This window comes from Pempheris klunzingeri, chromosome 8, assembly GCF_042242105.1.
Source record: "Pempheris klunzingeri isolate RE-2024b chromosome 8, fPemKlu1.hap1, whole genome shotgun sequence".
NCBI classification, from domain to species: domain Eukaryota; kingdom Metazoa; phylum Chordata; class Actinopteri; order Acropomatiformes; family Pempheridae; genus Pempheris; species Pempheris klunzingeri.
The window spans coordinates 25,000,248-25,144,426 of record NC_092019.1 but is presented as its reverse complement, the minus strand read 5'-3'; the positions used below and the strand labels follow the sequence as shown (position 1 = coordinate 25,144,426).

At 43.9% G+C, this 144,179-nt stretch overlaps 5 protein-coding genes across 5 annotated transcripts; 2 read left to right on the top strand and 3 right to left on the bottom strand.

The window, feature by feature from the left end:
- The first annotated feature begins 33,405 nt into the window (after positions 1-33,405).
- LOC139205809 (cortexin-3) lies at positions 33,406-33,657 on the top strand. Its single transcript, XM_070836135.1, has one exon. The coding sequence runs from the start codon at positions 33,406-33,408 to the stop codon at positions 33,655-33,657; it is 252 nt and encodes an 83-aa protein (XP_070692236.1).
- Positions 33,658-40,675: 7,018 nt separating this feature from the next.
- On the bottom strand, positions 40,676-50,390 carry LOC139205243 (GA-binding protein subunit beta-2-like). The gene is made up of 7 exons (XM_070835401.1): positions 50,283-50,390; positions 48,277-48,444; positions 47,108-47,302; positions 44,455-44,563; positions 43,641-43,772; positions 43,217-43,335; positions 40,676-42,961 (listed from the first exon to the last, which is right to left on the bottom strand). Exons 1-7 carry the CDS (start codon positions 50,388-50,390, stop codon positions 42,500-42,502), a joined length of 1,293 nt encoding a protein of 430 aa, XP_070691502.1. The 3' UTR covers positions 40,676-42,499.
- Positions 50,391-55,518: 5,128 nt separating this feature from the next.
- Positions 55,519-72,819, top strand: ptpn23a (protein tyrosine phosphatase, non-receptor type 23, a). The gene is made up of 24 exons (XM_070834941.1): positions 55,519-55,769; positions 58,607-58,681; positions 59,738-59,865; positions 60,524-60,600; positions 61,223-61,272; positions 61,391-61,522; positions 61,656-61,736; positions 61,864-61,995; positions 62,135-62,182; positions 62,694-62,750; positions 62,866-62,924; positions 63,040-63,119; positions 64,060-64,174; positions 64,283-64,348; positions 64,572-64,717; positions 65,165-65,482; positions 65,697-65,851; positions 66,078-66,409; positions 66,844-69,385; positions 69,705-69,889; positions 70,002-70,106; positions 70,415-70,553; positions 71,047-71,160; positions 71,495-72,819. Exons 1-24 carry the CDS (start codon positions 55,686-55,688, stop codon positions 72,086-72,088), a joined length of 5,814 nt encoding a protein of 1,937 aa, XP_070691042.1. The 5' UTR covers positions 55,519-55,685; the 3' UTR covers positions 72,089-72,819.
- A 3,657-nt stretch (positions 72,820-76,476) lies between these two features.
- Positions 76,477-114,509, bottom strand: scap (SREBF chaperone). The gene is made up of 23 exons (XM_070835039.1): positions 114,356-114,509; positions 108,510-108,710; positions 103,124-103,244; positions 101,500-101,657; positions 100,414-100,634; positions 98,614-98,719; positions 97,984-98,156; positions 97,021-97,147; positions 88,662-88,774; positions 88,361-88,455; positions 87,902-88,000; positions 86,108-86,320; positions 85,237-85,622; positions 84,827-84,976; positions 80,800-81,001; positions 80,024-80,139; positions 79,102-79,648; positions 78,652-78,737; positions 78,460-78,542; positions 77,971-78,137; positions 77,617-77,697; positions 77,245-77,451; positions 76,477-76,739 (listed from the first exon to the last, which is right to left on the bottom strand). The coding sequence occupies exons 2-23, from the start codon at positions 108,629-108,631 to the stop codon at positions 76,494-76,496; spliced, it is 3,819 nt and encodes a 1,272-aa protein (XP_070691140.1). The 5' UTR covers positions 108,632-108,710; positions 114,356-114,509; the 3' UTR covers positions 76,477-76,493.
- A 663-nt stretch (positions 114,510-115,172) lies between these two features.
- Positions 115,173-118,354, bottom strand: elp6 (elongator acetyltransferase complex subunit 6). The gene is made up of 7 exons (XM_070835583.1): positions 118,101-118,354; positions 117,859-117,937; positions 117,710-117,780; positions 117,325-117,449; positions 117,012-117,216; positions 116,673-116,834; positions 115,173-115,858 (listed from the first exon to the last, which is right to left on the bottom strand). Exons 1-7 carry the CDS (start codon positions 118,152-118,154, stop codon positions 115,733-115,735), a joined length of 822 nt encoding a protein of 273 aa, XP_070691684.1. The 5' UTR covers positions 118,155-118,354; the 3' UTR covers positions 115,173-115,732.
- Between the last annotated feature and the right edge of the window lie 25,825 nt (positions 118,355-144,179).

Below are 144,179 nucleotides of genomic sequence, written 5' to 3'. Positions count from 1 at the left end.
AGTACGGACAGTAAATGCAAGGAACATTTGTAAAATCATCATAATATGGTCCAAATCAAAACTCTTCAGATTAGGTGATCATGATAGACTGCATGTAAAGATGGGCGCAGCTGGATGTGACAATTTATGACTCAGTGATCGACAACTGTTAGACTGAATGTTGAACCCCAATCAGTTATAGTGTGCAGTCTGTAACAACCTGCATGAGATAAACTCCAAAGTGTCTCAGAGCATGTTGTAAATGTTGTCAGATTAGTTGGCAAAGAAGAGTTTTTCACATTGGGGATGTGTGGGAATGTCTTTGAGACGTTATATCTGAGATATCTGATCCCAGCATCACTTTGAATCTGTTACATTCTCATGTACAAAATGTACATAATTACAAAGTGGAATTTGACCCATGAGGGATTGCATCAAGATGTGAACACAAATTGCCAGCCATGATTAGCCAGTTTAAAGGGGCTCATTAAGGCTTGTTCAAATACACAGACAGTAAACTGAAGGACCACAGTTTGATCCCTTTTAATTTGACTCATTCAGCTCGATAAGTGGAGGGTAAATAAGGATTTGAAAGCCTTGAAACGCATTTAGGAGGTGGGCCTAATATTTACGTGGAAATACAACCAAAAAAAAATAGCTCAGATTGCCCACATACTCTTTATCAGTCAGATGAAAATAAAATAGTGGAAGTGGTGGAGTTATTTTACAAGCCAAGAAAAGAGTCAGCAACTTACTCTCTGCTGAAAAACCCCCATAACTCTCACTCCGCTGTGTTTGTGCTGTTTATTTTAACTGTAAGCCTGCGCTGGCAGCTCGCCCGGAGGGTTTGGGGAGGACTAGTAGGCCGCAAACCGCAGCACATTTGGAGGCTTTTAAATGGCCCATAAACACTGGTAGAGAAACACACACAGCTGCAGCACACACAGTGACAAGACGTCCGTTCACTGCCCCCCCCCCACAACCCACCAAGCCAAATACCGACTCCTTTTTCCCGAAAATGGCTTCAGTGAAAACTATTACATTTCTCAATCTGATACGCCTTTGCTGCCTTTTCATAAGCATTTCCATGAAAGAGCCTTTTATACTGAGGCGAATGAGAGGAGAAATTACAGTTGTTATATGATGTCTGGGCTGCCAGGAACATCACAGAGCTCAGTCCTTCATATGAAATCCTTCCTAACTGATCAACTGGAGCAGCAAGTTAAAACAGTGAAAAACCCTCTGGCTACTGTGGGGCAGGAGTTTCACAAGAAGCTGATTAAACCTCTCCGGTTGTTAGTTTACACAATGTCACTTGTTTTACTGAGTCACACCGGAGCTCAGCATTGATTGTCAACTGACCTACATCTCAGTCTGGCAGATTCTGCTCTCTGTCTTACCTCCGTGCAGCAGTCAGCGAGGGGCGTCTCACAGATGTTTGGTTTATTGCTTCTTTTTCACCACATTTTATGGAGGCTCTTGAGCCGTCGTTGCTGTGTTTGTTTAGTCAGGCTTGGAACTGATCCTCTTTGTCTGATTTAGGATTGAAACTTTCTCTCACAGCAACATTTAAGTTCACATTATGGTCACATTATATGATTTTTATCAGCCCCTCCAATGATAATATTTTTGTGTTCTTTGTATCATGTGTGTGCTTTGCTGGTGCTAAGCCAGGTCTCACTTTAAAACCACAGTGAAATGGCAGATAGAGCCTTTGTATGTGATGTATTTCTGAGTGAATACCTGACAGGGTAAATCTATGAAAGTGATTTAAAGGTGCAGTGTGTGGGATTTAGGGGGGGCTATTGTCTGAAAATAGTATTTATCATCATGTTTTCAGTAGTATATAAACACCTGAAACTAAGAATTGTGGCTTTGTTACATTATAATGTGCCTTTTAGATCTACAGAAGGAGAAGAAGAGTCCAACGTGTTGCACTGCCATTTTTCTACAGTAGCCCAGAATGGACAAACATGACCCTTCATGTATTTACATTACAGGGGCAGCTTGAATTTGACGAAAGAAGAGAATTTTTTTTTTTTTTGTGAGACGTTTGAGACGACCATACTTATTATTTAGGACAAGAATAAGCATCCTCCTCTTCTTGGAAATTGGTAAAATATGCCTTAATTAAATTCTTGTGAAATGCGACACTGTCCGAACACACACCTCCATGGTATCTCTCTGCTGGCTTCTGTGCCCCACAAGCTGTCTGTGAGATGAGATTTTGTGTCATAAGTAAGGATAGCTTGTCGCCCCTAATAATCTATGTATACGCAGAATAAGGCATCAAAAATCCTTTGGTATTGTACAGGAAGGGAACAGAGGGATTTTAATGAAGATATTGTCTGTATTGTTTTTTTAAACATCCTAAAGGATGGCAAAGTTGGTGCGCTGATCCAAACTGAAATGTCTCAACAACTATGGGATGGACTGCCATGAAGTTGGGTCCAGACATCCAGACTTTTTGGGTTCATTTCAACCTCAGTAAAGCAGTCTGACGAAGTATGTGCTGTTTCTTTGATTGTTGCAAATGTATTAATGATTGTTTCATGTGTTTCGGAGAAATACTTGAGATGACTGACTGAAACCAAGTTTTCTAGGGACTTTGAGAAAATAAATTAATAAACACAGCGTTTTCATACCTCTGTAATGACATTTCATTTTTACAAATTAGATTTATCCCACCGGTGTTTTGTCATCTCTCCTCAATCTTTTCAAATCATTTAATTTCAGAGATACAAAGGGAGGAGAGGTCAGAAGAGCATGCCAATTTGCTTCTGTTGGGCTGTTTTTCTCTGAGTGGTGAGATACCTGGCCCCACTTTGACATAATTAAACACACTTTAATCTATAAAAGCCACAAACTGCCCAAACGGTGGCTCTGAAACTCATTTCCACCTTACCTCCACCTGTCGCTGTCTGTCTGGTGTTTCAAGCATCTTACAGTCTCTGTTTCTGCTCGCTGGGACACACCCTGGGTATGCTGCCAACAAGGGAATAAAGGGCAAGTTACATCATTTCATGTAGGATCTGCTAAATCAGAACATAAGCTAATGCCGAGTATAAATGGGATGTCAAAGTCTGTATTTTCCTTTAAACAAGAGGAAAACCTGCAGGCTGGGTGAGATTATCATTTTAATTTTTCCAGCTTCCACTTCAATCGTGTGTTTCAAATTTCATCAATTTTCTCCACTCGAATGGCATTGTCTGGTGAACCAGATTTGAAGATGCCATCACAATGAAACACATTTTCAAATGAGTGTGACAAGTGGAATTATCTCACTCACTTGTTTATATCTTATCATCTTACAACAGAGAATGTCCCATCTCTTCAGACACTGCTGTACTTGACTGCATTTCCCCACAGCTGCTGTATTGGCATGGCTACACTTGTGCTGTGTAGCCATGCTTTTTTTTTTAACTTTTTGTTTACTCTATTTACGGACAGTTCATATCACATGTTCCATATGTTAAGGAATAAACACAACACATCCAGAAACAGAACAGGGCAAAATACTAAAGAAATGTAGCCATCAAGACATCTAACCAACATTTCTACAACGTTTTTTAATAGAAAAAAAAAAGAAAACACGCCCAACAGAGTCTTTGTTAGCATAAAAAATCTCTTTTTTTGTGTAGTTTGGTTGAACTGACCCTTTACACTCACAGTAACTAAAACTAACTCACTAAAGAGCAGGGTTGTACAGTGTATGTTGCAGCTAATGTGTGTTGTTCTGCCTAATGCTGTCCTGCTCTTTGCCGCCACAATAAGAGCTGAGGTCAGTAGGCAGTCATGTGGTATGGCTGGCATGCGCGGCACGCCCGGCACTCGTGGCCCGATGCCTGACACGCCCCCGGTGTTGCAGCAGTGTGTCTCTGTGTGTGCATGTTACTGGTTTAATCCAGTACGGTCAGGCAGCACAGGCCTCGACTCAGCAGTTCAGCCACTTTCACCCGGAGACAAGGACCCACCTGTGCTTGTCCATTTCGTGAGGCCTCTGATTTCACACGCAGATTCATCAGTGCTCACACTCTCTCAGCCTGCCATAACCTGTTCACCCTGCACCTGTCCTCAACAGGACATCTCACCCCAGTTCCCCCCATTCCCCCACCTCACCATTACCTCCCCCTGTCTGCAGGCCTGGTCTGCATCACTGTCCTATTGAATCCAGCTGGAAAACCCCCAGCACAACCGGTTCTGGGCGCTCCCTCCCAGTCCACAGTGATAACCATCATCCAACAGCTCAGTCTGCACAAATCTGTCCTGCCAGACCAACTGTGTCCATATCAAAGCAGATAAACAGGACTATCTAAGGTCAAACGTGCTCAGTGCTGCTCGTACAGCAGTGAATAATATAATTTTAGCATTTATGAGTACCCTATTTCTCAGTGTGACAGCTAAACCCTTCCTCTGATGTTTGACCTTTTAGAGAACACAAAATGTAGCTGCTTCTGTTTGCCACCAAGGTCCAGGGCAGCCCCTTATTCTCTATTTTTAGATTGTGTCCTCGGACAAATAGGCGGCTCCGCTCTTTCTCTCTCCGATGGCTGAAGGAGTCACAATCGATGAAAAGACACTGATGCTGCTGGATCAACTTTCCATAGGAGGAAAGCTCAGGGTGTTTCACCATCTTGTCGTCTCTGTCATCTTTCACTTGAGCAAACTGATAGTGTGCCGGTAGTTTGCGTGGCTGGACGAGTCATTTCAGAGTCATGGAACAGAGCTTGAAGGTTTCCACTCATGACTGGTGCAATTTCTGCAGGTAAATACGTGTGCTGATTCTGTACTAAAATAAATAGGCACAGTGTCACATAATGAACATCTCACAGATTGTAGCTGCAGGCGTGCTAAGTAATAGGATAGATTTGTTATCATTTCTGATCAGCAGATTATGTTGACAACTACAACCTTATAGCTGCAGTAACAGATTTCTGCACCACCGGGGGCCAGAAAACCTTCAAAACAGGAGAGACGCACAGCCCTGACAGAACATACAGTGTTATTTTGGCTAATGTGCTAACAATGTATTTCATTATTGGTCCCATATTGTGCAAAATGCCTTTCCAACACAGATATGTGTCTCTGGTGTGCCTATAGGTCGACAAACTAGGAGAAAAGTCCGTCCTCTCTCTGTTTTTCCTGCTCCGTCTTTCAGTAAATGTGTGTGAAAACACGTTTATATTTGGCTCCCTTTGTGATGTCATGAGGTGATCTTTTGAACATGTGACCTCCTCCAGCCCTTCAGCAGGCCGACGGTCCTCGTCCGCCGAAAGCCTGCTGAATCCACCTCGCTGTCCCAGCTCACCAGCTCCCAGTAACGCGACAGTATCAAAGGCAAGAGAAAAGCAGCAGATTCTTCTGTTCCTCTAAAACGGAATGTTGAAAATGGAGGGTGAAAACAGCTGCAGCAGCTACCGTACGTCTGTTATGAGTCTGTGTTTTTTGAACATTAAACTATATAAGCCTGCTCTAGAAGGACTTCCAAATACAAGCATGATCTTGAAAAGGAGCATGATATGGGACTTTTAAAACATTTTATAGAACAACATTAGCAATTATTTAGAAACGTTCAGGGATGTGGGAGTCTGGAGAACATGGAGTGTATGTCTAGTTTGGTTTCCATCGACTTCAGAGAAAAACAGCTGGATCTTCAGCTGCTAAATGCTTTACTTTCTCCACCAGCTAGTCAGTAAGTTTGTCTGATCTGACATTACTCTTTTTGGGGAGGACCATGGACCCATCAGTGCAGTGACATCACTTTATACTGACTGAATATTCAAATTGTGTAGTAAATTTGAACTCTGGAGTGTTTCTTCCTTAAATTCCGCCATTTGTACTCAGACGACACCAAAGAGCTACACAGAGAAAGTCAAATGTAAGAACAGTATCTGCGGGCTAACCAGATAACTGCAGTGTGGCTTGTTGAAGCAGTAAAAGAGCGAGAAGATAATCCTGAACAAATACAGAAAACGACCCAAAACCCAAGGGTTTATGGGTATAAGAAGCCAGATGTTGGCGTCCGATACCCAGCCGTTCCTCATGCCTGGAAAGCTGAGCATGATAAAAATGAACCGAAGGAAAACATGGAGCCAAGATGAGGTGAAATTCTTCCTCTAGGGCCAAGGAGCACATTTCTAAGCTCCTTATAAGAGTGAAAGTAAAAGGCAAAGAGTGCAGATGAGTCCGTCACACTTAGCTAAAGTTAAAAACCCTGCCTATAGATTTGGTCTGACCTGCACTCAACAACGTGTAAATCAGTCTTGATGAGAACCTCAGCGCAGGACAGAAATGTACTGTAATAGAGTTTGACTTTGTGGGAGACAAACACCTCACTGAAGGTTATAGCTCATCCAAAGTGACTTTGGATGGATTTTTGACTCACAATCGATGAGACGCTGATTGTTTGTCATTGGATTTTCATTTATTGCTGCTCTGAGAACAGTGTTGGCCTGAGACCAGATTCATAGTTGTAGATGTCAGACCTAAAGAAAATAAAACTGAGCTGATGAGACTCTGCGATACAATCAGATACTTGTATGTTATTATCTTAGCAGTATGTAGTTATTGGTTTTGCTCATGACTGACTGGTAATTCACCAAACTGTGCAGCTGTCAGAGTTCTCCTGATAAACAAGGGTAGATGAAGTATTCACATGTTTTGCTTTAGTAAGAGTTGATGTACCACAGAAGGTGAAAGTATTCATTATGCCGTTATCCCATTCTAGAATAATATATATTATGTTACTGTATTATAAGTATTGATCCATTCATGTGTTCATAACTACATGTTGCAGCAGGTGGATCTCATTTTAATGACTTTTTATTCTGCTAGATAGCTTAACCTATAATAATACTTAACCTATAATAATACTTAACCTACACTGTTGCCCATAAAGTTGGAATAATTGTTCAATACCCCCAATTTTGTTTCACTGTGATATGTTTGGAAGAGTTTGATCAACAAAGTTGAGAAGATACACACTTTATTTATCAAGAATAAATCACATTGTCACAATCATTTCACGAGAAGAGGTAAAAACATTGTATTCCAACTTTATGGGCAACAGTGTATAATAATACTAATATCATTAGTTGATTTTTGAGCTGAAGTTTGCATTGAAAATTGAAAGGAGCAAAGTAACTAGACTAGTAACTGAAGCTGTCAGATTAGTAAAAGTACTTCCCTCTGAAATATAGTGGAGTAGAAGTATAAGGTAGCATTAAATGGAACGTAGTAGAGGTACAAGTACTTCTAGTGCTTAGTTACATTCCACCACTGCTTACATATACCTTACATAGAGTCTGATACTTCTCATGTTTACACTCTTATTTTTTGACTATATTGAGGTTACAGCTGCTCCCTTACACTCATCATTTCCCTCTCTACACTTTTTTTAATCACTGAGTGAAGATTAGAGGCCAGTTTCTGCTGCCTTCCTTCCAGTAGGAAGAAAATTGTCTCTTTCAGTATTCTGCCTCTCCTGAGTTGCGGTAGCAGAGCTGATTACTCTGCAGGTCATAAGTTAATTGTTTATGTGACTCCCATGTCAGCGAGAAATATGTCATCCGCATCCCTGAGAGAGGAATAAAAACCTTGACACTGCGCTGACTTTGGAGTGCGCAGACAGCAAAGAAGTAAGTGAAAAAAAGATAATTGGATCTTGATTACAAGTGCAGTCTTTGGTGCTTGTTGCAATAGTGTAACCCACAGATCACAGTAATCACCAGCAATAGGGATCAGCGTCTTGTCATCTTGTTATGGATGTGTTGTGGCACTCAACAATAATACACTAAAGCCTTCATCTGATACCACACTGTGTTAGAGTATGCAGCCCAACCATGATCTCTACAACTTGTGTGTGTTTAGCAATGATTTTAGAACTTTTAGAGTGAGTCAAAAGTTATTTAATGTGCTTCAACATTCCACCAGAAGCAGGCAACACTGTCTGTGCAAAAAAGTAAAGAAAAGTTGTGGTGGATTTCTGTTGAGGAATGAAAATTGAATCCTAAAAGACCACATGTCAAATGCAGTGGTGAGAAAATTCACGAAATAACCTTTTTGTAATACAGTTATTGAACCTAGTTCAAGATTAATATCACCCTCACTCTCATGTGGAATGCGGTACAAGAGCCAAGAGGCAGTCAGCTTGGCTTAGCATTAGAACATAGAAACAGTGGGAAACAGGTAGTTAAAGTTACAAACATGGAACTAGTTCTATTCAATTCAATTCAATTCAATTTATTTGTATAGCCCAATATCACAACAGAGTGTCTCACAGTGCTTTACAAAGTTCACTGAAATAAACAATCTAATAAAGAGTCCAGCAGTCGATGAGCAGAACCAGGACCAGGACCCACAGGAACCAGAGAACCACATCAGCAGGGCCAGGACCAGGATCCACAGGATCAACAGGAACCTGAGAGATGAGAAAGCACAGAAAGGCTCCGGGGAAGATAGCAATATATATATCTCACATGTTTGATCAAACCTAAATGTGGTTTTACAGAGATTATTTTACAGAGATTATGGTCTTAATGCAAAGCTAAGTTAATCAACTGCTGGCTTTTTATATGTTAATATCTAGCATACACATACGGTAGCTATCGATTCTCTTATCTAAATTTTTCAAACTGGTGAACTATTCATTTAACACTGTTCAACACTGTTGTACTGTTGTTCAAAACAAAGAAACAAAATCAAATAAAATCTGTTATTGCTGGTAACTAAAGTAAATGGTGAGCAAATTCACTGAAACAACCTACTCTAGAAGTTAGTACAACATTTAATGTCATTTGTGTGTGTGTGTGTGTGTGTGTGTGTGTGTGTGTGTGTGTGTGTGTGTGTGTGTGGGGGGGGGGGGGTTCTCTTTTCATTCATTTTTATACAACATCCACTCGTATCAAATAAAGAATGATAAACATGTTTCATGGTAACAAAGAACCTAGATCAGGGTGAATATCACCATATTTTATGTGGATAATTTTACCAAACTAGTGTTGAAGGTAAATGGAGTCCAGTGAAGCGATATACCTCAGTGTGTGCTACTCGCGGGGAAAGTTGAGTTTCCCTTCTTGCAGAGCAGCGTCGGCAAAGCCTACATGTACCAAAATGCACTGCTCATGGCCGCCTGACGCCCGACGCCCAAATCCTCTCTGCTTGGCTCTCTCAGGGTTTGACAGACGACTCAAAATCAACAAAAACAAGACTCTGGACTGTCCACGTTGCAGTTCAGCAAAACAGGCTGGTTCACAAATGGAGAATCTAGCATAGACAGCGAAGGCCACCTGAGACATAGACAGCTAGATTAGATTAGATTAGATTAGATTCAACTTTATTGTCATTACACCTGTACAGTACAAGGCAATGAAATGCAGTTTGGCATCTAACCAGAAGTGCAATTTGTAGCAAGTGCAGAAATATATAAAGGGTATAACAGGAGAATATCGGGCTAATATTTTCAGCAACACATTCTAAAATTAAATGTAATGAGGCACCGTCGTGGTCTCAAGTGGCCAAGGTCCTGCCTGTTAATATATACAGTAGGATATACAGTATGTAACATGATTTTAATGTGGAAGGGTTGATGTTATTTACTGTTATTCACAGCTCATTTTGCAGGTATTGAGGTGCCCTTTATTTACTGTACATACATGCACAGATCGACTGCAGTAATCAAATGAATAAAAGTTATTCGGGGTGGGGGGGGGGGGGGGGGGGGGGGGTCAGAATGGTGAAGGCTGTTGCTCTGATGGGTGAAAGTTAACATTCATCATCATTAATGTGGGAAGTCAGATGCAGATGTTAAACTTCCCACAGCCTCTTTCTTCCTCGCACCGGCGTGTCCGCTGAAGCCGTCGAAGCTGCGTCCTGTTAAACTTCAGGAATTCCCGAACGGCTCCATTTTTGCCAGCTTCACCTCTCACAGCCGCCCACCTGCTCGTGCTGACGACAGCAGCTTCGAGGCCGACCCGCCCATGGCTCTCACTGATACTCAATTAGTCCTGGAACAGCAGTGCTCCCATCGAACTAATGATTCAGAGCAAACCCCCTCAGTCTCCCCCTCCCTCTGTCTTTCCTTCTCTCACTCCTCTCCACACGCTGAGGCATTTCTTATTCTCCTCGAACTCATTTTTTCTTTAAATTGCATGTCTCAAAATGGCGGCGTTTCAGGATCATTACTGTCGGCGTGAGATTGAAGAGATGACAGTTTTGAGGAATGTAGATTTCTCTGTGCAGGCGGTAACATGTTTAGTCTTTGTCACCCTAAATGAGTTTAGGGTCGTGTGGAGCGCCTATGAGTGTGTGTGTGTGTGTGTGTGTGTGTGTGTGTGTGTGTGTGTGTGTGTGAGGAGAAAATGGAAGCCAGGAGTGCGTCTACAGGATTGATCTAGAAGCCTCACATCATTGATTTCTCTCTCCGCCACCCATTTGCTTTCTTGTTCGATGCATCAACAGACATGCATCATATGAGTCATGTTGCTATCACATGGGGGGGGGGGGGGGGGGGGGGGGGGGGGGGGGTGAGAGCTGTTTAGTGTATGAGTGCATGATCAGTGCTTTAGTTTGTGTTCCATTCATGCAGCACAGTTGACCTCTGCTTTTTGATTCAAATGTGAGGTTTCAGTGGTTACAGCCGCAGAAGTACACATGGAAGAAAAGGAAGCAGCAGGACACCAACCTTGCTACACCCACAGTGGGCTCCTTTTCATTTACGAGCTAAGGCTCCACTAATCAATATTTTCATATTAAGTATCAGTCAAATGAGCATATGTGATATGAAAGGCTTTGTTCCACTGAACCAGAGAATGAGCCTCTTAACTCATTGTTTTGCGGCTCTGTATGGTTCCATCTCACTGCTCTCATCAACTGTAGGCGGCTAAATAATAAACCCACAGTACATCTACCTACAGTACACAGTACACAGTACATCTACCTACAGTACACAGTACAATCTACCTACAGTACACAGTACACAGTACATCTACCTACAGTACACAGTACACAGTACACAGTACACAGTACAATCTACCTACAGTACACAGTACACAGTACAATCTACCTACAGTACACAGTACAATCTACCTACAGTACACAGTACACAGTACAATCTACCCACAGTACACAGTACAATCTACCCACAGTACACAGTACAATCTACCTACAGTACACAGTACATCTACCTACAGTACACAGTACAATCTACACACAGTACACAGTACAATCTACCTACAGTACACAGTACAATCTACCTACAGTACACAGTACACAGTACAATCTACCTACAGTACACAGTACAATCTACCTACAGTACACAGTACAATCTACCCACAGTACAATCTACCTACAGTACACAGTACACAGTACAATCTACCTACAGTACACAGTACAATCTACCTACAGTACACAGTACACAGTACAATCTACCCACAGTACAATCTACCTACAGTACACAGTACACAGTACAATCTACCTACAGTACACAGTACAATCTACCCACAGTACAATCTACCTACAGTACACAGTACACAGTACAATCTACCTACAGTACACAGTACACAGTACAATCTACCCACAGTACACAGTACATCTACCTACAGTACACAGTACATCTACCTACAGTACACAGTACACAGTACAATCTACCTACAGTACACAGTACACAGTACAATCTACCCACAGTACACAGTACATCTACCTACAGTACACAGTACAATCTACCTCCAGTACACAGTACACAGTACACAGTACAATCTACTTACAGTACACAGTACAATCTACCTACAGTACACAGTACACAGTACACAGTACAATCTACCTACAGTACACAGTACAGTCTACCTACAGTACACAGTACACAGTACAATCTACCTCCAGTACACAGTACACAGTACAATCTACCTACAGTACACAGTACAATCTACCCACAGTACATTCTACCTACAGTACACAGTACACAGTACACAGTACAATCTACCCACAGTACAATCTACCTACAGTACACAGTACAATCTACCCACAGTACATTCTACCTACAGTACACAGTACACAGTACACAGTACATTCTACCTACAGTACACAGTACACAGTGCAATCTACCTACAGTACACAGTACACAGTACATTCTACCTACAGTACACAGTACACAGTACAATCTACCTACAGTACACAGTACACAGTACAATCTACCCACAGTACAATCTACCTACAGTACACAGTACAATCTACCTACAGTACACAGTACAATCTACCCACAGTACAATCTACCTACAGTACACAGTACAATCTACCTACAGTACACAGTACAATCTACCCACAGTACAATCTACCTACAGTACACAGTACAATCTACCTACAGTACACAGTACACAGTACAATCTACCTACAGTACACAGTACAATCTACCTACAGTACACAGTACACAGTACAATCTACCTACAGTACACAGTACAATCTACCCACAGTACAATCTACCTACAGTACACAGTACAATCTACCTACAGTACACAGTACAATCTACCCACAGTACAATCTACCTACAGTACACAGTACAATCTACCTACAGTACATAGTACACAGTACAATCTACCTACAGTACACAGTACACAGTACAATCTACCTACAGTACACAGTACAATCTACCTACAGTACATAGTACAATCTACACACAGTACATAGTACACAGTACAATCTACCTACAGTACACAGTACAATCTACCCACAGTACAATCTACCTACAGTACATAGTACACAGTACAATCTACCTACAGTACACAGTACAATCTACCTACAGTACATAGTACACAGTACAATCTACCTACAGTACACAGTACACAGTACAATCTACCTACAGTACACAGTACAATCTACCTACAGTACATAGTACACAGTACAATCTACCTACAGTACACAGTACACAGTACAATCTACCCACAGTACACAGTACAATCTACCTACAGTACACAGTACAATCTACCTACAGTACACAGTACACAGTACAATCTACCTACAGTACACAGTACACAGTACAATCTACCCACAGTACACAGTACAATCTACCTACAGTACATAGTACACAGTACAATCTACCCACAGTACACAGTACAATCTACCGACAGTACACTACACAGTACAATCTACCCACAGTACACAGTACAATCTACCCACAGTACACAGTACACAGTACAATCTACACACAGTACACAGTACACAGTACACAGTACAATCTACCCACAGTACACAGTACACAGTACACAGTACAATCTACACACAGTACACAGTACACAGTACACAGTACAATCTACCTACAGTACACAGTACAATCTACCCAGCGCACACAGTGAACCCGCAGTACACAGTGAACCTGCAGTACACAGTGAACCCACAGCACACAGTGAACCCACAGTACACAGTGAACCCACAGTACTAGTACACACCAGACTGTGTGACTACATGCAGCAGCGAAGCAGCCAGAATTACTTCTGTGATTGGTGAAGAAGATTGTTAGACTTTGTTGACCAGAAACACAACTCCAAATGAGTGCTAATACTGCTCATCTTTTGGTTTAGTAAGCAACGTCCAGTCAAATCAACTTCATTTATATAGCAGTTTGCACGCAGCACAGTTGATGTGATGCTTTACTGAGCACACAGAGGGAAACAAAGGAAGGAAACAAACACCACAACAGCTGAGAGGAGAATCAGAGTGATGATAAATATCTACGATAATATGATAACAGTGAAGGCACATGGTCACTCAGAGCCCACAGTGGCACAGCTGTGGGTCAGGGACCGTTAAAACACACCTTCAAGACTCATTTCAAACGTGTGTTTAAGATGAGTCTTGCAGATGCCAATAGTGGGGGAGAGCCAGGTGGAGGGAGGAGGAGGATTCCATAATGCTGGGGCAGTAACAGCCAGTATTTGTAGTTGTTTGAATTATGCATTACTTGTATACATTTGTGCATACTCTGCCTTTCACTCCTTTTTGCACAAATGGTTGGATGTTAAACTGTATTTAGTTGTGTCAGTAGTCGTGCGATAGAGACAGAGACAGTAAAGATGACTCTAATCTGATCATTAATGCTGATCTCTAACTGGTGGGGAATTTTAAATGTACATTTTAATTAAAATGGGTGTGTTTTATCTCATTCTATTGGGTACCCATGTAAACACATATGCTATGGCTAATGCTCATATAGTCTGTGGGCTACGTTAGATATATTAACAACTGTCAGACTAAATTAACATGTTATGTCTTTGCAAAAATAATGTTTCCTTATTTGAATAATCGTTTAATATCGGATTTGAATATTGGAGGATTGGTGTGTCTGCTAGATGGACAAATTATTGCATGTTAGCCAAAACAGCTTTACAAGTAAATACTATGCAGGAGTAATTTTTTGGTGCCCCCCCCTCAAATGACTTCATTTGTTTACTTTCGGGTGACAGTGCCCCCTATTGGCTGTAGGAATTATGACAGGAGCAAAACAGGTCAGGGTGGAAGAGAGACCATGATTACATTCAGCTTAAGTTTCTATTAAACCATCGCCACAGTCACTCAGTATCCCCAGCCATGTGGTTATCATTGTAACCATGACAACAAAGCTCCTCTAACCATATCCAAGTAGACATGCTAACCCAAAGTACATATTTATTTATTTATCAGTTAATGCAGCTTTGAATCTTACAGTCTACACCAGGGTTTGCAACAATACTGCTTGAGGAAAGTGGTTTTCATTCAACAGGACGTGATGGTAAAGGTTGTAGTTTAAGGTTTAACCAATCTGATGTGAGCATCTGTTTCCTTTCCTTTTTCCTTTCTTTTACTTGTCCTCCTTTGCCATTTAAACATTCAAAGCAGGATCTGCTGCCAGCTGAAAAATGTACATTCCTCCAATTATTATGAGGCTAAATAAGAAGTCTGACATCGCTTGTCAACCTCAGTGACAAACAGGGCTACAGTTCGTAGCTGCTTCACAATGAAGGCCGTCCGCTGTTCCTTGAGTGGAAAGCAGCAGGAAAGCAGCAGTAACATAACGCAATAATTAAACTGCAATTACACAGGAAGTGAGAGTGGATGGAAACGCAGTGAGAACTCTGTTCGATGAAGACCAGCGAAGGAGTGGACCATGATGGTAGAAGTACTCAGTTCCTTTACTGAAGTAAAAGTGTCATATACTACTCCATTACAAGAAAAAAAATCCTGCTTGAGTAAAATTATAGAAGAATCAGTGAAATGCACTTAAAGTATGAAAAGTAAAAGTATTCGTTCTGCAGTGAGACCTGTTACTGTCACAGTTTATTATATGTGACATCATCAGACTCATAATACTGATGCATCAGTGTAAAAGGCTCCAGGTGGTTAATCCAGTGGTTCCCAACCCCTCCAAAGGGTCGCCCGGTAAATCTGAGGGGTCATACGATGATTCATGGGAGAGGAAAGCAGAAAAGAGACAATCCTGATAAAACTAATCTGAACCCTGGTTCCTCCTGGTGCAGGACAATGCCCGGCCTCATGTGGGTAGGCAGTGTGTAGGCAGTTCCTGGATTTCAAAGCCTTTGATGCCATTGTCTGTCCCTCATGTTCCCCAGACCTGAATCCATGCACACTACTGAGTCACATTATGAGTTGCCGCAGCCTGTGACTTCAGTTTTTTACTTAGATTGTGATTTTGAATCCAGTCTTCAGTCGGTTGGTGATTTTGGTTTCCACTGACCGTCGTTAAGATGAGTAGTGCAGTAAGTGGAGCTATCAGATAAATGTTGTAGAAATGTGTATAAATAAATGTAGTATAAAGTAGAATAAAATGGAGATCCTCAAGTGAAGGAAAGTACCTCAAAATTGTACTTGAGTGAATGTTTCTTTCCACCGCTGGGATCATCACATGCTGACCAGGATATCTCCAGACAGCGTGGTTTTCTCCTGCGGTGATCAAGCCGTGGAAATGGATAAGATCATAGCTCTGCATGCCACAGCACTGTTAAAGATGATTAAGATCATCAGTAAAGATTCCACTAATGTGTGCTATCCAAAGCCAGCCGTAAATGGTTACTTGTGTTCACTGAAATCCAAGCCAGTTGAAAGCCCAAACTTTATTTTACTGCACCACACCACTACACCACTTATCAAGTGCTCATGTTTCTTTGACTATTTGCCCGACGAAGTGACAGAAAATATTTGCAGACGTCATTCCGGCCAGAAGAATCTTTTATTAGCACTCAGATTTTCAAAAAAGCTGCTCCTCCTGAACGGAAATAAAATGATCACGTGTGTATGGTTAATTATCAGTGCAAGTTGGAGCTCTCAGCCTGATGGACAGGACGGCAAAATGTCATTCTGACTCGCTCTGTCGGCACATCAAAGCTGGTACTGCAAGCTCCTGCAAATGTATCGCCGAACAAAGATTCTTTGATTCTGACAAACTGACAAATTGAGGTGAGCCATCCAGCGGACAGTAAACACTGAGGGGAAATGAGGCATGAACAGGACCCTGCTGTGACACACTCGTCCCCGCTCTCTCCAGCTTCATCGGTTAAGGTTTCCCTTCAAGCTTGCCTCATTAATTCAAATGATACGAGACAACAAAACCTTGTTGAGGCAATCAGAAGGTTAGTTAATCCAGCTAATAAGCCTCCAAGTGGTCCTGGACCGACTGCACTCTTTGAAGGGGCTTCTGATCCCTTCCATTTGCACAGTCAACAACTAGATGAAGAGAAAAGCAGCGAGCCATTTCATGAGCGACGCTGTGCTCTGGGTGATTTCTTCTCATGAGGGCAAAGACATATGACATCCCAAAAACACAGAGGCAGCGTGTAAGTGTGTGCACGTGGGGGATGAGGACTAAAAACATAGCATGCAGTTGACTGTCTGCAGTGTCCTGTAGATGAAGGGCTCGCAGCTCTTCCAAACAATCACTTTAGTTAATGAAAGACTTGTGAGGTTGGCCAGAGCTCACCAGAGCCAGCACTGTGCACCATCAGTTCGCACTGACCGCCCCCAGACAACCATCCAAACACTGTTTAACCACCGCAGGCGTTAATTCCTCAAACACGCTGGATGCCCGCGTTGACTGATGCCAGGTGGAGGTGGTGGTGTCTTCTGAAGCAGATTCGTAGCTACATACTGCCTCCCTGTGGCCGGTGGCTGGCGGTGCAGGAGGCTCACATGAAGTGTGAGGTGCTTCAGCGACACATAAACTCATTTTAAGCTTTTCCTGTGACATCAGTGTGAAGGACGTGCTTTGACGCAGCAGTTTTGCTCACTTTAATCACAATAGTTGATCCTGTTTGTTTAAAATGTGGAAATGGCTGTCTTTGTTGGGCTTTGTGTTAAAGTAGCCCTGATGTCCACGAGGCTGACTGGAGCTGGTCTTGAATAGTAATGGAGTCAAATTAGTAACAAATGTGGAGCAAAGGTCTGTCCGGGAAAACAATACATAAAATGCTATTTCAAATAAATTAACATCACATTTCAAAAAAGAATAAATAAATTAGTTTAATGCTTGATCGCTGTCTTGACTTTTTTTGGACAGTGAGTGCGTCTGGTCTGGGTAAGATGTTCCTGTAAATGTAGGCCTACATCGAGGACAGTCTGTATTTACAAGAAAAAGGAAACTGATAAAAAAATATTTAGTGAAATGTAAAGTACAGTGGATTAGCAGTGGGGGGGGGGTTCTGGCAGGCTCTGCACTAAGAGAGACACGGGGCACCATGTTCACTCTTCCTTCCACAGCCAAACACAAAAGCAGTGTTTTCAGGGAGACATGCTGAGAACCTAATGCAGTGCTGACACGTCTGATGTAGCTTTGGTGACATGGAGCTCAGCAAATAACAGCAGTTATTCAGCTGTTCTGAACATTTTCCTTTATGATGTGTTTGCATTTCTGAGCTGTTTGGGTGGAATTCAAACTTGCATATTGTTCACCAGCCGTCCTCTCTGTTTAAACAAACAGCCGTACTTTCCCAATTAAAGGATTAACTGTTGGACGATTGGAGTGAGAAATAATTGTTTTTGCCATTCTTTCTACTTTTTTCTTTATCTTGTCGTAGCATTATGTCCCCTGTTATTCTTATTTAGTCTAACTCGGTTTATCTTGCTTTGAGTTTGCAGAGCTCTGTGCACAAGCTTTTCGCTTCCCGTTTCTCCCGCAGACACTTTGTTTACTTTCAATTTATGCGTATCTCAGAACGTGTAGGTAAAAGTGTGTTTGTGCAAGTGTGACTGTGTGTGTGTGTGTGCACATCAGCTCTTTTTTCAATAATTGTATTTCTTATGCGGGAAAAAAAATAAAATATGCACAAAGTCAATCTGAGAGAAACACCAGCATGAACGGTATCTCTGAATTTCATGACCATTAATAATACTGTACCTTTAAATGGTCAAAAATCAGAGCACACTGAGCAGAAGGAATGATTTATCAGAAGGCCACTCTGTCAGTAACACACACGGTCCACACACACACACACCACGGCCTCACATGCAGAGCAGGTCCATTCAGTCAGTGTGGCATGCAGTAAGACTTCAGCTGGCACTGAGGATAGCAGCCCCAGACAGAGGATATCCACCTCTAGGATCAGATAAATGAAATAAACACACACACACACACACACACACACACAGTAGCCATTAGACTTGCAGGTTCTCACAAATACTCAATAATGCCTGAGACGCTCCTGGAGATTATTCAGGACTCCAAATTGGATTAGCAGAGATGCCTCTGCCAGCAATTAGTCTGAGGGAATAGATGGGTTGAAGGGAGCACAAAGCTATTAATTAAAGCTTGGGGGGGGGTGTGCCACTGAGTTCATACAGCAGCGATGAAGACGAGTCTCTGTGGGAGAAGAGGTGTCAAGTAAAGTAGCCCATCAGTGGGAAAGCCTTGAGAGGAGCGAGGAAATCAATAACGCCCTGAGCTGTGCTTTTAGTGCTCGTGATGGCTGACTTGGCCATGAGTTTGCTTTCAGAAGAGTCTCGTGGAACTTAAGCACTGCGAAAGTTTGTGAAGTGTTCGGTTGACATGTTTTCTCAAACTCAGCGGCCTCGTTAGAAATTTAATTTGTGAACTCTGTAAGCCAAGCAGGCGACATGAAAGGCGTCTGTCGTGGGGATAGGGCACGACCACAGGCTCCAAGAAATTGTCTCATCAGTCCACGAATGCAACTCCGAGGCGCTCCCCAGAGTCGAGTGCACTCGAGTTGAATGTGAACTGCCTGCAAGTGTTGGACATACCTTTTTAAATGCAAATGGTGGGTTGCATAACTTTGTTGCATGAGCGTAAGTGATACGGCTTAAGTGACTTTTCTTTTCTGGAAATACTTGACATGAAAGAGATGAACATTTTAGATTCGAGAATTATTCCTGCAGAAGCTTGACATCGACAAATGCCTGCCTCTGTCTTCAGTTATTAGTGATCTTATTACTACTACTAGCACTTTTAGTTTTCACATTTCAGATACTTCTCTCATCTCAGCTTGTAGACTTTTGGAAGCACTTAAGAATTACAACGTGTTTACTTTAATACAAAATGAAAACTTGCAGGCTGCTTTGTTTCTTGGGCTTTACGTAGGAACCCGGTGAGCCAAACAGGCAACATGAAAGACATCTGTCAGGGAATAAAGGCCCATTTGGAGAGCAAAGAGGTATTTTCGTCGGTGTATTTCCAGCACGCTGAAGCCGTGTACTACAATCTGCGAGCATTTAAAGCAGCAAAGAAAAGAAGACATCTCTCACTGCAAACTGCTCAAATAAGGATTTGATGTGCCAGTCATACTTTTCTTTGAGCTTAAGTAGAGAAGCGCTATTAGTCACATATATCACGTATATACAGTTACATTTTCTCATCCTGCATCGGTGCTACTGGCAAAACACCGGTATTATATTCATAAACTGCTACATTCCTACATAGAATAGCACATTCAGGAATAAATTAACTTCTTCACTTCCTCTTTAAGCTGTACCACATGGAATCAGTAATGTCTTTGACCTTTTCAAGGTCAATGTGTGGCTTTTTCATCGTGAAGAAACACGAGGTAAAAGAGGACAGCGGTCTGATGTTGGTACGAAGACAAAAGTAGGGTGGACTGTCAGAAATGCACCTTTCTTCTCAGTTGCAAAGGGAAGTGAAAACACATCTTCAGAAAAAGGGTGCATCTGTGTTTTCTCTCTGGAGGGAAGGCTGGGTGTCGAAGGTGTTCAACCCATTTTCACTCCCAGCACGTCAAATATAGCAGCTTGGTCAGCGGCCTGATGCTGCAGGTACCCCTCTAGCATCATTTCTGAATACTGTGATGTCTTATGATGTGCCTTCAGAGTCAGATGACCTCGTATAAAGAGTAAGGAAATGACAATACTGCTCACCTGACTATTGTTACAATGATGATAAGGTCACCTGACTTCGTCCTCACCTCTAAGTCCAAAACTTAATGTTGAAATGTTTCTGAGCAAGCTTTATTTTGAAAGTCAAACTGGCCGTTGCCCCTCCAGTGTCATAGCTTGAAGTGCAGGGCCACTGACCAAGCTGCCATATTTGACGAGGTGGGAGTGAAGAAGATGTTGCCGTAGCGAAGAGTATCAAAAATGGTTGTGACCTTACAGCTGGTATATCGTATCTGAAGGTTTTATTTAAAAAAGGCAGCAAAAAGTTCACTTTTGGCATCAGTAGCAAAACTCAAGTGTCACACTGGGGCCACACAGTCGCACTGGGGGGTGAGCTGAGGGGGTTTAGTGGGATAAATACAACACATTTGTTCTTATATTCTTGTATGCGTGTATTTCAAATCAGTTAGAGTTCCATTCTCAGAGTCAGCAGGCTTCATTTGTGGAGTCTGCACTTGTCATCTTTCAGGGTTTCCCTTCAGATCAGCCCTCCCCGGGTCCCTGTCTGTTCCCTGTGGTTCAGGGGGCACATTTTCTGCTGTGAGGCACTTCACATCCTTCGCTGCCAGCCACCCTCCGAGTTATCCAGTCAGTGAACTCCTGTGCTTCCCAGTTGGATGTTCACCCACTCCCTCATTAGCCAGCCATTCTGCTCCCTGTTCAGGAATCGTCTTTCCTGTCTACCAGTTTCTCAGCACTGATTTCTCTTCTAAAATGTTCATCTCCTGCCTTCCGTCAGTGAGTCTGGCCTCCGCCTCTCAGCCAGCTAACCTTGTCTCCCAATCTGAGCGTTCTCCTCCATTCCCCTTTAACTGTAATGTCTCCCAGTGGTCCAGGTCCCTTCAAGCATTAGTATCTGTATTGTCCCTGTGGCTGCCTGTCTGTCTGAGCCTTAGCCTAAACCTGTCTCTCTGAGCCTTAGCCTAAACCTGTCTGTCTGAGCCTGAAACTTAATCAAAACCTGTTTGAGCCTGAAATTGTCTGTCTGTGAGCCTTAACGTGTCTCTCTCTCTGAGTCTGAACACAAACCTGTCTGTCTGTCTGAGTGTTAACATGAACCTATCAGTCTGACTGAGTGTTAACATAAACCTGTCTCTCTGACTGAGTCTGAAAATGAGCCTGTCTCTCTGACTGAGCCCAAACATGAACCTGTCTGTCTGACTGAGTCTGAACATGAACCCGTCTCCCTGACTGAGTCTGAACATGAGCCTGTCTCTCTGACTGAGTCTGAACATGAGCCTGTCTCTCTGATTGAGTGTTAACATGAACTCGTCTCTCTGACTGAGTCTGAACATGAACTCGTCTCTCTGACTGAGTCTGAACATGAACCCGTTTCTCTGACTGAGTCTGAACATGAGCCTGTCTCTCTGACTGAGTCTGAACATGAGCCTGTCTTAACTTGTCTCTGTGAGCTGGAGTTGGAGCCAGTTATTTCTCTGTTTCTGGCTAACAATCAGATATGTTGGCCCTCTATCCTCTTTCAGGTTCAGTCTGTATCTTTTCATCTTTCCATTCCAGAGCTTCTATTCCGGTTTATTTTTATCTGTTTCTCCAGGCCAGTCTCTATTAGCTCTTTGTATGTTTGCCTCGGTTCTCTGCCCCTGCTCTCTCTCTAAATTTACAGCCTGTGCCCTGAAGTCACCACCTTGGTCAGTCGGGGGGGGGGGGGCAGCCTTTGGGGACAGGGTTCGCTTCATCCTCAGACTCCCACTGTGTCTATTCTGAAAAACGCTGTCCAGCTTCCCTGTCTAGTTGCCCTCAGTGAGTCTCCCTCCCTTGGAGATCACCTGATCTAATCACCAGCCGACCCAGGTGCTCCCCCAGTGACAATCAGCCCCAGTGTTTATATATAGAAGCCAGTTTTCATCCAGTCTTGGCCAGATTGATTATGTTTCAAGGTGCTGTAGCCCTCCAGCTATTGCTGTCCCCAGGGCCTGTTTGCCTGTTACCAGTTTGTAGCCCGTCCCCTCTGTGACGGCTCACTGTTTGTCTGATTACTGGTCTGTTCACTGCACAATTGGTTTCCTGATCTGCCTGCCCATGGCCAGCTGTAGGTCTGTTTTTGACTTTTGAATGGAGTAAAATGCTTAATGCTAGCCTGCATTTGGGTGCAGTTGCCTGTTGCAGCAGTCAGAACTGTGACAGAATGTGGTGTTTGGTAAGTTTGATGTGTTTGACGCCACATGACCTGGTTTAAGCCTCACTGTTAACAAGATTAGTCACACAGCATCTAATTATACGTTCTCCTGGATTTAGATAGAGTTAGCCAAGTGATGACCTTTCTCATGCATGAAAATTCGTTATTTCTATTCTTCTGCATGACGAGAAAACCAGATAAGAATCAACCTTCCATGTGATTTTCCCTCAGAGTCCAAGTTACAATAAAGTCTAACAAAATTCAACCTGAAAACAAGACGGAAAAAGGCTGAAAGTGAAACGGCAAGGAAACTGTGTTTCATCTTTAGACACATGAGAGGTGACTGTGTTGGGTCAATATCACGCATCCCAGCCAGGGTCGATCAGTGCTTGTGGACTTTAATGGGTTTCTCCGCTTGTTTCGCAACCGTCTTGACACAAGCAGGTAGGATTTACAAAATAAAATGATAACAGCTGCTGCGAGGTATTGAGTGGTGATGAGCAGGTTTCAGCCAGCAGCTGCCAAGTCTCTGGCATCACATCATGCAGAATATGTCGGCCGCCAGTTTTCGCAGTGTGCTCGCTTTTTTCTCACCAAGGCTGCTAAGATGACCGTGCGTGTGATGGGTGTATGTATTAAGGTTACAGCAATGTTATCAGTTTGCTGATGCCAATATTGGCCTTGGAGTTAAAAACACAGATGTTTGCCAGATAGTGGAGTCTGCTGCCAATATGACCAGAGTGAAGATCTGATTTTACACCATCAGTGTGTAAAACCTGCAGTGAAGTGCCTAACTGGCTGTAGAGACAGACATCCAGGTCAAACCTGAGCTAGATTTGTTTGGAACGTGAGGGTTTTTATTAAGGTTACACGAGTTACTATTATGGTAAATGGTCTGTGTTTGTACAGCACCTTTCTAACCATTTCGACAACTTTTCCATCACATCCTCATTCACACATTCATTCAGGAGGAATCTAAGCTGGAGGAGACTTTTCATTCACCCACATTGAAGCTGTCCACATTGAGCCTGGGTCTGTTCCAGGTTTCTTCCCGTTAAAGGGGAGTTCTTCCTCCACTGTTGCTCAATATAATATCTGATGCTGCTCATGTGGGGATTCTTGAATCCTTAATGTTGAATTCTTGAATCGTTGGGTCTCTCTCTAATTAAAGAGTTTGGTCTAGACCTGCTCTTTATGGAAAGCGTCTTGAGATAACGCTGTTGTGAATTGGCGCTATATAAATAAAGATTGATTGATTGATTCACAGACTGAAGCTGCTTCAGGAGCAAGTTGGGGTTCAGTGTTTTGCCCAAGGACACTTCAACATTCTGACTCATAGGAGAGGATGGAACCACCAATTGAGGGACAACCCTCTCTACCTCTGAGCCACAGCTCAGTTTACTAATATAAGGTTACTATTTTACTGCATTTCTGAAGGAGTTATTAGAGATTCAGCTGACTTAGGTTTTCATTATTGATTAATCTGTTGGTTTGAATAATGTCAGAAATGTTGAAATATATGTTATAATTTCTCAGAGCCCACGGTGACCTTTCAAACGTTTTGTTTTATTTTATTACAGTCCAAAACCCCAAGTCATCCAGTTTAATATCATAAAGAGGTTGGAACCAGAGAATGTTTGGCATTTTAGTTGGAAAAATGACTTGCTACCATCTTGGGAAGCCGGTGTAATCAATATTTATTCATTACATGAAAATGCTCTGTTTTAAATATCTGCCATAGTCCTTTCCAGCCTTAAAAAACTCCACATGCTTGAAGCTAAATGTGTTTGTGCAGCCAACTGAGTTAACATTCAGTGCCACCTTTAACCGGTCATGTAGCAACTGTTGGTTTCTGAAAATAATCAGTGATTGTTTCTCTTTCATCCACTTCCTCTGGTTTCTCTTTGTAGTTGCATCCAAACATTTAGGAAATTGGTCCTAGGAGTCACAGGGTCGGGTGATTTTTCTTTATGGAGACCATGTTTCAGATCCTTTCTTCTTAATGATAGCTCAAGATTCATTCGTCTCAAAGCCCCATTTTCTATGTCCTACAGTTGGGTGGAACTACTAAAAGGTGCGTCCTGACTGTGTGTATATATGTTTTTCCTATAGTCACCATTGTTGAATCCTGTATGCATTGATAGGCCGACAGCTCAAACTAAAGTGAAACACCGTGGGGATCTGACTGTGTGGAAATCTCTTGTGTCTTCAGGGTGGAGAACTGACAGGAGAGAGCAGAGAAGATGCTCCTCCTGCAGGCGCTCTGAGCCGAGCTCCACCTTCCTCCGTCCTCAGAGACTAACGCACGACGAAAACCGAAACATCCACTAAATTGAAACTTGCCTGACTGAGATGATTCACCAGCATATTTACCGAAAATTCAGCCCACCCAACCGAGGACTGTCAGAAGTTTATTAAGCACAGAGTGTAGTGAAGCAGTCAGTTGTGGTAAAGCTGTCAGCGTGTTTAACACTGCACCAGGTGGGAAGTGTTTTCCATCAAAATGAATCCTGTCTGCCAAGAAAAACTGTTCTCTGCTGTCATTAGGATCATCTGCAGGGGTTATTGGTTCCCTTTGAATTTCCTCTGGTCTAGTTACTACCCAGATTTTCTGATCCATCGTCGGCTATCTAACTCTAATGATCTAACCATCATTTTCTTAGATCTAAAACACAAGCCTTCAAAGCGCCACTAACCTGCACTCGTCACAACAGGTCCTCTGCTTCAAGCCGTTCTAGCACATCTTCACCTGAGCAGGAGCCTGAGTCTTTAAACATGCTCGATTTACTGAGACACACACACACAAACAGCCAATTCAAACAATGCTGCACACAACCACTAATTATTATGTTGCTGCAGTTGGAGTCAGTAAATAATTTATAATTCCTTCTGTGACTCCATCTTTAATTTACTCAGTATTAGTTGACTAATTTGTTTGTTGTCATTTAACTATGTTGCCTTCCGGACATCAGGGAGATTTCTGTAGATTAAAGGTTAATCCGTGTTTTTTTTCTCCACTGCAGCCTCCCTTGGGTAAATCCTGTTCTGCTAGTTTGTAAACCTTTTTGATACAAGAGGCAGCAGCTCAAATCTGCAGTTTGAGCATCTCCTCGTCATCGTGACAACAGGGACAAAGGCCTTACAGCATTGAAAGCCCCACAGACTGCATCGGCTTCAGACTGACATGTCGAAATCACCTGACATGTAAAATTACATTTCCAAGAGATCAAAATTCCTTTTTTGATGCAGGAGATTTCTTTCAGATAGTGGAGCTCAGTCTCTTTCACCTGAATGATTAATAGAGACTAAGTGTGAAATGGGTTATTGCAGTAAGAGATACCATTTGAATCTGCAAGATTCAGCAGTTCAAACGTGTTCAAAAGGAAATGATGACATGCAGTACAAGCAAACTGTTGCTTTGTGCAGGGGAAGGACAAATGCGTCCTTAAACGTTCCATATAGTTCTTTACTGCCACTGATGCTGAGATCTGCTTCAGCAACATGCTGTAAATGGGAAAATTGTGTCTCTGATCTTTGTCTTGTGAAGCATGAACTGAGGGCTGGGAGACTGACACAGCAGCAGCGAGAACCAATCGGCTAGCTCAGCTGCCCTGGCTGTCCAATCAGTGACTCCCCACCCAGGCTTTCATAACCACGTTGTGTACAGTGTATTAAATATGTGCATTTTCATACTGAGCGTGTGCAAGACATTTTTAAATCAGTCTGGCTGGTAAAGTTCCAGGTCTGAATTATTAGAATATCATGATAAGGTGACACTGATTCACATGCTCATCTAAACCACTAATGATGCACTAAAGCAGTTTGTTCAACTTTCAGACCTCATTTATAAGCTCTGGAATTGGATACACACACACACATACACACGCATACACACACACACACACACACACACACACACACACACACACACACACACACACACACACACGCATACATACACACACACACACACACACACACACACGCATACATACACACACACACACACACATACACACATACATACACAGACACATACATACACACACACACGCACACACACACACATGCATACATACACACACACACGCATACATACATACATAAGAATATGGCTTCGATCCTCATTGGGCTCTCATCTCGTCAGGCTTCTGTTAAAGGACTAGTTCGATGTTTTGAACGATGTCGAGCTACCCCTTACCTTGCTCACCGTCCAAACCTCTTGCCCTCCACTGTCCACATGTGACAAACCCCCCCTTGCAGCAGCTCTGATGTCTCAGCCTGGTAACCTCACAGTGAGAACGAGGCTCCAGGAGGCCGCTGCTCCCAGCCAGGATATACCCCAGCATGGGAAACAGCTGCTCCTTCCTGTTATGTAATTATTGAGCCGTATAGGAGCAAGGAGGCAGCTTTTGTTACCACTGGACAGACGTACGGACGTGAGAGTGGTATTAATCTTATCATGAAACCCTCAGACGGAAAGCAAATAAACATGTTTCCTAAAGTGTCTGACGGTTCCTTTAAGGGTTTAACTCTGAGGCCCTCTATGGCAGTGTTGTGAACTGATGGAGGACTCATTGTGAAGTATGTTAGGCCAGTCTGAGCTGCTCTTACCTAATGTAGCCAGTTTGTGTGATGCTTAACGTTAGCTGGCAGGCGTGTATGCTGTGTTGTCTTACTGACAGCTTGCTAAAGGTAAAGCTGCTGTCTTTGTGAGTGTTTAACCTAAAACACCATGGCTTATGGGTAATGGGACAAGTAGGACTTTTGTTTGCATATAACATACGTCCAAATCAGCACGCCCTGCCGGTGTAGTAGGTGCTATCAAACACAGCCTCTAACTCCGCAGCTAACAAGATGACTGCCTCCAGCTTTATTACAGAAGAGGGTCCCTGAAGAGACATCCTCTGCCACTGCGGCTGAGCTTTGGATACTCTGATGTATATGTATGACGTATTCCTCAGACTGGTGTAGAAGTGGCAAAAGCATCAGCATGACAGATGAAATCGTGGGTGAGCTGAGCATCCGTGGCTTCTCTCCATCCTCCTCAGCACCTGCAGTCCTCGCTGACCTCCACCAGATGGAGACGCCGCCCAGCGTTTGGATGCTGACAGTTGCCGGAGGACATTATGTAACCTGAGATTTCCCCAGCTGCTCTGCACAGTCACTCTGTGACCCCTCTGTGGACCGCCGGTCCTCCCTGAGCCCTGGTGGGGGTTCTGGTCTGTCAGGGCGAGACAGCAAAGGCTCCAACGTCTGTCGCCACGAAGCACGAGGAACGGGCTGCTCATGTGTTCTGCTTGAGATGCTCATCACACTTTCATCTCAAAACTGTTCCTGTCCACATCCAGTCTGAGCGGCCAAGTCCATCTGCAGCAGCACCCCCCCCCCCCCCAGACACACACACACACACACACACTTGGGCTCCTGGATATTGTTTATTACGAAGCATTTTTGTCTTTTTCTGAGCATTGCTTATGCTAACGGGTCTTCATAATGACGGGATTGTAATAAGAAACACTGAAATACTATGAATGTCACTATAAACTCACTTTTCACCTCCGCTGGTGTCTTTTATTTTAGAATCCATCCTCTAATGTGATCTTCATTTTATAATTGGGATTATGACTTTTGCAGACAGCACATGAGGGCCACACCTTTCCCTCATCGCAACATATAGCCCTACCTGGAGGATTGCTATGGCAACAGGTTGCCAGTAGCGACGGGGGTACCACTACATCTCTGCGTGCGTGTGTGCGTGCGTGTGTGTGTGTCTGCGGGGATGAGCGGCGCGTCAGGAGGAGAAGGGAGAAAAACAGAAGCGAGCACAGAGGGTGAGGTCTGGCAGCGAGGCAGAGGGAGAACAGGCTGCTGCTCTGTCATGAAGTGAGGTCCACAAGGACGCGTCTGCTCGGTGCTGCCGCTGCTTGTCTCGGTGACTTGGAGTGAGAAGAGAAATCGGATCTACCGGGATGGAGAGCCGCCGCTGACGGAGATCCCCGAGCTCCCCTCACAACAACAGGTTAGTGTCTCCGCGCCGGCCACTCTCACCTGCGGCTGATGCGCTCACCTTTTTTTTTTTTCCTCCATCTGCCCGCTCTGGCTCCTGGTGTGATGCTGGGCTGTGAAGGGGTGGTGGTGGGGGGGAAAGGTGCCGTCAAGACGCACCGGAGACAGGGGAAAAAAAAAAGATCTTTGGTTTTGACCGTTTTGATGCATCCACGTGCGCAGGAGGAGTCCAGCTGTGGCTCATGTTGTGTAGAGCTGGTGATGCACCAACAGATGTGTCAGATGAAGTGTGTGCAGGTTTCATACGTTCATTTAAATGGCCGCTCTTCTTTTCGCAGTGAATTGTTGTGGAGCATTCCTGCGCTGAGGCTGCGGGTGTGTCTACCTTTGATCACACATTTGAATTCCATGCACTGGGACGCATCAGGCTGGATGAATTAGACTCCATCAGTGTGTGGAAGGATGTTCTTATCAGCACTCTCTTGCATTTATACATTTATTAAATGCATAGTTGTGCATTTACTTCTCCAGAATGGCGTCATATTTCTGTCTGTGTTTATCCCCTGTTCCTCTTTTGCTTGCATATCTTTAGGAACACATAACTCCTTACATACAATTATAGAAAATTTAGTTAGAATTGAAGAATTTTAATTGCAGGAGCTACAATGATTTTTTTTTTATATATATATATGTTTATTTCAACATGTGTTTTATCACAATTTTCAAATTCTTCCTCACTTTCACTGGGTTTGGCATTGAAATGTGCGCATTTGTTGGCTTGGAGGGACTCAAAGGTTTATCTCACTGTGTCACTTCCACACACACACGTATGTGTGGAGAAATGCAATGTGGCTCCAAGACGTGTGAAAAATATGAAAGTAGGAAAAAAGAATTAAAAAAATCCAAGATGGAACCAAACAAATGTGAAATGTACATTTTCACACATTTTTTTTTTTTACACATTCATTTTATAGTTATAAAATGACGTATCATACTGTGCTTGTGCGCTGGAACAGGTCCTCAGTGGCCATCCAACAGTCTTCTTATATGATGAAATGATTGACAGCGTGCTGAAAAATAAAGTCCAATAACTCTCCTAAACCATTTCATTTCACCTCCTCTGATGCTCGCTGAATTCTCCATTAGTCATACTCACAACACACACACACACACACACACACACACACACGTAGCCCTGCAGGTTAGATCAACTTTTCAGCATAATTGGCTTCATTTCTAAATTTGTCTCGACGTCCTTGTCACATCCACTTCCTTGACAGTTTGACTCTCGATGCCTGACATCGCTTCATCTCCTCACCGCAGCAACCATCTCTGATGCTTCACAGCTGGACCAAAATAACCTGTGCACTTATATAATGCTGGTCACTTTCTAAAATTAGACCTAGTGTGTCAGTACTTCTTGTCACCTGGAGGCTATTTGGGGGTTCCACAAGTCGTTCTTTTTTCCAGAAACGTAGCTGCTGATGAGCAGCTGTGAGTCCACAGTTGTGTAATATGACCTTTCTTCAGACGGCAGAGATCTCCTTGTAAAATGGGACGTGTGTGTGTCTCTCTCTCTCTTTAAAGTTGTCAAAGGGAGCTTAAATGTTTGGTGGAACTCAGTTTAAGAGTGTCAAGAAAAGCTGCTGTCACAGAGCTGCTGATGATGTAAATGTTGGGAGTCTTTAAGGCACATTATGTAACCTGCTGACCAACAGCAGCCCAAAGTGTTAATGTGGGTAACCTCACTGTGTCCTTGGAGGACAGGAAGACAAGATTATGATTTGACAGTAAACGCCTATGGAAAACCAGCAAACAAGGGAAACAGCCCTATCCTTATCATTTTTCACAGCGAGGGCAATGAATCACTGCTGTGAAATATCATTTTTGAGTTTAAAGTGTGATGGATTACATGCTGCCGATCAGCGAGGCAGGACTTAAGGCTGCTCTCTCCCCGTCTCTCCCCTGAGAGCTGCCCACAGAGAGGCTTTTTTTTTTTCATTTTTAAGGCAGAAAGAGACAGCTCTGCTGCCTGTCATGTCAGTTCAGGCAGTCTCATAGCAAAACCACCCCCCCCCCCCCCCCCAAGTGATTGTCAGCCTCTGTGACGGGCTCACAGAAGCGTGACCAAAGGACACAACCCAAAAAGATTGGAGTTTGTGTTGTGCAAACATTTCTCAGAGGCAATTGATAATCTGGAAATGATCTAATTCATCTGAAAATGATAAGTGGAGCCAATTAAACACATTTTTTAAGTTTGCAAGAAAAGTTGGGGCCACAACCTGGGTCTTTTTTTTTTATTTAGGTTTATAAAATTCTACTTGCCAACAAAACTCCTGATCTGGTGAGGCAGTAGCATGGCTATATAGCAGGTCCCATCTGCATACGGGTATTTGCAGGTTCATGTGGTTTACTGTTGAAAAAACCCATTATTTCTCTCCTTCAGATGGGGCTGCTGCAGCTGTTTTCAGCCTCTGTCAGAACAGAACAATCTGCTGCTTCACATCTTCATGTTGGCAGTTAGGAGCTGGTGTTAGTGAGGAGAAAAAACAATCGCAGACAGCGAGGTGGATTCAGGAGGCTTTCAGGGAGACTGGGCCTGCTGAAGGTCACATGATCAACAGATCCCCTTATGACATCATGCAGGGAGGAACATCTAAATGGCGTGTTTTCACACACGTTCACACATTCACATAAAAGACGGAGCAGGAAAGGAGGGACGGTGGTCCTTTCTGATCTCAGGGCACACCTCATGAAATGCTTTTTAAGGTCTTTTCTACATAAATATTTTTCATGAGAGTGTATTTTGCATAACATGGGACCTTTAAGACAACGAACACAAGAGGTCTGCGAAGTTCAGTTTTAGTTGATAAAGTCTGATACGATGTTCTCTCCCTTGTAATGCGCACAGATTGGACAGAGCTACTTTCTGGTTCAACTTTGACCGACTGTACTTACCATAATTCATATTCACATTTTGCCAACACAGTGGGCAGTTGTAAGGTGCATTAGTGTGTGTTTCTTCATATCCAGATCATTTAGTTGAGAAAGTTCAATCAGAGGGGTTAGGAAAGCAAAAAAACAACCTGTAGATGTTTCAGATGTTCCTCTTATCTAATCTTTGTTTTTATTTTTCTTCAGTTGTTGGATTATTGACAGTGTTTCAAGCCTCACAAAAATCATTCAGATGAAAAAGGGAAAAACATCAACTGCTGAGGCGAAATAGGCGAAGGGAAAACAACCTTAGATGTCTGAGCAATCTCACAAATCTCAGGTTTAAAAAAAACATAATGTCTGCAGTGCTTCTGTACTGTAAATAAAATAAGAACTAGATAAATAAAAAATAGAAGAAATTCATTAGACGAGAGAGATGAAACGATAAAGTATCCTGCCGGCTGTTCTTGGATTGATGAATATACTTTTTACATAGCAAACAAGTGCGATGAAGTCACAGCCTCGACATTAAAATAATATATTAACTCTGTAGATACTGTGTTCTGCATTATTGTAATAATATAATTAGAAATAAATCTCATTTCTTTATGCCTTCTGCCCATTGTGACCCATAGCAAACTCTTCCAACTTACCAAGACTGCTGTTATTGTATATTTTTGTTATTTTCATTAAATCCCACTAAAAACCAAAACCAATAATGTGTCGGTCCATTTGTTAAAACTTTGCAACTCCCTAACCCAGCTGTTAGAAAACAAGCTCACTGACTCCTATGGAAGATGTACATTTTTTTTTTTTACACGTTTCACAAATATGTAGTCTTATTTTAAAATAAAGGCTCAGTGATTTCCCTCAGCAGCTGGGGCACAGACATCTTTAGCAGAAGCTACTCAAACGCAAGTACGCAGTCCATTTTAATTGGGTCTATTTTCAGCTGTGGATTAATACACATTTAGAGCTCTAGTAAATATTTCCAGCCGCAGCACGGTGTACGTGGGACTGACTCAAAGGAAACTACAGTGTGTGCGTTGGTGCTAATGAAGGAGCGTGTCTCTCAAAGGCAACGGTGTGGCTCACTGATGTGTTTTTATAGCTGATGGACAACAATGGAGCTCTATGGCACAAAGAAATGAGATATATCAGGCTCGGATAGACACAGACAATGGAAGATGTTCATTGTTGCTTTTGGTTGGTTAATGGGATCCACTGACAGTGAGACACATATAGACCGGCTGTGTCCTTTAAACATATAGGACTTGGATTGTAATCCAGGAATCTTAATCAAGACAGAGCCTCCGGATTAGGTAATATAGCAGGAGCCACGTTAAGACACAGTTCAGGGGCCCTGTAACAGCTGCCTGCTTCACCTGGTTGCAGCGTTTATTAACCCGTTTGTGTGCACGCCTCCTCAGTGTAACCTTGTTCATGTATGACCATGTTTAGAACTAAATGGGGCCTTTCAATATTGTGGATGCAGATTGGAGATAGTGTTGGACATTTCTGAATAGCAGGCTGTGGTATAGTGGAGGCAGCGACATTTCTAATGTTGCCTCCAATAAACGTTGGATAACTGGCCCACCAAAGAGCCAATTCAAACACCTTAGCTCCAGAAATTGAAGGCCAAAGGAGTCCCCAGAGGCCTCTTTGCTCACAGAGCGGGCTTCTCGCGTGGTGTTCCAAAAATACCCATCTAAGCGCCACTTTGTTCTGGCCTGAGACACATTTTGTTTTGTTCCCCTCGTCTGTTTCAAGTCTTGAGATTTTTCCTGTTTCTCCATTACACTGAGCTGATATATCGGTTTGCTGATTATTCTGCCAAACCACAGAGGACATGATCCTCCAGTATAATCTGTCTGTTTGGATTCTCTCACGCAGGTCTTATCCACTGAGCCCAACTTCCCCTCCAAAATCTTTAAGCAACCGACAAAGAGCTGGAGCCGAGACGATCAAGCATGGATGTGCCCCGGATGGCCGAGGGCCTCTTCAGCAGCACGCTATCCTCGTCGGGCGGCGGCCATCACGTGCCTTCCTACCTGACGCTGGAGCAGAAGGCAGCCTTTGTCTTCGTGCTGTTGCTCTTCATCTTCCTGGCCCTCCTCATCGTTCGCTGTTTCCGCATCCTGCTGGACCCCTACCGCAGCATGCCCTCGTCCAACTGGACAGACCACACCGAGAAGGACACGTTCGATTACCGCATCGTGTGAGGAGCTCCAAGGGTGCACAAGTAGGAGGGAAAAAAAATTCAAAATAAAAGACTGATTACATGCTAAAAGAGCACTTTGGCCCTCAGAACAAATGACTGCCGATTCACCAGGAAACAGCTTTCAGACTGAAAAGAGTTTCGACGGCAGATTGTCGTCGAAACTCGAGCGCTAAACCAGAGTTTAACAGCTTCTCCCTGCCAAAATCTGAAAATTCTCAACTTTCAACAAGACAACCGTAACTATGCTACGAAGATTAGTGATCGAACCACAAACTACCACGACCCTCAGTCCAACTGATGCGCCCGAGCCAGTTACGGTTACCCATAAGCCCTTTTCCCTGCCATCAGTTCTCTTGTGGACTACCTCGTTCCTCCTCCATCTCATGTGTGGAAGACTTAGTATTTTCTGACATCTCACACACAGGGTCGAATACCTTTTAATATCCGAGCCAGTTGGATAATAAAACAGTGTTTACATCTTTCCATGTTTACGTCCTTAGATTTTTATTGATAATGTAGACAATCAATGTTTAAAACAGTCGTTGAAAAAAAATCCTTTGCAGAGTAAATCGTTGAGGTTGTTGAGATCTTTTGTTTTTAGTGTGTTTTGTCTTCAGTTGTGGACGGACACGAGAGGTCCAAAAGACTTTGTATGACTGACATGATTCAGACAAAGAGGAATTCAATGCCTTATGTCTTTGTCTTTGGTCGTTTCCTTCTAGACGGTAAGAGTGGCAGCAGGGTCATAAAGCAGGTAAAACCACGGCTGAGAAGGAAACTGTTGTGGAAAAGTTGTCCCTTTAATGTTGTGGAAAGGTTCGGGCGGATAGAAGCCAGCAGTGAGTAACTGTAACTTTTGTGTGTGTGCGATAACAAACTATTTGTCCCTTGGTCTTGGAGCGGCCTGCAGTGTCCACGTCTTTAGATGTCAACAACCAAAAGAGGTATTGAAGAAAAAAAAAACGTTTACTGTGCTGTACCGTGTGCCTAATTTGAAAAAAACTACAAAAGTTTAGATTGATGTTTAGGAAAAGGAAAGAAAATGGGTCCATATTTTTGTCTTTAAATGTAGATTTTTTGTGTGGTGCCCATTTAAAGGAACTTAAACAGCATTTTACTGCCTGCAGTTGGTATATTGACAGTTGGTATGCCACATCTGCAGAGTGTTGATGATGAAGATGATGATGCATTCTCACATCAGACCCTTTATGAACCGATGTTGTGGCTCTTTCGTTGGGCAATTTTTCAACTGTGCGCCTTATAGTGTAGATTGTTTACAGTATCGTAGGTAGCGAAGGCACTGGGAATCAGCCAGTCACTGATGCGACTGTGTCTTTGCACTTCACGGAGATGTCATACAACCTGCTAAAAAGATGAAGAAAAAAAAACAAACCTTCCCTGCTCTTGTTCCTGCCGGGACAGGAAGTGAACTCTGACCCTTTCGACGACATGTGATGTTCTTGTGATCTGCTGTGGCCTTTTCCTACCTATCGCAGATGTTGCGATGTTGTGCTGAGGTGATGTGTTTTGGGTTCCCCCCCCCCCCCGCATGTATTTCCTGCAGAGTATCCTCTCCGTGCATGATAAATGGTGAAGTGCTTTAATCCTGATGTTGTAGCTGTGGGTCAGTTGCTCAAGCAGCTATTTCCTGTCTGTACTGGAGCCTTTTGTTTCGATCTGTTTTTCGCCTGGAGCCGCCGTTCTTTTTCTAATAAAAAGGATCAAAGTGCACAACTGCCTTTTAACGTGTTTTATTTCATTAGGCTCATTCACCAGGCAGGAAAGGTGGCAGGTATTAAAGACAAACAAAAAACTGGATGAGAAAAAAACGTTCTTCCAGCCACCCTGCCCTTTTCAAGGCAGCCATATGTGCCGGAGGACCAATACATTCTTTTCCCCATTTTATCAGCAGCTGGCAGTGGTAGCCGGCAGGTGTCTCGATTGGTTTTCTGTGAACCCAGACACTTTGTCTGGCTACACACACACACACACACACACTCTCCATGCTCCAGGCCCAGGCTGCTCTTTGAGCCGAGACCCTCCAGAACACCATGCAGAATAACAATCTTCTGTCTGACACCAACACTAAATATGTTGATATGCAATCATCTGCTGCACACCTCCTGAAAAGACCTGCATCATTTCTCCCACCGAGGCAGGACGTGGATAGATTGACCTATGAGTTTTGTTTGCAAGTGGATATGTTGTGCGTCTGTTGTGTGTTACCTAATAATTTTGCTGATATCACACATCTACAGGTTTTTTTTTTTTGTTTTTTTTTCGAGGGCCGGGAGCTGAAGCGGATCAGAATTTTAAATGCAAGCTGATCCCACAGAGGAGAAATGTGCAGTCTGAGCTTTTCGGATTATTATGTAAGAGAGAACCTACGTCTCTACTGAAGCCTTTTCACTATTTGCTCATTTCTGAAAGTCAGAGCCACGGTGTGGATGCCACCCTCGGCTGATTGCGGCTGTAATATGAAAGCAGAAGTGAGCGTGCATCATTTGTTCATTCAGAAACCTGCTCTCGCACAATGCATGCCGGCAGGTGGGGGGAACCGGTTTGTTACACATGCAGCTGTGAGTAGTGAAGACAATCTGCTGGGATGTAGGAAACGCATATGCGGTGATTAGATATCCATCATTTGAAAAGAACGACACCTGAACAAAGAATGATTCTGACATGTCAGGAAAACACCTTAAAGCTTATCAGACCCATAAAACCTTTTGCTTTTCCAGACATACTTGAGTTTTTCCACGAGTATTACCCAGGGGGTTTGAGCGATACCAAAAATAGCAACAAATCATTTTGGAATGAAAGCCTTCATTTTCTGTTTGTGAAATCTCATTAGCTCATGCCAAAACAAAGATTATAATCCAATAGAAACACGCCCTTAGACGGCAAGTGGGAGCGGCGGCGGGGAACATTAACCATTATGGATCAATATCACAGTCATGCTTTATGCAACATGACTCATATTAAAGAAAGCGACTAATAATTGAATTATTTTCATTCTCTGCTGTGCACGCTCAGACGCCTTGTGCTCAATCTATTCCCTGTCCAAATGCCCCATTTCACAATTCAGCCTCCAGTTCATTTAATGGTCCCTGAACAGGTTGGATGGAACTATTCCCCAGTGAATGGGAATAGCTGTGCAAGAGAACAACAGAGGGACTACTGATATTCTATAATTGATTTTGCAGTGATTCCTCTTTTTGCAAAGAGCTAGTGACGTTTCCACTAGCTGTGTGTATGACTTGCTGCAAAGAAGACTAAAATTGTCATTGTTCATGGTTGGAGTGATGCACCAAGGGCCAAGACGCCGTCAGTGCAAACAGCAGATCAGTCATCTGAGTTCAGGGTTCAATACATCAGAACTTATTCGACAAAGGTGTCTCTATTTCCCCCGGTTTGTGCATTAAGAAACACTCCCAAGAGAGTGTAAAAGCTTTTTTGCAAAATGTAGGTACGTTTTTTTTTCAGATTTTGCCGTTTCAGTCCTTTCTAATGCGATACTTCAAAGTGAGGATAAAAATACATTGATGGAAACGGGGCTGTTGACGATCGCTGTGAGGCTTCAGGGAACTTTGGCACCACAGAAAAGCTTTGGCTCAACCAGCATTATTCAGAAATGCTTCAGCTGTGCAGCTTTCAGAGAAATGCTGGCTGCCTTTGGTCTTTGTGTTCAAATATACAGAACACTATTCGTTCTAGAAGGTGGTAGAATGAAACAATCACTTGGTCAATTGAGAGACAATGAGCCATTTTCATAATCATTTGTGACGAAAAGAATCTGAACATTTGCTGCATCCAGCTCGTTAAATGTGGGCTTTGCTGCTTTTCTCTGATTTCCTACCCCTGCATCATTTTTGGTGTTGGATGGTTGGTCGGACAAAACAAGCAATTATGAATAATGTCACCTTGGGCTTTGAGTTTTCCGATTTTTTACCGAGTAACAAACTAAATGATTAATGACAATAAGTGAGGGATGTAATGTAAATAATTATTAATTGCAGAAATAAAGCTAAGGTAAAATCAGGTATGGCTGAATTTTAAGAGGTGATTCTGAAGCTGATAGTGATTCTACTCGCCGTTCTCCTCAGGCAGGTCGTTCTGAGCCTCGGGGCCCTGACAGATGAGGTTCTGTTACTCCTGGTCGGTGTGGGACAGCCTGAGGGCCCCTGCCAGGTGATCTCAGGCTATAGGAGTGCTCATTCTGCCTTCAAAGCTCTGGAACATACAAAAGACCCAGGACATGAAGTACTTTCAGGGCTATAACGTGTTCTGAAAATTACAGGCAGCCAGCGTGGGAGGGAGAGAACAGGGACGATGTGATCCCGTTTCCAGCGTCTCTTGGAAAGTCTGGAGCTGGTCTGTCAGATTCATGTCAGCCACAATCTGCTTTAGGCTTCCAAGTACATCAGAGGATGACAGCTGTTCAGGAACACACATCGCATGAAATACCCGAACGCACTCTTGCTAAACCGTTTTGCATCCACATTTCAAGGCTTTCCTGCTCAGAGAGCTGAGTGCCACGGTGTTTTTCACCGCAGTGTCCGCCTGTTGGCCACTGGGAGCTGCCCAGTGTAATCACAGTCATTACCGGTGACCACTGGAGAGCCTCACTCCAGCAGCTGGAGGATAAATGCCTCCACTGGCGGCACTGCAACATAATGTGGAGAATTTGCATAAACTATTGCGTAATTTCACACGTAATATAAGTATTAAGTGTTGGGATCTTTACAGTAACATAAAACGCCAACTGCAAATAAAAAAAACAGCATTTTTATTGAAATGTAAAAGATAACATTTTCTTTTGAAAACATAATATCCTTCACATTTTACTTTCCAGCCAACATCTCTCTCTTGCACACTAAAACATCATAAAAAATAAGAAGCACAAAACCACCCAACAAACCTTAACATGTAAAGTAAACTATGGCCAAAACCTGTTTGTCTGCTACATTCACAAAACAGTGATGCCAGTTCATGACATATGTAGAGAGACTCCACATTGGCCTTTGGATCATACGTCAATGTATCAGCCATTTTGGATTGGGTGAGACTGGCCTCTAGACACAGAAGTAAACAGGGGAGCTGTTTTTGGATAAAGAATACATAAAGAGAACGTGACCCAGCAATGAGCCGAAGCAGTCAGTGTGACATCTGCATAGATATGTCATAACATGTGTGCTTGACATCCTAAAGCTATGATTTACCAAGCTTTATTCACACTTTAAGACAGAAAATACATTTCCTGTCAGACACAGACTGTGCCCCTGAGTTCATTAGACTCATCATTGACAATGTGCCCAGTGATGTACCTGTAAGACTGTTGCTGCAGTGTGTAGGCGCTTTAGTCCTGTTCCTGTTAGAAATGGGTTTTCTCCACATGTGCTCTCCAAACTGAGATCACCCTGATGACATCACGATGACGTGATTCGGGGTGACAGACTTGACAAAAGCTCCTACAGAGACACAGGAGACATTATCCATAGGACTGTTTTCACAGACTGATGAGTAAAGTCAGTGGTGTGCTCCTCCTGGTGAGCACCATGGGGGAATGGTGGCAACACATAAAAGAGCGTGGCGTAAAACTCCAGGTGCACTGCGATGTTTTTAAAGAGAGACTTCACATTTACAACTTTGAATTGAAAAGGGCAAGGCAATCTTTTTTCTGAGATCATTAACAAAAGTAACAGTAATGCATGCACTTTATTTACTGTTGTGAAGAGCTTCAGCATCAGTCCTCCCTGAACTGCTATCCACCGAATCATGCAACGACCTTTTTTATAGAGAAAATAGTAAAGAACAGACAGAAAGTCTGTAACTCGTCTCTGGGCACAACTGGTGCGTCACCGGTGCCTCCACATTAAACCACTCCTGTTAAATTGACACTGTTTCAACCTGTAGATTGTGCAGCCTTTGTGTGTAATCTGAGACCCACTGAATCTTACTCCATCTCGTATCATACTTGCAGATGCAGATGACACACAACTCTACGTGACAGTGTCTCCACATGAATACATTTGCTAAACAAATGTATTTAACACATCAAAGAGTGGATGAACTAAACACAGATAAAACTGAAATGAATAAAAGATGTTTGTCTAAACAAGATATAGAAAAACGTATTCACGCATTTATCTTAAGCAGACTGTTGCAATAGTGTCTTCAGGGGTCTTAATAAAAAATCACCTAGTCAACTGCAGCTTGTCCAGAATGCAGCAGCCAGAGTCCTCACTAACACCAAGAAGGTGGAGCACATCACGGCGGTTCTTAAATCCCTCCGCTGGCTTCCAGTGTGCCGAAGGACAGATTTTAAAATCCTATTACTTACTTTCAAAACAGCAAATGGTCTTGGACCCAAATACATAACTGACTTACTTATAAGGTCGGAAGCATCCAGACCCCTCAGGTCACCTGGTGCAGGTCTACTCAGCGTTCCCAGAATCAGAATTAAGCGAGGTGAAGCAGCTTTCAGTTTCTCTGCTCACCAGCTGTGGAACAAGCTTCCTGAACACCTGAGCTCTGCTAAAACTGTCAGCGCCTTTAAAGCAGGCCTTGAAACATTACTGTTTACTGAGGCTTTCCAAGAATAGTTACATTACTTCTTTTAATGATCTAATCTTTAATTAACTAGTTATCCACATGCTTTTATTGTCTTTTACTGCATCTTCTCTTGAACTTTACCTATTTATTTTCTTGTGCTTTTATTATCTTTTACGTGCTATTTAATGTCTTGTTTTTATTGTGTGTTATGTCCCTGTAAAGCATTTTGAATTGCCTTGTGTCTGACAGGTGCTATATAAACAAATGCCTAGCCTTGCCTTATGTCTTCAGAAGATTATGAAGTGTCCCTCTTCTTATTTCTCTGTAAGGTTTGTCCCAAGTTCACAGACTTCAAAGTCAAAAGGACCCTGAGACCTCTGCATAGAAGATATATGTGACATATATATATATATATATGTCACATCCCAAAGAATCATCTCGACACTCATTCATCTGTCAGTGGAGTATTTTCTCTATGAGAAACCTAGTTATTTATTTTCTATTAATCTCACGTCTCTTTTAGTGTAACCGATGCCATGTGTCCTGTTTCTCAGCTCTTACACTTCTTTAGAATGCATCTGATGTTCTCTCGTCTTGTTCAAACAGAAAACAACAAAAACTCCTGATCACAAAAAACAGACTTCAAAGTCAGATGGATGCTACTGTGTGAATAAATCCCTTCAAGTGCAAACATTTAAACAAATGTCCCCCGACAGTGCCAAGAATGAAAATATGTGGCCAATTAACCAAATGTTTTTGGCTCACCATGCCCAACCTGCTCCTGAGATTTCTCACAGGGGGGTGGCACTAATGCTGCCATGCCTCTAGGTTGACCCCTGGTGCCTATGCACGTAGGGTTTTGGTGCTCAGAGTGTCAGTATCTTCCAAAAGACCTGGTCTGTAAACAAGTAGACTAAGAATTCACATCAGCACAACATTGTTTCACCTCCTTTTTGTTTTTTCCATAGAAGAATTCATATTAAATCCATAATATCACACAGTAACAGAACAGGGTGGATGGTAGCTGAGTAGGTAAAGAGGCAGCTTAAAAACATAAAGGGCACAAGTTTGCTTCCCGGTACAGATAAGGTGTGTGCATCAACTGCCGAGCATTCTGTTGAGTTCTAGAGCACAACGCCGAGCTCCTATCTGCTGACTGTAGGTCACCCTGGATAAGAGGGCATCAAGTGCTCTTACTGTAAGTGCTTCATGATTATCTTTGTCTGTACTGTGGACCTACAAGGGGGCGCACTCACCAAGTGACACGTCACAGTCTGAGTGGACCTACTTCAAAGCCGGTCAGAAAAGTAAGTGAGGGATGTTTGAAGGAACAAAAGTTTAAGCATGAAGTAAATTCAAGGCACCAAGGCAACAGCAGCTAGTGATGCCGACCGGTGGTCCTTATGTTTGGGAGGGAGGGGGCCATACTCTGCTGTAGAAACGTGAGAATATGACGTGAAATTGCTGGTGCTATGAAATGCTACATCCCTAGATCGAGTCCAGCCTGGGACCTTTGTTGCATGTCATTCCCATGTCCCATGTCTGTAATAAGCACACAATGGATCAGATGACGATGTCTCTTGCAGTTTTGATTCTTGACGAGTAATCGGACTGAATCATCAGACTGAATTTCTCACTTCAGCTGATTTCTGTTTGGGGTGTTTTTTGTTTTGACTTGATCAATCAGTAAGAACTCACCATCTGTTTAGTCTGTTGTCATCGCTATGCTGTGTATGCGCTGTGGCAACCCCAGCTGACGGCCTTAAGCCTACTATCCACCTGCAGCTGTGCAGCTGAGGGTGCGGGGACGCCGAGGGTGCACACTATTCAGGGTGCGAGCTCCACCTATGACTGCTGCTAAAAGGTCTGCTTTTCAGTGCTGGTGTGTGAATGGGGGCCACAGATTTCCATTGAGCCCCCTACCTTGTGTTAATTTACTTCATGTCAATTAACACAGTACTTTTGCTGCTTCATCTTGTAGGTGTACTGGGTACAAACACTTCATAAGGAATAGTAATACTTTAAACTATATAACTAATTATTAACATCCCCACTCCAAGCCCCCAGGAAGTGCGCTGGGCTTTTGTCGAAATAGATTTGACTCGTTTTGACAGCTGTTCCCTGCTAAAAGCTCTGACGGCTCATTGTGGAAATCTTACACATTGAAGTGGCCATCATGAAATGGTCATGAAATGAGAGGTGAACCCAGAGCTATGACACTCAAACTCAACATCAGTCAAAGTCCATGATACCGACCATTCCACTGCAGTCTCAGCGTGCCAGCATGTTAGCTAGTGTCTGCGTCCCCGTCGCCCTCTACCTCGTCCTCGCCAACGGGGGGAAGACTTCTCTGTTTTCTTTAAGTCATCGACCTCCACATCCAGCTTGCCCACATTCACAAGAACTGCATCTTGTAGAAGTTCACTAATGACCTCTTCCTCCTCGTCTTTCCTCTCCCCTTCTTCTACTTCTTTAGTTGCAGCTTCCTCTGCTGTCTCTAGCTGCTCTTCGACCATCTCCTCCTCCATCCTCCCCTCCTCCTGCTTCACCGTGGTGCTGGTGTTTAAGGTAGCGGTCGTGGCAGTGATGGGGTTGTTGATGTTGTTGTTCCTCGTGTCTATGGCCTGCTCCAGTTTGAGGCGATACTGCTGGGCCTCCTGCTCTTTCTGCAGGAGCTGCTGCTGGTACTCCAGAGCTTTAATTTTGGCTTCCTGCAGCTGTTGCTCCAGCTGCTCACGACTTTCTTTGACCTTCTGGAGATAAAACAGATAACTGCTTAAAGCATCACATGAACTTGAATGATTTTTTTAGATTTTGGCGTCTCATCAGTTTGGTGAGTTGTTCATGTTTTAAGATGAAGTCTGGAAACATATTCATCACAAGTCCTCAGCCTTGGCAACAACATACAGACGGTGATGACGCTGAGCTGTCATACAGGTAAGTCACAAGATAAAGCCAGTATAAGAAAGGTTTAAACAGTTGATATGAACATAAGTACTCCTGCTTACCTTGTCTTTCAGACTGATGTGATAGGCTGCAGGGTCCACTTTCCTCTTGCGTGTGGCCGTGTGCTGCTGAGACTCCTCTGCCATCATCTCTGTGATGGCACTGGCTGGCAAAGCCACCACTGCACCAACGAAACAGAACATTTGTTTTATATTTTCCTTTTTACTTATGTTGTAGTCTCGGGCAGAATGTGTCTGTGTTCTAGTAGTTCTGTTAGATGTATTTTACATGTGAACAAAACTTCCCCATCTGTGATTGGCCAACCATCCTCCTCCCTGGCTGCCCAGTGCTCGTCACTGTGTCTCTGCTTTTTTTATCTCTCCTTCCCTTAGACTTGTAGGTAAACCAGTTCTTATGATAAATAATTGAACTGCTTTAATCCTTATCAGTACTGGAGGGTCCTGAGCCTGTGTGTCGCCCACTCACTCTGCTGCCCCTGCAGGGTGACGATGAACTGCTGGCCCAGGGCCGCTGGCTGCAGGTTGCCGTGCTGGTCCGTCACTATGGTGATGACTCTCTGCCCACCGTCTCCCACCACCATGGCGTTCTCTGACTTGCCTGAAGACAACAGTTGGCCTGTATTGTTAGATAACAACGCGAAGGACCACTCCAACATTTTGCTGCTGTACAAAAAGGAACCAGGGCCAGAATTTTACATAGCCACAAAGAAGGCAAAGGATTATGTTTTCACATTTTCAGACACTCGTGGATGGGTAAAGACATTTCTAAATGAAATCTGTTGCTACTGAGTTGATTTAAAATGAAACGCTGATGTTTGTTGTTTTATGCTGGCAGGAGAACAGGGAACCATGAATGAATGAGTGGATGGACAGTTTGCTTTGCTGGATGTGCCTCCTCCTCTGTCCCTCTTTCAGTTCATCCACTGGTAATTCATCCCTCTACTGTCTTTATTTCAGGCATTAGGATCTTTTTTTTTTTTCTTCTACAAAATCTGATTTGGGCAAATCTTAGTTGTTGCTCTACATCGTCTACATCGTCTGCCATTTTGTTTCTGTTCTGGATCTGTTCTGGTGGTGTGCCGTCCAGGTGTTCCCTGTTTCTTGTCAGATATGATTATATGTCTCTGGAGATAACACAGCAAGTGTCCTGAGCTTTTTTCCACCTGCACACATTTAAAATTCACATCCCATCCATCTGCTTTTTATTCATCATTTTTGTCATTTCATCTCTGCACTGTATCACTGCACCTTGACACAACTGACACATGTGCACTGCCCACCTGCAGAGGTCACGGTGGTGGAGACCAGCTCTGAGATGTTGACCAGCCCCCCAGCAGGGATGATGTAGTGGGACTCTGGGCTGATGTTGACCTGGTTCTGCATGCTGTCCTGTGCACACACATGACAGGAGCTGTGGTTGTACTGAATCCTGTTACAGCCAATGATAATTTACAAATGCAATGTGACAACATTTCAAATTAAATCATATGTGATGCCATTTAAGAATTTAAGTCTGGCAAATACTCCACTAACCCAAAATAGCAAAGCTACAAATCTAAGTGTTTAACCCTGCAATAAGTGATGTTCTGTCTGAGCTTCCACTAAAGACAGCTGCCTGTTGCTCTATGAGGGCTGTGAGAGTGAATCAGTAAAGTTACGGGCAGCAAAAAGCCAAAACAGTGAGCTGAGAGACAGAAAGATGCTCCATAAAGTTGAGGGGAACTGCAGAGTCTGGTGATATGAGCCTGTAGGTTATAGAAATACTGATTATAGCTGCTCTAACATTCACTGAACCTGCATAATCTAGGGTTAAAGATCCCTCCGTTATTTTGTATCCCACCTTTTGGTCATCATACTTGTTAAGACTTTTCTCAGTTTAAAAACTGAAATCTAAATCCTAATTTCTTTGGAGGGAAAAAGTGGTATATCACAGAATCTCTGATCCCTTATTACATTTCTAGATGTGTAATCCAATTAAAAAAGACAGACATCAAATGAGACACTCAAAATAGGACCCTTCCAACCATTTTCACGTCTGATCAGATAGAAGGTTTATACACCACATAACAGAATATTAGTGTCTTTAGTTGATATCACTTATACAGAAGAAGAAGTAATCTGTGTTTGACACTGACACCTTTAGCCACTAGTTTTATTCTGTTAGAAAGAGCCACAGCAAAACTCCAAACTCCCTGAATAATAGCAGGTGAAAGTGATCTGTGCTGCTGACAGTGAGAAACCATTCTGAGAATAATTCCATTGATGACATGACATCTCTCCTTTTTAAAAGTGGCCCATTTTCCCACCAAAGGTAATCATGCGGTTAATGGTGGATAAAATATGATTGCTGCAATAGGTGTAGCCTGAGGTTTAAAACTGATGGCTTGTTTCACTGTTTATCCACTAATGATTCATTTTTAGCGCCGTTTGGCATCTCATAGCGTCGGCAGTGATTTCATCTGAAGGAGATGTTTTATCTGCACAGGTTCGATAAGAGAGAGAAACAGCATCATTATCCTATGGCTGCGATACATCTACCCATAACAACCTATTTCAGTTCTTGGCAGCTAAAGTGCTTTACTTCATCAGAGCGCAGCAGTAGGTTTATTTCACATAATAAACATGGATCATGATGCACTTGGGGTGATTCAGCCCTTTCAGGGGAGTATTTCAAACTCATGACTAAGGTGGGTGTGTATGTTTCATAAACGTGTCTGTGCCCTTCTGTATGCAGCCATCTTGCATGGGTCAACTAGCTCCTTTTGCTTGAGGCCCTACTATCTGTATCCTGGCTGTCTGATGAGTCCTGTCCAGGGGACTTATCTAACGCTAACTACAACCTCCTACACACCACCTGAAGGCCCACGCACACCTCTCTTACATAAGGTCTTGGTAGGGGAGCACGTGGGCCTTTTCTAATCGCATTTTTTCAAATACTGTGTCTATTAATTTCAACATAATCCTTAACCACAGTTCTGTTATTCTAATTATTAGTGTGGATTTTTTATGTTTTCAAAGACGAGGTCTAATCCGATCTTGTGTGAAATGGTGTCTAAATGCGGGTGTTATGGTAAGAACTGTTTGCAACATGGCTGTCTGACAGAGAGAGGCTGCACGGCCACTGAAACCATAGCAACGCCGGAGAGAGTCCGACCGGCGCTTCGCTAGTCGCACTTAGAAAACATCAAGCGTATTTTGGAAATCACGGGGGCACTGTGCAAACATGTCTGCACATGCAGTCTCACACTTTGGTCTTCTTAGTCTCCTTTGTACTTTTCTCCTCCTCTCTCCATCTATTTGTTAATCTCCTCCACCCCCACCCCCCCCCTTCTCTTTCACTCTCCCCCTAATCTCTGTCCATCTTTCTCCCTCCCTCCCTGCCTCTCTGACAAGCCCCTCATTCATCCATCTATGTCTTCTTGTCTTCCCAGCCTTCATCCATCTATCCATCTCTCTCGCCGTCTCCCCTCCCGGTTTTCATTTTTACCTGCCTCTGCTTGGTCATTTTCTGTGTTTTTCAAATGTCTCCTGTTCTCCGATCTTGTTTAATAACCAAACACCAAGTTTTTGGTGTTTGAGATGCCAACACAGACAGTGAAGACTTGACTCAGCTCGTCTCTATGCTTCTGTCCTCCTCCCTGCACGCCTCACCCTTCTTTTCTTTCTCAGTTGTCTGTCCTTAAATTTACCCCCCCTCCACAAACCCCCATCAATTTTTCTTCCTCTCCCTCCCCTCACCTTCACCATGTCTCTTTTTCTCTGCCCTTTCTCTCATCCCCATTTATATCTGTCTTCATTCATCCTCGTCTCTCCATCTTTCACTCGTCTGTCTGACTCCTCACATCTCATTAAATGTCTTCATCCCATCCTGTTCCTCCTCAACTCTGTCTGAATGTCTCTGTGTCTCCCCATCCCCACCCTCCATCCGTCCACCTGTAGCAGTATCATCAGCTCAGTGTTGCTGGTATCCATGGCGATGTCGAAGGGCGTCTTGTCGAACTTGCTCAGGCAGTGGACGTCCGCTCCGTGCCTCAGCAGGAGCTCGGCCACCTCCCTGTGGCCGTGCTGAGCCGCCCAGTGCAGCGCCGTCATCTTCAGCATGTCTTTGGCATTGATGTCGGCGCCGCTCTGTACAGGAGCACGACGCCCCCCGGTGGTGAGAAAAGGAGAGACACACAAAAGAAAAGGAGAGAAACGTAAGGTGATGAGAAAAGACGTGTGTGAGGAGGGAGTAAAGGTGGAGTGCACACAGTCAACAATGCTGAAAACACTGATTTGTATATATTATTTAGGAATAGGTTAAGTAGCACAATCTCACATCATACACTGTGTGGCCAAAAGTATGTGGACACATGTCTGGGGATATTTTTGATTCTTTTGTTTAAAAGAATCAAAGATATCTTCCAATTTAGGACATTTTTATTGCTACAACATGCAGTCATAATTTACCACCATAGTGTGCTTCCAACTTTATAGCAACCGCTTGTGTTCAGCCCTTTCCTGTTTCAACATGACAGTGTTCCAGTGCACAAAGCCAGCTCCATACAGAAATGATTTTCTCCGTATGGTGTAGAAAGACTTGACTGGCCTGTACTGACTTAAAACCCATCCAGCACTTTTAGGCTGATCTGAATCACTGTCAGTAAACCAGGCCTTATGACCCAGCATCAGTGCTGATGATGCTGATGCTCGGGTGGCTGAATGGCAGCAAATGCCAGCAGCCAAGTACCAAGGTTTGGGGGAATTAAATGTTCCACAATCACATACAGTATGGGTGTAATGTTCAGGTGTCTGGATACTGTTGTCCCTGCCAGGCTCTTCTGTCCTACTACATACTATAATAATTAGAATATATTTACATTCTCAATATATATAGATGCACATGCACCACTGCAAAATCACATTAAATGATCACACTGATCTTCACTGAAATTATGTCACCTGTATTTCAACAGCATATTCATAAAATAACAAATCTATTATTGCCACATCATATTAAATTACAGCTTGGCTACACCTCAGCACCTTTAACATGCATGATATAATCATATCATCCCAGTCCCATGACTGCACTGAAACAGGCTGCAGTGGTCTTTCCTCACCCGCACTAACAGGTCCACTATGACAGAGTGACCTTCTGAGGCGGCCACGTGAAGGGGGGTCTTGTCCACCTTGGTTCGGGCGTCCCTGCTGACGCCGGCGCGCAGCAGAGCTTCGGCGGTGGAGAGATGACCATGCCGGGCAGCAAGATGCAGCGGCGACGAGCCCAGCTGGAGGACAGAGAGGAATAAGAGGGAACATATACGACACATGAGATTTGTGGCGTGATTTTTATTATCTTTATCCCAAATTTATATAAAGGCACGATCTGCAACTTACTTAAGAAACACTTTTTGTTACATTGTTTGAAAGGGTAACAGCCAGACAGCAATCAGTAGTTTGACAAAAAAAAAGAAAAGAAGTCTATGACTGTGGCTGTCACATTTGGACTGAATGAAATGACTGAATGAAATGAGTGCACCCATTACACATGACTGGGGTCATGGCTAAAACTAGCAAGCTAGTCACAAAAGACAGGCACTGTGATCATGTTTTGTGGGGGAGTGACTTTGGAGGACAGCCTGAAGGGAGGGGGTGGGATACTCTTGCTAGTTTCTCCAACACTGCCTGCCTTTAACATGAACTTTTAGGCTACTGCTGTCTTTCAGGTAAAAATCTGTAGTTTAAACACTGGCCAGGATGAATCCAGTGATGTCATTTAAGTAATTTTCCCTTGATTAAGTAAAGTAAGTAAAACTCTAATGCAGTGCTCACAACATTTAGCATCAACACAAGCTGTCACATTTCCTTTTTCCTCGTAATTATCACTCATGTGGGTTTGAAAGTCTCCCATCTGCAGCACACACTGTGGCACTCTTGTGCTCATCTACCACTGTAGACACTCCAAGGTAACAGAAATGGAAATTATCATCGGTTATATTCACACAGTCAGCTTTACTTAGGAAAGGAGAGAAAGATCTGTTTCATTTCATTAACCATTGATTTTAAATTCATGCATATAAATGATGTGTGATGACGTCGCTCTGAGAGATTAAATAGGTGAGAGCTCCTATTTCTCCCCTTGTTTAACAATGTGACATTATATGAGCATGGCATAAAAAGTATGTAAAGTAGATACAGGTGGCATTGAGGAAGAGAACATTCAATAAAACTGCTTTAGTGCTGTACACAGTGCCTTTGAGCAATGAATTATAAATGAGTGTTATATATAGATATGATAATAAGAGTAAGAGGAGGTTTAATGCAGGCTGTTAGTTGTTAGGGTTGTATGTTTTTTAAATAGCAGACCAATTCTATTGGTAACAAATACACCAGGTGTACTTGTACTTGTAGGAAAAACTCAATAAAGTACTGTCCTTACAAATCAATACAATACAAAACTGAATAATAGTACAGATGAACAACACGTTCATCAGCCGACAGAAAAACAATGGACAACTACGATTTGCTGCTTTTGTTTGTCTGTAAATTCAATATCTTTATGTTTTGGACTGCTGGTCGGGGAAAATATGACGTTTGATCACACTTTGAGAAATAACTCAAATCACTATTTTCTGACATTTTGTAGATTTAGAAAATAGTCAGCAGGTTAATTAGTTAATTTCAGCAATAGGGAATAGGTTTCACAGACATGTGGCAAGTTGTTATGTCGGCGAAGTCAGTTTATTTCATGTGCAGATGTCTAACGCGCTGCACACCTGTTGGGCTGTAACCGCTCATTTTCACTGCACACTGCACAGTAACCTTGGTGTCCTGCTCCTACATGCAAGTCTTCCTTCTCTGAACAGTGACAAAGCCTCAGAGACATTTGTGTCCAGACAGGAAGTATCTGAGTTTTGATGCTCAGTGTTTCTTTTACTTTTCCTTGTCTTTTGAGCTCGATACGAGGCTTCAGCATCACTGTCACACCGCCACCGCGTGTTGACAAAATCTAACACGACAATAAGAGCCGACAGTCTCTGTTTCTTGGCAGCAGTTGAGTGTTCACACTCATCTCATTACGGATTAGCCTGAAGATTATTCCATAATTAACACATATCAGCCTCACCCAGTCTGTGGTGAACGGAGCCCCATTGGCCATCAGAGCCTTGACATCATCATCCTGTCCGCTTCGTGCAGCCTCCAGCAGCTGCTGCCCGAGATACACCAGTGACATCTGCTGGCAGGAAGGAGGAACCCAATGAGACACATGGAGAAACATTTGGACTGAGCACAAGTTGATGTGACTGGGTGTACCGCTGGTTTTCTGGAAAATACCGTTATCCATAATACACAGTGTTTTAGAACTGGTTTGCCGTATGTATTTTATCTGTATGTACTTTCTCCTCAGAAAGTCAAATGTTCCAATATCTTTCTTCAGTTTTAAGTATTAAATACATAAGTATTAGTATTCAAAGTATCAAAAGTAAAAGTACTCAGTAAGGACAAAAATGATTCCCATCAGCATTATTTCCTACATATTACAACACTGAAGCTGGCTGAGGCTGAGGTTCTGTGGTGGGTTAAACTAAAGCTTCATATTCTATTTTATACAGTCACCATAGGTTTTGTACATAATCACTTTGCTGCAAAGTGACTCTAACTGTGGTTATTAGTACAGTATTTCCCGACACGAAATGTAAAGATTTAAGTGAAGTACAAGTAACTCAAAATTGCTCTTCTAGTATTTCAGTAAATGTCCACAGTCACAGTCCACCACTGCTCTCATGTTCACCGTCAGTGTGATGCGTGAGTAAATACAGTGGCACCGAATATGGGAAATAATAAGTAATTACATGAGGAATAAAAAACATACTGGATCATCCAGGCATTTTAAACCTGACCAGAATCAATGAACTCCTTACGAATATGAAAATATGATTGTTTGACATAGAAATTAAAGCTCGACTCTGCTTGTGGTTATTATGCGGAGAAGCTGCAAATCAAATGTCCGCATAGACGATCATTTAAATCTGTTTGTTCCGGTAGAAGTTGCGGCCACCAAACGAACTGTTTCCACATCCGCTGGTGAGAAGAGCTCTGGCCGGAAACCTGCCGGTGAATAAAAAGCTGTTCGGCTGTAACACGGACAGTCTGAGTGCCTGCTGGCTCTGACAGGACGGCACGGAGCAAACTTGCTAACAGTCCTGTCGTTCGTGTTTATCACTCTAATTACAGTTTTGTGATTAACAATAAAATAATGTATCCATTCAGGTCATTTTATCGTGGTATACTTGCCTCAGAACGTATCTGTCAATAAGGCGGGTCCCTGTTATACGTTAGCTGTCTGTTACACTTAGTTTCTTCACTTTTTAGAGAAAACTAAATATTAGTTTATCATTTGAGTATTAAAAATGGCGGCGACATGGCGCGTTTAAAGCGGGGCAACATGGGTGTTCCGGTTGCGCCTTCCAAAATAAAACACTGGCCGTGTAACATTAGTGTAGAGGAAATACAGCACAGGTCATGTAGAGCGTTTGCATCTAGTGACAAGGGCTGACTACAGCCTACTGATTTTCTTTGGTCGAGGATCGGCCTAACTAATCTATGGAACAGTTTCTTATCATCATTCTCAAAAATCTAATATTAGCTTGATTATTATATGACATTAAGATGATAATTTCTTCATATTAACAAGTAAAAACAACAACAACAAACAGAAGGTATTTGATCAAACAAAAGCCAAGACAACTTGTGAAATGCGAACAAAATGACAGCTGTAAATAAAAACTAGGAATAAAATACATGTTAACCATTTAAAAGCTATAATAATATAAGTACTCATAATGAGCAACAGTGAGGCCAGACCGTTTATTTGGATACAGGGGATGAAAATGAAGAAGACCCCCTTACAGACAGTGTATTCATACTGTTTGAGAATTGGGGCATGTGCGGGACAGTCCAAGTAGCCCAGTGGGGTTAGATATCTTACATTACCTTTGGATGATTGAACACACCAGACTGAACTGAGACTGACTTCATAAGTGTGGTGATGCTGAGTCAGCGCTCCATAAGCCATGTTCATGTTTCATTTAGCTGGTGGCTCGCAGTAAGAGCTATCACCAAATATCCCAAAAAACACTGGCTAATTGTCAAATAACAGGCTACTGTTGCTGAATAATATAAAACATACTGTATTTCTAAATTATATCAGTTTGATGTGAGAGTAACTTGAATCATTTCCTTTTTGAAATGACATCAAGGTTGTTGGTTACAGGGCTCTCCTCTAAAAAGAAAGTATGGAAATGGAAAAATTAGAGTATCAGATCTTACAACTGGGAAAAAAAAAACACTCTAGCTCATCACTTCTAAACAATATGTGCACTAAAAAGTCAACTGTGTGAGTTTTATAATGCAGAAGTAGAGTTTGCTCTATATCCAACAGGAACACATTAATATGAAGAAGGGGATAAATTTGGGAAATTGGAAGTTGGCTGGACAGATAAAAAAAGTGAGAAAATAAATGTATTGTAGACATAAAAGGCATTAATGGAGCTTCTTTTATCATCGTCTATAAACGCTTTGATTAATCTGAGGATAATTCAGGAGAAAAGGATTATGATGTTTTCTTCAGTGGAACACAGTTACCTTAACTCACGAAGGAACAGGCAGAAAATATAGAGGCCCCCATCACAGAGATTTAAAGGGCTTCACGATTAAACGATGGAGAATCCCCTAGGTTAGATGATTTGCCCATGGAGTGCTATAAATCTTTCATTGACATACTGGCCCCAAGACTAACAGATATCTATATGGAAGCATTGCAAATAGAAAGACAATCTTTAGTTGTCCTTCAGGGAGGCACTGATTACTTAAGCACAGAGACTTGCTAATTATCATCCTATTTCATTGAGTAATGCTGACGGAAAAGTGCTATCAAAGGTTTTAGCTGCTAGATTAGAAAGAGTTCTCCCAAATATCATCCATAAAGATCAAGTGGGCTTAATGAAGAATAGGAGCTCAACTGACAGCATTCGGATACTTCTGCATCTTATATGGTTCAATAGGCCGGCACTCTGCCCTGCCTCTGGAGGCAGAGAAGGCCTTTGACTGGGCAGAATGGAAATATTTGATGATTGTTCTTAATAAGTTTGGATTTGGTCCAAAATTCTATGAGTGAATTGATGTCCTGCACAGTGGCCTAAAGGCAGCTGTCCAGACTAATTACAATGACTTTGCCCCATTTTACATTGTCAAGGTCTGCCAAGCAGGGATGTCCCTTATCAGTTATTTCTCTTTGCCCTAGAACCATTAGCTATATCTATTGGAACAAATGCAGAAATAAAGGGAGTAGAGGGAGGGAGTCAGGAGCACGAGTTCAGTTCAGTTGTTCAGTTGCTGATAAGGGACCCGATATCCTCAACTCCTCCTCTTATGGAAACTGTCCAAATGTTCTCCAAGATATCAGGATACAGGGTCAACTGAATAAATAATCTGAAGCAGTGCCAATATCTGCAAGTTGTACATCAGATATGGTTACGTCTTTCACTTTGAAATGTGTCCAAACTGGTATCAAATACCTTGGTATACCATAACGCCAGGTTTGGACACAATTGTAAATTTGAATTCAGAAGACAAAGCAATATTTAGAAAAATTGAAATCATTAAAATAAAGTTTAAGGGGAAAATCTATGCCTCTAAAATGACAATTATTCTGAATTTTAACTACATTTCTATGATGCTTCCAATAGCTTTTTTCCAAACATGATCTTTAAAGAATATAATGCTCTTATTAAGGGCTTTTTATGGGAAGGAAAAAGGCCTCAAATTTGCTGTAAAAAGATTCAGACCCCAATAGAAAAGTGGACTCCAAGATGTTGAGCTATAAAAAATGGTATTTGAATTGTCAGAATTAGCTAAACACTGGAAGTTGGAGGGAGAAAAAGCAAAACGGGTGCAACATGAAATGAATATGACAACACCATTCAAGCCATAGCAGGTCCTATCTCCAAAATTAGACAAAAGAATCAGGTGTATGGGACATCGATCCTATTTTCATCCACTCGATGATGGTATGGCACATGGTGCACAAAATGATGAATGTCACACATTGTGGTAAACCACGGGGGCATTATAACAGAAGCTAGGGGAAGAGGTATTCTGTTTAAAGTCTTGAACAGAGTGTACTTCACACCCATCACATCACAACAGGTGGATTTTAACCAGGATATGATGTGCAAGATTAGGCCTGTTAGGTGACAGATTACAGACAGAGGGGCAGAGTAATGCACAATTTAACATTGTGTGTCTCAATCCTGAGATTAGCCCTAAAAACACTGGAGGAGCTCTGAAAAGCCTTCCTTCAACGAGTGGACCCCTTCTTTAATAAAGACTACATCTTATGAAATAATGAGAGCAAAAAGGCAGAAGAAGAGGAAAGATATAATCAGTAGGTGGGAGAGAAACAACTCAAGATACAAGACGAGAAAATGAAATAGTAATCATAACATTGTATTATCTCCGGCCTAATGTGCATCTTTTATAATATGCATTGTATGATAGATAGATGGATTTTAACTGATCCCCCATAGGGGGAAATTCACATGTTACAGTAGCAACAGAGGTAGGGGCAAGATAAGCAATAATATAAAGAAATAAAATAAATAAATATTTCCACTATGAACATAAATGTACAGTATGGAGAGGTGTGTGAAATGAGGAGTGAAAAACAGTGCCAGTCAGCTCCCATGTAGTGACTGTGGACTGTTTCTCTGTGTGTTAACATCAGCCAGTGATGCTGCTGTTAAAGAGTCTGATGGCTGGTGGGAGGAATGACCTGCGGTAGCGTTCCTTCCTGCAGGGTGGGGGCCTCAGCCTGCTGCTGAAAGAGCTGCTGAGGGCCCCCACAGTCTCATGCAGGGGGTGAGAGGGGCTGTCTATGATGATAACGTCCTCCTCTCACCCACCTCCTCTATGGAGTCCAGGGAGTATATGTATAAAGTACACAAGCACAATATATGAGTGTTTCTAGACACATGCATGTTTTTTTCACTTTTTCATTATTTACTTTTTTTCCCTTTGTTTTAATTTAATTATTTATTATGTTGCTCATGTGTGTTTCGGTTATTGTGTATCTTTTTTTGACTATATAGAATATAATAAAATGTTTTAAAAAAAGAAAAGGTTGTTTGTGTCTGTGATACTGTAGGTGAGATTCATTTGGAAAATAAAAATGTAAGTTAATGTAAGTTCAGCATGTATAACTACAGTGGTCCATGTAGTCAAGTACTGTGACCCTCAAGGCCCTCACACAAAAGGACATAAATCAAGTTGCATCGCTGACTACATTCCCCACAAACCCACGCGGCAGTTTGCGTCACGTGCATTCCCAGCTTCCGGTTGAAGTGTAAATGGATACATGACACAGTTGTTTGGAGGAAAGCTGTCTTTTAGAAATCCGTTTACGTCCACAAAAGTACCGACGTGGTTTGGACATCGTCCCGGCTGACTGCCCCGCGTAGAGTCGGCCGCGATGGAGGCGGTCCCCCGGATGCCGATGATCTGGCTGGATCTGAAGGAGGCTGGGGAGTTCCCGTTCAGCCCGTCCGTCAGGCAGGTGAGCTGGGTGGGGAATGGAGCAACAGGGCTGAGGTCGAAAATCAACCCAACAAGGATTATGGACGACTGGATAACCCGATCAACAGGCCAACGTTAACCTCGATTCTCACTAAAAGCTAGCTCGGCTCAGCCCAGCTAGCTGACACGAGACTTCTCCCGGCTAGCTAGCAAAGATGTGTTTCTGGCAAAGCCCCCAGACCACCGCCTATTGTTTGCTAACGTTAGCCTCATGCTAGCTAATAATAAGCTAGCAGCTCAAGTTGAAGTTCATAATTAGCCCTCAAGTAAGTGGCTAACTGCTCAGGAATCAGCCAAACAGTTAAACGCGAGAGAGAGAGAGAGAGAGAGAGAGAGAGAGAGAGAGAGAGAGAGAGAGAGAGAGAGAGAGAGAGAGAGAGAGACGTCCCACAGGAGCCTTTCTCCTCCGGCCCAGTCAGGAAATAACAGACAGTAAGCTCACTGTCACATGCACCTGACTGCTGCGGGCTCCTCACCCATGGAGGATCCCTGCCGAAGGACAGAGGACTGCTCTACCCAACGACCAGCCTGTCCGCAGCAACACATAGATCTGATTCACCAGTCACTCAGTAGACACCAGTCACTCAGTAGACACCAGTCACTCAGTAGACAGCAGTCACTCAGTAGACACCAGTCACTCAGTAGACACCAGTCACTCAGTTCCACCTGTTGCGATACATTTCTGACCTGAGTCAGTAAACGCTGGTGTTTGACAAGTTCCACGTCGTGTCACACAAAACAAACGACATAACAATATAACATGTGAAATCTGAATATCAAAACTTGTAATATTGTAACTGGTACATCCAAAGAAAGATCATCCGGTGAACACAGAAGACCAGAGTGGAGTCCAGGCTCTGACGGGATGCTTCTCCTTACAAATTCTAAGATAAGATAAGATCAACTTTATTGATCCCGAAGGAAATTACTTTGCCAGAGTACAGTACAATACAAAAGTAGAATGTAAAGTGTCTTAAGGGAAAAAGCAGAGAAATAGTGCCCTTCAAATTAAATAAAATAAGAACAAAATGTAAACAAGGAGCAGATAAATACCAAAGTGGAATTGAAGGTAAACAGTAAACCTTTGACAACTATTGCACATGATGTACAGTATATGATAGTCATAGTGTGAAAGCTTTGCTTTTGTTTCTGATGACACCAGTCTGATCTATGCTCTGGACATGTGTAAGACGATGATGTTAAAAATGAAAATGGATTTTTAAGCACAAATAGCTTAATTCCACTCTTTGAAGGACACTGATTTCTGTTGGGACTGAGTTTACTGAAAACAGCGAAAAGCACCTCCTACTCGCACATCTCAGATTTACAAGACAGGAAATGCAGATCATTGAAGTGCTTCATGCGTTTTACTCGTCTGTCTCATCTGTAACTGGTGAGCCGTGTTCCACCACCTTCCTGCCACAGACACAATAACAGACCTTTGCTCTCTGGTGTTGCTGGAGCTCCTCTCACCAATACTCCTGTCAGATATGCAACTGACCTCCTGCCTCGACAGGCTTAGACATCATATGTGGGAAAAAGTTGTGCTCAAAAATGTTTTGTAAATCATTTCAAATGAAAATGTCTTACCTGATTATTAACCATCAATGTGCCTTTAATATAACAGTTAGTGGTCAGTGGGAGGGTTTTCTATTGTAAACTCTGGATGTGATTTTGTAATCTATAATCTGTGAGAGGTCGGTGTTGTGTTCATAATATTGCTCAGATTATTTTTCAGGACTTTATCTAAATAAGATGCTTTGCTCTGACTGTTTCAGTATGATAGAAAAAAAAGGCAATGCTATATAATGAGAAACTGAAATGAGGACTTAGCATCTCAAAGTAATGATAAGGCCTGTGTGGTGCAAATGTCAAGTACGTCAGTTTGTCATTATTTTGAGATACTCAATCATTTTGAGAAAGGTTTTCATTAGACAGTGCTGACGGGCAGGACTGGCGGGTCTTTGCTTCCATGCAGAATGGCACATATGTGGCTTGTGGAAGTCAGGACACCCGTCATGCTGCTGTGTCGCCGTGCTGTCCGGAGGCCCGTGACTCAGAAGCACCAGAAACAGACTGAGTGTGTCTGCGGTGCTGTTCACCCTCTGACCCGCCATTAAGTAGCTGGCTGCTTATCACAGTGGCTTATGGGGACGGTCCTGGCAAAGCATGATGGGAGAGTTAATACTCTTGCTCAGGGCTAATTGAGTTTTTGAGAGTTTAGAGACATTTTGAATTGTTGTTAAAAAAACTTTTGTTAACAGTCGTCCTGCTTGTCAGATATTGTTAAAATGTGATGCTGCCGTTAAAGCCAAAGCCTTCAAATGTTTTATTCCAGTCTGGAGGGTTTTTTTTAAAACCTCTACAGTCTTTTTTTCCCCCAGTAAGCACAAAGGGAACCTGATTTTTAAAAAGGAGTGTCTATTTGCACCTGGGTGCAAATAGTCTGGTTATACAGTACAAAGAACAATACATTCCTAATTAGATTAATGTTGGTGTGGTGACTGAATGGGGTTCAAATCCTGTCTTGTGAATTTACATTTATTTATTTGTTAACTTATATTTGTCAGTTTTCTTTGATTATTATCAGTTACTTGGTTAGGTTAAGAAAAACATCATGAGTTGAATAATAATGATAATAAGAATAAGAATGGTAATAATAAGAATGATAAGCAGGGTACATTAAACACAAAACATTTACCTGGGTGTAACATGGCTGTTTACACCCAGGTGTTCCACTGACACCAGGTTGTAAATAACATCTGCCTTTCTGAAATGTGGCACTACATGCCTGCTTGTTCTTTGTCTGTCCTCCAGTTCATCTTGAAGAATTATGGAGAGAATCCGGACAACTACAATGAACAGCTGAAGAAACTGGAGACGCTGCGGCAGGTCGGTACTGTACTGTGTGAGACAACCTCAGACACAGCAGCGTTACTTTGTTGTGCATCTGACCTGCCTGCCATCATATGGACTCATGTGGACCGGCTCCTGTCTGCTCCTGCACAGCTTTAATACAATAAAGGAGAAAACAGGCCTCTGCCTCCAAGGCTTTTGTGGCTGGTAGTTAGTCAGAAGTAGATCTAGCTATGTTGAGGTAAGGCTGAGGAAAGTACTAATATGACAGTTCATACAAACTGCAGCTCAGGTAACGGGGACCTGTTTTCTAGTGGTGAATATTCACGAGCAACCAGACTATGCACTACAAAGTAGATACAGAACTGTGTTGCAGTATTACTGTTTTTTTGCCTGGTAATTAACCAAACGCTCAGGTACAACAGCTGCATCATTTCGCATGCGTCACATGACAGAATGATGTGCCGTAAATGGAAAAGATTTAAAAACCCAGTGTTGTATGAGATTGTTGCCCTGAAACATACACAAACACATAAGACACCTGAGGAAGATGCATCAGACATACTGTGGTTGAGGGCTTCGTAATGCCACAGCAGGCATCACTGGAGATGAAGATGAAAAAAGACAAAGGCATTGTGGGAACCTGTTTTCTCCTGCTGCGTCTCATCTCGGCAGGAGCTGATGTTTAGGTAAACTAAATGATGCAGAAGCCTCAATATGGTGTATAAAAGGGGCCATGAGCTCAACAGTGACGAGGAGTGTGATGCATTAATGGTGGATGAGTGAAGGGAAGTGCTCAGTCTAAGCAGGAAGAGATCTCCGCTTTCCTCAGAACTGGTGTTAATGTGTCATGTTGCTCATCCGTCCCTCATCTGATCTCAGTCAGGACTCGAGTCCAAATGGCATCAAGAAAAGGGTCCATTTTAAAAGTGGAGTGCTGAACCAGTGGGTCTAAAGGAGGTGGTGCATGATGCACAGCGGGGTTAAGTCGCGGTGTGTTTGCAGGAGCAGTGATTCTGAACCCGCAGTGGTTTTAAAAACTGCTGAATAAACACAAAAGAGTCACACTGAGTGTCTGTGTGTGGTTCACAGAGTGCAGTAAACGTGACGAGGGATTTCGAGGGATGCAGCACGCTGAGGAAGTACTTCGGCCAGCTGCATTACCTCCAGAGCAGAGTACCCATGGGAACGGGCCAGGAGGCTGCTGTACCCATCTCATGGTAGTAACACACACACACACACACACACACACACACACACACACACACACACACACACACACACACACACACACACACAAATAAATAGAGGTGGTGCCAAGTATTCACACACTCCAATCCTCCTGCTATCCCAACTGCTGTTGGCTGGAAGGCTCGAGGTCTGCAGCTAATTTTAGTCTTACCCTGGTTCTCTGGATAAAAATGTCAGCTCACTGGCCTGAATCTTCATGTACAGGGGTGGACAAAATAACAGGAACATTTTACACAACAGTTAAAACCAGAGAAACATGTAATCATCACTGTCTGTCAAGACGATGTCAGAGCAGTTTTTGCTGTAGCAGACTGGTTTGTATGATAAGGATCCAGGATCCAATTTACTGTGTGTCAACCGTATTTGTTATTGCCTCTGCATCTTGCTAGCATAACGTTTGTTCTAACAGCTGAGCGGACTAGAAATATCTCCTGTCACATTTAAGGTTCATCCTATTTACTGGAGTAGTGAACAGCATTTCCATTGCATAGGATCCTTATGGGATGGTAATGATTGTTACCAGAGAAATGAAGTTGTGGCTTGTGAAAAACTAAACTAGATTTTGATTGGAAATGCATGAAAATAGAGATGAATGGTCTTAATTGTTTCTCTTCTCTTTGTGTGCAGGACTGAAATTTTCTCTGGAAAAACCGTCACTCATGATGACATCAGCTATGAACAAGCCTGCATCCTCTACAATCTGGGTGAGTGGAGTCACGTACAGAACAAAACAAAGAGTGGAGAAGTACTAATTTGAACTAACTTACCTTTTCAGATGATATATAAAAAGTCGCTTATCTGTCAGGGTCGTGGGGGGGTGGGAGTCAATCCCAGTTGACTTTGGGAAAGAGGCGGGGTACATTCTGGACCGGTCACCCGTCAGTCACAGGACTGACACACACAGAGACAGACAAACACTCACACTCACAACTGCTAGTTTTTCTACTAGTAAAAAGAAACAAATGACAATTCAGATTTGTCACCGAATGTTGTAAAAATACTAAATGCAGTTATTATGTGGGTATTATGGTTAACAACCTAGCGATGTATTCTGTTCATTATTTTTGAATCGTTTGTTCATTAAAGCCACTTCAATATAGTGAAAGGTGCCATTAAAATCCTCTGGAACCAAAGTTTGGTGCCTTCAACTGGCTTTTTTACAGTCTGAAAAATATTGTATTTATTGCAATGTTTGTAATAAGTTTATAATAATAACATGCAAATATATTTCTTTTTTTTTTTACCTTAAACACTGATCAGTTATCCAGACAGTTGCTGTCAAAGACTAATCTAACGTCACTGATCCTCTCTCTGGATTCTCTGCAGGGGCCCTGCACTCCATGTTGGGAGCTATGGATAACAGGGTGTCTGAGGAGGTGAGACACACACACACACACACACACACACACACACACACACACACACACACACACACACACCAAACATGCACACATATGCACACACAGTCCCACTGACTCTCTGCTCTCCATCCAGGGGATGAAGGTGTCGTGTACGCACTTCCAGTGCTCGGCGGGGGCTTTCTCCTACCTGAGAGACCATTTCAGCCACAACTTCAGTGTGGACATGAGCCACCAGATCCTTAACCTCAACATCAACCTCATGCTGGTAGGTTACACACACACACACACACACACACACACACACACACACACACACACACACACACACACACACACACACACACACACACACTCACTCACATGGTGAAATGTGTCCTCTCGCTGTGTGTGCCTCCCAGGGCCAGGCTCAGGAGTGTCTCCTGGAGAAGTCCATGTTGGACAACAGGAAGAGCTTCCTGGTCGCTCGCATCAGCGCTCAGGTTGACTCCTTAACATTAAATATGAATGATTTGTTATTATTTATATTATTGATTCTAATTCATTTCATTGTATCGTATCAATCAATACTGAAAATGTTAGAGGTTGATGACTGTGGCTGTGCTGCAGGTGGTGGATTATTACAAAGAGGCCTGCAGGGCTCTGGAGAACTCCGAGACGGCGTCTATGCTGGGAAAGATCCAGAAAGACTGGAAGAAACTGGTCCAGATGAAGATCTACCACTTTGCTGCTATTGCACATGTGAGTCTGATGAGAGGGTGTGAGGGCGGCTGTTTGCGTGATGATTCAGTGTGTGTTTGTGTGTGAACGTGTCCGTGTGTTGTCATGTGATTACTCAGATCCTACTTTGTCTGTTTTTTGTTTTTTTTTCTCTCAACAGCTTCATATGGGAAAACAGGCCGAGGAGCAGCAGAAGTACGGAGAGCGGGTAGGGCCAAATTTCACATAGGATGTTTTTTTCCATCCATTGTAAGTGGATTAAGACATTGTTTGCATTCATTTCTAATTCCCACAGGTTTGAAATTGAAAAATAATAAAAGAAAACTGGCCATTGGATTTTTATGGTGGTTTTCTGTATGACGATAGTTAAATTCGTAACCAACTTTACGAGCAAATGTCATAAAAAATCAGTTTGAAGATTACTAAGCTCTGTTTCACTGACGCAGAACCTTCCTAGACGTCATCATTAATAGTATTTTTTTAACAGACATTCAGTTTTTAAGTATCAAATTTTAGTACAATTTTATTTCACGATGACTGATAGAATGTTTAGCTCAGCACATCCAGTAATAATAATGACCATAGTAATGACCAATGCTTGTGTGAGCCAGTGTCACCAGCAGTCACAGGACACTGTTTTTCCTAAATCTGCGTTCCTCCACATTTTCACTGCACTTCCTTTCCTACTGTTGCTCACTTGACTGTTCTGTTTCCAACAGCTGGCGTACCTGCAGAGCTCCTTGGACAAACTCAATGAAGCCATCAAGCTGGCCAAGGTAGGATGGCATTTACTTCTGGAATGTTACTTTTAGCGTCACTGTAAGCCGTGCGTGTGTGTTCCATTTGTTTTACAAAACAAAACCTCCTTTTGTGTTTTCTGTGTTCACCCAGGGCCAGCCTGACAGCGTGCAGGAGGCCTTGAGATTCACCATGGATGTTATCGGGGGAAAGTGAGCAATGAGTCTTTTTTCACTACTTTGATATTTTCATGTAGTTTCACTGGTGTGTTACTGTCAAACAAACCCTGTAGACATTTCTGTTCAAATGTTGAACTTTGACCCACAGGTTTAATTCAGCCAAAAAGGACAATGACTTCATCTACCACGAGTCTGTTCCCTCTCTGGAGACACTGGCCTCGGTCAAAGGTAACAGGAAGCTTCCTGGTGTTTATTCCCCCCCCTCCGTTCGCTCGGTGCCTTTATCACTGTGTGCATGCAAAGCTGCATTTGCATATAGATGTATTGTTGAATGTGTCCATGCAGAGTGACATGAATAGCTGTGTGTCTTACACTGTGGTTAACTGGGTGTGCCAGTGTTCATGATGACATCCAGTAGGCTGTAAGTATGTAACTCTGCCTTGTTTAACTCTTGGACTTTTACATGCACTATGTGCCCAAAGTGATTCTGATACAGTTTTATCAGAACACACCTGCTGAGACTTAGTGCACAAAGCTGCCAGTTAGAGGATAAAATGTGGTTGTGTTGATTGTGGATTCACAGTTATTCACATGAACAAGCAAACAATTTTATTTAAAAAAGACCCATAAAGGGTCATTCTGGTGTTTTAAAACCTGGGCCCTGATTTAATATATTTTGGTGTCTAAACGATAAGTTATGGAATTGTTCAGTGGCAATGGCTGCAAAGTAATCCTTGATGGCAACTGCACCTCATCAAAGTAAGTCCACTAAAAGTGCTTTAAGTGTCTGACAACAATACAGAAAGGATCCCTACAGACCTGTAAGATCCTTTTTGTTTAACCACAAACAGCATCACTTGGCCACTAGACTCCAAAGACGACAGTCATTTTACCTCGAGTTGCAGGTCTACTGCTGATCAGTTAGTTTGTCACTGTGTTGTCTACCGTGTTTTCATGGGTTAGTTTGGATCCACATTAAAAAAGCTACTCTGTGAGGCACAAAGTGACTAACGTTGCCTGCAGGCTGTTATGAGGACAAACTACAGATACTTTTTTTCACACCATCTTTTGCTGTTGGTTTTGATCTCTCATCTTCTGCTGCTCTCTCCTGTTTAGAATCGGGTTTATGCGTTACTGTTGTAATATCAGCCGCTCTGTGCTCTTCTAGGTGCCCCACTGGTGAAAGCTCTCCCAGTCAACCCCACAGATCCCAGTGTTACCGGACCAGACCTGTTTGCCAAGCTGGTGCCAATGGCTGCCCATGAAGCCTCTTCACTATACAGGTAGGCACCTTCAGAGGGCGCTGACTTCTTATTAGCCTGTTCAGTCAGCCTTTAATGCAGGAAGTTCATTAATTAATCGTCGTTGTGGTTATGATTCTGTTTCTCCAGTGAGGAGAAGGCCAAGCTGCTGAGGGACGTCATGGCCAAGATTGACAGCAAGAATGAAACGCTAGAGTGAGTTCATGAGTGTGTGCGCACAAGAAGCCTCACTTGATTCCTTATATCAAAATGTCCGTAAACTTCTTCTTGCTACAAGAATCCATCACTTCTAAGGTTTTTGTTACCTGTATGGCCATTCCAGCTCCCTCTCCGTACTCTGAAATAATAGAAAGAAATAGATATTTATTTTCCAGACCCTGTGCTGGTATGAGCCGGCTGTTCTCGTCTCCTCCTGCAGGCAGTTCATGGACTCTCTGGGCTTGGAGCCGGAGTCGGTGGACAACCTGGACATGTACAGCCACATCCCACCGGTCCTCATGGAGAAGTGTGCTGCTCTCAGCGTCCGGCCCGACACCGTCAAGAGCCTAATCCAGTCCATGCAGGGTCAGTGGCAAAACACACACACACACACACACACACACACACACAAAGAGTAAACAGCTTTTGAACAACAAACAATACCCCAAACATAAGTTTTTCCTTGTCATTGGTTTGCCCTGATAATAAACTTACATCTTGATATTGACTCAACAAAATTAGCTGAAACTAGTTTACAAATGAGCCACATGAGGAAAAACCTTCAGATTTGAAAGCAGATTTCATGCCACAACACTAAAACCAACAGTTTATGAACACAAAGCTTCTCTGGCAGCCGTACACTCGTGCTGTGTACTTGTTTGCACAGCATGCATGTAACATTCAAACACTATTTCTTGCCCAAACTGTGGTAGAACTTATTGTATTGTCTTTTTGCTTCAGTGGTTGTTCTGTGCGGCACCATGCAGCGTGCTCCAGTGTAAGTAATGCCTGTCACACTCCTTGCTTCTGTAGGGCTCTCGGGCGTCTTCACTGACGTGGAGTCTTCTCTGAAGGAGATCAGAGACGTGCTGGAGGCAGATGGGGCCGGTGAGCGAGCCCTCCAGGAGGTCGGCGGCCCCGGCGCAGGCGAAGTGCACCCAGCAGCGCAGGCCCAGGCTCTGGCTGAGATCCACAGGGACCTGGAGAAGTACATGGAGGCCCACGAGAAGGCCAGTTTTACCAACACGGAGCTCCATCGAGCCATGAACCTGCACATCAGCAACCTGCGTCTGCTGGGGGGGCCACTGGAAAGCCTGAAAGAGGCCCTGCCCCGGCCCCAGCTCAGCGAAGGTGAGGGTGTGTTTGATGGACAGTTTGTGAACATGTGTGTAGATTAGCCTCAACTAGTTGAATGAAGGTAAACAGAAAGGAGATTCTAGATATTCAACTATAAAGGAAAGCTTTGTTCACATCGATGAGATGCCTTTGAAAACAAGAAATGAATTCAATCTTATGATTTTTTGAATTGGGAATGTAACCCCCTGTGTGGTATGCATGTATGCAGAGGAAGTAGCAGGGCTGCAGTGTATGAAGCGGATCCTTGGGAAGGTGCAGGAAATGAGGGAACAGAGAGGCTCTTTGGAGAAACAGCTCCGAGACCTGATCCAGCAGGATGACATCACCTCCACCCTCGTCACCACAGACAGGGCAGACATGAAGGTACGTGGCTGCCCCCGGTTCTGAAGTCCACACAAAAACATGCAGGTTTTAACTTGGAAATGAAAACTTAAATGGTTTAAGGACAAGTCCACATGCTTAAGTTGCACCAGCCAGTAACCTGCGTAGGACAGAATCTCATTAAACTCGTGTGTTAGGAGCAGCCAGATCATTGTCAGTAGTTTTTTATAGCATATGTGAGGCGTCTAAGTAAGCCGTGTCCTTTCAGCGTATATTTGAGGAGCAGCTGAAGAAGTACGAGCAGGTGAAGGTGTATATCGACCAGAACCTGGCAGCTCAGGAGAACATCCTGAAGGCCCTGACTGAGGCCAATGTCCAGTACGCCTCAGTTCGTAAGGGCCTGAGCCAGACCGAGCAGCAGTGGAACAGCACCGTCCAGGGACTGGTGGGCTCGTACGAAGCCTACGAGGACCTGATGAAGAAGTCGCAGGAGGGTAAAGAGTTCTACGAGGACTTGGAGGCCAAAGCATCACGTCTGCTGGAGAGAGCGAAGACCCTGTGCCAGACAAGGGCAGAGGAGAGGAAGCCCGTCCTGGAAAAGTAAGGCAAACATTGACACAGTAAAGTTAATACAAGAAGTGAGACTTTGAAATCTGAAATAGAAGAGAGCTGTATTGTATTGAGTTACTGTGGATTACTGTGATAACTAAGCTCTGACACAGTTAGACCCTTTATGTTTTTCCAGCCTGTTGCTGTCCTCCACCACCTTTTACCATAAGCGTGACCGTGGTTTCCTTATAAGCTGTGGCTCTGATATCACCTTTGTCGCAAAGCCAAAACGCCACAATACATTTAGGCATATTTCCATTTGACATCTTCGACCTGCAGACACACTAAGCAGTGTGAAGTGTTTCTTTATGGCAGAAGAGACCACTTTTATATCTCTCACTTCCCTCTGCTGACGATGAAACTTCTATTTAAATTCCTGATTTTCACGTGGCACTGCCTTCCCCTGTTGTCTGTCTCCTTCCCAGAGAGACCCAGAAGAAGCCCCCAGCACGGCCTACAGCAGCTAAGCCCTCCTTGAAGCCAAAAGCTTCGGATATCGACTCGGCCTGCTCTAGCCTGGAGGACCCAGAGTTGGCCCAGCTCAGTGCAGCCATCTTGGCCTTGGGGGGTGACCTACCTGAGGAGCTCCGCAGCCTCCCTCCTGACATTCCTTCTCTCTCTACTACTGCAGCTCTTCTGCCCGGCCCTGAAGCCTTCATCCCCCCCGGTGCTAACCTGGGCGGAGGCGGCTCTCTGCCTTGGCCCGGTGCTCCAGCTGCTGGTCTTCCTCGCTTCCCTGCCAACCTGCCTCCTCCAGAGCTCTTGGCGCGGATAGCTCAGTTTCCTACTTCTGGGGCTCTAGCAGCACAGGGACCCCTGCCACGCGGACCCCTCCCTCAGATGCCTCCACAGCTGCCAACCCAGGCAGCTGTGTCAGGTTATCGGCCACCCCTTCCTCAAGCCCCCAGACCTGGCCCTATAGCCCCTGCCCCAGTGCGGCCCTCCACCACCACTGTGGATAGCATCCAGGCCCCTATCCCCAGCTACGCTCCTACACCACACCAGCCTGTCCCACCTGCAGCCTCAACTGGCTACACTGTACCCCCACATATGGGGGCCTACCCCCAGTTTATGCCCCAACCAGGAATGCAGATTCACGGCCCAGCCCAGACTCCTCCGCCCCAACCACAGCAGCACAAGCAGCCGCAGCCCTACCCCCAGCCCATCGGACAACCACTGCCTCAGGGATACCAGCCTGGGCCGAGGGCTATCCCTGGCCCGCACCCTCCACAAGTGTACCCACATGGATATATGCCCCCTCAGCCTGGTGTCCCCCCCCCATACCAGCAGGCATTCCCAGGTCAGCTGCAGCCACATCAACAAAATGGCTATCAGCCCCGGCCTCAGATACCCCAAGGCTACCAGACTCCACAGGCCTATGTACCCCAGCAGCACCCCCAGGTGATGCCTGGCTCCATGCCAAGGCCACCTCAGGGCCAGATGCCTCCTCAAGCTGTACATCCACAAATACCCCCGACTTCTCAGTCAGCACCCCCTGCATCTCAACCCTACCTGCCACATCCCAACCAACCGATGCCCCCTGGACTCCCTCATCAACACATGTTGCCACAACAGCAACCAATCTCAATGGCCCCCAATGCCCCACAGATTCTCCCCCACCCACAGATGCAGATACCAGGTGGTCCCAGAGCACAGATGCCCCCCACAAGTCAGCCAATGCCTCCAGTTTCACAGAACTACATGCCACCCTCTAGCCAGCCCATTCACCCTAGCCTGCACCCACAGATGCCTCCTGCCTCACAGCCTCATATGGTCCCTGGTCCTCAGGTCCACCTGCAAAGGGGCCCTATGCCACAAATGCCCCCGAGTGCAATACCCCAACAACATCACTCCCTCCCAGGACAGCCCCCTTTACCAAACATGCCCCAGCAGCCCATGCAGATGCCTAGCCAACCCCAAACTCAACCCCCCCTCTCTGGGGGAGTGTGCTACCCTGGAGGGGCCCCAATGATGCCCCAGCAGCCCCTGGCACCACAGCCTGCAGCACCTCAACAGCCTCAGGCTCCTCTTCCCATGAGCCACCCACAGCCCTCTACTATGTACCCCTCAGGTCCAGGAGCTAATGTGCCTCCAAGTGCCCCACAGCAACCCACTGCCATGGGCCCACATGGTCCACACGCCCCCCCAACTCAGCATATGATCCAGCCCTCTCCCGGAGGCCCTTCAACGGCTCAACCACCTAACACGGTCCCTCCTTCGCCGTCGCCTTCACCCTCTCAATCTCCCTCTCCGGGTCCGACCTCTTTGGCTCTGAACCCCCAGCAGAGACCCACAACAGCCCCCGCCCCTGGAGGCACAGCTCCACCCACTCTTACCTCTCCCTCTGCTGTCTCTCCCTCCACAACACTGTTTCAGCGCCAGAACTCAAGCACAGATGATCTCCTGTCTTCGAGCCCTGAGAGCCAGTCCGGTGGCACCAAGGGCCCCACTAATGTCCTCCAGCCCACCAAAGCTGACCCGCAGGACGGGGAGCGTCGAAAGAAGAGCTGCCAGGGGGTTCTCCTGATCCAGGGAGACCCATACCAAGCTCCAGAGCGCGTTGCTCGCCTTCACAGTGCACTGGAACGTTACAGAGCCCAAGTGGATGCTCTGGAGCACCCCTCAGAGAGCGAGGGTGGCCTGTCAGTGCTGGATGCCCGCTGGAAAGAGCTACAGGATCAGCAGGAGAAGGACGCGCGCCAGCTCTCCATCGCCATCGCCCGCTGCTACACCATGAAGAACCGTCACCAGGATGTCATGCCCTACGACCTCAACCGCGTGGTGCTGCAGTCAGGCAAAGATGACTACATCAACGCCAGCTATGTGGAAGACTTGTCGCCATACTGCCCACGCCTGATTGCCACACAAGCTCCGCTCACTGGCACAGCGGCAGACTTCTGGCTGATGGTGTATGAGCAGAAGGTGTCACTGGTTGTCATGCTGGTTTCAGAGCAGGAGCTGGAAAAGGTACTGGGTTTAGTTTAGTTTGTGCTGTGGTTAATATGGCAGTGAGTAAATTAACATGGTGTGCAGCTGCAGGAGATTCTAATGGATTTATAGCATTTAACTTTTAAACTTTTACATTTTGAATTCATTTTTTAAGGTGAGATTAACAGATTTTGTTCTTTCTTAAAACAATTTTGTAGCACGTCAGTTAGGAGGTGTTCTGGAAATAATAGAGTTAATGAAACCTTGTGTTTTGTGATGACTTGAATGAGGACATTACATCCACCTATTCAGTCCACACCGTCTGTGTTTTTAACGTCGTCTTTTCATTCCCATCCAGGGAAAGGTTGTGCGCTACTTCCCAACGGAGCGTGGCCAGCAGCTCTCTCAGGGGCCGATCACACTGGGCCTAACCACGCAGAAGACCACACCCACACACGTGGAGCGCATGATCAGCCTGCAGTACCGCGACCAAAGCCTGAAGCGCACCGTCGTCCATCTCCAGTTCACCTCCTGGCCAGAGCTGTGAGGGGCTTCTTTCTACGTTAACTAGTTTCTGTACAAACATGTGTAGAGTTGGTTGTTGGGGTGTATCATTGTAACTTGTATGTAATCACTTCTTCATATCTCTCATCAGGGGTCTTCCTGACAGCAAGAGCAACCTGCTGCGATTCATCCAGGAGGTGCATGGACACTACCTCCACCAGAGGCCCTTACACACACCTGTAGTGGTGCATTGCAGGTGAGTGTGTGTCGTGGTGTGTTGAATTTGCTCACAGTATGTATTCAACATGAGCCGGTCAGCTCTTATGAAAGCTGGTTTGGCAGGTGAGTCCGTCTGTGGTGAATTTAGGGATTTCTATTTAAGTTTCTGTCCTGTCGTTGATCCTAATTCACAAAAGCAAAAGTTCTTAAAAGCACCTGAAAACCAAACCAAATGGCTTTGTAGTTTAATTACATCAGTGGATGTTTTAGTACATCTTAGTACACTTTAATCCTCAGAGGTGTGTTGGAAAAGTGGTGCTCACTAGCTTGTACACTGTGTCTCAGCTCGGGGGTGGGACGCACCGGCGCCTTCTGTCTGCTGTACGCTGCACTGCAGGAGCTGGAGGCAGGAAACGGGATCCCAGACCTTCCACTGCTGGTGAAGAAGATGAGACAACAGAGGAAGAACATGCTGCAGGAGAAGGTCAGACGCACAGAAAGCTCAAGTTGTGTTCGGCTTCATATCCGACTTCCGTCACAGGTTGAAAACTGCTGCGGGCGGGGTTGTTCAGGAGCCAGCGAAGGCAAATTGTCTAGATTTTGAGGTCTGCATCACCCAGATTGAATTAAACATGACATCAGTAGACTGTGCACAATAATCAGAGAATCAATGAGGTGCTCACTCATCGCTGTTTTAAAATGTTCCAGTTTAGCATTCCCTGCACGCTGACAAGGTTATTAGTCTCTTGTGCATTGTCACAGATCAATCCAGCTTTAAAAGTGGTGTAAAAATGGCAGGATACACATAGAATTTGCTTTGCAAATGAAGCGGAACCATGAACTGAACCATGTGATTATACAGAGCAGTGCAGTAAACCTCCAGGTGCACAGAATAAATTCTGCAGGGATAAAAATTAAATAAATTTAATCTTCGTGTGTGTGTGTGTGTGTGTGTGTGTGTGTGCGTCCGTCTGCAGCTCCACCTGAAGTTCTGCTATGAGGCCGTGCTGAAGCACGCTGAGCAGGTCCTCCAGCGACACGGCATCACCACGGCCACCTGCAGCAAGAGCACCAACCCTGCAGCCACAAAGGTTTGACATTCTCCACGTCCAAAACCTCCAGGTGCACCAGATGGGTGATCTGACTCTTTAGTGTCACTGTTTGCTCCTCAGAAACGAGGAGAGTAGAATTTGCTGTTCTTCTTGTGTAGCCTTTGAATGTCATTCCCGGTAGCTCCAATCTGTTTTTAATGCTGCATTTGCTTACATTTCGCACACCTGATTGTTCCAAAGGAATTCTACGAGCTCTGGTCGGACGAGGTACTCCTTTTATTAGTACAGCAGTCAGAGCAGCAGCAGTTAGAGTTAGAGTCTTTATTCTCTCTGTGTGTCTATTTTTGATCTAATTCTTCTCTCCTCCCCGCAGCCTTACTCCAGACAGGAGTCCCAGCAGGATCTTGTCCTCGGTGGTGACATGCCCATCAGCTCCATCCAAGCCACCATCGCCAAGCTCAGCATCCGGCCGCCCAGCGCCACAGACCCAGCCATGGAGGCACCCTTTGGCCTGGAGGAGCAGGTCGGCACCATCTTCCCTGACCTGGACTCGCTGGGTGACACCCAGCCGATCCAGGACCCTTATCCCCCCACAGATCCCCAGCCCCCCTCCTCTTTCAGCCCGCCTCTCACCTCCCCTACCAACTCTCCCCCACCACCCAACGGCCTGGACGCCGCCTCCCCCTGCACGCCGCCAGCAGCCGACCACCAGCTGGCCCCAGAAGTGGCGCCCAGCGCCAGCCCGCCGCCCGCTTCCTCTGCTCCGGCTCCTTCGTCCCTGGAGCTGCTGGCCGCGCTGACGCCCGAGGCCTTCTCCATGGAGGGAGGGGGGAAGGGGAAGCAGCGGGTGACCAAGCAGAGCTTCTTGCAGCCGGCGGAGGGTCAGGGTATCCACGGGACTCGAAGCGAGGAAGGTGACGACCCACTCAGTAGCCTGGACCCCCTCTGGAGCCTCAACAAGCGCTGAGACGTGTCCAAAGATGGCTGCCTTTCTCTGACTTTACCACCAGGCGCCCGGAGGCCTGTAGCTCTTTCTAATCCTGCTTTAAACAACACACACACACAGAGTCCTGGGAGTGTGAGGTATTTTAGCGGTTTGAATACCAAGACGTGCCTGGTGGCAGGTGGCAGGGGTTCAGTTTTGAAGTTGAGTGTATTTCCACGGCTTTAGGGATGAGACGCCTAAACACAAACACACCTGCTTCTCCTTCTATCACTGGGGGCTTCTGGGACCAGATCACTATGCACTCGTCTCTATCCTCTATTCCTTCTGTCGCTCTTTGCTGCTTTTCTTTTATATGTCTGTGATGGATGGATGTTCTGCACTAGCACGAGATCTGGTCCCCCCCACCCCAAAACATCCTAGCATGCACTCCTCTCTAATAGCCCTCTCCTCAGTTGGTGGTCAAGGGCGTGTTTGGCCGCTCCCTTCTGCGCTGCTCTGTGATTGGTTGCAGACAGGCCAGAGGAGCTGGGTGGCGCTATTTTAACAACACAACCCCCCCCACCCCACTCCACCCCCAGTCAATCAGTCATCACAGTAACACACAGCAGCATACAAATCAGTATGTCTTAACAAGTTGATTTCTTTCTTCATCTGTAACACTGTAAATATCTTAAATAAAATTAGACTATTCCAAAAGTACCTCTGGAAAAATGTCACTATTCATTCATCCTCCTTGTAAAGATGGGAAATAAATCCAGTAGACAGACAGCTGTTGTGGTATCAAAGCCTCTTTATTTGAAAATTAGTAAAAAGTCTTGAGCTTGTTTTGTTACAAAATAGTAAATAAGTTACCTCAACTACGACAGCCTGCGTAGATCGTAGCCAGCCAAAGAAGGGAGGCGGCTGGGGGGGTGGGGGGGTGAGGGGGCAGGAGGATACCTGGGGGGTTATAGACTTGTTCCAGATCAGTTTCTTCTGACCCTGCTGCGACTTTCCTCCCAGCTGTCTGAACCGTGAGCGGGGAGGTGACACAGAATGTGATTTCTTCTTGTCTGATCAGACGTGAAGGATGAAGAGGAGCTCTGCTGAGGATGAAGAGGAGCTCTGCTGAGGACGCAGCCTCGGCAAAATGTTCCCTTACACACCTCAAAGGGTAAAATGATGTCACGGCTGCACGATATGATAAACTGACGGCTGGATGAATGGGAGCGGCAGGGCGACCCCCGTCGGCCTGAAGCTGAACAGCTGTGAGGTCTACTAAGAGGAGCTGGCCGAGCCCTGTGCAGTGACTGACAGGTGGGTACGACTTGTTACAAGGCCGAGTTCTGTCAAACCAAAACATTCAAAAGAAGCTGATTTTCAATTGGAATTACTACACCAACCCTCCCTCCCTCCCTCCTTAACGGAATAGTTGGACACTTTGGGTAATACTTTGATCTGTTTTCTGTCAGAGTTGATGAAAAGATGGACACCATGTCTGTCAGTTTAATATAAGGTTACAGCTTAGCTTAGCAGAGTGTCGGGCTCTGTGACCAAATCTGAAACACTCAGAATTGTCTGTTTGTAGATTAGTGAGCTCGTTGGTAGGGGGTTTGTTTCCACGGGACAGAGCCAGTCGTCACACTGAGGTAACCTAACCTGCTGCTGGTTGTAACCTTAGATTAAACAGACAGCTTTGAGAGTGGCATCGATCTTCTCATTTAACCCTGTTAGAAAGCAAATAACATGAAGCACATTTTCCAAAATGTCAAACATTTGCTTTAAATCTAACTCACATTGCTAGAAAACAAGTAAAAAAAACAACAAAACAAAGTAAAAACTAGCTACACATGTTCTCATTTCTAAAGCTTTAGACAGAAAACAAAGCTAATAGGTTAACAGGTTACATTGCCAGTAGGTCACAAGTCTGCTGGTCACTTCTTACATTTCCGACATGAGCTGCGGGACAGCAGTTCACTTTCAGCTGCTCGTTTGGTGCAGAAAGGGAGCGACCTGTTCGCTGCATCCCAGTGAAACCAGAGCTGTGACCTGCGACCTGACATGTCTGCAGCGTGTTCACTAGTCCTGCAGGTGTGAACTCTGTCCACATGTCCTCTATGTGAGCTCATGTTCGCAAAAGTGCCTAACGTGTGTGTGTGTGCATCAGAGAGGGTTAGTAGTGCACTGAATTAGTGTTACGACGTGATACCGGAGAGGACTTTAGTTGCTTTTGTTTTTTTTAAACTGATTTGTTTGTCACACTTTCCGGGACGACATTCAGTAGACGCAGCTACAGCAGAAGGAGGATAATTTGGAGAAAATACATTCTGTACGTTGATTGATGTCAGTGAGGGACAAGTCTAAAACCTGGATCAGAAATGATCCAGAGTAAAGGGATACGTTCAGGCACTCACTAGTGGGGGGCTTAAATCCCCAAAAGTGAAAACGCTTTTATTACTTACTTACTTATCAGTGACATAAAATGACAGATCTGTGTTACTGACAAGTGGGAATTAATTGTAATTAAAGGTGAAGTAATAAATGATACACCTGATTATGATGGTAATGTTAATATCCAACACTTTAGGAAGAAGCAGACAGATGCTTAATCCTCTCCTCGTCCTCGGGGGGGGGACAAATTAGAGAAATCGTCTCATTGGTTGTTAAACCTCAGTGGGCAGAGCCAACTGGAATTCAACCAGTTTCCTTTCTAACCGTTTTTAGTAGAAAAACAGTAGAATCAGCACTCTGTTTCTGTGCAGCATTACAGTGTCAAACATTTCCACGAGCTGGTATATAAACTGTCCACGTCTCTGAACAGTCACAGTAAGCAGCACACTGCTGCTGCTGTCTGAACACAGAGGAGAACACCGTGGCAAACTGACTGACTAATACTTGTTGCTTATTGGCATCATTAAAAATGATGATAGGAGCACAGAAACAGAGCACAAATTCTAACAGAGCTTCACACTGTTTTAACGAGAGCGCCTGTGCATTTATTGTAACTTAGTATTAGCTTAAAGGGGCATAAAACAGCCAAGTGTGTCTTTACGCGTTGCCTCTCTTCACATGGTCAGTGACTGGCTGCAGAAAGAGGCCGACAGGTTGAGAGACGAGCTCCGCTCATGTTTGGATGAGTATCGTGGCAACAGGATGTGCTGTGAGGTCTGATGCTGGATGCCGTATGGTAGGTTATGTCATCGTTTGTGGCAAAATCAAAATCCTGGATTGGAAACGGTTTACGTCGAACCAGTTACAGTAAAAAGCGATTTAAAAAAAAAAAAAAAATCTCTGAAGGGCACAATTTAAAAAAGTACGGCAGCCAATGTAAACATGACGTCAGTATTCTCATCCAAAATTCAAGCAGTTTGGAAAATGGAGGTAGCCTGATGAAGGTGTAGCACACCGGGGCGGGGGGGCCGCAGGAGCCCTCATACAGCATCAGTAACCCCTGGATTTTCTCCTATAGCCCCCAACTCCATAACAACAAACACTTCAGTGTTTCCAGTTCAATATCACAAATAATGGTTTCAGAACCCACACCCAAACAGATGATCGCCATCTTATATTTACGTCATCATTTCCACATTATTAGATTCTTGTTTAAGAGCGGGGATTAGCCATTCATTAACAAACTGTTATTCAAAAATGTATTGCTAATAAATAATAGATTTATACATATAAAAACAGCCCCCTCTGGAGGTTTATTTTATACAGTAATCAGCTGTTCTCCCTCACACACACACACACACACAATCCTTTTTGTTCTCAGCAGTGTTTTGCCATAAAAAAGGGCCTAGATGCATTCATTCATTCATTCAGTCACACACACACACACTCAAACACACACACTCACACATTTCTGTATCACTGCGCAGCTCGTCCCAACGGGCCGTAGACCTGTTGAGGTTGCTGTGGCTGCACTTCGCCGTCGAGCGAAAGAGGCAGCAGGAATATTAAAAAATAAGGAGACAGTTTTATCTTCCTCTCTGGGCAGGAGGGGGTCACGGTGAAGCCCCTCCCGTATCAGCAGCATAGAGGGCAGAGCCACAAAACGAACACACACACACAAAAAGCACAAACTGGTGACTGGTGGATCCTCTTCAGGTGAGGAACGTCCAGCTTTTCTTGACCATCACGACCCTCGTAAATGTCAACACTTCACCATCGAGGGTCTGTCGCCCCTCCTCCGATAAAATGCAGCAGGTTGCACAATCAGTCCCCAGCTTTGTTTTGCTCATCACATCCAGGCTTGCACTTCAAAGACAGAGCCGTGTATGCTCATGGAACCTGATCTCATGATCACATCTCCTTTGAGTGTCAGAAGCAACAAATAAGAGCAAAACTGATGAAGAGGATGTTCAGAGCGTTTTGTTTTTTTTTTTTTTCCCCATCGAGTGCTCCCACCCACATCCACCTCTGCGTCCGTCAGTGCGTCCATCTCTCCTCAGTCTAGTTTCTCGAGCACCGAGGGCACGTACACCAAGCTGAGCTCGCTGCCGAAGTCGCAGACGATGGCGGCGTTGTCGAGCACCAGCAGCTGCCGGACACCCTGGCCGTCACTGGTCTGGCCCAGGTAGACCGTCTGCAGCAGGTCGCCAAAGTTCAGGTCCCAGAAGGAGACGCAGCCCTGGCCCCCCGTCACCAGGAGAGACTCTGAGATCACTCCCAGACTGGCCCCGCAACCCGCCTCCTGGTGGGGAGAGAGCGGTTAGCGTCAAATCAGCTGTGGCTTGATGTTTGCTTTTACCAGAATAATGGGTGGCAAACATAAGATTCTTTTCATTATCAGTTCATGTATGGATTCGATTTTTAAATCGAATCCCCGGCAGAAAATAGTCCCCAATAAAGTGTTTAGGTCAAGTTAGGTAAAAACTACAGTGACCGGCTGTTCTCGGAAATTACTACGCTTTCTTTAAAATGAAAAATACTAAATATTCATACTAAATTTATGACCCTCTGTCACCCTCTATTAATTATTGTTCTTTTTTCCTTCTTTCTGCTATCTAGTTCTCTCTTATAATCTAACCTTATCTAATCTGATATTCAAATGAAACAGCAATGAAGGGAAAACCCTCTGTTTGGTTTGCATGAAGGCATCGCAAGTAAAAAAGTTTTAAAGAAAAAGAAAATGGAAGCAGCAGGCTGGCCTCGGCAGCATTCTCCCACTTAGAGATCCAAGAGCATCAAGACTGTACCTGCTGTATGGAGTAGAGCTTGATCCCTGTGCTGCGGTCCCAGATACAGATGAGGTCATCCAGTCCTGAGCTGATGACACAAGAGGTGGTGCAGACCAGCGAGGTGACGTCACCACGGTGACCGTAAACGTGGCTGACGCGGCTCCCTGTCAGGACGTCCCACAGGCAGATGGCGCCGTCCTGCCCGCCGCTCGCCAGAACCATCGTCTGAGGAGATTAAGGTGCAGTCACACACACTAGATTCCATTTCCAAACACACACTGAACTGCACATACAGCCCACAGGCGTTCATGACACACCTACAATCCTAAGCTAATTTGGCCATTACTTTTATTATGTATCTTTATTGTGGTATTAAACCGTACTACTGACCTGGTCTATGTAGATGGCTGTGATCCCTCCAGAGTGACCCTGCAGGGTGAAGAGGCAGCACGAGTCCTCTAGACGATAAATCTGACAAATAAACACCAGGAGAAGAAATTATTGACTGTTACACAGTTACACTGACAACACTGTGTCTAGTGATGTTTAATGTGTTAAATCGGCACGTTAGTGTAACAGTTTGTGAGACATCAGTTTGTTAGGTGTTCTACATACAACAAGAAATCTGAAACATCTGAACGAGGCTACTGTGTCATTTTAGTTTGACAGCAAAGTCAGACTTGGGGGGGTGTTTCTTTATAAACAGCAGACAGAAGCCTGGGATGTGTGTAATCGCTGAGTTACCCGGACAGTGTGGTCCTGGCTGCCGGTGACGACCCTCCCGGCGGCCGCTCGCAGCACCGTGATGGGCTTCTGGTGAGCACACTGCACCGAGCGCGTGAGCTGGCAGCTGATCACATCCTCGCTGCTGTAACAGGGAGAGGGGGGCATGCTGCCTCGCCCAGGAGCACCTGGAGGATGATGACAGACATGAGGGTTCCTTAGAACATATGGAGAAAACTGTCTGTTTCATCCTTTAGAGTAAATTACTGTTGATCCATTTATTGATGAACTGTAGCAGCTCTAGTTTATTTCTCTAATGTTTAAAGCATTATAGGTCCCCACCTTTAAATGTAGCTACCTCAGTTTAACATTTCAGACAGTAGCACAAGCTTTGAGAATATATAGAAATGCATTAAGAATGAAACTTTGTTTCCAACAAGCTTTGTTGGCAGTAAAATGTCACGCTGCAGCCTTAATGCAGCACGTCAGAGTGGAGGTGCTGAGGCTCACCTCTGTACTGCAGCAGACACAGAGGTTTGTTTATCTCGACCGTGAAGAAATCTAGAGACCCGTTCAGCCGAGCCGCTACGATTCTGAGGAGAAAAAGGGACAAACATGGAGTCATAAACAATAAACGTGCTTGTCTTACTGTACCTGTGTGAAAGGGAGATGCCACAGTTTTTGGTGTTAAGTGAGAATCACCTGTTGTTGAGGAAGGCCAGAGCTGTGATCCCAGAGACTCCATCTTCATTACTGCAGCGCAACGACCCCTCCACTGCATCCCACAACTGGAAGCAAATGGGAGTTTAAACTATATATTAATTTTACATGTTTGTATGTTGAATTGTATTTCTTTTAGTTGATGTTTTGAACAAACGGCAGAAGAGGGAGGAATTCAGTATCTCTCTCAAAGCCACAGGCTCTAAACACCTCCTCATGCTTTTCATTTAGAAGTGACTAACAGCAACTGTCTTCTCAAATAACATTAAGCATGTGAATGTTAGAAAAATCTAGCTGATGATGATCCCATGCCACAAATTTACATTCCTTAAAAACACTGTGACATTAACAAAAACAATCAATCATCACTGGAACCTAAAAAAAACTGTATTTTTCCGTTCTTTACAGGTTCAGCTCCACTTATTATTTTACCTCCAGTTTACCGCTGCTCCTCCCAGCAGCTATCAGGTTTCCTCTCAGCTCCATGGCCCACACAGAGCTCTCCCAGTCTGGTGTCGCCTGTGTCCCTCCTGTGAAGGCTCTTTCTTGGGTTGGGGGGGCGGCTGCGTCCCCTATGCTGGGTCTTCTCTGGGGCTGAGCTCCCGATGGTGGCGAGGAGGAGGCTGAGGAAGGTGAGGGGTAGGTGGAGGGTGACGGGGGCTCATGCTCCATGTAGGCGCGCTCCACCAGGCCTCCGAAGTCGAAGCCTCCCCTGGGTGGGGTGAAGAGGTGGGAGGGAGGCTGGGAGGCAAAGTTGGTGTCGATAAGTGGGGTGAGGTCGGGCTGGTCGGTGAACAGAGTCGGCCGGGCGGGAGCAGTGCGCCGTCTCAGTGGGTAGCCCTCTTCCTCCGACAGGCCATCGCCACTGACTGGGGGGCCACGAGCTTCAGCGCCTACACACTCCAACTCTGCAGCTCCACTCACGCTGTCCCAGCCATCTCGCTGCTCCCAGCAGCCACTGCTGCTGCTCCGTCGGAGTCTGAGGAGGAAACAGAGTGAGTGAACTGCAAGCTGAAAATACTGAGAGTTACAGCCAGAGACAACTCAGTCAGATGGTGTTGGTGGATGTTCAGTCATTCCACCAATCAGTTACAATACTGCAGATCAATCAGATCTGTTCAAACTCCAATAGTTGTCGGCCTTAAATGTCCAGTGTTGGTTGGGCTTTCATTGAGTGTAACTGTGTCATTTTTACATATTTAGGATGGAAAACTTCAATTCCTTAAAACAACAAAAGCAGAAGTGTGGTGTTGTGATACCACAAGGAATGAGCGTCATCATCAAATCAGCTTCATTAATAATAATAATAATAATCCAGCGGAGGTTTAAATCATCAGCACGGTGACATCCTCACCCGTGGTTTGGGATGACTGTCAAGCAGTCACCAGTCTGAGCGTCCCAAACTCGAATCTGTCCTGCCAGGCAACAACTAGCCAACAGCATGCCGTCACTGGCCAAGCACTCGATGTCCTACAAGACAGAAAGACAGAGCGTGAGCCACACGAACAAATGGCCTGTCATTTCCACAGTTTGTATGATTGGGTAGCAGGTGACAGTTCAGTTGTTGTTCCAAACTGAGAATGTAATCTGACACCTCTGGTGAAACTTGGCAAATGAAGTCATTAACACGAGCTCGTTTCATTACTAAAATGTTGGTTTGACTCAAAGACTCAAAGCGATAAGTAAGGTCAAAACTACTAACTGACACGTTCTGACAAGATGTTGAGACATCTTCATCAGTGCCACAGATGTTAGTCAGCCTACCGATCCCAAATAAATTTACCAAAACGATCAACACAAGATGATTTTCTCTGCTGTTTTTGTAGTCTGGAGTGTGGCTGCATTTGGGAAATACAGACAAAAGTTCCATTCAGGCTGGATTTATTTCTCTAAGGACGGTGGAGTGATTTTAACATTAGCTGAGCTGGTCAGTAATTCTAATAGTTGTTTTAGCTTATAGCAGTTTACCTATTTGTTTACCAAATTGGCGCCATTTAAAGTAGGCCACGTTAGCAGGTCCTGTTTGCATTGTGCCCCGAGATGTTTAGACAACTATCACTGGAGGACTTTGATACCAAATGTGATGATATCATCCATGTGTGTGCGCCCTCTATCGGAGTCAACGCTCACCATACTGTGGCCCCTCAGCAGCAGTGGTGAGATCTCGCTGACTGGTGGAGAGTAGCCGTAATCATCGCAGGGCAGGTCCCCTCGGCGCCGGCGCCCGTGAGCGACACCGTTCTGGCCGTAGTTACGCGGGCAGAGAACCCGGTAGAGACAGAAGAGCAGCAGAACCAGCAGGACGCCTGCTGCCAGGCCCAGAGCTGCCACCCTGGACAGAGGGAGGGACAAAGGAGGGGTCAAATAAAGCCTCTCTCTCAGATAAACACTGTGGTCAACATTTACACCATTCTGCTAATTCACACACGCACCTGCCCAGTACCACCACAGCCTTCTCATGGCCACATCTTTATATTTGTGTTTTTCTATTTGTTATATTTGTACGTTTTTGCCTTTTGACCTTATGTTAAACGTCTGTGATACTTTCAGGTGGGCAACTTAAGACATAATCCACACTGTTTTAAGTGTTCTATGCACTGATCTACCAAGTCTCTAAAGTTTATTTGACAAATATACTGCACATGTGTCTAAAAAGTAAAGAGATAAATTTGTAAACAACATAACATGATACCTGAGAGCTCAGTGTCCCCAAAACATATTGTGCAGCTACTTCCCTGCAGGTTGAGCCTTCCAAACCTAACCGTAGTTACTGTGCTGAACTTCCCTCCTGGAAAAGCCTGACATCTGCCTGCTCTCCTACCTGCTGTGGAATGTGGCACAACTGTGATGATGAAACCTGCCAGACGAGTGTGACTAACTCTGCCTGCAAGACCAGTCCTGCTGCTTTGTGCAAATAAAACTCACCTTTTAAAAACACAAAGCTACAACTACATACTGAATTCAGAAGTGTGAGGAATGATGTGACATTTAAAAAGCCATTAGATGGGGAGCTTTGTGGGGGCAGACAGCGCACAGGGACTGAGGGGAAGGAATGACACAACAAAAGGCCCCCGGTCTGGCTAAAACTGGTGCTATGTGATGTAAAAACCAACAAATATGTTCTTCTCTTGCTAGCATGAAGACAAGGCAGCTATGAGAACATGTGTCCTGGGGTCATCTACCATCTGCACCTGTTACCTCTAGTAAGAGAACGAGGAGTGAAAGGTGAGAACACAAAGCAGGAGGACGGGTTTGATTTGTGCCCATCCAAATAACAAACTGTGTGTAGTGAACACTCACACTATAGGAGCCGTCCATCAAAGTCAGCTGTGCACAGTAACTAAGTACATTTACTGAAGACTTAAATACAATATTGAAATACACTTTCTGCCACTTTATACTTCTATGCCACTACATTTCAGGGGTAAATACTGTACTTTTTACTTTGCTACTTTATTTGATAACGGTTATTAGTTACTTTGCAGATTCAGCTTAATAACACAAAAAACAATTAACAGATTTATCATAATGTAAAGTTAGAGATTAAGATAAAACTGTATTGATCCCCAGGGGAGAAATTCACAAGCTCCCCAGCAGGTAAAGTATATAAAGTAGTCAGAAGTAGCTCCACCTTTACCAGCGTCAACATCAAAGTGATGAGCCCACTAATGCAGCAGTAACTAGAATGCTGTAATATTATATACATTGTTCTGAAATGGACCCTTCTGCATAATGAGTACTTTTACTTTTAGTGCTTATAGTATATTTTCATGCTAAAACCTTTGTACTTTTAAGACTTTAACTTAACACAGTATTTCTTCACTGTGTTATTGTTAAGTTCAAGATCTGAGTCCTTCTTCCACCTTCGTGCAAAGTGCACGTTCAGGTTATACTTGACCCCACAGTCAAAAGTCCACTCGGCACCAAAAGTGTCCTCCTGGATGTCGCTATGGCAGATAAAACAAGATAAAGGTGCTGGTGATTTGGAACAATGTCTCTTTGCTGATATATATTTATGTGGTGAAATATGAACAAGGAAACACACCTAGTACTTCTAGAGTTAAAGATCTTAAAAGCTAACCTGCTTTGTTACAATATTGACAGTAATATGTTTTTGTCTCTTCCAGTTTAAATAGATGTAGCTCACACTGTCTAGCTTGCTATAGGCACTGATGGGACATTAGAGACATTAGACAGTGTCATCAAGTTAATATGTCTGTTATTCATAACTTTGGGTCATTCATTTCAAACAGCACAAATCACTGGAATCACTGGGATCACTGGGCTCTAAAACCTTTTCAGGTCAAGGATTGAACACGTGGAACAAATTATTCTAATCAACAGTTTTGATGCTGATAAAAGCAACATCATTTTTGGCCAGGCCATATGACTGCTTTGTTTTATGTCTCAGAAAAGAAATGGAGATTATAAACAAAAGGCACATGATGAATTGTGATAATGATTTCGTCCAGCAACTTTTGAACACCTCATGTGATGTTAGAAGTTCACACAGAATCACCAAACCTGACGAGTCATTCCTCAGGCGGAAGATAAGCGCACTCTCCTCTCCTTTTCAGGAGGAAATCCTAATTCATTCTCTCTCTTACTCCCGACCTGAGGTTAAGATTTTCGTGTGCTTGTGAACCACGCCACGGAGCCTTTCAACAAACATGAACACGTGCTGAGAGACACACTGGAAATTCAAACAAATCTAAATGGTAATGCAGGAGGAGGTTGGGAAGGGCAGACATTTGCAGTGATCTAGCAAAAATGCAGAGAGAATGACAGAATGAGAACTGAATACTGAAACTGTGTGTGCGTGTGTGTGTCACTGTGTTGCAACCTGCTCTGAATGTGGTGGTAACAGCATGTTCACTTTTATCACACTGGCCTTCTCTCTGCCTCAGGGTCGTCTAAACAAGCCATAAACTCATCTGCCACTTCCCCGCTGTGAGGGTTGTGACCCTGACCTAACTTCAGCTGATAGCCTTCGTATCTCCTGTCCAAAGATGAAGTGAAGGCCTCAGCTTTTCACTTAGCAGCCAAGGTGCCAACACACTGCCTTACGCAACACAGCACAGTGGGGGCTCTGATGCTGGAGAGGTGAGACTGTGCCAGCAGGAAAGGAGAAAACATTGTAATGCTCACAAAGAAGTGTATGAAGCCATTTATGGGACAACTGAATTTCCTTCTGTGATAAACACAGTACGATCGCCAACATCCCAAAGCCTTAGAAAGATAAATCCCTGATTTCAAGGACAAAGCTGTCACTACTTCTTGTGCTTCCTCTGGTCACTTTGCATGTGATTATATCACAGATCAAAAGTATCTAAAGCAACCAGTCGGCCAGGCTGGTCTAGTCAGAGACAGAATACGTGCCGAAGGCAGAGAAAACAAGCATCCTCCCTTTTCTTTGTGCCGTTTCCTCATCTGGATTTGGATCTGAGACAACAATGTGTCCAGTGACACTTGACACAGTGCATGTCATGCATCCCTTATTCAAACATGCAGTTTCTTTATTTCCTTCTTCCAGCAGAGCTCAGTTTACACCTACACACATTTTACCCCATGAAACATCCCAGCGGGCTCTTTCATGTTTTTCTTCTTCTACTTCCACTTCACCAGTATCCCACATATTTAGTTTGTAAACTGATTTAAATTGTCTGTGTTACAGCGAGTGTGAGGACTGTCCATGGCCTTGGCCTTGACCCCAGATCACTGTGGAATCTATTCTACTTTACTGCTCTCCCTCCAGGTGAAGACTACTGCAAAGGTTTCACTCTTCACGGTGCAATCAGTTCAATGACAACTTGGTGGAAACTCAAGGCCAAGGACCATTAACTACTGTGACGCTGCTTCTGCTAGTCTGGGTGTGTGTTTGCTTGTTTTTTTAAACTAGCCACTGCTGGAAAGACATGCAGTAAAATGTCTATCACCATTTATGTTTTAATCGGTGTATAAAAGAGAAGCTCTGAGGGCTGAAAGCTTTTAAAGGCACTGTCCCAATGATATGAACTCAACTTTTTCAACTTTATGTAACTATCACAACTTTAATGATACCAGATCATTACTCTGCAATACAACACCCTGGTTAAGAGGTCTGTTCATTCTTTAAATTCAGGTGGAAAAGTGTGTGTGCGTGTGTCTTAGAACTAACTTGTAGAGGGTGAGGTCTGTCTGTAGATCTGCAGAGACTTTGGGGACGGGAGGAGGGGGGTGTCTTGTGTCCTGGGGGTGACGTGTCTCCACGGCCTCCTGGGGGGTTAGGTGAACGGTGACGGGAATGACGGGCAGGATGCTGATGTACCTGAAACAGGACACACGGCAGGATATTGAAGGATATTGAAAAACCTGAGGGTCCTCTCTGGATACGGCCATCACTGAATGAGACAAGGACTTTTTCTGAGATGTTTTCCATCGCAGCACGCTGCAGATTCACCCTAACAAACAGGCAAAGGACAGCCTTGGATTTAAGAGATAAGATTGACCCACTCAGGTGAGAACCAAATTCAGAGTTGTCTCCTACTGTGACTGGTGAACACTGAATGACTCCTCAGCCTCACTCACCTCTTGGCTAAAGTAATGTTGTAATAGCTGAAGAGTGATGGCCAGTGCCTGAAGGAGAGCCTCCTCCAGCCCTCCTCGTCTTCAGCCCCCCAGGTGATTTGGGGCACAGCGGGCGGGGCCTGGGGGAGGGCCCCTGCCCTGGCTGAGCCATGGTGTCCCTGTGACTGGTTCTCTGGTAGAGGAGTTGGATCTGGTGCAGGGTGGATGCTGAGGGTGCTGGTAGGATCTCCTCCGCGAAACACGGGGGCCACCCCTAGGTGAGGGGGCAAACCACCCCCTCCGGGATCTCCCAGAGGGCTTTGTTCAGAGACCTGCGCCGCCAGGTAGGTGCGTATTCCCGCCGGGTCGGTGTAGACAAGGATGCCGATCCAGATCACCGTGCCAACCTGGAGATGGGGCAAATGAATGATAACGATCACCCCCAGCGTCACATCGAGACACGTACGGTGTTATATCATATCACAGTGTTCGATCATCTGGCATTTTTTCCTTATCTCTCTTTTATCAACGTTCATAACAAATCAGTTAGTGACATACATTATCAGTGTGTCACAACCAGCAGAGAAACGTCATCAACTCTAAAGCTCAAACTACTTTTTCCATATTCAGCTAGCTTATGTGGATGCGCTCTTCAGTTACTAGTTAATTTGGTTCACTTGCACAGCTATTTAATCCACTTTAGCGCATTGGAACACTTAAAGTCAGCTTGAGGGGGCGGCATAATAACAAATATTTGACAGTTTGAATGCTCCTCTCAGACTTTCTGACATTAACACAATGAGAATGCAATTAGTAACACAGTGACTTCAGGCACAACAGAAGAAGACAGCAATACAAAACAAATGACAGACTGTGTGTGACATCTTCTCACCATGATGATGCGCTGAGCCAGGCGTGTGCGGGCCAGGAAGTACACCACACGCAGCCTCTTGGGAAGCCTCAGGTTCCTGAAGGCCGGAGTCTGGAGGGTGATCGTGTGGGGGGACGGTCGCGGGGGAGGGGGGACCTCGCGTGGACGCAGAGGGCCGGGCTTGGGTGGCGGCAGACCTGCTTCAGCTGGCAGGCGGCGGTTCAAGTCAGCCAGCTGGGGGGGGAGTGAGGTGGTTTACACTGGCACTGACTGGCTCTCTACAAACGTCAAACACCTTGCATTGCTGAAATGTGCCAATCCATGTTGTTTTAGCTGCCTTAAGACCGGCACTGAGGATTGTAAAATTCTGATTGGCAAAAAGCTTCTACAGCTAAAGCAGAACCAATCTGAGGTCCTAATCTTCAGGCCTGCAACACTACGAGTAACAATGTAGGGCATCTGTCACTGTGTGTAAATCCCATGCAAGAAATGTGTGCTACCTTTGATTCTGGTCTATAATTTGAGAGAGAAATCCTCTGCAAAATATAAATAATTTGTGTCCATTAAGGTTTTGGTTCAATGGTGAATTAGGGTCAAATCTATATATTGCAAAGCTATGGGAGGGGGGTTATATTATGAGAAACGTTTCTGAAATTCACAAGAAACAAAATGTTCTCAGATTATGACTTTGGCATTAAACTTTGAGATTAACAAGAGACCAACACCATCACACCGCAGGTGCAAAGTAAAGCCACGTGGTTCCATGTGGTAAATCTCAGAAATTCTGTTTTCTCAGAATATTGCCCCAGTTCCTGCTTCCCTAACTTCTTCCTTTCTTTAAGCCTACAATGATCCTAATACACTGTCATAGTTTGAAGACCATAGGTCATCCTTTTCTTTCAACCACTGTAATTCACTCCATGTAGTCACACCTCCTTAACTTGCAGCTGGTTCCTCCTCCACTGATATCTTTAAAACCTCTCTAAAGATCTATCTCATTTTCCTTTAGCCTTTTAATACTCATCATGAAAACAGTCATGTGTTCTCTGTAATGTGTTATTATGAGTTTCTCATGAATTATTTATTCTACTTATTCATTAATGTCTGTAAAGCACTTTGTTCAACGCTTGTTCTTAAATGAGCTCTACAAATGAACCGAGGCCAAACAGCAAGCTGAGTTTGATTCCTGCCAAAATCATCACCAGTTCAACTTCTCTTCTCTACATGCAAGTGTACAGCTCTAGTGTTTAATTGATTGTCAACTGATTAATCAAGAAAATTGCCAAATATCTGGTTACAGCTTCTCAAACTTGAGCATTTGCTTTTTTGAAAGAAAAAAAACCCAAAAACAAACAAAAACAACAGATTAGTTGACAATGAAAATATTTGTTAGTTGCAGCAATTAAGGATTAAGAGCATTGAAACCAGATTTTTGAATGTATGTGCAGTACACTAGATTAAAGCTTAGGGTCCGAATGCTGACTTAAACAGGGCACTGAGCTAAACACCAATGAAAGGTTTCAGTATGTGTGACAGGAAAACGGAACAGAAGGAGGTTTGAAATAACAAGTACACGTGTGGAGAAACAGTAATCTGCAAACTATGTGCTGAATGTATGTGGGCCTGTGGCTGCTGTCTGACCTCGATATGACCTGTAACTGCTCGTGTTCGAGCTTTTCATCTTATCTTCATGTTCACATTTGAGATATTTTCCTTTGTCAAGAGCCCGCTCAGGGCTCAGACACCTCTTAATGTCTGAAATGTTGGGGAGGATCACACTGAGCTTTGGGTGGTCGTATGTGTGAGACTTCTCACCTCCATGCGTCGGATGTCTATAGATAGCACTGTGGTGAAGAAGAACATCTGCAGGAAGAAGTCAGACACCAGCCCCACAACAGCAAACAGACAGAACTCCTGTAACATGCAGAAACCAGTGGAGACATTAGACCAGCACGCAGGTAAAGCATGTGAGCATTTCTCATTGTAACAAATGGGCACAAGCTGTGTTACAATCCTAGCCAGTATGACACAGCAGAACACACTGCTGCGTCATAAACATGAGCAAAGACGCAATTTATCGGTAACAGTACATACATACATACATACACACACAAGGACACACATGCCTAGTGTAAAAATAAAGATGGCAGACGTACTAAATGTGTGTATTCACACTGCATAAACATGCTCTGTCTCAGTATAAGAGACATATGCAACTATTATTTCCTATACTTTGTATTTACTGATGCAACTATTCAACCATAATTCTGTTACCTGGATAGCTGGCACCAGAGTAAAATATCCAATGAGGATGATGCACAGTTCAGTGGCCATGTTCTTCATGATAGACCAGCTCTCATTACTAAGGCCTGCAGGAAAACACCATCATTTAATAAACCAACAACAGATGCTCAGTGTTCCCATTTATGCTGGAAGACACTTCCAGCATAAACATTTGTTAGTGTGTGAGAACAGGAAAACTATTAGGTGACTTGTAGAAGTTATAAATGTAATGATTAATGGCCATCCGGTTGCTGCTCTTGCTGAGCATGAAACAAACACTTTCTGCTCTTACCCTGAGCGATGCGGAGTTTGACCTCGAGGTCGACGGGGGTGGACACCACAGACTTGGTGAGGACCAAGACGTTCTCCAGGCCGATCACTACCACCAGGTAAGGAAAAATCTCCCTGTGGACAGAAAACAGCAAAAAACAATTAAGACGGGAATAACAATGACTTCTCATCAGTGTAAGTTTGCGTACAGCATATATACTGTAAACGATCATTAGTCGATGCCTCTGTTGCAGTAACGCTGAGTTTGGTGGAACACACTTTTATGTGTCACCCACAATGGCTAAGTGGCCATTCACTTTACCAGAAGCTGAGCCGTAGGAGTGACCAGTGTGACCGTGGAGCTGAGTGTTTACAGTGAGGTCGGATAAATAATAAGGTCAGTCCCGAAGAGTAAAAAGATAATGACATTATTTATCAACAATTGGCAGCTGGGAATTTCCTCCTCTGTTTTAGTGTACAAAGAGATTAGTATAGATAAGCTTGTACAGTAAAAGTAAGTGTATAACTGGGTCACAAAGGAGTCACCAGCTCTGGGCGTTACATCAGGCACACACACACACACACACACACACACACACGTGTGGAGTCAACCGTGAGCAAGCAGGAAGTATAGCTTGCATGCATATCTTGGTGATGTTGACCATGATGTGTCTTTAAGCAAACACACAAAGTACAAGCACAGCCAATGGTGGGCATGCGGGGGTCTTGGTCAGTGGTTGGACAGCAGAGTGCCGTTGTCACGCCACAATGTCTGCTTTCTAATAATCCTCACATGATTGGACAACGATTTAATGGCAATATCACCATATCTCCTCCCCCTTGTGAACTTCCACCCACATAGACACAATGTCCCCTCTTTTTCATCCCCATTACACTGCTGAGGCTTAAATCTAAAGATGACCGTGCGTCAGGGCCCCTCGACTTTGGAACGACCTGCCTGAGGAGATAAGGCAGCAGAGTCAGTGATTTCTTTTAAATCACTTCTTAAAACCTATTTTTACAGACTCGCTTTTACATCATGGTGTCTTTTTCATGTCCTTTTATGTGTTTTTACTCTGTCTCTTTTATTAATTTATATAATTTTATTTTGATTGTTTTTATCATTGCTCTTATTTCTACGTGTATGTATTTATATTTGCACTTTTTAATGCTCCAGTGCCCTCTATCTCTTCTCCCACCCTCTTCCTCCTGCTTTTGTCTCTTCCTTTTTTCTTCCTGTTCTAAATTCATTGCAATCCTTGCTTTTGTTTGGCCTCACTGTGCGCCCCTCTGATGTTCTATTGCTCCTCCAGTATCCTGTTTACTTTGTCTATCAAAGTACTTTGTAAAGTCTGTTTTTAAAAGGTGCTACACAAATAGTTGTTATTAGGGCCCGAGCACCAAGCGGTGCGAGGACCCTATTGAAACTGCGTGGGGGAAAAATGTGCAAGGGAGGAAACGGGCCAGTACCCAAGAACCAAGAGGTGTACGGACCTCATAGGCCTCGAGCAGGTAGGCCTCGAAAAAATACGTGAAATGAAAAAAAACAGGAGACCAGGGGGCCAAAAACATAGTTGAAATGCAAGGAATTCTTCTTCTTCTTCTTTTTTAGGCAAATGAATTGCATTTTTGGTTGCCTAAACATGCACAAAAAGTCATGAAAGTTTGCAGAAAATTCAGTCGTGGTGAAAAATTACGTATTTCATAGGTTTCGCAAATGGGTGTGACAAAATGGCTCTGTAGCACCACCTAAACTCAGCCCCGGAACTGCGTTTTATGTACATGTACGAAATTCGGAGGGTTCATATATCTCTTCAAGGCGAACACAAAAAGTCTCTTGGAGCAATGATCTAAACCCAACAGGAAGTCAGCCATATTGGATTTTTCACGCATTTTTGGCGATTTACAGGGGACGTAAATTAACTAACTAGTCCGAGGGGGTTCCAGCGATCGACTTCAAACTTGGTCAGCAGGTAGAGAAGGCATCAACGATGAAAAGTTATTAAAGGTCTCTACAAAACTTTAACGGTTTGGGCGTGGCGAGCTGTTAAAGGTTCAGTGTCTCACCATGACTCGCCATGAAACAGGAAGTTGTTAATAACTTGACTGTACATGGTCCAATCAGCACCAAACTTCACGTCTGATGAGAGTCCCGCCCTGAAGACGTCTACATGTCAATATTCATTCACAGTCACAGCGCCACCTGGTGGTGACATGAAATGCTATGTTTTACAATATGATGGCTCAAGGCCAGCCAGTTGATCAGATCCACTTCAAATTTGGTCAGGGAAGCCTCAAGATGTTGATGTTGGTCTGGAGCGAACACCGCGAGTCTCCGTCAAAAGCTGTTGCCGTGACGAACAGGCGATTTCGATAATACATTTTCCTTCGCCATGAGCATTAAAAGTGCTGTAACTCCACTGTACAAGGTCCTATCTTCACCAAATTGATACAGTTTGATGACTGTCCGGCTCTGCTATGAATTCAGCAAACATTATCCAATCTCTTTCAAACTTGTCACGCTTAATAAGAGTCCCAACCTGAAGACATCTAGATGCCAATTAGTGACCACAGTCATTGCGCCACCTGGTGGCAACAGGAAGTAACACATCTATGGCAATGATCATTTGAGTTGCACAACATTTTCACAGTGTAGTCAACACTTCATATACTGGAATATAAGACGTGATTAGTGGCTGTTCTCTGGCGCCACATGGGAACAGGAAGTGACGTGTAACTCCTTCACGCACTGTCCGACATACATGAACATTTTGAGCCGCATGGAAGGGTCAGAGTCCGGCACAGGACGGAGCTGCCGCATGCCCCGACGTGCACGGAGGTGCGAGGGCCCTCCAACGCTGCTTGCAGATTTAATTAGGGCCCAAGCACCAAGCGGTGCGAGGACCCTATAGCAATGTGAGTAGGAAAAACGTGCAAGGGAGGAAACGTGCCAGTACCCAAGAACCAAGAGGTGTACGGACCCCATAGGCCCCGAGCACGAAGGGGCTGAAAAAAAATATATGAAATGCAAGCAACCAGGGGGCCGAAAACATAGTTGAAATGCAAGGAATTCTTCTTCTTCTTATTCTTCTTCTTCTCCTCCTCCTTTTCCCCAATGAATTGCATTTTGGTGGTGGTGAAAAATTCCGTCTATCTGGTGAAATGAGCGCAAGAGAAGTGTTTCTCTCTCCCTCCTCTGTCATTTTAACATGGCAGTCAATGAGGCATTCGGTCGGTGCTCCCGTCGCTCCGAGGCTTGTGGGACATGCTGCGTGCATTTCTGTGTGTTGTGAGTCACATGACTGCGTGTCCAAAGACTTAAGCTACATTTTGAGTGATAAACTGTGACTGTGGGTGAAACGGTTCGGCCAAACCAGCGAGTTAAAGACAAAAGTTTCATGTGATTTTTCCGCTCCTCCACACTCTAGCGATGACGTCACCCACTCTAGCGCGGCCACATACACACTCATGTAAAATGAGAAAAAGTTTAAAAATGTTTTAAAAGACGACTGTGATGAAGTGGTGAATGGCACAAAGGAGGTAGAGGTATGTGCTGAAAGAGGGAGAGATGATGAACGTTTTAAAGCTTCAATGGAGTTCTGTGCTGTGAGGGCTAGAAGTCGGGTGAAGAAATGGGAATGTTGAAAATTTTTCACATTCATTTCTATGAGGAAATAAATAAATCGGACATTTTTAAAGTTTCGGATATGAAAAGTCATAGCAGAGCCACTTCCAGAGCTCTCAGAAACTCCTAAAGGACTCCTGCAACCATTGACATATACACAAGATATCTTGAGATATCTTGTCTTGAGATATTTCTATGTGATGAACAATACTGGAAAAACTATTTTTCAAACAAAAACAAGTTTGTAAGTAACCAGAATGTTGGCTGAGGGTGTCACTGATGACCTCAGAGGCTTCCAGAATGTTGAATCGATATAAATAGAGACGAAACCCAAACTGAGCTGAGGGAGATAGACAGAGAGAGATACACGTTCACCACACATCCGAGACACACCACCGTTCGAAGAACACTTCAACAACCATTGAAAACCCGCTACAACTGTGATCGGTTCCATTAAGAAGATCAATGAAAGCCAACAGCAGTCCAGTTGAGGCAATGCTGCCTGCGGGTCTCACCTGGGGAGAGATCATGGAGTTGGAGGACGAAAAACAGGAGTTACTAGCTACACTACCTGTTTGATGGCAGCAGCGCTGTCGAAAATATGGATTGGGAGTCCAATGAGGTCTCTCCTGCTCCGATGGATGCAAGAGAGCCTCATGAAAACACCCAGAGGGAGCAGCCACCTCAAAACAACGGGGATGGCCAGCAACCTCAAATCAACGGGGATGGCCAGCCACCTCAAAACCACCGGGGTGGCGGCCGACCTCAAAACCACCGGGGTGGCCAGTCATCTCAGTACTACTGGGATTCCCAGTCATCTCAAAACCACCGGGGTGGCCAGTCATCTCAAAACCACCGGGGTGGCCAGTCATCTCAAAACCACCGGGGTGGCCAGTCATCTCAAAACCACCGGGGTGGCCAGCCACCTCAAAACCACCAGGGTGGCCAGCCACCTCAAAGCCACCAGGGTGGCCAGCCACCTCAAAGCCACAAGGGTGGCCAGCCACCTCAAAGCCACAAGGGTGGCCAGCAACCTCAAAGCCACAAGGGTGGCCAGCAACCTCAAAACCACCAGGGTGGCCAGCAACCTCAAAACCACCAGGGTGGCCAGTCGTCTCAAAACCACCAGGGTGGCCAGTCGTCTCAAAACCACCAGGGTGGCCAGTTGTCTCAAAACCACCAGGGTGGCCAGTCATCTCCATACTACTGGGGGAGGAATCCACCTCTGCAGCAGCGTCTGCAGAAAGCCCTAACCGACCTTCACTATGAAAGAGGTTTGAGACGTAGGGAGCAGCAAACTTCTTACAATGAGAAGTACATGCGTGAAGAAGCAGAGTGGAAACTGAAGCAGCAGCAGAGCTTGAGGTTCGATCTAGACAAGGAGGTGGTGAGGCTCAAACAGGAAATCAAGAGTCTCTCCTCCACAGCCCTCGCAGCCGAGCCCCTGGACGGGTCGAACAACAACAAAGACGACCTGATCAAAGATCTCACAGATCAAGTCCAAGCTGAAAGGCAGAGAGCTGACCTCCTGAAAAAAGAACTGGAGGAACTCAGGCTTGAGTTTAATGAGAGAGTCACCAAAGTCCTGAGCCTGGAAGAAAGGCTGAAAGGCGAAAGAGACTCTCTGTTGGTCTTCAAACTAAAGACGCATGAACTGCAGAAACAAGTTGATACCTACAAAAACCCAATGATGCTCCAGGTGTGTGAGCAGATTGGAAAAACCCCCATTTCAAAGGTAAACAACTTGATCACAACTGACCTCCATGCACCACAGAACACTTCTGTCGCAGAGGAGGTTGCCCTTCCAGAGGAGTCCCAGGTCGCTCCACTGGAGGAGGCCCAAGTCACAGAAGAGGTCGCCCCACTGGAGGAGGCCCAAGTCACAGAAGAGGTCGCCCGACTGGAGGAGGCCCAAGTCACCGAAGAGGTCGCCCGACTGGAGGAGGCCCAAGTCACCGAAGAGGTCGCCCGACTGGAGGAGGCCCAAGTCAACAAGGAGGTCGCCCCAAAGGAGGAGGCCCAAGTCAACAAGGAGGTTTTCCCACTTGAAGAGGCCCAGGTCCCTGATGAGGTCGCCCCACGGGGGGAGGGCCAAGTCACTGACGAGGTCGCCCCACTGGGGGAGGGCCAAGTCACTGATGAGGTCGCCCCACTGGGGGAGGCCCAAGTCACCGGCCAGCCATCTTTGTGGAGGCGCTTCAAGAAAGCTCTAACACCGAAACACCGCCGCCAGTACAAGAACAAGAAGGCGGCGTGAAACAAGACACGGAGGTTCAGTTTCATGTCCTGACAGGATCTGATCTGTTCCTCTGTGTTTAAACTGGTTTTCTCCAGGTACTCCGGTTTATCCAACATACAAAAAACAAACAAACAAAAAATATGAAATAATTTGAAATAAAAACTTCAATTAGAAATTAAATATTGATTTCCTGTGTAGTTGTTCCTCTGTAGAGCATCGTTCAGAACTCTTCAGACTGGTGTCTTACTGTTCATATCATACTGGGATACAATCAAGGACTGTTTACTGAGTATCAGCTGATCTGATTTGATTTAATGTTGCACATAAAAATAATATTATAATATTATAATATGTATCATATAATAAAATGACATGTCATTTTAATTTAATTGTCTAATTGTAGCATGAAGAAACAGTTCAACATTTTCAGAAATGTGCTATTTAGCTTTCTCTCCAAGAGTGAGATGAGGTCACTCCAGCACGTAACTCACCCTGAAACCACTGTGTTAATTTTACATTTCTGTTTGTGTTCACACTCAACCCAGACACAACGTCTTTTCGTCTATGAGTTTTAGAGGTGTTCACAGGTGTGTTTTTGAACTCTGGACAGATCCAGGCTGGCTGTTTCCCCCTGCTTCCACTCTTTATGCTAAGCTAGGCTAACCACGTCCTGCCTCCAGCTCCAGCTCTTCTTTTAAATTGAGTAGTCACGGACAAAGTGTGTTTTCATATAATTAGATATTGTCACTGGTGCATTTACAGGCCAAAAAAAATCTAAACACAAAGGGAACAGCACTCAGACACATTTGTTTTTAAAGGAAACCTTAAAAAAAAATGGGTTACAAACAAAAATGGGTTATTTCAACCAGAATTATAATGTAATATTTCCTACTGCAGCGTTACAAATCAGCTTGTGTTGTGTTCAGGCGTGTGATCAGGATGTACGACACATGCAGCCCATCTTCTGCTCTTAGTATGCGACGGTGTGAAGCGATGAGGTGTCACGTTGTCACATGGGTCAGAGTCTCCCTGCAGGAACCTCCAGCTGGTTTCCTCATGACAGAACCAACTAATCCTGCAGTCACACTGAAGCTTTCCTCGTTTCACTGCAGCTCAGTCAGACATTAAAGTGGAACTTGTTTTGGTCCAAATTGGTCCAGTTTGCCTCAGTCGACTGCCAACTGCACCTGATCACAGTAGGTCCACTAAAAGTGCTTGTTTGATCCACTGACAGGCTCAGAGTGTTATTCTAAGTGTGTGACAGCATCATGGAAAGGATCCCTACAGAGAGAGACCTGGAAGATCCTTTTGGTTTAACCACAAACAGCCGTTATATCGCTTTCTGCACACACACCAGACTACATTCACTAAAACAGGGATTTTACCACCCAGAACACAGGATGCTGCTGCTCTGCTGCTGCCTCATTCGGTTAGTATGTTTGTGTTGTTGTGTGCTACATAAATATTTCTTTGGATCCAAACTAACCATTAAAAGCATCGAAGTAACACAATGACATAAACAAACTCACTGATTGAGTCAGCTGTAGAAGAGAAGCACTGATGTTCTGTTCGGTAAAATCCCTGTTTTATCGCGTGGAAGGGTCGGAGTCCAGCAACAGGACGGAGCCGCCGCACGCCACGACGTGCACGGGGGTGCGAGGGCCCTCCAACGCTGCTTGCAGCTTTAATTGCTATTACTACTACTACTATATTATTAATATTATTATTAATATTGCCATTATCATTATCATTATTACTATCCTTGCCCACCTGTTGTAAACATCAACACAAATCCATGTAAAGTCTATTCAGAGGAAAAGTGAAGCCAATAAGTCAGTGTGTGTGTGCAGGTATGTCTTTCTGTGAATAAGATAAGAGACAATGATGAAAATGTAACAGTCTGTTATCAGGACACAATTGAATGTCAATAGCTGAATGAGGACTACACAACTACTGCCTCTGACTATGGCTAATTACATTTTCTTTCCTCCCACTGATAAGTTGGAGATTAACCATTTCTGGTTCTGGTTTCTGGTCAGATTTCTGCTACAGCTGGTCTTGATAAAATCACCTCCATCAAAAGTTGTAAGATACACATGGACATGCTAAGGGATTCCATAAGTAATCAGGATTCATCCTCAGGGCACCATAGATATCTATACCAAATGTCACTGTAGTCCATTCTGTACTTGTTCAGACATTTGGCTAAAAACCAAAAATGTCAACCTCACGGTGGCACTAGAGGAAAAGTCACCAAAATCAGGCTTTGCTGTCTCAATAACATGAACGTCTGGATAAAATCTCATTATGGCTAACCACTGAAGGTAAACTAATTATTCTCTAATAAAAAAAAAAAAAAAAAAGAAAGACTAGCTCTCCGCATTGCTCTCTTTTCCTTCCCTAAAATGTTGTGGGATACTGCTGACAGACAGGAAAGCTAATGAACAAGCGTGGAGGTAAGAACTCTTTGGTAATCTTCCAAAACTGAAGTATGTAGAAGAACGTGGGCATTCCTACCCTCCATTGAGCGTGGGGGTCAGTCCAAACAGTGTACACAGTCCCACAGACATGAGCAGGGAGCTGAGGACTGTGACCACAGCAGCCAGAGCCAGACCCCACTTCGACTTCACCATGTCAATCTTACCTGCAGGGGGGAAAAGAACATACGTTAAGGACAGATACGTTGATGACTGTTAATTACTTGAGTTGTAATCAATCATGTGTGACGATTTTCAGCAAACACCAAATTTATTATTAACATAAACATGAACTTTAAAAAGAGTTCTTGACATACAGTACCAGTCAAAGGTTTGGACACACCTTCTCATTTAATGGTTTTTCTTTATTTTTATTTTCTACATTGTAGATTAATATTAATGTTTGCAAAGCTGTCAGCAAAGCAGAAGGTGGCTACTTTGAAGAGTCTAAAATATAAAACATATTCTGCTTACTACATAATTCCAAAAAAATAACTACAAAAAAATAACTAAACTGCCATTTATTTGTTGTTTTCTATGGAAAACAAAAACTCCAACACTAAAATAAAAAATGAGATCAAAATGAAAACTGCTTACAAGCAAGTTTTAGGGAACTTTTGCACAAACGTGCCAAACAGGAATCAACTAATCAGCTTGAGTGTGAATATTCATTTTGTGTACTTTGAGTGTGTGTGTGTGTTTGTTCTCTGCACTAATGTTTGCACTGGCAAGTCGCTGAGGGTGAGGTGAGTGCGTTCTTACAGCCGTGTACAATGTTCCTGTGTGAGGATTATCCCTGCGCCAGACAGGAACAACCTTGGCACACAAATACACAAGTGTACACAAGGGCCCAGTAGGTGTGAGTCTGAATCTCTGACACATTTCAAAGATTAAGTGGTGCGAGTTGTGTGAAAAGGGAAAAAAAAAAAAAAAAAAAGGAAGCCAGATGGGAAAAGTGGGGTGGAACAAAATACAGAAGACAGAGCTGGTGAGCTTGACTCACGTGTGGAGAAGTAGATGTAGGCAAAAAGGATGATGTATGTCGTGACGAGCGGGATGAGCTCAGCGATTCCAATCTCCTCTTTGAAGTGGACGTGAACCATGTGGTCGTCTCTCAGGCTGCAGTTGGCTGACGGGTGGAGCTGCTTCAGACGGGCCCGCAGGCTTCCCAGGAACCTGGATACACACAGGGATCATGATCATCAGCACTGCAGATACAGCCCAGTCACTGACTCACTGTTTACATGTATTCACTGTAAGGAAACGCATGGTGCCGATGACTGGCAGTCCCTATCTCATGGTCTGATCAAATTAAATCCAAGTTGAAAATAGAGCAGCTCAAGAGAAGCTCAGTCAAATAACCCCGTGCTTTTTTTATTCAATTTGGCTCAGTCTAAAAACACCAGACCTCTCAGTAATGCTGTTATACTGGGATGTGTAAAGAAAATTGTATGAGTCAGTTACCCTTCATGTCTCTTGGAATGGGCATAAAAAACATGATACTAACTATATTTTGTACCAACCGCTAAACTAAATGAACTCTTCAAGAGAGGAAACAGCCTTTCTTGTGATTTCTGAGCAAAAAGTAGGAAAATATGAAATGTAAGTTAAACTGCATTTTAAGTGTTCTCACCTTGCATCGTAGCTGGACAGCACCACAGTGATCGTGTATGTCACCACCCGCTTCCTGTTGTAGTGACTGACCCCCGTGTACTTCCCAGGGACGCCAAACAGCAGGTCTAAAACAACACACACACACACACACACACACACACACACACACACACACACACACACACACACACACACACACACACACACACACACACACACACACACACACACACACACACACACACACACACACATTAGTGTAAATGACCATTTCCTGTATTAGTGGTTAATAGTAATATAGTAATAGTACTCATTAGTATCCAGTCTAGTAATTATCCAAATACACAGCAATCAACTTAACATGTGTTTTTGCCTTTAATTAAAGCATGATCAGTAAAAGCTGTGTGCCATTTCATCTTGATATGATTCATACAGGGTGTGTAGGTTTATGTATTCATTTGCGTAGATGAAGAGGGAGGTGGGAGTGGGGGGCATACTTTATGATCCAGGCTCCTGAGCCAGTATGACTGGCCTTCCACCAGCTCAGTGTGAACAAGAGTGTGATCAGTCTGACTGCAACTAGCAGCCAAGCTGTCCCTGACTCCAGCTTCAGAATAGGCTTCCCACCTCTAAATCACTTGAGTTGGAGGGTGAGGCAGAATGCTGAGCTGGCTTTGGCCAGTCAGGCAGGGTGATTTGGTTCACTATGTCAGTGGGGAAAGTTTTAAGAGAATTCAATAAGTTCCCAAGGAATGAAACTGCTTGTTCTCTGTCAATATGAAAGCCTCTTAGCTTTCTGATACCACTAATCCCCTGCTCACTACCTCCCTACGATTACTCCTGTTGAGTGATGGCTTCCAATGAGGCAGAGTACAAAGGCCTCTGAATATACTCCACTCTTTTATTTTTCACCTTCAAGTAGCATTTTAAACAATCATTAACTTCATATGGCAAAGCCATTGTATTTACTACAGATAAGATGGATATGGACTTGTTTGTGTCACAGATGCTCAGGATACACTCAGTGACAGGCCATCACCTCGGACACTGGCAGCCTGTACCAGTGTGGGATGCATTTTCAGACTGGATTTGATGGGTCTTATAAGCACTTAATGGCACAGAAAAGACAACATAGAGCTCTTATTGCACAAGTTTAACTGAGGGCGTCATAAATTAGAGTGCTCTCTACAAATGAATAAAATATCAGCGGGAGTCAAAGACCAATGAAAGTCAAAACATTAGTGAGGCATTCATATGACGTATGATAATCAGGTGAAACAGGGTGGCTTAAAAGGTTTGAAGAGATATTTACCACATCATACGGTCTATCAATCCATGTCATAGATCAAGGCAGTCCAGTTAGAGGTGTGTTAGAAATACTGTACACAAGAGTATTTGTACCAAAACATGGAAAATGTCATCATGCTGCACAGTGAACAACACCAGGAGGGTTTGGGGAAGGAAAAGAAATGTGGTCACAGGTTTTAGAAATGCGAGTACTAAAACCTCATCTTTACTTTTACTGACTGTAAAATGAACAATTTCTTGCTCACGGGTCAGGGAATTTCTGGAAAGACATGGAATTGGGAAAAGTCTATTCCAGATGAGGTCAGTCAGGTAATGTAATGAATTACTGAAGCAAGTTATGGAAAATCAGGAAATATTGTGTCTTCTTTAAAAAAAAAAAAAAGTAATCCTATTTGGGTTGTTTCCAGTTTCATGTGTGTTCTGCTTGGTTATGGTCACTTGACTTTTATTTCCCCCCCCATTTCTCCTCCTGGAACCCTGAGCTTCTCTTACACCGTCTCCTCAGCCCTACCTCGCAGCGTGGCCGAGGTGTGCAGGCCTTTGGGTTCATGTTTCTGGATGGTCTTGAGGAGGTCGGGGTCCGAGTCGAACAGCTCCCGCTGGTTCTGCCAGTAGTTGCCGGGAGAAACGAGCAGGCAGCCGTGCTCTGGAAGCACCGACTGCATCCGTCGTAACCCTGGAAACAGGTCTGTCACCTGGAGACATAAAGTCTCCAGACTGCGAATCCCGGAGCTGATAAAGCAGAGAGAGGGGGAAGACGGGGGAAAAGTCTTGATATTAACAAAATAAAGCTCCTCTTGTAATTACTATTTGAGCAAGAAGTGCAGCTATCAATATAACTACATAATTGAGCAATAAGATGAGAGGGAAATGTACTTTGTTAACTTAATTCTTTGGAAAATGTTTTTTACAACTAGAATAGAGTTCATTAACTGAGACAAGAAACTGTCGTATGAATCGGCTCTCATATCAGTGCTCAGTAAAGTGTGCCTGTCAAACAAACAGCAACCTTTAGTTTGTAACAAACTGAAGGTTCGCTGGAAGCTGTCGTTGAAGGTCATACGTGTTTTTCTTACTCGCTCTCACGCCACAGGCAAAATAGTTTGTAGGGTTCATGGCTTGACTTTGAACTGCATAACATGTGCTGGAGGACAGGCACAAAAGTATCTCAACACGCTGCTGTGTGTCAACATTCACTTGATTCTCTGCCTAAGTCATTACAATTAATCCATTACAAAATTAATCCTAACATTTTGAAAGGCGATTAATCATTTCATTTTTCCAAACGAACAAAAAAAGCCAAAAATTGTGTTGGCAGATTCTCAAATGTGAGGATCTGAGTCTTTTTTCCACTTTTGTGTATTGTGGATCAAACATCTTTGGACTGTTGGTAAGGCAAAACAACTAATCTAAAGATTCTTATCTATTTTCATTATTTCTTATCATTTATTTTTAATCAGTTAATCAAAAAGATTAACTATGTAAATAACAGTTTCAGCCCTAGTTTTGTCTAAAGTTGTACCGAGTTCTCCTGAAAAGAAAAGAATGATTATTTGTCATTTAATGTGTGTGTGTGTGTGTGTGTGTGTGTGTTTACCTGTCAGAGTGGACATGGTTGCGGATCTCCTCCAGCAGACTAAAGACTCGACCCAGTGGCGACCGAAAAACGTCCACCGGCACCAGGCTGCTGTCCCACGGAGACACCGCCGCCTTCACCAACACCTGCTGGATGTAGGCGACCGGAGGCCCCCGGTACTGTGGCACACACACAAACATGCTCAGGGACACACAAATGATGGAGCAGAAGAAATGGTCGGGTACACCAAGTTCTTTGTTAGCAGGGTAATGGAAAAATGTTATGGCCACACAGTTTTTCTTTATTCTTTTTATTTGTTGAGACTTTTCCAGAGGACTGCACCGATGTGTTGGATAGTGCTGTGTGTGTGTATGTGTGTGTGTGTGTGTATGGTAAACTTTGTCAAAACAAGACAGCTGAGAAGCAATTTATTTGCAACGTTATGTGAGGAGATGGGAGCGCTTCAAAGGCCTCATTGCTCCACGTGGAGGTCTGATGGATGTCCGGTGGAACAGTTGAGCCCTGCATGTATGAACTGATGACACGTGTGATGACGCAAGACTGCTTGCAAGTGATGAATGGCGTGAAAGACTCACATGCATGGCAAATATTTCTCAGTAACTGAACGAACTGAATACATAAATGCGAGGTCGAAAGGAAAATCTGCTCACATCCAAAGACAAAATAAACATATTCCATTCAAAGGTCTCCCCCAGGAAAGGGGCGCTCTCGAAATGTTCCCCCTCACCCAAAAATGGCAAGGACATGTCAACACTGGTGCATTGTGTAAAATAATGAGTGAACATTTGAAAGCTCTTCAGGGGAAGGTATCTATAGCCGAGACAAGACTGTGGTTTAAAAGTGAGCTGATCGAACACTGGACAGTTTTGGGTTGGCAAGGAGTTTCCAATTGTGGCAAACACAGATGTTTCAATGTTGCTCCCCATTTCCCACAACATATGTATGCAAGCTTAGCTTTTCAAGCCTAACTGCAACAAAAAGTAAAACAGAGTGACCGCAGGCAGCGGAGGAAAAGCTCCGCCTGTGCCTTTCTTCAATTCCTGCCAGGAAATCAGCTTTGTGTTCATCGAAACAAGATCTCACACTGAGTGAGTATAACTGTACGTTCTTAGAAGATTATGCACTACGATGAGCTATTATTTTTCATTCTGTAACCTCTGTGATAGCGGTGTGCCTTGGGATTTTCTTCAAAGCCAAAAGTAAGCCGTTGCACAGAAATGGTTGAAAAACATTTGTTTGCTGTTTAAACCAGAAGTAATGCTGTAAGTGAAATGCTGTATGTGAAAGCTTCCTGTTGTTCTGCTGCCTCGAAGGTTCAAAGTAAATTAAAACTACTGCTGACAAGTGAGCCATTGTTCTGCATTCATCTTCTGCTTTCATTATTTATGAGCCTCCATCTTTGCTGTGAAACCTGTGATCCAGTTTTAGACGTTCAGTGAGGAGTATTTTGTTTCAGTTTCGAGTTGAAAAAAATATTTGGCATTAGAATTACAATTACTTCGAATTAGATAGGATATAGATTAGGACTCGACATTAAGGAGTGAATGCAGTTAAAGGAGTGAGACCAAGAGACATTAACAGTTCTGGGATGTATATAATGGGTGTGTGCTTTCTCCTCTCCTACCCAGTCCGGCCGCTCTCCGAGGTCACCCTGGGGCTCATGGGAAGGGACGCTGTAGTCTCGCACCCCTGTGGTGAACTCCACAGGACCCGTCCCAGGCAGGGGGAGCCTCAATAACGGATAGCTAGAGAGAGAAAGATGGGGGGGGGGGCAAGAGTGCATTAATCTAATCGGTCTTCAACAAGGTTTCAAGCAAGTTTGGTTAAACAGATATTTCAGCTGGAGATCAGTGTTGTATATAACATTAGATAAGTTACTGATAATTTAGGCAGCAATTAGAAGAAATCACGGGTTGCTTAAATACTCTGCCTCACTATTTTTCAGCAGCCAAAAATCATTTCAAAATGAAACGCCTGATCAAATCTTTGTATCTGTGAGGCTGCACAGTATCTTATGGTCAGCAGATACTTGATAATAATCAAACAGAACTGTATACATACATGAAACAGCAAATAAATTCAGTACTACCACACATATAACATTGACAAATGAATGCCTTGGTGGACAGGCATGAACAGTGGACAGCTTGATGATGCAGCCATGTCAAAGCTGAGTGCTTCTGTATTGTGACTGTGTTAAAAAAGAGAACCTGAAACCAGGGCCTCCGGCTTGTCTCGCCAAATTAACCACTACCTAAAGAGACCCGCTCCCTCGAGCTGAGTGGTATGGAGAGTACACAAGCATGAATTTGCTCTATTCAATGAATTTTAAGTGTAGCATGCTGACCGGTTTCCCGGACACAAAAAAATGTTGTCCCCGAGATTTGTCGTCATCAGCCTGCTAAGAGCCAGTGCTGCTTCTTTTTGGAAACGAAGGAATGGCTGAAAATGAAGAAGAGGAGCTGGCAAAAAAGATTGGTGCAGCTCCCATCACATGGGCATGGATATGGACATGATTCAGATGCTGTCTGTCAAGTCAGATTTTATTGTGTTTCATGAAAAAGTGTTTTTCAGAGATGGAAGTTACTTGAGTAAAGGTTTCATTTTTATATCTTTATATATTCATATTTATATATATTATTGCAGTTTTGCACAATAAATGATCTCAAATACCTCTGTACTATGTGAAATATGGCCTAATGTTACAGTTAAATGATAATAGCTGCCATGCAAAATTATTCAACCCTCATGGCAAATTAGGTATATTGGCAACATCTGCAAACTTTCAGCTGTCTTCAATGAACAACTTAAACAAGAACAATTGAAATATCTCAACACAACTAATAATTTATCATTCACAACTGGGGATGAAAAATTTTGAGTGCAACTGTATCTGTGCTTCAAATTATACTGAGATATAGATTTTTGGCCATTCCACCCAGACCTACAGCTTCCCTTTCTTGTCCTGTGTGTGTGTAAGGGTATCAAGTTCATTTTGAAATAGTGCTGCTGGGCAACCCTGACGCATAACTGTCTGGAGGCATGGGAGATGGAGTGATAAAAAGATTTACACACTGTCTCTCTGATGGGTGTGGGAGTGTTTCCGTGTACAGTACCTGCGCTCCTCTCTGTTTACTGATCACAACAAAAACACACCTCATTCCAACCCTTCTAAAAACCACAACTCTCAATGACAGTCCAGACTGCAATGACTGCGACCAGTCGTTGGTAAATAAGACGAGTTAGAGCCAGAACACAGTTAACAGTTCACTGACCAAATCTAAAACAGTGTCCTGATCTGAGAAAATCAAGTCCTCTCCAAAGACCAGGCTTGAACCACTTTTAGCTAATAGCATTTTTAGACATCTAACAATAATATATATTGCAATAATACTGAGGACAGGAGTCTGTACTGTAATAAAGAGGAGGACAGGAGTCTGTGCTGTAACAGTGAGGACAGGAGTCTGTACTGTAATAAAGAGGAGGACAGGAGTCTGTGCTGTAATAAAGAGGAGGACAGGAGTCTGTGCTGTAATAAAGAGGAGGACAGGAGTCTGTACTGTAATAAAGAGGAGGACAGGAGTCTGTGCTGTAACAGTGAGGACAGGAGTCTGTGCTGTAATAAAGAGGAGGACAGGAGTCTGTGCTGTAATAAAGAGGAGGACAGGAGTCTGTGCTGTAATAAAGAGGAGGACAGGAGTCTGTACTGTAATAAAGAGGAGGACAGGAGTCTGTGCTGTAACAGTGAGGACAGGAGTCTGTGCTGTAACAGTGAGGACAGGAGTCTGTGCTGTAACAGTGAGGACAGGAGTCTGTACTGTAACAGTGAGGACAGGAGTCCTGATCTGAGAAAATCAAGTCCTCTCCAAAGACCAGGCTTGAACCACTTTTAGCTAATAGCATTTTTAGACATCTAACAATAATATATATTGCAATAATACTGAGGACAGGAGTCTGTACTGTAATAAAGAGGAGGACAGGAGTCTGTGCTGTAATAAAGAGGAGGACAGGAGTCTGTGCTGTAACAGTGAGGACAGGAGTCTGTACTGTAATAAAGAGGAGGACAGGAGTCTGTGCTGTAATAAAGAGGAGGACAGGAGTCTGTGCTGTAATAAAGAGGAGGACAGGAGTCTGTGCTGTAACAGTGAGGACAGGAGTCTGTGCTGTAATAAAGAGGAGGACAGGAGTCTGTGCTGTAACAGTGAGGACAGGAGTCTGTGCTGTAACAGTGAGGACAGGAGTCTGTGCTGTAACAGTGAGGACAGGAGTCTGTACTGTAATAAAGAGGACAGGTGTCCTGATCTGAGAAAATCAAGTCCTCTCCAAAGACCAGGCTTGAACCACTTTTAGCTAATAGCATTTTTAGACATCTAACAATAATATATATTGCAATAATACTGAGGACAAGAGTCTGTACTGTAATAAAGAGGAGGACAGGAGTCTGTGCTGTAACAGTGAGGACAGGAGTCTGTGCTGTAACAGTGAGGACAGGAGTCTGTACTGTAATAAAGAGGACAGGAGTCTGTACTGTAATAAAGAGGACAGGAGTCTGTACTGTAACAGTGAGGACAGGAGTCTGTACTGTAATAAAGAGGACAGGAGTCTAGTACAATAAAAGTATGAACAGCCCCAAAGTTTTGTATATAAAATGGCACATCCACCAGAGGTGGGATGCAGCTGGGTGCATATGACACAGGTCTATTCGATGTGTATTGTATTGTGTACGTTTTGGACGATTAGCAAAGACTCTGCACTGCAGTTTCACACACTTCACTGATGAGCCAGAGTATTACCAAAGACATTACAGTTCTCGTTTACTGCCCCTTTGCTCCAATTACTTTTAAAGAAAAAGCACACTGTTGATTGTTTTGTCGACTGATTATTGTTTTCCTGTCCCTTAACCTAAGAGTAATAATCATGTTAATCTTAATCAAAGATTTTACCATCTTTGAGGGAAACATTTACAGGCTTAATGAAAAGAACTGAGTACAATGAGTGGACAGTATCATACTGCCACACAAAAGAAAGGAGAGTTGTACTGGCCCCTTGTATGTCTTCACTGGCCCTGCAGCTAAAAATTGAAATCAACTCTTTTTTTTCCATAATGATGTGTTCTGCCTTCCCCGTGTGTATTTCAACGTATCACGATGCATTTCCTCTGTGGTGTGTCTTGAAAAAGGAGGCATCTTCTAAAACATGCTCATGTCACAGACTCTGAACCACCTTGCCCTGCTTAAACATCGGGCTGTGGGTTATGTCAGACCCTGATGATGTGAGAATGTACAACGATATAATCAACTTTCCTCATTTGTAGTCATATTAGGCTCCAAGATGAGGACAGGGTGAAAATAATCAAAATGTAGAGTTTAAGAAACACTGGCAGCTCCCACAGACAGAATCATGTTGTGCTGTAGGTCAGAACAAATGTTACTTACTTCCTTTCTAGAAATGTGCCTGTCAGTTGGCTTAGAAACATCTCTTCTGTTTTTCTCCCTCTCTCACCTCCCTCCCTCCCTCACTCTCCAAGGTCACTGTACCTCCACAAAGGCCTCTTTTGTGCAGAGCCTGCCCCCCTCCTGACAGGCAGATGGAGGGACAGGCCTCCCATTCTCACAGGGCCATTTTCTCACAGCCCTCTGCTCTAGTCCTGCCTTTAACATCCCCGTCGTCAGGCTCTTTTCTTTCACTTCGCCCCGGGTGGTGGTCAGTTGTCCATTTGAGCAGCCCCCCTGCTGTAAGGTGCTGCAAGGACAGCACGCAGCAGGTGCTTGTGTGTGTTTCAGATTGTTTTACAATGCCTTCACTGATGAGGCCGGGCCAACTCTCTGACCTGTGTTGACCAGAGATTTAGCAAGACTGGAACTGTGAGTGTATTAAGTGAATGTTTGTGTCTTGGTGTCGGCGGGGGACTGATGTGTGTGTGCAGATGGCCAGTTCAGATGTTACAGTTACTTGTCTCCTTTGGCTAATCACTCTCTGTGCAATTCAGTCTGTCTGCACTCAATGACAAATCGCCATTCTCTCATTTTTTAGTGGAGCCTGCACTAAAAGGCAGCCACTGCTAACAGGTCTGGAGTCATACATCCATCCCAACACCACCCAGTTCCTCACCAACACAAAATCTATACCCTTTAGACGGTCAAAGACTTGCTGACTATAGTGCTCGAAACATGCAGCAAGTGCTTCTACGCCTCATGTAATGTCTTTTCAGGAATTTAACAGGAAGTTATTTCCTTCAGTTAAACAAGTTGAAAGCTTCTCCCAACGTTGGTCGTCATGTTGGACTGAATCATCCATCAAGCAGCCAAGAATGATGCCAGGAGAGAGCAAGCATGTGACCAGGACAAGCTAAATGAATGTGGGTTTTACATTATGCTTGGATTTCATGTTTTACTTTTACATCTTATGATCAGACTCTTAATATACTACTACTACAACAGTGAATCAATCAATCAGTTCAATCAGTGAAAAAAAAAAGGATCAACATCCCTAGTGAAACAACGGCCCTCGCAGACAAGAGGTAGGTGCTGTGTCGTTTAAATTTAGGGATAAAGGTGCACATTTTGCGACAGTCTCTTCTAGACGCTATTCATAGTGTTTCATAGCCAAGAAGCTCTGCCTCATGTAGTGCATTTGGTGGTTTATTGACAAAGTAACATTCAAATGCTCAAAACAGATTCTCAGTGTAGACAAATGGTCAGTAGTGCTTTTTGTCAGTATAGCTAAAAATGACCAGTGAGTTCAATCAGCACCTTTTGACACAAAAAAACAAAATGAATATCAGTAGTCTGGACCAGTAAGGCCAGTGTATCTTAAGGTGTTGTCTGATCCTCTGCACACCTTTGGTAAATAGTTTGTGTTTGTACGGGTTCTTTTTCTTACATTTTTAAGGAGTTCAAACAATAGCTGCATTCCCACTAATGCTCCAAGGTATTTACCAGTCAAACAACCAGAATTTAATCTAAATTTTGAGCGAAAAATATACACAAAAAACGAGACTGAAGACCTACCAGCAGGTGAGGATGCTGGCGGAGGTGAAGAGGATGATGGGTACTGGGTAGGAGGCACACAGCAGCCCGTGGCGGTAGAAGGCCGCTGAGATCTTCTCTCTCAGCTGCTCACGCAGCGTCATCCTGGTGGGCGGGGTCAACTCCCGGCCATTAGGAAGCACTGCGCGGCCGAGGACGGTGCGCCGCGGGGCATCCAGGGAACTGGAGGAGTGAGACAGTAGTTTAACATGTGAAAAAAAATGTTCCTAGAGCCCATGATAGCATCCTTTTTTTGACCAACAAGAGTTCAGAAACCTAAAAGGTATTACATATACACTGGTAAACGCGAGCAGAAATATAGAGAATGCTAAATTAAAAAGCTTCAACATGCCAATGTTGCACTTTCTCTTGATATGTGCAATTAATGCATTATCAAAACTCTTGTCAATGCTGAAAATCCACTGCAATGCTCACAAGCAGTGCTGCAAAGCCAGTTATTTAGAAACAAGTTAGAATAACTAAATGATATTGACATCCCACGGCTGTCCATCAACATGTGTATTTTGATTCAGACTTGTTTCTAAATGCTGAACAGTTTCTACTACTTGATGATCTACATGATCTACTTTTAAAAGGCAATCACTTTAGAGGATGGGGCCATCTTGACAAAGAAACTGTGTGTGATCTCTGACTGCTTTCTAGTTTTCTAGAGTGCTTCCTGAAAGCTAGCAGGTAATACATACATATGTCAGTCAAACCTGTACCTGAGAGCTGCGTTTTATTAAAACGCCTCTTACATCTCATTGGAACACTCCACAGACACATGGGCACTAACACACACAGGCCAACTCTGTCTCAAACACCTAATTAGTAACATACTCCTTGTGTTGCCACACATGTGGCTACAGGAATGGTATGTTTTTCCTTCAGACTCGTACAGGAGTCACATGCTAGGCAGCTCTTGAACACACATCTCATTCAGCAGCGAAAAAGGTGTGGATACATTCCCACCAGCAGGAAACATGCAACTCCGCCTGAGCAGCTCCGCTGAATCAAACAGATCTATCACACCTGGGTGAAGCACCAGCACCAGGGTCCCTGATAACAGCCTTGTGTTATTGGACGGTGGATAAATTCCACTCCCATTCAGCAGGGATAAGGTGGCCAAGGAAGAAGAAAGCATCTAATAAAATATTTACTTCAGTACTGAAAGCCAATTCATAGATTGACAATTTAATCGCCAAGTTTAGAAATCAGACAGTTTTTAGGGAAGACATATTCACATTAATTGGTCCACACTTATAGAATTGTGAATTTTCTGCATTCTAATTTATACATCATAATATACATTGAATCTGTTTAAGTATTTTTTCATTGCTTTCTAACATGAGCAGGAGTCACTTCCAGCCCCGATATTTACACAGCTATGAACTACAGAAACCAGATGCTTTAACTACGTTCATTTTACAATAGGCAGCCCTGAAACAGTGTTGAGATGACAGAAATTTAATAAGACAGTTTGGCAACTATCAGAATAATCGATTAATCTTTTACATTTTCAAGCAAAACTTCCAAACAGTCACTGTTGTCAGTTTTACCAGAGTGACAACTGGATGCATTTGATTTGACAACTGATCATCTTTGGGGTTTTGGTCTGTAGGCTGGATGAAACAATACATAGATAATGCCTGTATGAGCTTTAGGAAATTATGATGGCAATGTTTAACAATTTTCTGACATTTCATAAACCAATTGATTTATCAATTTATAAATAATCGATCATGAAAACAATCGTCAATTGTCACTTGATTCCTCAGTGATGGTGAACAGCTTCTGAAGTAATAAGTAAGTAAATAAATTAATACATTTGACTATTTTCTGACCACATTTTATAGACCACATGATTCATTCATTAATATAATGATGATAATTGCTAGTTGCAGCCCTACTGTGTGTACTGTGTGTACTATATCACATATTTACGTACAGCAAAACCTAACATGAGTCATTCAGTTTGTAACAGTTTGTTTAGGATTATTTATTTGAAAACTCTTGTAAGATGATCACACTGAAAGTCATTAAACTGATAACATTTACTTGTTTTCAAATCCCAGATTTCCAGCAGCCTGAACGTTGACGTTGGATCAACAAGATCTGAGTCCTAAAGTAAGTTCAATTTTTGCCTTATGAGTGGTTCTCCTCCCTTCAAACAAAATCGGTTCCTTCAGTTTCACAGGACAGCTCAATCTGCTGTTGACTTCTCTGCTCAATCTCAGCTCTCGTCTCTCTGTTTACTCAGCACACTGGCTCACCGCTGCCTATCAGTGTTTGTAGTTACACGCTGCTCTATTACATGTTTGACTGGCTGGCACACACACAGCAGTCTTGTGAGATAGATCATTCTACTGACCATTACCTCCTCACCAGCTCTCTCTTGCATCAGCCCCTCACATGATGTCAATAAGCAGCGCCCTATCATTTGCTAACTGCGCCGAAACACAACAACACAGCTCTGTCCCATCAGCAGTTACCACGCTGTATCCATCATACAAGCCTTCAACTGCTCTGAGACCATACCTGCTAATGGGAGACCAGGTTCTCTCTCTGCCTCGCAACCGTTTATGTCTCCTGAAAGCAGCAGCACTGGGTTTTTTTAGCTTAAGCGTTGCCTTGTGGTTAACATAGTGCTCCCCTCTCGATTCAGACGCACTGTGCGAGTGCTCGGCTCGTCCCCCCGGGAGCAGCGGAAACATTCCCTGGGAGGAATTCGCCTCAGGAGTCTCTTGATCTGCTGTTATAAATATCCTATACAGTAGAAACGGCAATGTCCTGGCAAGCTCGCACAATGGGTTCTGCTAAGGTCAAAAAGGGCTTTGAAGTAAAGCCTTTCTGCTCTCTGTTTCTGTAGCAAAGTCGGCTCTCGGCCAGGTTCTGGTCCTGCTCACTGTCTTGTAAGGGAAAACTTTTAATGATCGCCTCCATCTCTCAGCTGTCTGTCCAGTTCACTGCGTGCTGTGGTGCTGCGTGGGTGTAGCAGCGAGACCTGATTTGGCAAAGGCTCAGCAGCATCTCCGTCAGTGAACTAATCCGGGATTGAGCCGATCGGAAACTCAGCGAGCAGGGCTCAGGGCCTATGGCCACCCCCCACTGCTAACCTCTTCCTCTGTTCAGAACCTGCAGGCAGTCTTTCCTGTGTGCTGTAGGACGCCATGACATGTCCAAAACATCATGACAAGCTGAAACCAAAACTTCACAACGAGGGCAGAGTGCAGGTAAACTGTTGCTTCAAGTTGGTCAATCAATCAATCAATCTTTAATTATATAGCTCCAATTCACAACAGCGTTATCTCAAGACGCTTTCCATAAAGAGCAGGTCTAGACCAAACTCTTTAATTAGAGAGAGACCCAACGATTCAGGAATTCAACATTAAGGATTCAAGAATCCCCACATGAGCAGCATCAGATATTATATTGAGCAACAGTGGAGGAAGAACTCCCCTTTAACAGGAAGAAACCTGGAACAGACCCAGGCTCAATGTGGGCGGCTTCTGTCAGGGTCCGTGTTGGGTGGAGGTTGGACAGAGACAGAGAGAGAGAGAGAGAGAGAGAGTCAGAGAGAGAGAGAGAGAGAGAGAGAGACAACACAAACAGTTGGTGAGTTTGTGTTGTCTTCCGCCACTTCAGCAGGTAACCAGCGACTGTTTGGGAATCATATTCTATCTGGCTGGATGATGTTCGTTGAGACATGCCAGCTACTTGAAATGAAGGGATAAAAATACCATTTCTGCTTAAACCCAACAAACCAAATAAACCTTCATGGCAGCAGCATGGAAAGTGTCTCTGTTAAATAACCTTGTGCTTTTGTGCAAATGTGGTAGGCAACTAATGATCTAACAAAGACCAGTCTATACGGCTCTCCCACGTGAGAAGCCAGCACACATCCTAGCAAACAAAAACACGGCTGCAGACATGACAGACACAGTGTTCCACACTGCAAGCGCAAATTCAGTTAGAGAGATCATTGTGGGCCTCTGCAGCTTAATTAGGTGGCTTTCAGATTAATGTAGTTTTTTTTAAGCCACGTGCCTACACCATAAGTGTGAGCACTGAGTTTATGGACAAACTGGCTCATTTCAAAGCTCAGACAACACACTGGAACGGCAGATTAGGGGGAAAAAAAGCAAAAAACTCCAGCTTACCTCTTCACAACACTCCCTAAAATGCCCAGTTTGAAGGCATCTCCAGGGTTTATAGATTCCATAATCAGAAACTTTTTGTATCATGCAATGCATTCGCATGTCTTATAAAATATCTTAGAGGTACATAATGTAAGCACAAAAACTATACTAATATCCACAAGCATACAGTGTCCATTTAACTTAACATAACTACAGTAACGCTCAGTCCCATAGCTGCAGAATGTGCAGGCATGCTCCTGTCAGTGTCTCACATCAGTCCTGCTGTAAATGTCCGGGCTAAATTGAAGTGGGTGAGCGGATCACTGCAACACAGCCTTTTACAACGAGAGCTGATGACAAAACAGGGAAATGTCCTGTCAATCAGTAACCACACTGTCATAACCAATGATGTGCAACAGGCAGTCTGTTTCCACACAGGGATTTCTGTATTTCTGGCAAATTCAAATTCAGGAAAGATACAAAACTGAGGGCACACTCCATTTCTATTCCTTTTTATTAATTACGTCTGCCAGTTATTCTGCGTACATCTTTACTAGAACGTTACACTTGGTCAAGTCTCCAAAGTTTTTCCATCATACAACTGCCTTTACAATCTAGACCACGTTGAAGCAGCCAAAATGGTGAAATGGCTATGACAAGACAAGTGCACACAGAGCAGGGATGATGGGGCTGATGCAACCCTGTCGCAACATCACCTGCCGGGGGAAGGCTGGCACGGAGGCTCCCCCGGCCCGAACAAGGCTCCAGGAGGGCGCTCACATGAACGAAGGGTTTCATCATGGGACAAACTCTGACTGAGGGATTTAGCGAGATTTGAGTAACTAATCAGACACCAGATTTCCTGTACAGTAGAAATTCTATTCACCACATGTGTGTGTCCATCCACACGCATCTCTTGCAACATCTCAGCCGAGCAGCACTGGTGTAGAAACCACTGAGCTGACAAGTGTAAAACATCGGTCGGATCTCTTATGCTTTAATTGCTGTTCACATGTCAGAAGATAAGACACAAATGAGACTCATTTACGTTCAAGTGTTTTCATCATGTCACAACAGCCAGCTAACGTTAGCTACCTGTTTTTTTTTTGTTTTTTTTACCGGACAACTTCCGCTACACAAGTTATTTTACTTTGTATTATTAGTCGGAATTAACGCTACAAACGAACACCAAAGCTGGCAACTTCAGAAAAAACAAAACATTTTAATTATGGAAATTAGCAACAAACGAACTAATAGTTAGCATGCTAACAACGTAGCATTTTAAAATGTGACAAACGCAACACATTGTTATTCCTTCTGTCTACGCCCGCGGCTCAGTATAAGCCAGACAAGCGAAACGTTACTCCAAATTGTACCTTTACTGGAGCTGCTGACAGTTTGTGATGACAGCAAGCTAAGGGCTAACATACACAACAGTTAGCTAGCTGGCTAGCTCAGTTAGCTCCTCAATGAACCCAGTGAACCCGAGTCCCAAATGTGTATTTTACAATTTAACTAGAAAAGCCTGTGGTGACCAAGAATGCGACCAAGTGTGCCACAAAAGGGGCCATTTTTTGCTACACCTGATTAACATGGCTGTCATTGTGAAACATGCTTTCCTCTAAGCTAATTTTCGCAACGTAGCTAATGCTAACGGGCTGTAGCTTAGTTGCCTGTGCACACACTTACCTGGACAAACTTCAGATTCCCCCAAATGTTGGCGTTGCGTGGTTATTGCAGGTAAAGTGACGAGCAAGCGCCGTATTATCCTTTGTTTTAGGAAACGAGCAAAAGGCTGACTTGTTATGCCTCGAAGGTGATGCTGACATGCAGGAGCGGCGTTTCAAATTTAACGCTGCTGGTTGTCAAATCCCACAGAGACCTTTTCCACTCTGACCTCTGACCCCGCAGCGCGGAGAGCGGGGACAGGGCGCCCTCTAGCGTGGACACACAGACGGCACTCCCCGCTGATTTCCTCATAAACTGATAATTGGAAATATTGAAGCAATTTTTCCTGCAGCAGCTTTCCTTTTAATTATTTAGATCCTCTTAATGTATTTAAGTATTATACCTTATAATGAGTATTATACATTATGTTTAATGTATTATAGCAGAATTTCCCCTCGGGGATCAATAAAGCATTTCTATCTATCTATCTATATATATATTTTTTAATAAGTTTGAGGTTTGAACAAAAAAGTATGATGAAAGTGGATAACTGTGAGCGCATGTCTCTCCTTGTCAGAATATTTACAGATCAGTCAATCAATCGTGAAAACAATCAGCTAATTGATTCATTATGAAAATGATCATTAGCTGCAGTAGCCTACAACACAAAACAGCTCAGAATCATCTCCATCTCAACCAACTCCAACTTTACATTAGTACATGGGCAATAATAATCTAATGATATGATGCATAATAGTAGGACAGTCACAGGGACGTTTTTCATTGTTTTAATACATTTAGTACATGTTTTTTTTGGTTACACACGTTGAGTACCTAGTTGTAATAGTATTTTACAGTGTGGTATTAGTACTTTTACTTGAGTAAAGAATCTGAGTTCTTCTTCCAATAATAATCATCTTATTTATTCATTTTTATTTTCCATTAACGTTCACTATCCATCACAAATGTAAACAGTCTGCATTCACAGCACACCGTCAACACACAACAGCTCATTCATCTGGAGACACAACAACAGAGTCTGCAGTCGCACCCTCAGCTGACCAGCCTGATGATCTGAACTGCCTTTTTTCATGTCACTGACTTGAATAGCTGAAAAAAAAATCTGAGAAGCAGGCAGTGATTCAGAGTTGTGGAACCAGGCTGTCAGCTGGCTCGTCACAGTGTCCTTCCCCCAGACAGTCGGGGGCCCACACTGGATCATCAGCATTAGTGAGCATCCAAACATCGAGCTCGGCAAAGGCTGGTAAATTTATGTAGTCACCAGCCACTTTGGCTGCTCAACAGCCAACACTCCATTGTGTGGTGATACTAGAATATTACTGCCGGTTGTCACGTGTGAGAGAGATGAAAGGCAAACGGGGAGGTTGAAGGGAGGAACTAGAGGACAGCGGTGGACGTCCCACGAGCAAAGAAGGAGGCTCCTTTGTCATGGACCTTGTACTGAAAGAGTTTCTTCTGCGTGTGCTGCCCATCGCCTGGTTTCCTCCGCCAACACACTTCCACCTGAAAACAATCAACACCATTGGTTTACTCACACAGTTACTGTAGATATAGTGTGTAACCTCCTACAGACCTTATGCCATGTGTATCACAGTTAAACATTACTGATACTGTATGTGCGCTGACATTCATACTTTTGCACTGAGATGTTTAGAAAACGGTCCCTCCTCCATGACTATATCCAGGCTCCTCATGATGCAGCTACAATCAATCAATCAAACAATCAATCAATCAATCAATCTTTACTTATATAGCGCCAATTCACAACAGCGTTATCTCAAGACTCTTTCCATAAAGAGCAGGTCTAGACCAAACTCTTTAATTAGAGAGAGACCCAACGATTCAGGAATTCAAAATTAAGGATTCAAGAATCCCCACATGAGCAGCATCAGATATTAGATTGAGCAACAGTGGAGGAAGAACTCCCCTTTAACAGGAAGAAACCTGGAACAGAACCAGGCTCAATGTGAGCGGCTTCTGTAGGGGTCTGTGTTGGGTGGAGGTTTGGACAGAGAGAGAGAGAGAGAGAGAGAGAGAGAGAGAGGGAGAGAAGACAAACTACATCGGTAGTGTTTGTGAACAGAAATGCAGCTTCGTGTGTCATCTATGTGTCAAGCTCCTTGAGTAGAGCTGAAGTGATTCTGGAGTGAGTGAGTCAATTAATCAATGAGGTGATCAACAAAAAAATTGCTGATTGTCGTTTTTAAGCAAAAAATCTAGAAGTTTAGTTTCCACATTCTCAAGTGTAAATGTACTGCTTGTCTGTCTTCAGTGGAGGTGCACTATGCAGTGTTAGACAGCCTGTACAGACACACACCTGCCCGTGTATGTCCCTGCAGTAGCCCGTGGGGAGACCCTGTACATGGAGACTGAGGCTACACTGGTGGGTCAGGCCCTTCAGAAGTCTCTCTGAGCCTTCGTCATCTCCGTCATCGCCCTCTTCATCGCCATCACAGCGTGCCAGCATCACCACATTGCCCTGCGGTCACAGTCAAAGCTACGGTGAGTCTTTAATAGAGCTGTTCACTTCGCCCACCCCACCCCCACCCCTCCTCACTGAACATACAGTGATGCATGTTATGAACGCAGACCACTGCAAATGTCACTTTTAACCACAGCAAGCTGTACAATCATGCCTCGACAGCAGGACTTAGACCTGTAGCTGGGAGCAGACGGAGGCTCTGCAGTAGTGGCTGAAGTCCAGCACGGCTCCAACGCCCACCCCCAGGCTCAGCAGCACGCTGAGGTCATCCACCAGCAACACTGGGGGTCCCCACTCCTCTGCCCCATCTGCCCCCTCTGCCCCGCTCACACTGCACTGCACAAACTCATAGAGACTCCTCAGGCCAACAGAGGGGTCCCTGAAGAGGGAGGGGGAGACAGTGAGAGAGATTAGAGAGAAACCAGCAAATGTGTGTTACTATTACAGGGTCATGTATGTATGAAGAAAAGGGGTAATTAGTCTGTACCTGAGGAAGTCCATGGCTGGACTTCCTGTGCTGCCTTCTTGAGGAATCAGAAGAGACAGCGACTCCTTCGGTCCCTCTAGGAAAACCAGCTGACCCTTCTCCTTTGCTTGTGCTAGGCTTACACCCTGAGGACACGGTGGGCAGTACAGATTCCATTTAGAGAGTTACTTCAATGTTATTACTGTGTTTTTAGAAGAACAGAGAACTTTATTGATCCTGAGGGAAGCTGCAGGAAAGAGTGCGAATAGAGAATATCAATGAGGATTGGATTATAAAACTATGAACAGGCCTTTTATCAGGCACTCAACGTTGGAATAGGCTTACATTTCCAAGCAGTCAAAGTTAAAAGCATGGAATGAGAGCAGGTGATGAAGAGGAGCCTCACCAGCCTCTGACTGACTGCACTGTAGTGATTGAAGGACTGCACCAGACCCAGGAAACACACTTTACAGCGGGCTGAAACAAAGAAAAGAGGAGAGAGATCAGCCAGGCGAAAAGGTGTCAGAGCTTAAGTGTGACCGGGTGATCACTCACCTCTTAGGTACAGAGAGAGGAAGTGGTGAATGAGGAAGGAGGCGTCACTCTGTCTGTCTGACAGCAGGATGAACTCTCCCTGTAGGTGGGAAACTTGATTTTAGACAAATACCGTTATGGATGCTGCACCGTTTCGCGGCTAGCAGCTGCGTTAGCATGCAGAACAATGTGCCACTGCACATCTTTAAAAAAGCAGTGTAATGTAACAGAGCACAGGTAAACTAAAAATGTTACATCCTCACCTGTGTGAAGCTGTCGGGAGAGGTGCTCAGGATGCTGTTGAGCTCTGTAAACATAGCTAACCTGGCTAGCTAAACTAACTGAAAACAATAAAAGCAAACACTTTGTAGTTGGGTTAAAATAACGTTTCAAGATTGGAGCTCTTAGCGGGAGTTGGTCTCAGGGTTTGTCTTATATTTTCAATGGTTAAAATTCTACTTTATTCCAAACTTCAGAGGTTTTCTCTCCAACATGCTAGCTGCTGTGCTAACGTCAGGTAGCATGCTGCCAAAGATGAGTTCAAGGAAGAGGTCTCACTCTGCGCATAGCGACAAGACCACGGAGAAGCCATTGACAACGGCTTAACGTTATAGCTGCACACACACGTTACAGAAATATTGTTCCAGTTTTATTAACTCAGCACGACATGAAAACAAAATTTGAACATTGAGGACTGGATTGTAGTTTTTCATGCGTACTTATTTTTTTTTGGAAAACCATCTCAGTTTTATGACAGCTTGGTATCCATGGTGACACCAACGCGTAGCAATTTTAATAGACGATCTTTGCCACCGCGTGGTGACTTCTTCGTGTATTTCCGCCCGTGTTTCGTTGTAGACACCGCCTCCTGCTGGGAGCACCGTGTTACTGAGTAACGGTACCAGCAACAGTGGTAGAAGCAGCTTATTAGTATAATATGTCACAATATCACATGCAGGGATAAAGTTAGCCACAGTTAGAGTGAAAGTAGACCATACTTTCCTAAGAAGATGCTTCTATAAAAATTAAATTACTAAAAAAAAGTGCTTTATCCTTGTTTCATCACTTTGAATGTATTATTATTCTAATGCTATTTTTGTCATCTGTATGAGTAATCAATTATCTGTCTGTCAGCATCCTTCTGCAAGACTCACTTCCACACTGATCTAAAGTTTAAGATAACACCCTCCAGAGAGACTTTTGCACCGCCACTCTGGATCATTTTATGTGAGGAAACATGTTAAAAACAATAAGGAGAGGACAGCTTTGATCCCTCTTCTTTGGTTCAGCATGCTCCGGCTGCATATACATCAGCATGGATGCATCAGTGTCCTTTTAGCATAAGAGTATCTGCACAAACTACTGTAATCTACAACTTTGCATACGTCTGCAGCACAAGTTTTTCATCTGAGTGGAATTAAGACTTATATCAGCATCGCAGTATATTACATTGGATTAAACATTTACATTTAGAAACAAGGGAATATTTACCAGTGGATAGTTTGGAACCATCAACCCACTGCACAGCTCTTCTCTCTGTTTATTTGAGTTTATGGAATCATACTCTCGAAGAAGATGCTATTCACACAGAGGCACTTATTAGGGTTTCTTACCTGGTGCTTTTATCTGAAGCTTCTCTTATCTGTTCCAATGCACGGGGGGCTCCACAGGGGACAGTCCTGTCTCCCTTCCTCTTCACCCCCTGCACCACGGACTTCAACTACGACGTAGAGTCCTGCCGCCTTCAGGAGTTTTCTGATGATTCTGCTGTGGTTGGATGTATCACCAGCGGGGAGGAGGCTGAGCACAGGACTGTGGTGGGAAACTTTGTCACATGTTGTGAGCAGAAGCATCTCCAGCTCAATGTGACCAAGACAAAAGAACTGATCTGAGGAGGATAAAGTCACTGGTCACCCCCCGTTTCCTTCCAGAGGGTCGGTGTGGATATTGTGGAGGTCTGTAAGTGCTTGGGGGGTGCACATAAGACAATAAACTGGACTGGACCAAGAACACCAATGCCGTCTACGGGAGGGGTCTGAGCCGCCCCCCCCCTGCATGCTGCTGTGTGCTGGACTCTCTGACGGGGGGAGTCAGAGAGGAGGAAGCTGTCCAAGTTACATGTTGTATTGGACAGTGTCTCACACCCAGTCCGTGATGTGGCAGACTCATTCCCACCACAGAGCGCCACAGGAAGTCACTAACGGACTGACGCTCAGACACATCCCACTTATGAACTGCACTGAACATGATGATAAGAACTTGTGCAATTATCTAATTGTGCGATATCCTGCGTTCAGTAGCTCATCTGTGCTACAATCAGCCTTTTATATTCATATTCTATTTTATTTTCATCCTTCTTCATTGGATACATTCTGTAAATACTGAGTTTATTGTACGTCCTATAACTCTCTTGTGTTTCTCGCTATCAGAGCAACTGGAATGCCCAAATTTCCCCCCTGGGAATAAATAAAGTATTTCTGATTGTGATTGTGATTTAATCCAGCACTCTCAGGGTCTATCTGGGAGGAGAAATAACCACGCGTGGATCTGTGTTGAATATTTATGATCCTTTTGTGATCAAATGCAGGTTGGCTCATGTAAGTCATCCATCTTATCCTCGTGGTTCATGCAGAACACTGAATAAAACACTTCCAAGTAAAATGGGAGATAGAACATCAGCAACTGCTGACGTTTTGGATCAGTAGATGGCAGTGTGTCGCTCCGAAGCGCCTCAGTGTCTCACATGAGCCTGTAGATGCAGCCAATCTGCCTTTCAATCTTTAACCATGTTTCCTGTTGACCTACAAATAACACCTCTCTCCTAATTGCCTCAGACAGAGCAATAGCATCCCCGAGCTGGTGCGCTTGCAGTTTAGCTCACGTGTGTGAGTCACACCTGCCTGAATCTTTTCCATCTCCGGAGCCGAGCTTCAGTCTGAGGCTGCAAACTCCCCTCCAAGACAAGAGCCCGTGCATATTTACACAAGATATTTCACTGGATCATAGTTTGATTGGCCTTTTTAGTTGTTTCATGAGTTTTTCACTTACCTTTAAAAAATTAGGATCCAAAATAAGAAAATAAAGCTGCATACATTTCTTCTTGGCCACTTGGGGCAGCAGAGCACAGTGTAAACCCAGTGTTAAGCACAGGGCATTAACATTTTATCACCTCATAATGTTGATTGTGTGAGCAAACATTTACACATCCAGCAGACACGGAGCAGCGCCAGCTCTCACTCTGACTTGTGTCCACATGAAATCCTCCTCTCAGCTTTGTTTCGGTACCTACCGTGTCCTGATGGGAATATCTGGCTTCTCAGCAACTCAATACTCGACCCAGTTCACCACCTGGTGACTACCTTTGTCTGCCTGCTGTTGGTGTTGTGCAGGTAGCGTACAGAGGGTTATTAGAGCTTTTTGGGTTTTTAAAGCAGCCGCCTGCTGCAGCTGGAAAGAAATTTGATGAAAGCAGTGATGCTGAACCAAAACAGTAAAGTTGTAGGCTGCAAACAGGGAAGAGTAGTGATAAATTATATGTAATCAGGGTTACTTAATCAGATTGCTGAAAATAAGTGGGCCAAACTATAATCAAGCTAGATTATATATTTTTTAAAACTGCATTTAGATTATAGTTACTTTCTCAAGGATTACTTGATTATACTTTGGATTTTGTCTTTAAAATGTGGAGAGAAATCATTTAAAATGTACACATAGATTAGTACTTTACAGAAACAGCACCCCACTTATTTGAGAATAGACACAGTAAACCTGCAGAACAGTTTCTGTGGAGAACATCTGATTTGACCACCCGTCAACGCTGAATGTGCAAAATGCATCTGACTTGTATTGAAAATGTTTTGAGATGATTGAAGATGTTTTTTTTTTTTGTGGCTGTATCCAGTTTAGAGTAAAGGGTGCAACATTTTCATTGTTTGATTAGATTCCATTTTTGAAATCTAACAGATTACACTGCTACTGTCAACTGCAGAGTCACGTGATAGGTGATGAGTTCTTCATTACAACAGACAACTTTCACATCACATGTAATCATTTGACCTTTTGTGGATATAAAATATATAGATTAGTGCAGATTTAAAAAATGAGAAACTAAAAAAAAACTAGAACACACCCACACACACACACACACACAACAAAGGTTATCGAGTTCAAGTTCTCAGAAAGACGGACGAGTTCTCCGTCGCCGTGTCTGTCTGCAAGAAAAAAAATGGACTCATCCGGCAGGGATCAATACAATGTCACATAATTAATATTCTACAAGAACGTACAGACGTCAGTGTTACTTTACACTGCTGAGTCAGACTTGAATGAGTTGAAGGCAGCAGAATCAGAGCAGAGACACTGTGTCACATGAGGAGAGTAATATAGAACAATCCAATGAGCCGTCATTGACTTGTTTGGCAAACTGCCTGCTTGTTCTGGTATAACTGTTAGCACAGAGACACAAACGTCTAAATGAATGCTTGTGTTTCTCTGCAAAGGTCATCAGCTGCTCTCAGTAGTTCTCCAAGGTAGGTTAAACATAAATACGTCGAAAATCAATAAAAGATAAATGGCATCAGCATTCTTGTCTTCTTTTTTTGTTTTTTTTAAACACCAAAGTCCTATAATGGTAGATGCACTTCCTGGAAAACAGCTTCATGTTAATGTTTCTTTCCAGTGGCTGAGTGTGCAGAATGTTTGACAGCTGCCAGACAAGGCCAGTGGTCCTCTCCAACAAAATGTAAGCAGGATCCTTCTTCGTCTGAGTCACTTTACAAGTTTGTCCCGTAGATTATATTGTCTTGGTCACTTTGAATTCGTCCACATTATGCTCCATCTTCCTGCTTCAACCTGACATACAGTAATTCAGCCTATGGAAGCGAAACCTCAGAGAAAGTTTGAAACACATACATTCACAGAACCCTTTTCAAAAACACAGCCAGGACAATGAGATATGAGGAAGAGCTCATCAGGGGGTGTAGGGGTTCATCGTCCACGGTTTGGGCCGCTGAAGCTCGTTGATCATGGAGGCTGGCAGTGAGTGAGTACTGATGGGGCTGCAGATGGAACAAGGGGGAGAAGGAGGGTACGTGTCATCCTCCCACCGCAGCACTCGGTCCTTAGCTCTGCTGGGGCCGTTAACCGTCCTGGCACGGGGCCCATTGGGGATTCGGGGTTTGTTTTTGGGCACCCTGTAGAGGTAGACGTCGTAGTGGCCGAGAGAGCGTCTGGAGGGCTGGGGCTTAGTCCTCTTGGCGAGGTGGAGCTCCAAGGCAATGGTCACCTTACAAAGCAGGAACAGACTGGTTATTGACACAAGTAAATAGACAGACACACTCTGCACAAAACTTAGATAAAAGATAAGTCAGGGGATCACCAAAAGCAGAAGGATTCTTCGACATATTATCCAATAGTTGTTGAAATATTGCGGTCTGGACCAGAGTGGTGGACCAGCATGTCCACTAACAGTGCCATGCCACTAGCATGGCTAAAACCAGCATGGCAGCAAGTCTGAACAACAAAGTCAGCAAAAAACGTTGGAACATGACTCGTCGACTTTGGCGTCACAAACGCAGAAAACACAACAATCAAGGTCTTGTTTAAACGCCGTGAGCAATAAAATACAACCTTTCTTCCTTGTAGCACCCATGTCGTTTCCAGTTTTGCAGTTGGAAGAACCACTTCCCAACTCACTATTCATTATGCATTAAGAGGTCCCACCCACACTTTTTGATTGACAGGTGATCATTTCTAAGATGAGGGGTGGAGGAGTATCACTGTAGCCAAAAGTGAAGCTCAAACAAAGAAAACAATACATCATCATCGTCATCATCATCATCATCATCATCATCATCATCATCATCATCATCATCATCATCATCATCATCATCATCATCATCACAGTTGGGTCACATCAGTCCATCAAACTGCCCTGCTGCCAAGCCAGTCTCTCATTCACATGTAGTGCAGGAGGAAAGAGAAAGGGAGGGGGGTGGGGTGGGGGGGGGGTTAGGCTGCTTTACACTGGTAATGTTTCGCTACATTTCCATCAGAAAAGAAGCCAAAGGGTCCTGTTCTGATCAGCAGCATTCCACTGAGCCTCATTAGTAAACTAGACGGTGCCAGAATGATTCATTTAGACTTGCACCCCCCCTCGCTTCTCTACTCTTCCCTGTTGGTTTCAGTCCCTTCTTTTCAGGCGGCTTTGTGAGGCACACTGTGTGCTTGTGTGCGAGCATGCATGTAATTCTAAATTAAGTGCACTTGTGCAGTTTTCTGTGTGCATGCAGATGTGTTCCTTCACCAGTGTTTATGTGTGCACGCACAGAAGTCCAGATGTGTACATCGTGTGTTAATGTGAGCCTTTTCTTAGGAGTGTTTTTGCATGCATACATGCATGATTTTGTGCGCCTCCATCATGCACTAGCATGTGTGCGCCTGCATCGGCCAATCACAATGGCTCCTTCAGGATCCTAACACCATCATTCCACCACATCGTCTGCCAATCGCAGGCTGCTGATGAATCCTGAGTCCCAGTAGGTTTGGCTCGGAACAGCAGAGGAGAAAAAAAAAAAAAAAAGAGAAAATCTTGACACGCCTTCACCATGTTCACTGTTTCCCTCAATACCCTCCACACACATTTTATACCTCAGAGAGCGCTTTGTCTCCTCAAGTCCAGCTGTAATGAGAGCAAGGCTGCATCATGTTGGCTTGGATGGATATGAAAGTAACTTTTCAGTACACTTACAGCACTGTGCACTGAAGATCTTGTATTGTACTACTTGTACTCCACTTTACTGGAGTATTTCCATTTCATTCTACTTTCTACTTCTTCAGTTAATGTGAGAGGAACATTGGACTCACTCTACCACATATGTCTGACATTTACAGTCACTACAGACTTTGAAATTTACAAATGTACACACAATCAACTAAAACATGATGCTGATGATGTTATATACTAAAACCCCCCCAAGGGATCGCAGAATAGATCTAATGGGCCATGACTTGTTTTCAGATAATCGTACTTTTTCGCTATTTTGCTGTGAAATACTGAATAGTTTGATCTTCTCTTGCCGCTGTCAGTTCTTCAAAATGAACAAATGAAACAAAAAAACCTTCATGTTCAACCTGTGACACACAGTCTTGAATGCATTTTATGCCAAAAAGGTTGTGAACCACTGGATCAAACAACTCAGTGTAAGAGGTTAAATTGGTGCCATGCCACAGCAATAGTCAAAAACATGTCCCATTGGACTGAAAGCCCATCTGTCCAACAGCACTCTGTCCCTGACCATCAACAACAATACAGCAATGGAGCCTAATTTGTCTGCAACAGTAAAATCGCTTTATTGTTGTTTGGTGTAAGGCCTGAAAGATACCTTATTAAGGTCAACCCCCCCACCCCCGCTAATTCAGCACCACGGACAGGGCCGATAGCCTCTGATCTGATCACTGCAGGGAGAGTGTGTGATCAGAACAAAAGGCCTTAAAAATGTCTTTAAATAAGACACCATCAATGGCTCTCATTTGATATTTAAATGCTTTAAATAATCTGCTCAAACTGATTTTGTGACCACTTGAGAGCAGCAGAAACAAGCTTATAACACAGCATTGACATATTATCGGCTTTTCACTTGACATAGTCAAACTGTAAGCAGTTGAGTATTCACACATTCAACATGCATGGAACAACATTAGAATTCATTTGGAGTTTCTGGCACCAGATAAAGTCCAATAATCACTCTCCTCTTAGCTCTAACTACTGCTGGTTTGGTCTCCACCAACTTCTTAAGGAAATATCAGGCTCGTTCGCTGCTAAATGCTCCACAGTGTTCAGCAGGTGGTTCCCACTACTGTCTGTCTGCTGTTTGGTGCAGAGCAGCTATGGAAACGTGTTTATCGGAGCTTTTTCACAGAAGCTGCCTACGACGGAGGCCAAAAATGATGCTGCTGCTGATGAGAGTGATGAAAGTGAACCAAAACAGTACCGTTTCGAGCCGTGACACCAAAACAATGAAAGATGCAAGATGGTAAAAAAATATTTCTTAAATTTTTTGCTCATATGAAGAGTGGACGTTAAATACAACATGGCGAGGACACTGCTGTGTGTGTGTCAGTCCCTGTAATGTAAATCACTACATGTCATGGTTAGGGTTAGGTAAAGGTTAGGGTTAGATCAGCATTAGGTTAAGTAAAGGTCATGGTTAGATTAGGATTAGGTTATGGTTAGGATTAGGTTAGGGTTAAGTTAGGGTTGGGTTAGAGTTGGGTAAAAGTTAGGCTTAGGTAAAGGTTAGTTTAGTGTTAAGCAAGTAGTAGTTATGGTTAGGGTTTTGTGTAAGTCTCTGGGAAATGAACGTCCATGTAGATAGTGTCAAAAGTGACTTTAGTAAACGTGTGTGTGTGTGTGTGTGTGTGCCCTGAGACAACTGTAAGTGACAGCTGGACGGCTGTATAGGAGAGGATTGGGGTCGTCTGAAGCGATCGCAGGGTTTAACGTTCAACCTAATGTGACGTGGAGAGTAGTTTTAAAGCTCTGATATGCTACAGTTTATTACTAAATGACAGTAAAGCTGCCTAAGAGTCACTTAATCTGCCTCGTCCACCCGTCTGTGTGTGTGTGTGTGTGTGTGTGTGTGTGTGTGTGGGTCCGGGAACCTGAAGGTCACTGAGTTTGAATCTTGTTCGCTCAGAGTGTGGCATCAGAATGGGTTTCCGTGGCAACGGCACCCTCTCTGTCTGAAGATGTACAAAATTGCTGCCAGCGGCAGATAAGTGAGAGTGAAAAAGAGAGAGAGGAATAGAGTGATGTAGTGAAAAGGCTCAAAAGGTCAATGGAAAACACACACACACACACTCTCACGGGGGGATAATGCGTCCTTTAACTGCTGTAATAAATACGGATCAACTAGTTGCTGCTTTACCGGGAAGGATCAGGTGATATGATAGCGGCCAGCGGCCATGTTGTTGGTTAAAAAGAGCTCCTTTATGCTCTTCAAAGCTCCTATTATCATCTTTCACACACAACAAACAACAACAATTTGTGGAACATTTTCAGCTCTGACCTTGTTGTCTAATTCCTAGAAAGCATTGGGCCGCATATACAACACATTTCCATATTACATCATTTAATAGTGTTGGATACTCTCTTGATAACCCATTAAAATGAGTTTTTGGATAGGTGGTATGAAGGCAATGGTGCTTCATCATTTCCTATTTGTTGTTGAAGACTTTAGTGTGTGGAAAGAAACATGCATGAAAATGAATATCAGATGACCATTCACTGGGCATGTGTGTGCCAGTATACACAGGAAGCAGATTGTTTACCCTGTGGTTGGATGCTTAGTTGCAGTAAATACTAAGGAGGAAGAATGACAATGGCGAAAAGTAAGAGCAGAGATGTATTTGCTTGGACAAGGTGAAAATAAGGCAGCGGAAAACTTAGATTGGGAGTCATTGTTAGTCGAATTGTTCCCTGATGAATCGGGGGGAGGACACATCGTGATTGATAGGACCCAACAGGAAGTGGGTGTCTGTGTCGTCATTTTCAAAAGTCAAACAGTGAATTCAATTCCAATTTCACGCAGCAAACTGTCACTGAGCTGAAGACTGAAGAAACATGAGCAGGAGAATCAGCGCTCAGCAGAGTAAAGGTTTGATATAACCTCACACATTCATTATATAGATCTAATTGTGTTACTGATGAAGGAAAGGATGAAATAGCTCCGGTACCCTGCTTCCACCACGATGTGAGGCCAGTGTTTGCAAAATCTGTCCTCTCAGGAGGATGGTTTTAGAAATCACTTTTTGGAGTGGAAAATACTGTAGCTATGTGTGGATGAAGCCAGAAATAAAGAAAAATATGAAGCGTTTTAAAATGCCAATGTCAAATGTATAAAAAAATGAATCTTAAAGGAAAAGGACAATGATTTTGTGGATTAGTGCTCCTTAGCACCGTTGAGGCTGACAGTCCTGCATGTTTGGGAACAAGTGCACAAGGGTTCATTTCCACAGCGTTACTCTGGGAGGGATGACAGCACCTCCCCCACCCTGCTTCACTTCTCGCTGTTGGTAATGTAATGCCCACTTGTTGCCATGGTGTCCGCGATACTCCTGGCTTCACTCGTTTCAATTCAGAGGACCCTCCTTTAGTGTGTGTGTTGGTGTGTTTGAGCATGTGGAGTCATGTGCTACTACATGTGCCAACGTTCCTGTGTGTGTGTGTGTGTGTGTGTGAGAGAGAGAGAGAAGCTGACAGGAATAAAATGAACGATAGGAGTGATAATCAGTGTTGTTACTGTTTTTGTAGCTCGCCTCTGCTGTTTCCTACTGTTGATTAAAAAGGTCTTTTCTTCTATCTTCTGGGGGCTGAAATGCTCTCTTACCCCCCCCCCTCCTCTTTATTTATCTGAAGAAAAAGAAGTGCACCCAGACCTTCCCCCACCCTCCACCCATCAGCACCCCTCCACCATGGGAAGGTTTTCCCACAATAACACAGTTTAACCCATTGCTTTCTCAGTGATCCAAAGGAGAAACCCGACAAAGAGCTAGCAACACGGCGGCTTCATCTGAGACCCATTCAGGGCTATTCATCACATGAGTGAACATGTCTGCGTGTTGTTGTTGCACTTCTATCATTGTGGGAACCGACTTGAGTTTTCTAGTTTTAGATTGAGAACTTTCCGCGCACAAAAGGGCTAAGACTCGGCTGAAGTTTAGAATTAGAGCTGTGGACTGGCCTCAGCCACAAAAATTGGGAACTGGGACTTGACATAGACATTGCTTTAAGACTTGACCCACTTGAAACCTGATTCCACAAAGACTTGACTTGACTGTGAAAGTAATAACATTCAAGTTTGGTCTGAAGCTGTAAATTTTTTTTTGTAATAATTAGGGGAACTGCTTAATAATTAGGGGAAATCTTGAATTTTTAATTGAATTGTTTATTGTTTAAATATTGTATCAATATTTGCCATCAACACAGCATCAATTCTTCCAGGTACACTTGCACAAAGTCAGGGGATTTGTAGGATCACTGTCAGGTGTATGATCAATCAGTTAATAATCATCAGTTTCATATGTAGGTTGAAACACTTCATCAACTTCATTTCATTAACTGAAGCAGAAACAGCTGCAGGAGGATTAAAACTGGGTGAGGAACAGCCAAACTCTGCTACCAAGGTGAGGCTGTCATCTGACAGGTCGTCATGGTAAGACTGAGCACGGCAGCAAGACACAAGGTAGTTCTACTGCATCAGCGAGGTCTCTGCCAGGCAAAGATTTCAGAGCAGACTGGGGTTTCAGGATGTGCTGTCCTTAAATGGTAAATGCTCTGTATTTGTATAGAACCTTTCTAGTTGTTTCGGCTACTCAAAACGCTTTTACATCACATCCTCATTCATCCATCATTGATTCAGGAGGAATCTAAGTTGGAGGAGACTGTTCTTTCACACACAGTCACACTCTGAAGTTATGGGGTTCAGTGTCTTGCCCAAGGACACTTCAACATGCTGACTCAGAGGAGCCAGGGATCGAACCACCGACCTCCCGATTGATGGACGACCCACTCTACAACTGAATACCTTCGAAATTGGAAGATGTCCAGCAGTGCCATTAACTCAGAACTAGCAGAAACCAGTGGGAATCTCTGACTCTGACGTGGAAACATTTCCAAGTGACTTGCCTATACACGAAAATCTAGGAACTGGGGAGAGAGAAATGGCAGCAGGTGTTCTGGACTGATGGGTTAAAATGTAAAATATGTGGCTGTAGTAGAAGGCAGTTTGTTCACTGAAGGGCTGGAGAGCGGTACGATAACGAGTGTCTGCAGGCAACAGTGAAGCTGGTGGAGGTTCTCTGCATTACTCTGGGTTTGATCAGGATTAATGGTGTCCTCAATACTGACAAATACAGGCAGATAATTATCCATCATCAGTACCATCAGGGAGGCGTCTGATTGGCCCCAAATTTATCCTGCAGCAGGACAGCGACCCCAAACATACAGCCAATGTCATCTCCTACATGTTTGGAACAACCTTCCTGCTGAGCTCCTCCAAACACTGTGTGCAAGTGTTCCTGGAAGAATTGACTCTGCTTTGAAGGCAAAGGATGCTCACACCAAATATTGATCTGATTTAGATTTTTCTTCTGTTCGCTCACTTTGCATTTTGTAAATTGATAAAAATAAACAATTAAATTTTATATTTTTGAAAGCATTCTTACTTAAGACCTGATTTAGACCGGCAGAAAGAGAGCATGAGAAGCTGACAGATGCTTCGTGAATGTGTGAACGTAATTGTGCATATACGAGTGTGTGTGCTCCATTGTGCCAGTTCAGCATCCTGAATGGAACAAAAAGTTATATAGAGCAGAGTGTGTGGGAGGTGTGAGTGTGTGTGTGTGTGTGTGTGTGTGTGTGTGTGTGGCTGAAAGGATGCAAAATGAGCATTACATTTCTATACGTATATGGCAAAGGTACATAAATATTAGCATCAGCATATACTGAGAGGACCAAAAGTAAAAGTGCTCATTATGCATTCATCATTGTTCATTATTGCACTCATCATGGCTGCCACTGTGATAATCTCTGGCAGGGCGGACCGTGTGGGAGAAATCGACCTGCTTCTTTCACGTCGTTTCATTTTCCCACTCGCCTATTTACCAGGTGAGCAAAGGACACCTTCACCACATGTCCATTTTAAAAGATACATTAAGAAACCACTTTGTAAGCCAAATACGGTAATAAAAGAACATTCTGTACACATTCTGTGTTCAGTTTGTACTGTAAATCCTTTCATAAGCACTTTAGATACAAATGTGTTTGCATGTGTGAATGTGTCTGTGTGTGTTGTTCATATGAAGAAGATGTGTGTTTTTCACTTTCTCTCTACTTATGTGCACCTCTAGGTGTTATTTTACTGCAGGTGTGTCCAGCTGGAAACTGGGAAGCATCTCTGGAGGCAGGAAACATGCAGAAGCAGCAGACTGGTGCCTGGTGTTGGGATCTATGTGCTGTGAAGACAGTTTTCTCTTGCAGTGGAGCAGCTGTCGACCGGAGATGGTACAACATGCAGTCACATCGTGGACTTTCTGATTTCAGGCCTGGCTTTTGTCTAAACCACAGAGCCACATGGTTGAGACATGCTGCCCTTTGACCTGCTGCTTATTATCGATCTGCCTGTTTGCTCTCTGGGTACCATCTGTGTAACATTAGACCAATTCTTGTAATGAAAGTTTGCGTGAATATTGTATGTGTGACTTTCTAATATACCAGATTGCTCAACACAAAACAAGAGTTATGTACAGTTGTACAGTAGTTTTCATACCTAAGCAGTTCGATTTAACGCCCATCTGTTTAACCTCATCATAGACTTTAACACAGGGACTCCTCAAGACGGGACCTCCACGTTAGTAAGTGAAGCAGGACCCGTCGTTATCATATCATTTAATATGGTGCTTTAATTGCACAGTTTCCTAAACAAAGTTAGGCGAGTTAAATGAGTGTAGTTATGGCTCACAGTAAAAGTCTGGGCTTCTGGGGTCCCAAGGTAATCTACCGTTGTAACTCAACAAAAAGAACACGTAATGACTCTGTTGAGTTAAGAGACAAAAATCAAGTTGATTAAAATATGAAATATGAGTTGTGAGATTTTCTTCAGCAGGGTTTCTTTGCCTCTAGATGTAGACTTAATGGATCACCTGTGACAAAAATGTGCGTAGTTTATGTATTTGAAGTAATGGGTCAGGTTAGACTACCATTTGTTTCTATGTATAAATCAAAAAAAAGTCCACTTATTTTGTTTTTCAGAAGCTTTCCGCCACATCTCTTGATCTTCATCAGCAGATGGAGTTGGCTCAGTTGACACAGAGATGGTTTAGTTGTTATCATGTAACGGCACTGTGGTCACGTGACAACCGCCAAACATCTCCATGACAACTGAGCCAACTCCATCTGCTGATGAAGACCAAGAGATGTGGCTGAAAGCTTCGGAAAAGCCAAGTGAGTGAAACTTTGTGTTTTTTTTTCCAAGATCAAGAATAAACCTTCAAGCTCATATGAAAGTTTATTCCATAACCTGGAATAAGTGAAACAATTTAGCTATTGATAGTTTTAGTGTGTGTGTGTGTGTGTGTGTGTGTGTGTGTGTGTGTGTGTGTAAGCAGGGAGGCACATTTATGACAAGCATATCAGAAGCAGCGTTCAAAGCCATGCAGAGTGTTTAAGGGGGGACAAAGGGGGAGGCGACACCGAGGAAAACACAGGATCCACAGAGGTCATGTTAAAAAGGTTTATTTCAACAACTGTCTGAATATTGTTTGTTTATTCTCTGTTCGAAGTCCCAAAAAAGTACAAAAAAAAAAACAAGTACATCAAAGGATTAGAAATCACATCAATGAAAACCAAGACACACTGTGTTGCTTCTTTTTAAATCAATCCAAGCAAATTTTTTTTTCCAATATTTATACATACTCACTGGATTAGTCAGACAAACATCAAAACCTCTCAGTAGCTTTATCTTAACTTCTTCTTCTTCTTTTTTTTTTTTACAATGACGTTTTACGTACGTTTTAAACTTCTGTATGATTTCTTTCTTTTTACAAAATACACCAATGCAGGCAGGGGAAGGTGTGTGTGTGTGTGTGTACACATATAAGCATGTTTATGTTTTCATCTTTTCACTGTATGTGTGTGTGTGTGTGTGTGTGTGTGTGTGTGTGTGTGTGTGTGAGCAGGTAAGAGAGATAGGGGAGAGTAGAGTGACAGCAACAAGGGGGGCAGGGCTGAGAAACAGGGGCGTGACTGGATGTAAGGGCGGGAGGGGGTGGCGCGTTGCAAGGCGGCGGCAGGGTGAGGCCGGTGGGGGGGAGTTACTCTGAGCTGGGGCAGTGGTGGCGGTGGTGTACGTTTTTTGCAGCGGCCCGGGCCGCTTGGTGGCAGTGTTGCCGTGTCAGAGACGGTTGCAGACTGGGTTGGTTGGCTGGTACGTTGGCAGGCTGGTTGGTTGCTTGGTTGACCGGTTAGGTGCACTTGGCAGCAGAGGGACGGAGAGCAGGGGGGGGGTTAGGGGGCTCCCATTGCCGGCGCACCTTGTGGTTTTCGGTGTCGTGTTGTCAGGTTGCTGGGGTCGCTTTGTTTTGTTTTGTTTTCACATCATGTTGTTCTGCAGTGAGTTTACCTCCGAGGAGTTCTCCTCGCCCAGGACCTTGTGGTTCTCGTGTTTGGGGGTCAGAGAGTTGTGGATGTTGAGGGAGTCGTCCTCCTTGGGCGGGGCCTTCACCGGGTCCTCCAGCTTGTTCTGGGAATTAGGATCATCCTACCCAGGGAGGGGTGGAGGTGGAGGGGTCAGGGTAGAAAGTACAGTTAGAACCACATCAACAGTTATTACTTTCATCTTCAGTTGTAACTTTGACCCTGCCAATTGACAGAGAACTTTAATTTCAATGTTTTTTTAAAAGCCTCTGTAGCACATTCTGACCAACCCATGAGAACTAGATTTCTGGAACTGGAAGACTTGGTGCATCTCTGTTAAAGGCAGTAACAAAGAAAACCAGCCTTTTAGCCCAAGGAAATGCATCCATGTTGGACGATTCTGCATCTCACAGTTTGCATCCAATGCCAACAATCAGTCCTAATTCAGTAAGTAGCTGGTCTCTTATATAACGAGACAGTGGCTAAGGGTGTGTAGTGCCAAGAGTTCACATCCTGTGTTAATCGGGTATCTTAGTTGCCTAACCCTAACCATACCTTTACCACTGCTTATTTACCATAACCATGTTCTTTTCCAAACCGTAACCCTAATGTGGTTTTCATGTGCAGTTATTATAGAAAGCCAGAATTCTAAAAAGCATCAGCTCTGGACATGAAAACTGTCCAGTGTTTTGCAGAATCGTCCAACATCGGAGTTCTTGTCTGGTGACTGGGTGGAAGAGGACACACATGAACTTTGGCTCAATCTACTTTAGAACAATCCCTGAGCTTTGGAGTTGTCTGTTCTTTCATGCACTTTAATGGATGTTCATGTTCCACCTTCATGCCTTAAAGAACCACACCAGTGTGTTAGTTCCTTAACTACAAATCAATGGATCTATCTTATCAGAGGTAGCCACTGGTTTCCATTCATTTCTGTACAGTGTTAAAAACAATAAGGGGACTGGCTTGAGTTGTGTAATCCATTACAGGATACATAAAGGCCTTTTTACATGAGGCATTTTACCATGTAAGTAAAGCACAGGCAGGTGTTAGTATTAAAATGAATGATGACTGACATCCTGGGATGCGTGGTGTGATGGGTTACACAACTCAAGCGAGTTTCAAGAGTCAGTTAGATTTACAAAGTGAACAAACAATGTAAAGAAAGTAATGGATACCTGGAATGGCTGAAAAAATACATTCACCTTTGTAAAACACAGCAGCATGGTTTGGTGGAGCATATTTGATGTGGAAGGAATAGACTAAAGCTGGTATACTGGTATGATCCTTTAGAGACTGCCAGGATGCAGCAAAATACCATCAAATATTCAACAAAATCAAATTGCAGCTATTGAATTGTTACTTCAAGCAAAACCAGTTTCAGTAGCAGCCATGTCAGTGGTTTAGAGGCTCCACCGTCTGATAATCATCATGCTCGGCTGGCATGTTGTGTTTGGTTGAGGAGACAGTGAGGTGAACTGCATGAGCGACCCCCCCCCCCCGCCCCCTTCAAGCAACCCAGAAAGCACATGCACATCCACATGCAAGACCCTGACAATAAGCCCCCATGTACAGTACTGCTCGCTCATGCAGAACACCCCGTGTCTTCCTGCTTCGCCTCCTCCTTGCATTATTGTCCCAAAACAAAACAAAAAGACAAATCAGCTCTCAACCCTGGCCTTTTATCTGTGGGTACCACCGTCATACATACCCAAGCAGTCGCTGGGGGGGGGGTGTTTTAAGAGGTTTCAATTCAGTTCATCTGAATTTAATTAAGGTCAGAGGGAAAAAATTGATTGCGGATTCCATTTTAGCTCTGTTTTTCCAGCCTCTTATCCCCATTAATATTGCATGGCATCATCGACCCTGCTGCGCCCAGGCATCCTGGGGCGTCCGTCTGCGCCTCTTCTCCACACACACTCACATGGGCACGCACACACACACACACACACACCCTTGCAGACACATTCATTCAGACACACTGGATTTACACACGTGCGCGCACACACAAACAAACACACACACATCAAATTCCAGACCCAGAGGCCTGAGCCATTTACAAACACACCCTCATTGAATGCTTGTGTTTGAATTCAATGGCACTTTGAGAAAGGAAGAGCAGTGAGAGAATTACCCGCTGGCTGCTGGCCTAGATAGTAACTTCAGGCAGGACGTGTGGATACGTCACTTCCATGGTTACGGGATAGGGGCCCTCTGTCCTTCCGTCAGCGTGAAACTGGAAAATGTTTTTGTTTGTTGGATTTCAATGTTGTGCACGGGTGGAGGAGGGGGGGCGGGCGGGCGAGCAGTGGGTGGGAGGCACAGAGTCACAAGGACTTTAGAGTGGGTGCCATTTTGGGGGGAGTGGGAACAGAGATAAACAGGATTCTGATGATGATGATGATGACGATGATGATGGAGGCACATGGACAGTTCCTTTTGTCTTTTAGTGGGCTGGTACGGGCGGATTGTAGGTTTGCTTTACGGTGTTACAGTATCTATTTCAGGTGCAGGAAATCATTTTCATGTTGATTATAAGATACTGATAGAATTATCACAACTTCATTTCTTTCTGAGAGGAGCTTTTGGAATTTTTTGAGGATGAGAAAAAACATCTTAATAAAGCCTCTACATGTAGATTTTCTGGGGGATTTGGTCTTTGGTCTGGACTGAAATGTCTCATCGATGGACTGAATGAAAATCAGACATTCTTGGTTCCCGAAGGATGAACCCTAATGAATTATTGAACCCTAATGACTTTTCAGCACCATCAGGTCAAAATTTTAATTTAGGTAAAAATGTTTATTTGTGCAAATCACCAAATACCTGCAAAACTATTGATATTTCCAGTGGTCATAGCTCTAACTTGGTCTTCAGTGCTAGATCTAGATCATAGTTGTAATACTCTGGGCTCATTAAACCACCTTCAGGAGTGTTCAAATCAGAAGTGTTCAAATCACACACGTAGGGACTTTAATACAAGTAAAAGAGAAAGTATTTATTGGATAAGGCATTCTTCTTTGCAGGGGGTGATAGGTTTTATGGGAAATGTGGTCCTAGATTTGAAATTGTGTGATTTTAGCCAACGGTCATCTTGATCTTGATACTAAGAATATGTGTATGTTTAGAACGAAATGTGTAGCTTGACATTCTTATTATTTGTCTGTGGTTGGATTCAAAGGAGAAGAGTTTCTCTTCATCTCTTTCCCTGCACCTCATTAAATGTGTTCTTAATTCTGCATGCTTGTTAGCACTTCTGTGCCTTGGCCCATAAGCCTCAGATTAAAATATTTGAAATGGTACATGTGCGTATATATTGTATGTGGTTGGTGTTTTCACACATACAGCATGTGTCTATATTTGTGTTTACGTTTAAGATTGCATCCGTATATACATAGCCTATGCGTGCAGAGCAGATGAATAAGATGACGAGAAGGACTCGTCATCACTTGATTTTTAAACGGACTTATGGCTGCGTGACTGGCTCAAAATGGATTAGTATGATCTGGCACAGCACAGCCTCTTGACACAAACTGGGACATGAAGTTTCAACAGGGACACACGTGTATAAATCGCTCCATCAATAACAGCTAGTCGTGACATGACACACACGTTTCCAGAAAATAACTGAGTGCAGAGAAAGTCATTCGAAATTAGAAGTTTTTTTTTCACTTTAATGATGAGATCAATAAGGAATCACAGAATCTGGTCCTTCTAAATGGTCCTAGTATTCTCTGTTAACCCATTTTTACACGCACAATTTTACTGCATGCCTGCAGGATTTGGACTTCAGGGTCAATTCAATTTTTATCACTCAGTCTGAGAGCAGATTCAGTCAATAGAAATTAAATCGCCTTAGAAACTACGGTCAGCTCTACCAGGTCAATTCATTTTCTGTGTTGAATTTATTTAGTATTGACAAAAAAACAATTCCATTTCACCGTTTGCTGCAGAGGAAACTGTGTGGCTGAACTCTGCTGAATTATTGTGGAGGGAAGATTGAGGACAAGAGGGTTCAATCTACCACAGCGAATGCAACACAAAGCGTTCTATTACTGCAGGGAAACATAAGTGTGTTTTGTGTTATTGTGCAGAGATGACGGGTGTGTGTGCGCGCTCATTGTATGCAAACTGTGTTTGTGTACGGTTCAATTTCTGAGTGAATTCATTCTTTTCTTCACCAACTGCAGGTGTATTCTTCCACTGAAGCCACAGTGTGTATATGTGTGTGTGTGTGTGTGTGTGTGTGTGTGTGTGTGTGGTGGAGGTTGGAGGTTGTCCGTCTGGACATGTGCTGAGGTCCTCACAGTAAACGGTTGCCACAGGGCCAATGCAATTTTTCCTATCCGTTATAATTGGGTTTGGATTTTACCTGCAGGCTCTGCAACTTAAAGGGGGGATTTCACGCAACTTTTATGTACTCTGCAGGGGCTTACATGTAACCAGACACTGTATAAAAGAAGTGGATGTAACTCAGGTCCAAGTGCAAATGTCCTAAAGCTGCACTCCTTCTAATGGCCAGCAGGGGGCGACTCAGCTGGCTGTACAAAGAACTGGAACTGTACAGAATTCTACAATTGATTTATTACATCAGCAAACACTTCCCTAGGAAGTTTGTGGCCCTTCAATGAGGTCTTCTTCAACGCAGCATGATGCTCGTTTAGTAAATTATGGTCCTTTTTCGAGGAAAACGGACAATAAAGCAGGACTTGCTTTAGGGTGGGGCTACCTAGTGGCTAACCAATCAGAGGTGGGTCATGCCTAAATCTAACCAAGTGCAAAATGAATGTCACCTCTGGTTCTGAAACCAAGATGGTGACGCCAAAAAAGAAGCCCACAAACCACTGGGTGACACCACTGTGGCCACGTCCACTTCTTTTATACAATCAACCTCAGACTGAAGAGGCTTTATGTTAGCTTCAAATTTTGAATTATGAATTTGTTCCACAAAATCTTTCAGTGTAGTCATGTAAGGACCCTTTCCTGGCCAGTGATTAGATGATTAGAGCATTTAATAACTCTTTCTATGCAAATATTGACATGTAGTTACTGTATTGAAAGAAGACTCCACTGGTTCGTCATCTCGTGTAACATTTGTCAGCCTCACAATGGACAGTTGAGAAAAAATCGAAAGTGCAGTAGAAGAGATATCATCTTTTTTATTACACGCGTTCCTCTTCCTTGTCAAAACCTGGCGCCTACATTACCCACAACGCAACTCGATCGCAGACAGTTCAGTCAAGAGTCAGGTGTGTTATGCTAGTAGTGTCTAATTCAAGATTTTATGATATATTTGTGTGTTTTTATGTATTTGGTGGGGGGGTGAGACTCGGATTGGTCCACTGAGAGTAGAGAAAGGGTGATTGACAGGGCCACAGTAACAATGAGAGAGCTGTTTGGGAAGGTGAGAGAGAGGGGGGCGGGACTGTCTGACATTTGGGATTTGGTCTTACCTCACAGTCGGACTCCTCTTTGGTCTTACACTCCCAGGTGTATCTGCTCATGGTTTTCTGAAGGGAGGGGGATGGGGCAAAGGGTTATACTCCTCAAAACCATACAAGGCATCCGCAGAGAAAGACAGTTCGAGACGGACAGAGAAAGTGGGAGGGAGAGGAGAGAGAGAGAGAAACTGATCAAAGTGGAAAGGAAGAAAGAAGATGAGCGGGAAGAGCAACAGATCAGAGACGATACGGAGAGATTAAGTAGCAAGAAAGATGAAGAGAGAGACGAGGGGGCAGACAGGTAGAGAAAGAAGCAGACAGATAAAATAGACAGAGAGAGATCGAGTGTTGGAGACAGAGACCAACAGTAGGAGTAACTTCCTTTCAGACGTCAGCTGATATTCCCAGCTGGCTACAGTATCTCTGAGGTAAGCAGCGACTCCGTTCAAACACAGACTCTCTGCTGCTGCCTGCCCACTATCCTGTGTCACCACGGTAAATGCAGGTTTGGTGTATTTCTGGTGAAGTTCTCCACCATTGTGGCACTGGACTTTTAGTTTGAAAGGGAGGTTATTAGTGGTGGTGTGTTCTGGGGGAAATTGGTGAGTTGATATGGTTTTTGGTTTGGGAAAGATCCTGTATCTCTAAGCGGGGGGGTCGTCCGTGGTTGGAACACGTGTTAGAAAATAAAGCTGAATAGTAGTTGGAAATCTGTCGGGTTTGTTTCAGGCTGAATGGGTGGACAAGAGGGCAGATAATGCCAGGAATGGTTGTCAGTCACAGAGCTTAACCCAATATGGTGTTTTCATAGCTTTGTTCATCTTTAATCACTGGGGTTGGGGTTTGATAACATTGTATTGAATCCGATCAGAACTCTCTAATCTATTGAGGCTTAGCTTTCAACATTTCTGAGTAAGTTAAGTTATAAATAACTAAAATGCAAATGTTCACTGGAGACCTTTAATCAGCTTTAGTTGGCTTGGAAGGCAGAACCTCTTCACATTAATAACAGGCTACTTCTTCCAGATGCTGGGGGGGGGTCCAGATTCAGCTCTATAAGGCTCTATTAGCAAAACTGGTGTGGATTGCTGAAATTGATGTGAAGCAATCCGATTGTTTGACAAGAGGAGACTCACCCATTCACTTGTGGACAAAAGGCCCACTGGTGATCTCAGAGTAGTGCAACAGAGTGATGCCTCTTTCTTTTGCAAACAATCTTTGAAAGAACAGACACTGGTTTATATGGAGCAAATAAAGTGGCCAAAAGCCAAATTTAATTTTGATCCTGTAAAAAGATAGTCTACTCATAGAATTAATGGAACAGCTGAATTTGCCAACGTGAAACCTGATCCAAAATACTACCATAGATCAGAACCCAACTGTGTTTGCTACTTAAAGGACCAGTGCGGTAGATTATGCACAGTCACATTCACGTTTTCTTACAATTTTCATGAATATTTTTCAAACCTGCGTCCATGTCTGCCACCAAATGTCAATCAGTGGATAGCATGAAACTGGCACCAGACATGCATTAACCTTACAGGGTGTTAAAACAAACCATTGAAGTATTTACAAGTACTATTCAGCCCAGTGGATGAGTGGGGATTTGGGGGCTGTGATGTGTAGGTGGTGTTGAGTTAGGACGTTGACAGTTTAGAGGTGTTATTAGGAGGTGATGATGGCTTTTTTTAAAAAAAATTATTATTACTCGTTCTTTTTGATTAAATTGTGTGTGTCAGGGTAGTGAAAATGGTATTTGGTCGTGGTTAAAACATGACACTTGCCTCTAAAGGAATGAGATGTCTGAAAGTGAAAGACATGAGAATTATAGAGGAACATCTAGTTGCTGTAAGCTTTGCAAAGTGAACCAAACTACTGATGGAGTTGTTAGAGGGTGGTACCACATCCTAAGGACAAAAGCAAAAAAAACAAAGTCTACCTCAGTTGTAGCACTAGAACTACCCATGCTGCTACAACGCTAGCGTGGCTAGCTACCCATGCTTCAGTTAGTGAGACAGCCGTCGGCTCCCTGCTGCCACCTGCAGGCAGCCGGAAGGCGTTGCATCTCAGATGTTTATCCTGATAACCCCCGGCCATTTCTCACATATGTGCCACACCTTTAGCTTACCTGTTAGTGACATCAAGCCCCCAAACCACAATAAACCATTTCTGACCAATCATGACAGCCCCTCCCACTTCCCCCCGGCCCATTCTCAGGATAAACAAGTAAAGCAGACATTTAGTTAGAAAACACTCTGAGACCGGATAGCGAAGCAGAGCTTCAGTGGCTGACATGTCCACAGGGTGGAGCATGTTAGCGGCAGAGCAGGAATGCCATGACACACCGATGCAAGAGGTGATCAGAGAGAGCAGGTTAGAGAGAGACGGGGTGGGGAGGGCTTGCAGCGAAGGATTGTGGGAGTTTTCTCTTCTGAGGGTCAGCCAGGGCGGCCTGACAGTTTCTGGGGGAATTGAACCTCTACCCTTGGCTGTGTTAGTTCTTGGACACTGTTCAGTCAAAATAAATTAGCGGGATGTTGTGTGATGTGCCTAAAATAACTAGTTGATGCTTAAGACTTGATTTTTCCAGATACTCTCCCCTTGAAATGATTATAAAAACGATGTTCCCACAGCAGCTCCACACAGTATCTGAACTCTTTTTTTACTTTTTGTCATTTCATACGTGTGAATATGTTGCCGTCACCTTCAAATTAGGATCAATAAGCAATAAACCAGGGGAGCTAAATCAATAGACACGTTGAAACTATGAGCCGTTGCCATGGTAACATGCTGCAAAGGCTCAGGCGCTCCTCTCATACTTTGAGCCGTTACAGTACATCCATGGCCTCCTGTCAGTTTATGGGGATGTTCAGTTCTTTCCACCAGGAAAAGCACCTGTGTCCTTCTCACTTTCACCCTTCGATTGTGACTGCAAATGTGTTTGTCTGATCAAGAGGAAGAGCTCATAAAGAGCTTTACATCTATGTATAAAACTAGTTTTCACTAAATGTGGAGATTCGCTGTTTTTTCTTTTTTCAAATAACTGACACTGAATATCTTTGGTTACAGAGTGTAACTCTCCATGTTATAAACTAAACAACTGACTAATGATAAAAAGAATGAACTGATGGTTGAAATAATGGTTAGCTCCAACTCAAGCATCTTCACTAGCCTGACATGCCTTCAGGAGATGAATGGAAACCAACGTACAATATCATATTCTAATATCCGTCTGATATCGTCCCCCTGGATCTGTAGTTCCCTCGCCACACGAGAAAACTCCCACCAACCTTCCTCGCACTGCGACCCTGCCCATCCCCTCCTTAGCGTTGCACACCTCGGAGTATCAGAGAATACTCATGCCCATGCATTGCAGGGGAGGGAGGGGGGGGGGATAAGGGAGCCCGGGCAGGGTTTGCGGGGGAGATGCAGAAAAAGGGGTGAGAGAGAGAGGCGAGAACCACGTTACCTGACAGATAATGTTATCATAGTAAGCCAATGCACGGGCATGAGGGACGTTAGGAGGGGTGTCGCACAGTTTCCTTACATTTGGGTGGGAGCCCTCAGCGATGGTGGACAGCGAGAAATTATCATTGTGCTGCTCCGATGTAGGCCGGTACTTACTGCTGGGTGTCGGGGGATGGAGGGGGGGTGAGAGTGAGGAGGGGATGTGGAGAGGAAGATGAGTGAAAGGAGGAGGACAGGGACAGGAAGAAAGAGAAGGGGGAAGAGGCAACGTAACAAAGAGGAAAGAAATACAGACATAATGGGGGAGAAGAAGAAAAGGAGGGAAGGTATTGACGGGAGGAAGAGTAAAGGGGGAGAGAGGAAAGTTTGAAGAGAGAGAATGAGAGGGAAGATGTGAAGAAAGAAAGAAAGAAAGAAGTGGGGGTGGAAATGTAGAGAAGGAAGAATAAAGGACACGTAGGAGAACAAAACAAGAAAGACAGGATGGTAAGGGGAAGAAGACATGAGGAAAAAAGAGGAAGGTAAAGAGGAATGGAATTTGGGGGGTCCGGATAATGAAAAAGAGTTTTGGACAGATAACAAGAGTTCAAGTCAGTTTGAGGATTTGAGAAGGAGAAGGCAGGAAGAAATGGTCCACAGGGTGAGAGAGGGAGAGGAGACGGTTGAGCAAATCCAACGGGAGGAAGATAAAGAGACAAACGGGGAGACAGACACACAAAACGGACCAAAAATTAGAAACAAGAGGGGACGAAGAGGACGAAGGGGACGAAGGGGGCATAGAAAGAGCACAAATTCAGGAAAGAGATCACATTGTTGAAGAGAAGACAGACAGGCGGGATTGTCGGAGGAAAAAAGGAGGGGGGAGAGAAAAGCAAGAAGGCAGCATTAGTTAGACGGCTAGTTCACCTCGTCTGTTTGTCAGATGACAAACAGAACAAATACACAAGAGACACAAACATTTGATCTGTGATGCAACAAACTGAGAATAAAATCTGGACCATCACATTCAGGTTACCTCCTCCTCCAGCACAACAGGGAGAAACCAGACTCTGAGCGTTGAGTCTTTATGTTCATGATAGACTGTCGCAGACCTTTATCTATCTATGTTATCTATCTGTATCTTTTTTTTTATTAGTGATTAGTGATTTTCAGCACAATGGTGCACAAGAACGATTCCTGTCATTCACCATCTAATCTGATCAGCTGGACACGCTCATGGAAACCTGGCACGCCGCTTTAAAGAGGCACAGATAAACACAGACTTTCCATTTATCTCGCCAAACTTTGGGAGTTCCCTCTTGTCTGAGTTAGGCTCTCTGAATTTCGTCCTCTTTCTTCTTCTCCTTCTTCGTCTCCGGCTTCTCAGAGGAACCTCTCTCTCTGTCAAAAACCTTCTATCTCACATATGAAACAGCTGTCATCGGCCCCACATCCGGATAAATCTTTACTGTGAACATTTTAAGATTCCAAGAAGCATCAACCATCCTCCAGTATCTTGTATCTATATCTTCACTCTCCAGTCGTATCTATAGTTAAAGAGGCTGTGATCTTCTTCCTGCGCCCGTCTCTCTGATCCTCAGAAAGCTTCCGTGTTCATATTTCATTAATGCTGTGACAGGACAATAAAACGAGGTACTGATGAGACAGACAGACAGACAGACAGACAGACAGACAGACAGAGACATCTGTGCTCCCATCATCACCAGCTTTGGACCTCACTCTGCTGGATACACAGTAACAGCTACCAGGAAATAGTCCCATGTTTCCTTTAGACACAGTCAGACTACCTGTTTCCCCTATTTTCAGTCCTTATGCTATGCTAAGTTAGCCAGCCGCTTGCTCTAGTTTCAGATTTACTGGTATCAGTACCACTGTTCTCAGTAGACTCTTGGCACGATTAACATTATTTTCCAAAAAATGTCAAACATCCATTTTTGGCTATTTACGGTGGGAGTGGAGATCAGGCTGCAAGGTAGCGCTCTCCTTCAGTCCGCCGATGCAGCAGGGATGCCAGCGCGAGCATCGAGGTTTACCGCCATTTAACGTGGCGTCATCTGTGTTGGCCAATCAAATACGTGCAAGCATGCATTCCGGGTCGATTACTTTGTAATGCAAAGGCCATATATCTACTGTTGTGACGGCCATGATTAGAAGAAGATTAAACAGTCGCTGAGGATTATAAAAATGTTGTCTGTTACTCCGACTGGACTCTCTGGATGGCATCATATTGCCTCGTCTCT

What these genes read in the sequence shown, in the direction of transcription:
- LOC139205809 (XM_070836135.1), top strand. Translation starts at nt 33,406, where the DNA reads ATGGATGTGCCCCGGATGGCCGAGGGCCTCTTCAGCAGCACGCTATCC.
- LOC139205243 (XM_070835401.1), bottom strand. Translation starts at nt 50,390, where the DNA reads ATGTCACTGGTGTATCTCGGGCAGCAGCTGCTGGAGGCTGCACGAAGC. An exon ending in AGCTGATGATACTGCTACAG is followed by an intron (nt 44,564 to 47,107) that starts GTGGACGGATGG and finishes GTGTGTGCACAG; the next exon opens with GACAGCATGCAGAACCAGGT. An exon ending in CACCACCGTGACCTCTGCAG is followed by an intron (nt 43,773 to 44,454) that starts GTGGGCAGTGCA and finishes TGTTGTCTTCAG; the next exon opens with GCAAGTCAGAGAACGCCATG.
- ptpn23a (XM_070834941.1), top strand. Translation starts at nt 55,686, where the DNA reads ATGGAGGCGGTCCCCCGGATGCCGATGATCTGGCTGGATCTGAAGGAG. An exon ending in CCGGCCCCAGCTCAGCGAAG is followed by an intron (nt 65,483 to 65,696) that starts GTGAGGGTGTGT and finishes GCATGTATGCAG; the next exon opens with AGGAAGTAGCAGGGCTGCAG. An exon ending in CCAACCCTGCAGCCACAAAG is followed by an intron (nt 71,161 to 71,494) that starts GTTTGACATTCT and finishes TCCTCCCCGCAG; the next exon opens with CCTTACTCCAGACAGGAGTC.
- scap (XM_070835039.1), bottom strand. Translation starts at nt 108,631, where the DNA reads ATGACGCTGCGTGAGCAGCTGAGAGAGAAGATCTCAGCGGCCTTCTAC. An exon ending in CTGTCCAGCTACGATGCAAG is followed by an intron (nt 98,157 to 98,613) that starts GTGAGAACACTT and finishes GTGTGTATCCAG; the next exon opens with GTTCCTGGGAAGCCTGCGGG. An exon ending in ACAGACCTCACCCTCTACAA is followed by an intron (nt 81,002 to 84,826) that starts GTTAGTTCTAAG and finishes CCCTCTGTCCAG; the next exon opens with GGTGGCAGCTCTGGGCCTGG.
- elp6 (XM_070835583.1), bottom strand. Translation starts at nt 118,154, where the DNA reads ATGTTTACAGAGCTCAACAGCATCCTGAGCACCTCTCCCGACAGCTTC. An exon ending in CTCCCGACAGCTTCACACAG is followed by an intron (nt 117,938 to 118,100) that starts GTGAGGATGTAA and finishes TCCCACCTACAG; the next exon opens with GGAGAGTTCATCCTGCTGTC. An exon ending in CCTCTCTCTGTACCTAAGAG is followed by an intron (nt 117,781 to 117,858) that starts GTGAGTGATCAC and finishes TCTTTGTTTCAG; the next exon opens with CCCGCTGTAAAGTGTGTTTC.